Source organism: Miniopterus natalensis, chromosome 5 (genome assembly GCF_054644295.1).
Source record: "Miniopterus natalensis isolate mMinNat1 chromosome 5, mMinNat1.hap1, whole genome shotgun sequence".
Lineage (NCBI taxonomy): Eukaryota > Metazoa > Chordata > Mammalia > Chiroptera > Miniopteridae > Miniopterus > Miniopterus natalensis.
The window spans coordinates 62,339,397-62,460,368 of record NC_142085.1 but is presented as its reverse complement, the minus strand read 5'-3'; the positions used below and the strand labels follow the sequence as shown (position 1 = coordinate 62,460,368).

The 120,972-nt window shown below is 40.4% G+C and overlaps 3 protein-coding genes across 3 annotated transcripts; 1 reads left to right on the top strand and 2 right to left on the bottom strand.

The window, feature by feature from the left end:
* Positions 1–5,312: 5,312 nt before the first annotated feature.
* LOC107526317 (nephrocan) lies at positions 5,313–17,845 on the bottom strand. The gene is made up of 3 exons (XM_016198736.2): positions 17,657–17,845; positions 8,172–9,073; positions 5,313–5,760 (listed from the first exon to the last, which is right to left on the bottom strand). Exons 1-3 carry the CDS (start codon positions 17,843–17,845, stop codon positions 5,313–5,315), a joined length of 1,539 nt encoding a protein of 512 aa, XP_016054222.2.
* A 7,752-nt stretch (positions 17,846–25,597) lies between these two features.
* Positions 25,598–58,909, top strand: GOPC (golgi associated PDZ and coiled-coil motif containing). The gene is made up of 8 exons (XM_016198708.2): positions 25,598–25,885; positions 38,477–38,641; positions 43,257–43,432; positions 44,431–44,596; positions 47,015–47,110; positions 48,327–48,491; positions 50,879–51,059; positions 53,993–58,909. The coding sequence occupies exons 1-8, from the start codon at positions 25,598–25,600 to the stop codon at positions 54,121–54,123; spliced, it is 1,368 nt and encodes a 455-aa protein (XP_016054194.2). The 3' UTR covers positions 54,124–58,909.
* A 4,715-nt stretch (positions 58,910–63,624) lies between these two features.
* On the bottom strand, positions 63,625–116,975 carry DCBLD1 (discoidin, CUB and LCCL domain containing 1). The gene is given in 16 exon segments (XM_087817580.1): positions 63,625–64,119; positions 65,966–66,085; positions 66,964–67,013; positions 67,249–67,336; positions 69,533–69,640; positions 69,741–69,888; positions 70,168–70,292; positions 70,635–70,850; positions 71,668–71,708; positions 76,618–76,751; positions 79,457–79,529; positions 83,300–83,351; positions 84,769–84,903; positions 97,070–97,282; positions 116,757–116,912; positions 116,915–116,975. Coding segments are annotated over 16 exon segments (2,142 nt in total). The 3' UTR covers positions 63,625–63,697.
* Between the last annotated feature and the right edge of the window lie 3,997 nt (positions 116,976–120,972).

Here is a 120,972-nt window from a genome sequence, read left to right as displayed (position 1 = left end):
TAGGCTAGGGACAGGGCTACCTAGTAGTTGCTCCTATTACTGGCAGCTTCCTGCAGTTAGAAGGAGGTAGATTCACTGTCTTGTTTTCAGCCACAATTCTGGGACAACAAGAAAACTACACTGCATATCCTGTTATGTGTATACACTCAATCCAAAGTTTATGCATTTCCCATTTTCTAAATAATTTATTATTTTGTCATTTTCAAAATAAAAGGACTAAATGTGGCACTTTTAAAATTTTAAAGGTTCAGGATAAAGACTTTGGGCTACTTAAACTCTCAGGTATGCAGGCTTATGCTGGCTGCAACTTTTATACTTCTTTGAATTTGTGAATTTAAGCAAAGGGGTTCTGGCCCCACCACTACCCCCAAGATGCATATCAAGACACTGACTGTGTCAAGACATAAACTGCTGTTTTAAACATATCTAAACTCCTGCTTCCTCCCCCAACCCACATTCTACCAGCACCATACAAAAAAGCTGAAAGAGTTCCATATCCTCAGAAAGATGTTAATTATAACATACTTAAAGTTGATAGTACCAAAAGCCCCAAACCCCATTTTTTGTACCATCACAATTACAGTCATTTCTTAAAGTGTAATCCTGAAGACAAAATAGTCAAATCTCCCTACTAGAATTCTGAGCACAAGAAGTTCCCAAGAAAAGAATGCCAATTTCTGATATATAAAAAATTAGTGTCAGAAATTATCAGCAAGAAATATTATATGTAAATGAAAATAAAAGGTCAGTTTGCTGGCAGAGTCAAACCAAGGTAAGGATCAATAGATGGTTTTAGTCTAAGGATTAAATAGAATCTAGATTGAACTATACTTGGAATGTGTACTATTTTATTTTAAAATATATATTTATTAATTTCAGAGAGGGGAAGGGAGAGGGAGGGAGAGAGTTGAAGCATCAATGATGAGAGAGTCACTGATCGGCTGCCTCCTACATGCCCTTAACTGGGAATCGAGTCCGCAACCAGGGCATGTGCCCTGACCGGGAATCAAACCTCAATCTCCTGGATCCTAGATCGATGCTCAACTGCTGAGCCATGTCCAGCCAGGCGGAATGTATGCTATCTTAATAGAAACTTTGGGGTAAAGAGGTATAGGAATGGGGAAAATGTAAGGTTACAGTAGCTCATCTCCAAGGGAGTTGCCCTCAAGCCCTTCAACCCACACCCCTTGGGCACAAGCCATTTTCTCATTGGGAGGTAAAGTCTGTTTCTCCATTTTCTTCATTTGGGGCCAATCTGCTACTTCTGAAACCAGGAGAATACAGCAGAAGTAACACTGCATAATTTCCTAGTCTAATTCATAAGAAGTCTTGCACCTTTGGCCTTGGGGAGATCTCTGGGACACCTTCTGGAGAAAACTGTCCACCTGTAGGAAGTTGTACAACATCCTGAGGCTGTGGTGAAAAGAGGAATCCGAAGCTAGGAATGTGGAAAGGCCACGTGAGGGCACCTAAGCAACCTGTCCTCATCTATTCCAGCCATCACAAATAAGGCACCAGATATACGGAACAAAAACCTTATGTCCCAACCACTATCTGATGTAAGCTAATGAGTCAAGGAAGAATTGCCCAACCGAACCTCGTCAAAATGTAAATTGTTGTTTTAAACTCTATGCTTTGGGGGTGGACAACAAAGCAGTAGGTAACCAGAGCAGTTGTCCAAACCTTTATCCTACTTTTTCATTTCTCAATTTTTCATTACATAACCTTTATCCTACTTTTTCATTTCTCAATTTTTCATTACATAACCTTTATCCTACTTTTTCATTTCTCAATTTTTCATTACATAAACTTACCGACTGCAGTTACTATTCCCAACACTGTACTTCATGCTGTTGTTCAAGCTACTCTAATGGAAATGCTGCCACGGAGAAATACACACACACATGCACACACTGAGAGAGAGACAGAGCTAGAAAAGAACACAGTACTCTTTACGTTATTACAGATTCTACCTATTTTTGCAAGGCTCAGCTCAAGTTTCACCTCCTTCCTTACCATGGTTATATGGGTAACCCAGCTCCTCAGGATTTTTCCTTTTCTCTTCTTAAATAAAGACCTGTACTCAGAAAACTACGTGACACTGAAAAAAGAAATAGAGAAAGATTTAAACAAGTGGAAGAAGATACCATGCTCATGGACTGGAATAATTAATATCATTAAAATGTCCATACTACCCAAAGCAATTTATAAATTTAATGCAATTCTTATGAAAATACCAACAGCATATTTCACAGACCTAGAACAAACATTTTGAAAATTTATATGGAACCAAAAAAGACCCCGAATAGCTGCAGCCATCTTGAGAAAAAAGAACAGAGTGGGAGGGATCACTTTACCAGACTTCAAACTATATTACAAAGCCACTGTAATCAAAACAGCCTGGTATTGGTACAACAACAGGCTTATAGATCAATGGAACAGAACAGAGTCCCCAGAAATAGACCCACGCCATTATGGTCAGTTAATATTTGACAAAGGAGGCAAGAGCATACAATGGAGTAAGGACAGTCTCTTCAATAAGTGGTGCTGGGAAAATTGGACAGATACATGCAAAAGAATGAAACTAGATCACCAACTTTCACCACACACAAAAATAAACTCAAAATGGATAAAAGACTTAAATGTAAGTCACGAAACCATAAAAATCCTGGAAGAAAACATGGGCAGTAAAGTCACAGACATCCCACGTAGTGGAATTTTCACTGATACAACTCCTAGGGCAAGAGAAACAAAGGAAAAAATAAACAAGTGGGACTACATCAAACTAAAAAGCTGCACAGCAAAAGAAAACAGCCTCAAAATACAAAGGAACCCCACAGTCTGGGAAAACATATTTGCCAAGGATGTATCTGATAAGGGGCTAATTTCCAAAGTGTACAAAGAACTCATAGTACTCAGCAAGAGGAAGACAAACAACCCCATTAAGAAATGGGCAAAGGACTTAAATAGACACTTCTCCAAAGAGGACATACAGATGGCCAAGAGACACAGGAGAAAATGCTCAACGTCGCTAATCATCAGAGATGAAAATGAAAACCACAATGAGGTATCACTTCACACCTGTCAGAATGACTGCCAGCAACAAATCAACAAACGACATGTGCTGGCGAGGGTGTGGAGAAAGGGGACCCCTAGTACACTGCCGGTGGGGATGCAGACTGGTGCAGCCACTATGGAAAACAGTATGGAGGTTCCTCAAAAAATTAAAAATGGAGCTGCCGTTTGACCCAGTGATTCCACTCCTAGGAATATATACTAAGAATCCTGAAACATTCATCAGAAAGGATATATGCACCCCGATGTTCATAGCAGCACAGTTTACAATAGCTAAGATCTGGAAACAGCCCAAGTGCCCATCAGTAGATGAGTGGATTAAAAAGCTGTGGGACATTTACACCATGGAGTACTAGGCAGCTGTAAAAAAGAATCTCGTATCCTTTGGGACAGTGTGGAAGGACCTGGAGAATATTATGCTAAGTGAAATAAGCCAGGCAGCGAAAGAAAAATATCACATGATCTCGTTTATACGTGGAATCTAAAGAACTTAATAAACTGATGAACAGAATAGATGCAATGACATGGAAGCATAGATGAGACTGATGAATGTCAGAGGGATGGAGGAGGGCGGGTGGGTGGAGGGGGAGAGAGTAACCAAAGAATTTATGTGCATAAATGCACAACCCAAGGACACGGACCATGGTGGAGAGAGGGACTGGGGAGGGGGATGGAACAGGGTGGAACGGGTCATTGGGGAGAAAAAGGGACATCTGTAATATTTTAAACAAAAATAAAATTTTTTAAAAAAAGACTGTAACACACACTAAAATTTATATATTAGTTTATATTAATTTTTAGTAGATATCTCTAATTTGAGTGTAAACTCCTTGAGAGACACTGTTTCTTGTACTTGCTTGTGTCCCAGTGCTTTATATCACAAAAGGTGCTTAATAAATCTGGCATTTATGAGTATATGAATAAGATTTTTTAATGCCAAATATCTATCTATAACTAGCTTAAATAACAGTCTGTTTGAGGGACATAAGTAAAGCTTAAGGGCCCCTAAGAGGACTGCTTTTCTCACAGATCCACATGGCTTGCTCCTCACTTCTTTCAGGGCTGCACTCAGGCACTGATGGGCTGCCTCCTGCGCGCCCCAACTGGGGATCGATCCCGCCACCCAGGCCTGTGCCCTGACCGGGACTCCAACCATGACTTCCTGGTTCATACGCCCTCACTTAACCACTGAGCCATGCTGGGCGGGCAGTTTTTTGTGTTCTTTTAAATCCTCATCTGAGGGTATGCTTGCTTGTTTGTTTATTTTTAATTTAATTTATTTTTCTTTTAGAGAGAGAGAGGAAGGGGGAGGGAGAGAGAGAGAAACATCATTGTAAGAGAAACATCTATCGGCTGCCTCTCGTACACACCCTGACCGGGGATTGAACCTGCAACCTAGGTATGTACCCTGAGCAGGAATTGGACCCCTGGCCTTCTGCTATACTGGACGATGCTCCAGTCAACTGAGCCACCTGGCCAGGGCAGTCACAATCAGTTTTTTACTGCTTGCAACCAAAAGCCTATAGTGTAGGTCTATATACCTAGACCAGCTTCATACACAAAATCACCACTTTTAATTTGATAAAATGAACTACTCTATTTGCAGGAAGTTAGCCAAATGGCGATTTTATTTGACATTGTTATTTGTCTAGGTTTCAGTATAAAACACAAGGTAATTACTTTTAACATAGAAAGAATCTTACATCTTACCATTGTTCCTTCCTATTTTCCTCCCCCTATCTCAACTTTTATCTGAACCCCCATTTCATTCTTAAAAGAAGAAAAACTTACCAAAAAGAGTCTTTTATATATCTAAGTGTAGAGTATATTTCTGGTTACAAGTCTGAACATTAAAAACTGTTTCGGGAGCAAAGAGAATTTCTAGGGCAGGGAAGCTACGCTGTATGATTCTATAATGCTGGATGCATGTCATTTTGCATTTGCCAAAACCCACAGAGTGTACACCACCACACATGAACCCTAATGTAAACTGTGGGCTTCAGGTGTTGGAGATGTGTCAGTGCAGGCTCATCACCTGTAATAAGTGTGCCGCTCAGGTGGGAGATGTTGTAACGAGAGGGGCTGTGCTTGTGTGGCAGCAGGAATGTGTGGGAGACCTCTGTACATGCCCCTCGATTTTGCTGTGAACCTAAAACTGCTCTAAAAATGAAGTCTATTTAAAAAAGAAAAAAGAAAAAAACAAAAACTTTTTTCTAAACTGTAAACTAAGCTCACACTTAATCAATTTCATAATCATAATAATCATCATCCATGTTGACTCTGATGCTGGGGTGCTCTTCAGGTTTTGATTTCTTTTTGGTCTCTCTGCTTTTCTCGGTCAGGCCCAAGTGCTGCTCACATTGCTTCATGATCTTCTTGGAAGACATCCAGCTCTCCCCTTGTCTTTCGGCTGGTGCTGCACACTGTCCTCCCCTCACGTCTGTTCCCTTGGCCTTCAGGACCTCCCTTGCTCTGAGGAGACTGCAGGTGCAATTCCATGGATTTCCATCCAGATACAGGTGCCTGAGGCGGGGCAGCCCCTCCAAGGCTTTGAGGTCCAAGGCAGAGATCTTGTTGTTCCTAAGGTTTAGAACCTGGAGCTGCTTTAGGTCCTTGAGCTCCCTCTCAGCAATATCCTGGATGGCATTGCCTTTTAGGTCCAGCCTGGCCAAGGTCCCCGGGAGCCTGTAAAAGCATGGAAGCAGGATGCCAGAGGTCACGACCATTATCCCTCAACTGCAAAGGAACTCAAATTGAACAACACCTGCCTCTTCCGTAGTTCTGTCCCTACTGAAGCTAGAAAACAAACTTTATTTTTAAAAAGCAATTTTAAGTGCAAACCTCAGCCTCATCTATAGGTCTTTAACCTTCCTCATAAGTCTTATTTTCTAATCCTCTAGTTTTTTCTAGTTCCTAGTCATAAAACTCTTTAATATTTTTTCTTGTCAAATGGGATCACATAAATAAACTGGTAAGAAAAATACTAAGTTCCCAATATTTTAGTTGAAAGGGGCCATGAATGAATAATTTATACAAGTAAAACAATGTTCCTTCCTCCATAGGATTGCTGTAAGGAACAACAGATGTATATGAATTCATCGATGATCTTAGCAGTTAATAAGTGTCAGGTGTTGTTTTCTACCTCAATTAGCATATTGAGGCAAATGTGGCAGATATTTTAATATGCATGTACCTAAAACCATGTACCATTACTGTTGATGAAATGTTGAGTGAAAGACGGTGGGCAAAGAACAGATCTGCAGAAATCGTTTGTGATAGAAGTAGGTTGGCGCAGCCGGGCATGACTCAGAGAGTGAGCATGGACCTAGGATCCAGGAGATCGCGGTTCGGTTCCCGGTCAGGGCACAGGCCCGGGTTGCTGCTCGATCCCCAGTGGGGGGCGCGTGGGAGGCAGCCGATCAATGACTCTCTCATCACTGATGTTTCTGTCTCTCTCTCTGTCTTCCTTCCTCTCTCTGAAATCAATTAAAAAAAAAAAAAAAGAAATAGGTCGCATGTGTACACAGTTTATCTATAGAAAACTAAATTTTAAAGTGTACCTTTGTGTATAAGAAGTGTGGAAGTAAAAAGAAAGGGTATGTTGTTTAAAGCTCATAAATAAAAGTTTTGAAATTTAAATATAAGGAATAGGTATTATTGTGTTTTTAGTTCTTTATGGGGGGAATGCCAGAGAGAAACATTTCTGAGTCATTTCCACTTCTCAATTCATAGAAAAGGCAGAGAGTGTGGGTGGGGTGGTGATGTGGGATTTTAAAATCACTCTGCAAGAGCTTTGCTCTCAGGGCTGGCCAAGTTCTTTGACCGAGCAGACAGTTATGTTGCTTAATTGAAGCCTCATGGGAAAAGTTCATTCCCATCTCATGTAACTTGCCCCATTGTTCTTGCCCACTGGTTCTCAGTCTCGGCTGCAAATTAAATTCATTTGGGGAACTGTTTGAAAATACTGATGTCTGGGCCCCAATGCTGGGTGTCTGACTTAATTGGTTTGAAGTGAGGTCTGGACATCAATATATGTTTTTAAATATGGATGGATTTCAGTTGGAAGGATCACTTTTTGATGTTTTGCTTTGGGTACAGTTACCATACAGTATACTAAAAAATCCCCTTTCAACTAGAAAAAAATTAACATTTGTACATATCAAAGATAAATTTTCCTTTTGTCATTAGTAAAAAAATTATTGTAACAATGAAAATAAGTAAATGGAATGCCATAGGATTCAGAGGCCAGAAGCTGGCACATTATGAGAAATTTGATAATGACAATAAGCAGGGCAAGAAGCCTTTTTTCCTTTTTTATTTAAAAATATATCTTTATTGATTTCAGAGAGAGGAAAGGAGAGGGAGAGAGAGAGATAGAAACATCAATGATGAGAGAGTCACTGATCGAGCCCGCAACCCGGGCATGTGCCCTGACCGGGAATCGAACCCCGATCGCCTGGATCCCAGGTCGACGCTCAACTGCTGAGCCACGCCCGGCCGGGCAAGAAGCCTTTTTTTCTATAAAGAGCTAAAAGGAAAAAGAATCCATTGGTAGGCACACATAATAAGCATCATAATATCTTTTTATAGAAAATAATAGTGCTGCATTCTTCTACTGGTTTTATTAAATCTATCTACTTTACAAATGTAGAACACAGGATAAAGCTTAAATAAATAGGGTCAATTAATGTAAACATGTACATTAGTCATAGATTATGACTGGTTTAGGGGAACAGGTACAGTGGGTTGGGTATAGAGGAAGGAATATTTGGAAAGAGAAATTAAATATATGAATTAAATGTAAAAATATGGCAGTGTGTGTATGTGAGAGAGAGAGGGAGAGAGAGAGGGAGTGACTCACACACTCACAGACAGACACACAGACAGGCAAGATAAACTAAGTTAGTGCAGTATTTAGTTTGAGGGCTGGAGATTCCAAATCCTTGTTTAAAACTTCTGCCCCTAAACCCTTGGATTGCCTCAATCAGATCGTTTATGTTTGCTCTAACTAGTGTTCTTGCTTGTACATTGTGCTAAGTGGCCCAGTCTTTGGAGAGCTTTCATAACAGTGACCATCAATGGCAACGCCCACTCACCTGAGAGGAATGGAGAGCAGCAGGTTCTGCTCCAGCGCCAGGTTGGAGAGCTGGGAGCACCTCTGCAGGGCCCCCGCTTCGAACAAGCTGACGATGTTGTTGTCCAGAAACAAATGTTTCAAGTCTCGGAGGTCCTGGAAGTCTTGCACTGTAACTCTCTGAATCAGATTATTGCTAATATCAAGCTTCTGTAGCCTGGCTGGTAGCCTGAGGGGCAACATTTGAAGCTGGTTTTGGGACAACTCAAGAGTGGTTAAATTGGCAAGGAGCTGTGCCCCTTCGATGGAAGAGAGTGAGTTTTCTGACAGGTAAAGATGGGATAGGTTCTCCAAGTGTTTCATGTCTCGAAACCTTACCACTTTGAGCTGGTTTCTCTCCATCTTTAAAGAGAGCAAGGTTTTGGGGAGATTAATAGGAATTTTAGTCAGAAAGTTACCACTGAAACTGAGAAACTGCAGAGACTGAAGAGAAGTAAAGAAGTTAGCTGGGATAAGATGTAGTTTATTATTCTCCATGCTCAGACGCTTCAGATGGGGAAGTGCCAGTGGCCCAGCTACAGACTCGATATTATTGCCATCCAACGTCAAACTTTGCAGACTGGCAAGGGAGGAGAGGACGCTGGGAGAGAGGGAAGAGATCAGGTTGTTCTTAAGTTCAAGTGTTTTTAATTTCTTCAGTCCTTCAAAATCGGATCCATGTAGGACATATATTGAATTATCATTTAGCTTTAAGACTTCAAGGTTGGCTGGGAGAGCACCGGGGACTCGTCTGAGCTTATTTTTCCAGAGTTCCAGGGTCTTCAAGGTACTCAGAGTTTTGAAAGTATCATTTTCTACTGATTCTGTTCCACTGGCCAGAAGAATAAAATCCTCTAGAGCCAACATTCGGGTGAAGTTAGATAGCTACAAAACAAAAACAAAAACAAACAAAAAGGCAGGGGTAGGGAGGGGAGACAAAAACAGTAAAGTAAGGTTACCATGGGGGACAAAAACAATGTATGCACTATCATTCAATACTGGGGATACTTCGAATTTCCCTTCAGAATCAATTTTAAATTATCTCTCGGGAAAGGATGGAAACACGGGTCCTGATATTGTTATTTATGATCGCTAACACTGGAAGGTACAAAAAATATTTTATGCACTTTCACACACTGCCGTTAGACATGCAATACTGGCCAAATTTTGCTGTATGTTCTCTAACCCAGCAAACTTACTTCTACGCAGAAAGTACTTAAAAATTGCACAATGATTTATGGAATGCGATGTTCTTTGTTGCATCATCTTATAGTAACCAAAAATAAAAACAGTCTGGAAATCTTTCACTGAACTTTTAACAGTTGCTAACCCTAGGCTGTAAGATTACAAGGGGCTTTCGCTATCTATCTACATTTTGTATTGTTTGGATTTTCAAAATTATAAATTACCTTTAGTTTTTTTTAAAGCATTCAGAGCAAAAATTTAAATGTCCTAAATGCTGCTGTCAGGAGGATGGTCCTATCAGGGAAATGTTTTCAACTACATTACATTTTGGAAACTAGCCTCCTGCTCTCTGCCCCTCAATCTGCTCTTCACTAATGAACAAGATCCACGAGGAAACAAACAGGATCCACGTGTCTCCATCTCCACAGGGCAAGAAGCCCATGCATGTGTATATCCCAGACCCAATGCTACTCCTCTCACAGACTTTAGGAAGTACCGAATCTGATATACTTTGTCCATGATCTGCAAGTTCAAGTGCTCCTATCTCTCTGCATGTCCACCAGCTTCCTAGCTTGACATCCGCTTCTTTTGTGGGATGACGGATTCCTCTGCATTTGGTTCTCTGAGTAAGATCATGGTTAGGTAGAAAGAAGAACCATTCCAGGTTTTCTTCAGCTTGATAAATTTCACAAAATGTTCAACCTGCTTGAGAATTCAATTCACATGAAACTTTCGATGCAAATGTTATGTCTTACTACCTACAGTTTCTAAATGTTTGATTACGTTACGCAGTTGAGTCCTTTTATAATGCCAACACACAATTAACATTCAAAGTGGGTTAACTGTGCATCCTGTATTTATTAGAGGCACTTAAATTCTGAAAGGACATGTGATGTGAATTATGGTAAAGCATGTGTTCAAGCATCTCTTAATATGATACTTTTAAAAAAATATTTATTTTCCTTTTTTTTTTAAAATATGTTTTTATTGATTTCTTTTTTCTTTTCTTTTTTTTTTAAAGAGAGAGGGAGAGAGATAGAAACACTGATGAGAAACATCAACATTGACCTGCTGTCTCTTGCAGACCCCCTGCTGGGGATGGAGCCCAAAACCCCGGCATGTGCCCTCACCAGGAATGGAGCCAGTGACCTCTTGGTGCATGGGTTGCCACTCAATCACTGAGCCACATCAGCTGGGCAATATGACATTCTATTAGAAGACTCTCATGCTAAAATTCTATAAACAGATGTTTTTAATCTTAATACTTTTGGCAGCTGCTTTTGGTTATACATTGCAGCTAACATTTGATATTTTCTTACTAATCAGTTGTATTGATTAGTCCTAACCCCAATAGTAATAGCAAACTTTTTCTTACATTTGTTGAATATCTACAAGTGTCAAGTTCTTTTTTTATGTTATTATTAATTCTCCTAATAACCCTGCAAGTTTACTATTGTCAACATTGGCTTTTAGATGAGGAAACTAGAAAGTTAGTAAGTGAAAGAGTTGAGAATTTCAACAAGCTCTATTGGACTCCACTCTTTCTTCCTCAGCTCACCATTTTCTAATGCATTTTCTATTGCATTTGGTCTACGACCAATGTTTTCAGAAAAGACTCAAGATGTGGACACAAACCACAGGGTTTTAGAGAACTTATTTAGTCCAAATCTCCCACTTAAGAGATGAAAAATTTCAGATTAAAAAAAAAAGTTTAAATGACCTGTCCAAAACTCAGTGATTTTTAATCTACTCTCCATTCCAAAGTGTCCTTTTCTAGGCTTTTCTTTCACATAAAGTCAGAAATGACTCCAGACACAGATCACTCCTTGGACTGTTGACCTCCCAAAAGGACAACTTAATGCTGCTCATACTTCCACTTCCATTTGCGTGACCACACACCCTAAAAGATTGCTGACAGTGCAGCAAATCTCAGTGATGACAGGGATCTGATGGGCAACTCATTTGAGGAGTAGACAGTGTCAGAGCTTCAATCTGTCAATTTGTCTTGATTTCTCTTTGTAAGTATATAGACTGGTCTAACTAGCAAACATAGTTCCTATTCCGAAATGAACCCAATGGATAGTTGTTGTTTTTATTAAGCATAGAGAACCTTTTCTTTTTTTTATTACATTTATTGGGGTGACAATGGTCAATATGAACATGTAGGTTTCAGGTTTTCTTTTTCTTTTTGTCAGAGTCAATGCAGATTACTTTTGATTATTAATTAAATAGCTATCACTATTTAAGTTTGTTTATCTTTACCAAGCCCTATGTGTAAGCATGATTATTCCCTTTTCACAGAAGGAAACTAAGGCTCAAGAAGATAAAATCACCTGTCCAAGTATGTCTCACTAGTAAGTGGCAAAGCTGGGCTTTCAAATCAGGTTTATCTTACTCCAACAAATATATTTTTAACCTTACCGCTGTAACATGCATTTAGCCCGAGATTATAGAGTTCTGGTGGAACAAACAGTGAGGAAGACACCCACTGATTTTCAACTTTTCAGTTGAGTTTGCAGAGTTGACAAAAGGGAAAAAAATAACTCTGCCAGACCTGTTTTTCCATCTCCCTGGCCTAAGCAAGGCTGTGCTCAAGAGATATGGAAAGAAGTGCTTTTGTCCTAGAGCTAACCTTGTGGTTGCTGGTAGTTTTTTCTTTTTTCTTTTTCTCTTTCTTTCTTTCTTTCTTTCTTTTTTTCTTTCTTTCTTTCTTTCTTTCTTTTTTTAAAAAACAGAACATAATTATATTTAATACACAATTTTGGTACCACCAGAAAGTAAAACACCACAGTAAAATAATAATAACAAAAAACATGATATTTCATTTGCAAAGCATGAGAAATGGTAACATCTCTAGTTATAAACAAGCTCTAAGAAACCAGACACAGAGACACTATAATACAAGGAAACTGAAAAAAAAGAAAATGAAATAATACAAATGACAATTAAGGATTAAGCATATATGATGATTGTGCAGAAAAGTGACAGATGAATAATTCCTCTGCTTTATCACACTGTCACAGAATAAAAACACTGACATTTAATGTTTTTCAATTTTAAACAGTGTTGTACAGTGTGAACACTCATAACCAAACACCGGGAGACAAATTGATAACTATCTACGATCAGGGTGAACTAGTTTTGAATCAAAATATAAATTTTGAGTATCCTTAGCCCTAGCAATTCCAATTCATTAAAATTATTTCAACAAATTAGTTGAACAAATTCAAAAAGAGTTATATAAAACCATGTTTAAAGCAGAGAAAATATGTAGCCAGTATATGCACCCTACAGCTGGTATTTTCAATGTTGCTTAGAAAGCAAGGCAACATGGCTTGGTGTAAACAGTTAAGCACAGGAATCTTAGCTAAGTATAATTCCTGCCATCTTAGTTTTACAGTTTGGTGAGCCCAATACATATGTAGGTAAAAGTTACAATAAAATAGGAAAAAGTTTTAAAAAAAATGAGCAAGGCAAGTAAAATGAAGTAGAGCAGAAGGGCACCTCTTGGTGGCTTCCCCGGGAAAGGCTTTGTTTCTGGTTTCAATTCTGGGCTGGCCCTGCTCCAAGCAATAGAGCGCCATACACCTTTTTGGGGTTTTTATAGGTCTAATGTACACACAAAACTGACATACCTTCACAGTGACTGCCTCAGACATATGTGAACCAAGCCAGCAAGAAGTTTTTAAAACAATGCTGGATTTTGTTTCTGATCATCAAAGCCACACTTGTTCTCTGTAAACAATTTTAAAATTCTGGAAAGTATAGTGAGAATATTAAAATTTTTCATAATTCCCAAACTTAGTGATAAACCCTGTTTATATATTTCTTACCCAGGAGAAATTTTAAGCAACTTTGTCCACAAAAGATGTAAAGTGCAATCATTTTAATGTCATAAAGACATTCCTATTTGTCCTCTAAATGTAAAAACTAAACATATAAAACTCTTAGAAAAAAATATGGGCATACATTTTCATGGCCTTTGGTTTGGTAAAAGCTATTCTAAATATGACTCCAAAAATAAATGTGAACAAAAAAAATAGATAAATTAGATAAGTCAAAATTGGAACTTTTGCGTTTCAAAGGACACCATCAAGAAAATGAAAAGACAACCCACATAATGGGAGAAATTTTTCATAAATAATATATCTGATAGAAGATTTGTATTTAGTATATATAAAAAACTCTTACACCTCAATAATAAAAAGACAAATAACCCAAGTGAAAATGAACAAAAGATTCATATAGGTACTTCTCCAAAAAAGATTTACAAATGGCCAATAAGCACAAGAAAAGATGCTCAGCATCATTAGTCATTAGTCACAAGAGGTTAAACCATAATGAGATATCACCTGACAGTCACTAGGGTGGCTATGATCTAAAAAACAAATGAACAAACGAAAAAGGTAAGAAGTGTTAGAAGGATATGGAGAAACTAAAACTGTTCTGCATTGCTGTAGGAATGCCAAATGATGCAGTTCCTCAAAATGTTAAGCACAGAGTTACCACGTGATCCAGAAATTCCACTCCTAGGTAGACAGCCAAGAGAAATGAAAGCAAATGTCCACACAAAAACATGTACATACATGTTCATACCAGCATTACACATAATAGCTAAGAAGAGGAACCAACCCAAATGTCCATCAACTGATGAATGGATAAACAAAATGTGGCATATACAATATGTGGTATATACAAAATGTGGCATATACAATATGTGGTATATACAATATGTGGTAAATACAATGAAATATTCAGCTTTAAAATGAAGGAAATTCTGAATATACTACAACATGGGTAAACCTTGAGGACATTATTATAAGTAGGGGTCTAGGGGTCTAGTAGGCAGCTGGATACTTCTGAAACATGGGGGAAAGTTATGATAGAGACGCGGCTGTGGGAGCCATGATTCCACGCATAAAGTGAAGTCACCTAAGGAGAGTGTGCATAGTAAGAAAAGGTGTGGCTGAGAATTGAGACTCCCTGAAAAAGCCAAAAACTAAGAGGAAGTGGAGGAAAAGAAACCTATAGAACTGGCAGAAAAGAAATATCAGGGAGGAATCATGAGGACTTAAAAGTGTGGAGCCGTGAAGGCAAGAATGTGAGAATTTCAATAGGAGCGAGCCGGTGCCTCACAGAGAACAGTCTTAGCTGTGTGGCACAGCAGAGACCAGACAGCAGTGAGTTAGAGTGAACAGAAGGCGAAGAAGCGGAGAAAGGACAAGCCACCCTTTCACAGAGTTTTGCAAATAAAGATAGAAGAAGAGACATAGAATTAAAAGACTTTTATTGTAATGAAAGGAGCATATATTTATAGGCTAGGACTGGGAGCTAGTAAAGAGAGAGCACCTGAAGATATGAGAGTGGGGAGACTGATGGAGCAGCTTTGGGAGAGGGGAGAAAGGCGGAAGCAAGAGCACGAGAGGGAGGCTGCTTTGACGAGAAGGACGGGCGTCTCCCTGGAGGAAAGGCTGCAGAATTGGGTGGAGCAAGTCAGTACACAATCAGCAGGAACTGAGGGAGATCAGAACAAATGCCTTTGTTTTGTCATGATTTGTCAATAAAATGGGAGGCCAACCATTTGGTAAGGAAAGGAGGGCAGGGCTTGAGAAGGAAATGCAAAACCATACTGAAGTTTTGGAAGCTGTCGAGGGGATATAGGGAGAACCTGACAAAGAATTGAAAGGATAGATGGGTGACACTGAAGACCCAGAAGAAATTGGAGACCTTGAATTCGTGGTGGTTCTACAAATGTGTGGTGGTTCCTAATATTATATATACACACATATATATATATGAGAACAGGTATGTGTGGAGAGGTTGTGTGATCCTCTCCAGCAGCACCCAACTGTTCAGGGAGAGGAGAAACAATGGAAAATGATCACCCCAATTTAAGACTGAGGCTTTGCTGGATAGGTGCTGAGGTAATTCATTGTGGGATGCAAAAGGGAAGGGGTAGAAACAGAAGATAGATAAGAAATAAACTGATTGTCTGAGAGGACATGGGTGGATCTAGGGTTAGAAGTCTCCATGAGGTGGAAAGGGCAGGCAGAGCATGGCAGCTGAAAGGAAAGGAGATCACGAAGAGAGAGTGTGGGTAGGGAATTCAAGATTATTGAGTGGAAAAGCTTCAGGAATAAAGAGGATTATGATATAACTAAGACAGTAGATGGCTATGGTCAAGTGGAAATGTAGATAGATACTTCTTTATGAGTTCAAGGAAGTATGAGACTAGGACGTTGGACACTAACAGCACCCAAGAAACGCAGGGCTCAGGATGGAGAGCAAGACTGGAGTTAGAAGGGAAGGGACGGGGGCACAGTGTTAGACAAACAGAAGATGGCATGCACCGTCAAAGTAGTAGGAATTTTTACAGATAGATAAATAAAATCCCTCTTTTCTTGAGGGCATGAACTGTGAATTTTTTGCCTTTTATTCCCAGTCTCAAACACAGTTGAATTATATAATCAAGTAATAGAAATATTTTAAATTGTGCTATATATACACATATATATGTATACACATATATTTGTGTATATGTGCATATAGATGTGTGATATGTGGGTGCATATATTTATGTATGTATTTATGTATATATAATTTCTATTGCAATTAATCAGAAGATCCATTTTAAGATATTTTTTCTTTTAATATAGGCATCCTATTCTGTAATTCAAACCAAATAAACTGAATATACATTGCATTCACCAAATAAAAGTGAAATATGGCCATTTAAAACCTAAGTGTTTAAAAGAATAAAGAGAAATATTATTGCTCAGAGCTTTTTATTTCCCTCTCAAAACAATACTGTGTTTCATCAACATTTCTGCTGGGAGCTGCCCTTCCAGGAGACATTTATGATAGAAGTCAGGGAAGTGGAAATACTGCTGTTCAATGAACCTAAACCAATGACAAATGGATTAGTTCAATAATTGGATTTGATGAGACCTATACTTTCATCTTATTGGCTGCAAAGGAGCAGTGTAGGATCGTTACCAGGCTTAGGTGGCTCTCTACCTTTCAGCATCTCAAGTCCTCAGGACAAGTATTTAAGCACCTTGCCCTTTAATCAGGTGTCTGTCTGGCTTAAATGCTGAGACCTGACCAGGTCAGATTTGCTCTCTGGCATTAGACACTACTGGGTTAGAAAAGGAAAGTAAACAGATGACAACTAGGCAATTAATTGTGTTTGTTAAGGCTCCAAATAAATACCATTCCTCATATTTTAAACCCTCTGTGTTTATGTGCACGTACATTAAAATTTCTTAACCACATGAAAGGAGGGGGGCTTCCTTTTGAAGAGAAAGTATGTTCACCTGCCGACTCTGCACCTGGATCACATAGAGGTGTGTCCTTATCGTAGGATTTGGATCGAAAGGAGAGAAGCATTGATCAGTAAAGAATTTTCCACCTACAAGGGGCCTGGGATCACCTATCTGATCTAGCAAGCTCACTTCATAAAGGTAAAAAGTGAGGCCGAGAGGTTTTTTAACTGCTTGCCTAAAACTGTTGTCTCGGTAGCGAGACAACTAGGGAGAGAATCCTCAATCCCTTTCAAACAGCAAAGGCCAAAAACAAAAGTTCCCTTAGGTCATAAAAGTCAGATAAACCTATAGCACTCTTTTCAGTGTCCTCTGAATAGTTAAGCATAAAAGTAAAAGGCATAATTAAAGCACATGGAATGAGAATTGCAGCAATGTGCAAAACAAAAACACGCATTTCCTCTGAGTAGGTTTTCACAAAGAAGCCAATGCTTGGCTGGTTGTAAGGTCTGTGTGAATAATTCTCATACGCTGGGTTCACCCTGATAGTCTTACAATGCTCTTAGCATTGTGCCTTCTACCGCATAAACAAAGCTACGTTTCCCCCCAAAAGAACTTATTCTTAGTCCTAGGGACATAAAGTGGCCACATGTTCTCAAGCTCTTTTTGTTAAGAAAGAGCCATTTATTTACTTTCACTTTGTGACAACATAATTAGAAAAAATTTTTGAATGGAAACTGAGATAAAATGTTATTAATTATAGATTCAGGATTTTTTTCTTTTGTTGTTGTTTTCTGCTTCCCTAAAAAGAAACATCCAGAGGCATGTGCCCATCTCAGTAGTACAGAGCAGCTACTCAAACTTGATATGTTCTGATTATTTTGAGTTTTAAGTTTTAACCTCTAAGTTTTGAGTTTTAACTTTTAAGTTCTGATTTTTAAAGTTAACCATCCCACACTCGCCCCGCACCCAGCCACGCACGATGAAACTGCAGCAACCCGAGTGTAGAATGAGTAGTTACCTGGAGGTGTAGTATTTTGCTGTGGCTGATGTAGAGCTTCTTGGTGGTGGAAGGAATGCCTGACGGTACCTCCGTTAGCCTGTAGCATTGCACCGACTGCACAGAATCGCAGCTACATCTTCCAGGACAGTTAGGATCAAACCCATCGGTGAGAGAGAGCAAAACAAGGAATGCACAAAGCAGATGCATCCTCCAAAACAAGGCCTCTCAGGAGGCAGGCGAGTGCTTCGGTGATGTCTCACTCTTTATACCAGGAAATCTGATAATAGAATCTTATGAATGTGTACTCTGTCAATGTGAGAAGACAGGAAAGAAAAATTCTCAATTTGCCTGGGTTAAAATGTTAGCAACCATTACAAAGAGGAAGGGGCTTAAACATTGATAAGCTGCCTGAATATTTGTAGGTGAGCAAAACCCTAGGTTATTTATGGCTTGGAAGGCTAATCAGCAAACACCTCTATTATCAGTAGTTTCCTCGTTTTGTTAAATGTGACACGAGGGAATTAGTGGGAAAAGACAAAGGGCTGTTTTATAGGGGGCTATAAACCCTTGAGTTTTCTGTGACCCTATATTAAAAACATTTTTGCAGGATTGCAACAGGCAGGTGTTTGCTTCTCACATTAACTAGTATGGGAAAATAGGCAGGTTTTCCATTTAATATTGTTGTTTCAGTAACATTTTATTGCCAGGTGAAATAATGGAATACAATGGAGAGATATTAAGAGCTACAGATAACGTGTTCAATTGATCCATCACTTGGTCCACTTCGAAAATATTTTTGTTACCCAAAAACACTGTTGACTCAAAGGAGAATAAAACATCAAAATGGGTCTATTATTTTCATCTGGTTTTAGCAATAGAAGAAAATGCCTCTCCTTTCTTCAGAGGAACTTGTTGGTTGTGAAACCTAACTGGAGAGGGAAAACTTCACTTGTCCTTTGTTTGTGGCTTTTTGTCTTGCCGTGGTCATCCCTGCTACAGAGAATTAAAAGATCATTTTGGCAAAAGATACTTTTAGGAAGACCTGACATTCCCCAGGCTGGCTGCCCACAGCAGCCTGCTCTAAAGAAATCCTAATACTGAAAAGCTCCCCTGACCTCCTCTTCAACCTTACCTCTCTTTGCTACAGTTTTCACTTTGAAGCTAAAAGTTTCTTTGATCTAACAATCAGTTTATTTCCAGAGTAAGGATTTCTGTGTGCTTTTCCCAACAGACTTTTTTTTTTTCTGATTGGTTTTCCGCTGTTTTCTTTTTTTTTCACTATGAGATATGTAGTGATAAGAGATTTCTGTCAATTTTCTGATTTTCAACAAACTTTATTATTTATTTCTCTTGCCTAGTAACAGATTTATCTTTTTAATTTTTAGAATTTTCAAATAGCAAAGTAATGCTCGATTAAAAGAAATTTGGAAAAAAGACGAGGGGGAAAAATCCAAATGGAACATTTTTCCAGTCTCTCTTCTTCTCTGCCTAGGCTTTGAAACAACAAAGAGAAATGCTTATTGAACACTTTTCATTCCTGTGTTGCTAAAAAGGTACATTTGTATTTAGTGACTTGAAACAAAATGCCTCCAAAATCCTAACCTCTCATCTGCCATCAGTGACAGCTAATTATTTTGTTATGCAATATACCAACGTGTTCCTTTTTCAATCCTCTGATGATGGTGACAAGGTTCTCACTTCTTTGATTAAGCCTTGAAATTACACTATATACTATGTTCCCTCCCACTTCTTTTCCATGGTATTTATATAGCTTTCCTGCAATTTTGGTAATAGTTGTAATACGCCACTACGTATTTTACACTGTGAGTAGTTTTATTTTATCAGGTTATAAACAGATGCAATTTTATATTCTGCAATTTTCACTATTATAATATTTTCCATATTATTTCATAGTCTCCATGAATATAACTTTAAATGTTTAATAGCCCATCAAGACTGTTGTCCAAATTTGATTAACTACTAAGTGTTGTATTTTTAGGTTGTTTCCTGATTTTACCAATATAAGGACAAATAACTTTGATCATAAAAAGTTTGGGAATATTTCAAAGAAGGAAAGATCCACCTGTTCCCCTGATCATACCTGTTTATTTAGGGTTAAGCTAAAGAGTCAAGTTTTCTTGTCAGATAGAAGGGAAAGTCTTGTTGATACTATAAACTGCAGGGCAAGTACAATACAAAAATACGACCTGAATGTCTGAAGGACATGCATGTTTTGGTGTACTTGCTCCAGTTAGGTTGTGCTGGGAAGCAGCCACAAAAGCTGCCACCATTGCTCGGCTTCCAGTTTACTTTTTTTCTGCTGACTTTTAAAGTTTTCACATGTTTACTAAAGGGTGATGGGTATAAAGTTCCCTACCTTTAGCTTGCGTTTTTAGCTCTTAAGCTTATGGTCCCTAAGTGTAAGGCATACTGTTCTTTTCTCTAAAAAAGACTTAACAAGACCTTCCTGGATCATTACTACTTGGCTTCTCTGGGAAAGGAAAAGCTGAGTAAAGGAACATGGGTGCCTTTCTCAAGTAGGGAAGCTCAATGACTCACCCGGAAACTCTGCTCAAAATACAGCCCAGAAGCTAGGTTTAGTCTTCCAGCACAAGAAAGATTGCAATTTCAAAAAATATGCTCTGCATTTGAATGTGGATTGAATTAAATTTATGTCTTTATTCAGATTATCAAGCCAGGATCCTCCCTGACTTGCTTTATCTTTATTCCTATAACCCAGTGGTTCTCAAGCAGGGGCAATTTGGCAATGTCTGGGGACATTTTGATAACAACAAAAGGTTGGGGGTGGTTGGGCGGGCAGTGCTATTGGCATCTACCAGGTAATGGCCAGGGAGGGATACTACTTACTGAACACCCTACAATGCACAGGGCAGCCCCCACAACAAAGAATTATGCAGTCCAATGTCAATAGTGCCATTGTTAAGAAACCCTGCAAAAAACGCAAATGTGTGCCTCTATGCAACTGATATTGGCCTTTCTGTGATATTAAAAGCGAAGGGCAAGCTTCCATTATAGAGAAGAAAATGAATTCCATAGAAAAAACTAACCCACATTCTCTCTGACTTGGGTATTCCTATTATAAAACTGATTGACCAGAAGATTTTAACTTATGAAAATCAGATGATGTTAACTTATGAAAACTCCTCCTGAGATAAATGCTAAAGAGCAAAATAATTGTGATATGATTCTTTTTTTAACTTGTTTGCTCCTGGAGAATGTTTCAAAAAGAGCATAAGTTGGAAGTAAAACAAAAATTAAAATTTTCTACTACTTAACCTCTTTATACCTCAATTTTTTCTTCTATGGAATGAAGTTAAAATGGGGGAAATAGTTTCCATTTTACAGAAAGGAAGAGATGAAATGAACTAAGGCATGTCAAGTCCATGCGCAGAAAAAGGGTCTCAATAAGTTAAAGTGGTATCAGCTTCGATTATTGGTTACAATCAACTGGGGACCAAACAAATTCTATTTCCAATAATTGTCGTGACATGGCTTTTTGTGTAATTATTTCATTATACTTTCTGACTGGCGCATTTAGAAGACTATGAAATTTCTAATGAGATAATTTAAAGTATTCTTATACTTTTTTACGTAAATGCAAAGATAAACGTTAAAGATGTTCAGAATGCAATTGTTTTGAGCCCTTTATAGAACTAATCTAGAAGAAATATAATGACGGAGGCGGATGAGGGCAGTCTATGTTTGACCTGGAAGGTCTGACGGTCTGAGAAACAAGCAGTGACTTGACAGCGGATGAAAGAGGAAGAATCAATATTAGTAAACTCAGACAGCACTGTTGATAAAGGGTGGTGTTAGATAATGCTGAACCAAACCTGGAGCTGTGGGAAAGGGTACCTGAAGAATCAGGTAACAGTGGAAAAGTGGTTGTAGTCAGTCTTTGAGAGTGTTAAGGGAATACAAATACAGTAGGAGAGATTTATTGTGTTTTTATGTTTGGGTACACCATACAAAATGTAGTGTCTCATATATTTTAACTATGGAATAGGTAAAATAATTCTCAAATCCTAAATTACACTGGGACTTGTCAAATCAACATTAAATAAACTTTTCTTTTTAAGCTGGGAAAAAATGTTTCTTAGATTTTAAAGAAATATTTATCTTTTGGACATTTAACATGTATTTTATAGATATTCCTAACCTCAGAGACAATATAAATATATGTTGACCTGTGCTCTCTAGCAGGTATCAAAGTATGTCTTGAATGTTTTTAGAATTTCCTAGGTAGACTATTGTACTATCTTAATTATTCAACTGATCACACAAATATTTTCAGTGTTCCTACTATATTCCAGGTCCTGTGTTAAGACCTGGCATTCAAAGATAAATAAGATACAGCTATTGCTGCTAGGATCTCCCAGTCTAAGGGACTCCAAGGAAATATATGATAAATGCTGTAGCAGGTATTTGCAGGAAACAGGGGATGGAGTCCATAGCTTCATATCAGGGGGGGAAAAGGAAGGCTTCCTGGAAGAGGTGTCTGAGCTAATCCTAAATCACTGCATCAAAATTTTCAGGTTTTAGGAATAAGAGAGCAAAAAATTGTTCTGTAGGTGTATATGAAAGAAATGATCAGGATGAGGCTAATAAATAACCTTGGAATGCCCAAACTTACTTTGTTAGGATGTCTATCACAAAAATTCAAATTGTTACTAAATGAATAAATATAACATAAATGATGCATATGAATATGACATATTCTAGGGTTTTTCGCACATAGCTCAAGTAAAATGGTAGTGAGTTTTCCTTGGCTTTCTCTATTCATCGTAGAACTGTTTATCTCGACCAACAGCACTTAATACCTTTTCCTTTTCCTGGTAGGTATACTGGAGAGTAAGTGATACATGCAAAGGTTAGTATAGGGCCTGGCGCACAGCAGAGTTCAATAAAAGGTAGTCTCCCTCTCCAGTTCAAGGTAGATCTTCTATGTCCATTCACTACAGTGCCTTTGCAATTAATGGTGCTCTAATAAATATTTGAGCTCTAACTTTACAGCTAATTACTAGTACCTACCAAAGAAATCTTTAGCATCTTCCCTCCTCCCCAGTTTCCTCCGTCCCCATCCTATTTATTCTTAGTAATACCTTCTGGTAAAATTCTGTAAGTATAAGTTCCTAAAACAAGACTGTCACATTTAAGTTGTATTATAAATGTTGAATCACATAAGCGTGATTCACGAAACAGTTATTGAAAGTTTCTCCAGTGCAACTTCAAATATAAATATCAATATTTTATCATCTCTTGCAAAATAAATCCCGTAAGTATTGAGATTACATACACCTCCAAATTTCAGAGTGGGTCAAGATACAGCAGTAAATGTAGATAGAGCACACTGCCGACAGATGGCAGCACGTGAACAGCAAACCCTGCTTTCCCTTCCATGTTAGATTGTGACTTCCAGAAATGCAAAACCCCCATCAAGGTGGGCAAAAGATAATGTCTACATAGAGCGCTCCTCATGAGTGTGTTAAATAGCCACGCAGCAGCACTAAGAAGGCAAGCACATAGGGATGTGGCAGCTGCGACACTGTGTGGTAATGAGAAGGGACAATATGAGATGAGAGTATTCTCAGACACAGAGGGTGTGACTTGTTGAAGATGTAAAGATTTAAACAGAAATGGGGCTGGGTTCCACAATCCTCACAATGGGGGTATTCACCAAGAATCAGAGCACTGGAAACATATAAACACTGAAAATGCATTTCAGTCATACCCACAATATAACAGGAAGTTGAATAATACTTTTTTAAAGGAATGAAATTTATTTTTAAGTGTAGTCCATATAACTAAAGAGAATGATAATAGAAAACGAGCATTACAATTACTTTTTGGTAATATATCTTATTTATTGATAGATTTTCATATGGTTATAGCTGGGAAGAAATTTTTTCTGAAAAAGCTTTTTGATTGACTGTCCATTTATTATATTGGTAACTTACACAAGAAGAAATGCCTTCTATAACCCATGCTAACCACTAAGACTGGGGAAAAAGGCACCTAGATTGAAATCTCATCTCAGCTGGTTTTCCGCTGTATGGCTTACCAAGATAAGTAGGCTCCTTGTAACTCATCTATAAAAAGGTGATAATAGCTACCTCACAGGATTATGTGAGGGTCAAAGATGTAAAGCAAATGGCACTTGCTTAAAACATAGTATGTACTTCATAACTGAAAGCTATTATTACTGTGATTCTAGGTATGTGTCCCTGCAATTTAAAATTTTAAATGTACCGCTAACTATATTCTGTATAGAGAAAGTGGCTGGGAAATTGGTAGCTGTAGTAATGATGTTATCGCAACTACTGAACATGAAAATAAAGACAATTTGGAAGGTAATGGAGATGCAAATTGTAGTTTTATATTATTTTTGTGTATTAAGACCTACATGAAGGCTCAAGGCAAGGGTCGCACGGCTATTTGCTGAGGCCAAAAGACTTTGACCAATGCGAACAGTCTGCCACACACGCACCCAGACAGCAGACGAAAGCCGCTCTCTTGCTCCTCCCTGGCACTGCGCTGAGGAGGGGGCACAGTGCCAAGCTTTGGTGGTGATTAACTGGGGGAGTTTGCAGCAGGAGGAGATCACAGGCCAGGCTGCCGTCGGCCAGTAAAATGTCCCCCGCAGGCGGTTCAGAAGCACCGTTCCCCTCAGCCTGCTCTATGGACGGGGCATGCTTTTGACGCCTAAGACTGGCCTGCTCGCGGAGTGCAAAGCGAGTGGGTGGGACGGCGAAGGGCAGGCGCTAGGCCGTCTGAAAGCTGCTGCAAAGCCCAAATGGAAGCCGCGGCTCGGGGGTCGGACCCGCCGGCCCGGGCGCCTGCTTGACCGCGGCTCCTTCATGTGTGTCCCCAACGCCGCCACGGGGCTCTGCATGTAACATTTATGAAAATACGGATGGTCATAATTTTGTTTTTCTGAAATGTGCTGCGTGGGAACACTGGCACGGTTTTTGAAATAAATACACCTTTTAAATAGCTGCTTTGGAAGTGTCTGACCCGTGGTGTAATGCTAAGAAACATCAAGCGCCAAGCGCTGAAGCTACGCATTTTACCTTATGACCGAGGGAAGTGAATTTTGGAAACTGAGGCTTCGGGGTTAGGGAGGACAACTAAGGAGGGGCAGCTAACACGTGACAGGGTTCAGGACTCGAACCCGAGTCTGCCCGCCTCTTCCTCACAGGACCAGTCTCGCATCCACTCCGCCAAACCCGGTCAGCCGCAGCCGGTCAGCGCGCAGTTTCCGCCCGGGACGCAGGGTCCGGCTTCCCCAGGAAGAGCCGGCGCGTCCACGCACCGCACCCCCACGGGAACTGGGAAGTTCCCGGCACGACGTGGCCACTGCGCATGCTCACACCGCCCTTCCGCCCTCGGCCTTCGCTGCCCTGGACGTCACCGCCGCAACCTCCCTGGACGACTTCAGAACGGCTACCGCCCCCAGGAAGTTCAACGAGCTGAGGCCGTTGCTCTCTGAGACGCGGGCACCCGCTCTTTCCTCGGGCCTTTCCAATTTGGAAGCCGACCCCTGCGCCTCTGTCTCCCCGGCCCTCAAGCTGGAGTTTGCCAGTTGTCAATATGGCCGCTGACGGCCGTCCACCGGCAGAGGCTTTTCATAGGCCAAAGTCACACCCTAGCCCCGCCCATCCCGTCCCCCGGCGCCGTCCGCCTAGGGCCTCGCTGCGCCTGCGCCGCCTGCGCTGGCGGGGACGTGGGCCGGCGGACTCTTCCGTGTGTCCCAGGCGCTGTCTCAGCCTCGCCGCCCCTGCCGCTCCGGGGCCGCGTCGCCGGCGTTACCCGCGCGAAGGAAAGCGAGGGGCAGGGCGCGGCGAGCGCGCGCGGGGCTCCCCGCAGTCCCAGCAGTTCCTCTCGCGCGCGGTGGGCGGCTGGGGTCAGCAGCAGTCCGGGGAGGCCCTAGACGGCGCCATGTCGGCGGGCGGACCGTGCCCGGCGGGAGCCGGCGGGGGGCCGGGGGGCGCCTCCTGCGCTGTGGGGGTCTCCGCAGGTGGGGTGTCCATGTTCCGGTGGCTGGAGGTGCTGGAGAAGGAGTTCGACAAGGCTTTCGTGGATGTGGATCTGCTCCTGGGCGAGATCGACCCGGACCAGGCGGACATCACCTACGAGGGGCGGCAGAAGATGACCAGCCTGAGCTCCTGCTTCGCGCAGCTTTGCCACAAAGTCCAGACTGTGTCCCAGATCAACCACAAGCTAGAGGTGAGCGGCATCCGACCCCAGTCAGCAGCGCCCCCTTAACGCATCGGCGAAACGACTAGGAAACTGCCGACGGGGACTCCGGGGCCTCGGAGGCGGCGGGAAGTGGGTGTGTGCAGGCCTGAGGAAAGCGCGGCGAGGCCGGCGTGGCGCGGTCCACGCGGCCCCCGGGCCCTCGCCCCTCGCCCCTTGCCGCCGTGGCTGCGGCCGTCCGCTGGGCGCGCCGGCGGCCCGAGGCTTGGGCTCCAAGGCTGTCCGTAGACTCCCGCAGCCCGCCTTCTAACGTTTCTGAGTTTTTAGATCTACCCTGATGGACTAGGCTCGTACATCCACCGGGCAGGTCAGGCCTGACCGTGTGGACAATTTCAGATCAGTGCCCGTGCTCGCACGCAGGGCGTACTGTCTCCTGCACGCATGAACTGTTAGGGGGAATTTGATCGAAGCTCTGAGGAAAATGTAGTGGGATAAGCGGAATAGCTTCAGCGCCCTTCTCTGTTTACAGCCCTAAGTCTTTCACAGGTATTGATTAATCTGATCCTCACAACGGCCCTGTGGGACAGGTGTAATATTGTTATTCCCATTTTACAGGGATTAAGTAAGGGGCCTGGACGAGGGAACGGGAGAAACGAGTCTCTCCAAAACCACGTTTGTTTATGTCTGGGAGAAGGAGGAGGCGCGAAGGTGGCTGGAAGGGAGAGGAGCATTCAAGGGCGGTGTTGTTTTCATTTTGCCTTTAAATGAAACAGTAAGCTTGAACATATTTATAAGCCAATAAGAACCATCTAGTTCAGGGGAAAGCTGCATATTCTAGAGAAATAGAGGGGTGGTTGGTATCAGTAAGGTTCCTGAATGAAGATGAGATCCAGAACCCTATAGAGAGCATGGCCCTGTGTTGAAAGGACAGCAGTTATCCTTGGAGAGGAGAGATGATGAGAGCAGGGAGGCTGAGGGAGTCTTTTGGGTGATGGTCTTTATTTTCTGTAAAATAGGGGCCCAGGACTACTGCTAAAAGTGGGTGGGAGTAAGAGCTTGAGGAGAGGGAAAGAGATTTCAAGCAGTTGTGGAAGAGTTGGAGAACCATTTGGCCAAAGAAATAGGACCGCCAGGTAATGCCGAGGACTTACTTGGAGTTAGTATCATGAACCCCTGGTACAACCAGTCTGCCTTGTTGTGTGACTTTCTCAAGCAATACTTACTTGTTTAGTAACAGGCACCGTAATGAGAGTGATAATTGAGTTCATGCGGTGCTGTAGCAAGGAGTTTGCTATATAGACAGGATTGTTGTTGAATGAAAATGGTAATGGGGATGAAGAAAGGGAGATCATCTTCAACTGAAGAAGTAGAAACAGGATTTGATAATGTAGATAAGAAAGAGGAAGGGGTATGGATGACAGCACATTTCTGTTTGGGAAATGTATTGGTTGATGCCTGTACTGGGTTCAGTATTGTTTCCCCAAGTTTATGTGCACCTAGAACCTCAGAATGTGTCCTCATTTGGAAATAGAGTCTTGTCATATAAAATTAATGTAAGGGTGGAGATAGATAAGATTATAGCAGATTAGAGTGGGTCCTAAATCCAAAGGAGTGTCCTGATAGAGACACTCAGAGGACGTACAGAGACACAGGGGAGAAGGCTGTGTGAAGATGGAATCAGAGTTTGGAGTGACACATCTACAAGCCAAGAAATGCCAGTGATTGCTGGCAGCCACCAAAAGCTGGGAGATAGGCATGAGATAGTTTCTCCTTCAGGGTCTCCGGAAGTAGCCAACCCTGCCAGTACCTTGATTTGGGGCTCCTGGCATTCTGAACTGTGAGAGAATAAATTTTTGTTTTTTTAAGCCACCAATATTTTGGTTATTTGTTGTGACAGCTCTAGGAGACTTATACAGTTCACTGAAGTAATGGTGTTACACACCATTCACCAGAAGGAGAAGTTCTGGCAGGAAAGAGAGTAAATTGAATTTAGGAGATTGTGCAGGTCCCTATCCTTTCTTGTATATTCCTATCAGTCTCCTAATTCTTACCCCACTTCAAACTATCTTTTAGTTGTCAAAATCATTCTAAAATGTTTCATTTTAATGTTTCATGTCAAAAAAGGCAACTCTGGTTCTGTCACTTTTCTTTCCTACCTCCCTATTTCTTTGTGGCTAAAATTCAAACTAGCACGGTGATCACTGCCCAGCCTGCCTGTCTTTGTTTTGTCCTCTTCTTAGCTACTTTTGCCTCAGTCTGTAAATAGGCCTTGCTCTTTCATGGCATCTCCACGTTGGTATAGGCTTGTGTATATAATGCTTTCTCTGTCCCCTTTGTCTGTGGTATCAAACACCCACTCATCTTTCAGGATACCACTTATATCACCATCTCTGTGAAGGCTTTCCTCACCGCACTCTTCTCTGTCTCTATAGGAAGAGTCTGTAATAACACCTTGAACTCACTTGGACTGTTAGATTTGTTACATTGTGCATACTATAATTAGTGGTTACCACATCTCTAGTTCTAGAGCAGGGGTGGGGAACATCTGACCCTTCGGCCATAAATGGCCTGAGAAGTCATTTGGTCTGGTCCTGCCAAGGCACCCGCAGGCGGGACTCAAAATTCAATAAATCTGGGAGCTTTTTTCATAGCTAATTTTTAAATTGATAATTTTGTATGGCCCTCAAATGATGTTATAAATGTCCAAATGGCCCTTGACAGAAAAAAGGTTCCCTTCTTTGAGGGTAAGGACTAAGTTTAGGTGAAATAACCTGAACTATCAAATGATTTGTGAAGCTGACGTTAGGGGGTAACATATCTGTTTGTGAACCCATTTTGGTTTCTAGTTGTTCATTTTTTTCTCTCCGTAGTGCTCCCAAACCATATTGAATAGTGAGTAATTCCTTTGAGTATGGATATCAGTTGTTTTGCGTGTAGATTACAGAATTGATGGTTGGCCTCTTTTTAAAATTAAAATTTTGAAACTCACGCATTAAACACCAACCTTTCTGATCTATATCCCCCTATCTCACCTGCTAGGGGTTTTCATATCTCAGACCCTTCCTTTTCCTTACTCCATGTATTAGCTGATTCCCATTCAACACTCAGGTATACTTTTCCTCCTTTGTGACTGACCCCCTTCACTTCTTTTTTAATTGGTACATCACACATGCCTCTATAATAGTGCTTATGACACTCTACATCATAATTGGAAGTATATTTTTTTAATTGTTTCTACTAGACTGTGAAAGTCTTAGGGCAGAATCCCTGTCTTACTCAAATCTTTTTGTCTCCAGATCCTGGCACGCAGTGTATACCCAGTAAGTGTTTATTTGAATGAATAAATTATTTGAAACACTTCTAGTGTTCTGCCATGAATCCTCAATAATTACCAATAATCATTCTGTAATACAAGTTCCATGAGAGCTGGGATAGTGTCTGCCCAGTTGACTCTTTATCTGTAGTGTCTAAAACAGTGCCTGCTACATTATCGAATGACTGAATCTGCAGGTTCATTTATTCCCTTAGTATATAATTTATAAGGATATGATTTGTGAGTTAATATTTCATAGTATTTCATTTTAAGAAAAATTTGAAACTGACTAAAAATAATTTTAAACATCATTATACAAAAATTGAATATGGATTTAGTGTACATGTGACATTTCTAAACCATTGAGTAGGTTGATTCTTCTCACTCCACCTTCAGTTTGATCGTAGAGCAACTGCATTATTTAACATTAAAATGGAAACAGGAAACATTTTATATTGTTTGGAACTTCATTTTGAGGTTAATATCAAAGTACTTTCAAAAATACCACAGATTTATCTATATGTCTCCATCTCAGATCCCCCAACCCTAGTTCATTCACATTGTCTCATTACACACAGCTGCGTTTTTTTAAAACATAAATTTGATCATGACATTCTGCTTAAAATGTTTCAATTGTACTTTGAGTAAAATCCAAACTCCTTTTTATGGCTGACAAACTCTGTATGATCTGACCTGGATAAATCTCCAATGACACATCTTACTATTCTTTCCTCTTATTTTATATGGTCTAGTCACATGGGCCTTGTTTCAGAAACTCTTAGACAACAGTTTTCAAACTTTTTGGTCTCAGGACCTCTTTATACCCTACACATTTATGAGGTCCTCGAAGAGCTTTTTCTTTTCTTTTTTATTTTTATTTATTTATTTATTTAGTATATCTTTATTGATTTCAGAGAGAGGAAAGGAGAGGGAGAGACAGATAGAAACATTGATGATGAGAGAGTCATTGATCGAGTCCTCAACCCGGGCACGTGCCCTGACCGGGAATCGAACCCCGATCGCCTGGATCCCAGGTCGACGCTCAACCGCTGAGCCACGCCCGGCCGGGCTCTTTTCTTTTTTTAAAATGTAGGTTATATCTACAGGTACTTATTGTATTAGAAATTAAAACTGAGAAAGCTTTAAATATTTACTATATCAGTAGAAAAATAGCAACAATAAGCTATTACATGTTAATATAAATATCGTTTTTAATGAAAAAATATATAGTCAAAATTAGAATAGCTTTGTTTTACTTTTTTTTTTAAAGTGTTTAAAATATCTAGCTTAATAGAACACAGCTGAATTCTCACATCTGCTTCTGTATTCAAACAGTTGTGATATATGGCTTCAGTATAGTATAGGAAGAAAATTTGACCTCACAGAAGTATGTAGTTGGATAAGAAAGGAATATTTTAATAGCCTTTTCAGATAATTGTGGATTTTCTTCTTTGATAGTAAAAGGTAGTTTCTTAAAAGCTAGTTATAATGTGGAGTCTGAATCTGTATCCATGAACTTTCCATATACTGTTGCATTAAAGTACTGTTATATTGGTTTATCTATGTAGTCTTTGAATGGTTCTTTTACCCAGGCATGATTTTAGCATAATGCATTGGTCATTTGGAAAATGTTGGCTCACTGAGTTATTCAGATCTTCCAAATGTTGGCACATCTCATTATGCAATATCAAAATCACATTTGTTAATATTTTTCTCATCAGAAAAATCTTTCAGTGTTGGTAATGGATTCAGGTTTTCTAAAATTCTACTTTTCACTTGAAAGCACATTTTTTTTCATTGGCAACAAATGCTGTCAGTTGTTTTCCTTGAAATAAATTTATTTATTATCAGGAATGTGTCTGCCAAGTATATTAATTTTAAGAAACACAGCTTGTTCTTTCAGATAAAAATAGTGTTCCACACAAAAAAGTTCAGTGTTTCAACTTAAGCAGTTGTATGATTTCCTTGAGATAACATAGTTTGATATGCAGCAGATATACTTTATGCATACTTCCCATTTCATCATACTGAGTATTAAAAAGACATGTACTCAAGGGTCAGGATTTTAAAAATTAATTATTTTTACTGCTTCATCAAGGACATTCTTAAATGGACTTTTTTTGTAACTACAAGTGCGTAGTAGTGGAGACTACAGTGACTGCTGGCACAGGCTGGTGCCCCTGCATTGATTTGCACTAAAATGGCAGCATTTTACTTATCATTGCTTTTGTACCTTCAGTACAAATGTCAACACAGTGAAAAAGGCAAATCATGTTTTATTATGTTGAGAATAGTTTTAACCTTGTGAATCTTCCCCACATACCTGTGAGAACTGCTGCTGTGATTATAACCAAAACATTTCCCAGGTGGCTAGCCATACACTCCCAGCCCGCTAATTCTCTTCCTTTAGTTTATGCATACGGCTTATTACAGTTTGTAATTATATATATTGCTGGCTTTGTAATAACCTTGGACAAGTTACCTAACCTCTCTGTGCTTCCGTTTCCTTCTTTATACAAAATTATGTATCTCGGAGGATTATTGTGAGGAGTAAGGCAATTAAAACATAAATATGTTCAAAACAGTGGCACATATAATGCTGTTATTATATATGCCATTTATTGGCTTTACAAGCCTTCTCCTGCACCAGGACACTCTAAACTTTGCGGGGCAGGATCCACTTTTGTTTTGTCAACCCAGTGTATCCCTAGAACCCAGTCCAGTGCTTGGCATATGTTTGATGCTTAATAAATTCTTGTTAACGGAAGGTGTGGTGTGGGAGACAAAGTAAAAATATGTTTGCTTGTCTTGAACTGCAGAACAGTTTGGGGAGAAATAATGACAGATGGAATTAGTGATCACCATGCTTGGATAGAGAAATTGAAGCAAATAGGTATTTTCTCACAGAACTTTCATAAGGCAGATGAGCAGATTGTTTCAAGAGCTGCCTTATAATAAAGAGAAATATGATTTCTTATCTTGAGGAATGGCAGAGATTTTCATATTTGACCTTTGAATATATTTTCTGTTTGGTCACATTCTTTGTTTTGGAATAGGACTTACTGGCTTCCTATAATCTTGGATAGAAGGAGCAACACTAACCACTTCAGACACGGAGAAAAGAGAAAGTAGAGGAAGATTCTTTATAAAAGGAGTGGGATAGCCCGGCCAGTGTGGCTCAGTGCTTGAGCGCTGATCTATGATCCAAGAGTTCACAGTTCGATTCTCGGTCAGTGCACATGCCCCGGTTGTGGGCTCAATCCCCAGTAGAGGGCATGCAAGGAGGCAGCCAATCAATGACTCTCTCATCACTGATGTTTAATCTCTCTCTCCCGCTCCCTTTCTCTCTCCGAAATCAACTTAAAAAAATGTTTTAATAAATAAAAGGAGTGGGATAAATTAGATGAGCTCTAAGACTTTGTTCTGCTATTTTGAAGGAATAGAAGAAAAGAAAGGGATTAAAATACTTTTATTAGTTACATTATCCCCTTGACTTTTGTCACAGGAGAAAAGGCCCTGTGCAGAATGGTTTTGGCTTTGCTGTCTGTGAGGTAGTTTAGGATCTTTTATATAAGAATATGATACCTCCTTTTAAAAGTTTAGTTCCAGGAAAAAAAGACAGTGTCACTAGATAAAAATGATATTACTTCTTTTAATGAGAAAAAGATAATTATATAATCTGTAAACATTTTCCTGTTAATAGGAAACTCAGTATTAAATTTAATACTCAAAATAAAGTGTAATAGGATGATATTTTTTATAGTGATATCCTGTCATCTCTATCCTATTTCTATTTTTTTACATTTCTTTTTTTTGGCCTATGAGCTTTAAAGCCTTCTGGGAAGTAGGTGGGTGTAAATTTTAGAAATGGTATAATTGCTAGAGATATAAATTTCTGTACTTTTCATCCTAAATTGTATAACAAACATAAAAAACCATATAGAAGCATAATTCTTTCTTTTGATTACCTTTGCACACATACTTTAAAACAAAAGGTGTAGAAGGATATAATACTTATATCTTCTTTCATGTCCAGTGTTAATAGAACTTTTTTTTTAATTGATTTTAGAGAGAGGAAAAGAGAGAGAGAGAGAGAAACATCAGTTGGCTGCCTTCTGCATGTGCCCCCACCAGGGATTGAACCCACAACCTGGGCATGTGCCCTGACCGGAAATCAAACCTACCACCCTTTGGTGTACAGGACTCCAACCGAGCCACACTGGCAGGGCATAATATTTACATATTTATCAACAGCTTTCTGTGCTGTGGTTCATTACAATTAAACTGCTATTTGAAATCAATTATTTTCTTTGTAATTCTTAAACAAGGTGAGGGAATGTGTGCTTTTATGTCCATGCCTGCATGTGTGTCTGTGTATCTTCATGCCTGTGCATGCATATGAGTTCTTCTGTGTGTGTGCATGTGTGGAGTTGGGTATGTGTGCATGTGTGGGGCTTGCTCTTAGAGCCATGTCTAGTTCTGAGATTTGGTAATGTGTTCTCATATGGACTGCTTTCATACCATTTTCCCTATTACTCTTAGAATTACAAAGGATGTCAGGAGGTTTGAGTTTTGATCCCATTGGGGCAACTCACTTAATCTCTTTGGGTGTTAGTTTCTTCATATGCAAAATAAAGATGTTTTGCCAGTAATTGGCAGTGTTATCCGTAAGAGTGTTAAAGAAATAAAAAACTAGGTTATGTTTAAAAAGAAAACAGTACAGCTCTTGTATATTTTCCAAAGATTATATAGACACAGGATTAAGGTCTAGCAAAGTAGAATAATAGGAAATTGAATAAAAAATTACTTTGATTTTTTACTTTGATTACTTTGGTGCCACAGAGTGGAATCCAGTGGTTAAAAATTATGTTAGAAAGGAATTATCTTGATGGGAAAGTTTGGATATTTTGAGAGTATGAGAGGAGAAATAGAGTAGTACATTAAATATAAATAAATGGTGATGATAATCCTATGTTACTTAGATAAACTGCCCCTTTGTCTTTTGCATTCCTGGGCATATTTTGTTCCTACTCTTACACATTATGTCCTGAATTTTCATGTGTCTCACAACTTCATTCCTGCTGATAGTGATGATCCAGGGACCACATTTTGAGAATCATTACTTTAGAAAATCTCACCAGTGGTAGATTTAATGGCTTGGGTGAAGTGAAGGCCATGGTGTTAAGGCCCAGAGATCCTCCTAGATTGATATCATTTTGTTCTTTTCTTTTAGATCATTTTATTTTATTTTATTTTATTTTATTTTTTATTTTATTTTATTTTATTTTATTTATTTTTTACTATATCTTTATTGATTTCAGAGAGAGGAAGGGATGGGGGAGAAAGAGATAGAAACATCAATGATGAGAGAGTCATTGATTGGCTGCCTCCTGCAACTGGGGATTGAGCCTGCAACCCAGGCATGTGCCCTGACCGGGAATCCAACCCTGATTGCCTGGATCCTAGGTCGATGCTCAATCGCTGAGCCACACCCGGCCAGACGATCATTTTATTCTTAATGAGCTCTAGGGAAAGGATGGCTTGATGGTCAGTTTTAATTTTTTGTAAAGGAATCTTCAAGATCAAATGTAGAAAAGTGAAAGATGGTATTGCAAATTAAGTTTATGTATAATATAGTTTTTAACTGTTTTGATTTTGCTTTTTAAAACATTTTTGGATATCACTTGAAAATTTAAGAGTTGAAGGTTGAAATCAGCTGTTTCTCTGACTTTCACTCTTTGCTAGTTACAGTGTTTCCACGTTACAAGGGAAGACAGTGAGGTGAAAGATAATCTTGCTTTTTTATGGTCAAGCTGGTTTTGAGTCTCATTACTTATTAACTGTGTGATCTTGGGCAAGTTGCTTAAATTCTCACTTTCAGATTCCTTAAGTATTATAAAACATTGGAGAGTATGATAAGAATAACAGATAATGTATGATATGTATATCTACCATATGGCAAGTAGATGCTTGCTTTGTGGTAGCTGTGAATATTGTTAGGAAGTTAAACATATGTATTATAGCTATAGAAACATACATTTTTCTTATGGCTAATTGCTTAATAAAACTTCTACTACCTTGCCCTGGGAGTAAATATTGGGTTCAAAGTGCTGTTTTGCCACTGACAGATTGGGTAGCCCTAGAAGTTAAAGCAGCTTTGATGGGCCTTGGCTTTATTATTTATCTCAATATTAATTTTCATAATCATAGTCTTTATGTTCTCTAAGATCTCTTTTTCTACAATTCTGTGATATTAGGAAGATAGCCATTAAGTAAAATATGGAACTACTTAATCTTGACATATTTACTGTTAACTAAGCAGCTAAAGTGCTTATATCATTGATAAGAATTACTTAAATATTACTGAATTTTAGAGGAAATTCTAAACACTTGTTTTGTTCGCAGAAAATAAAATTGGGCTTTGAATTTTGATACCTATATCCTCTCTTTGTAAAGAATTTTTAATTATTTTTAAAGCTGAGCAACCTCTTGTGAAATTATTTCACTTACTGTCTGTGTTTATAACAGGCCATTTTCAAAAGACCTGCACACTTCCGTTTTTCTTGCTCTTTTAGAATATAATCATTTCTGATTTGAATATTGGCCCAAATATTGGTCAAATTAATTAATGAATGTCTCTTTAACTTCTCTCTTAACTCTGTAAGTTCTACTCAGTAATTAATCATGAGATTTTTAGTTTGAGATACAAATCATAGTGGGACAAGCAGACAGTATATGCTTGTCGAAAAACATGCAATATACCTTTTGCCACAAAGATTTAAGTCTAATTAAGCCTTCAGATCTAACTTCCAGTTTGTAAAAAATATAAGGAAGAGGAATATATTAGACAACACCACAAAGAAACAGTAAGACACATACAGAAGAATAGAAGTCGGTGAAATGAAAAAAGAGGTAAGGATTGTTATAGATTAAATGGCTTATTTTAAACTATTTCTGGGTAGATTCACTTTAGCATAAGCTACATATTGCTCAAAAAGTACGTATTATTCAAATATTTATTTTCCTTTTGTGATTATTTTCTTTCAAAGACCATAAAAGACCATAGGTGTTTTTTGACTAAGAAGGACTTTCTAGACCAGGCTTATTTGTACTTTAAAGGAGCAAGGTGTATTGAACATTGTCTAGTAATAGGTGATTTTAAATGTTTATAATTTTTTTTTTTGTATGGGAAATTTGTTAAATGGATGAAAGTCTGTAAGACATTTTTGTCATGTGTATAATTTTTTTTCTCTGAGTTTATTAACTTAGGAGTATTTGTGAAAGGTACTGTGTAACACTGTTGTTAATTTTTCTGTAAGGCAATGGAAACATGAAGTTCTGCTTTATTTAATCTCGTATGTATGTTTATTGTATTTAAAGAATAAAGTCAACTACTAGTATTATTATTTATTTTAGCATGTAAATCTTCACCTCACCTGCAAATGTTACGTTGCTAAAATGTCACTGACAGAAAATGTTCCCAAAGTTATATAGTGATGATGGTTGCACAACTCTATGATTATACTACAAACCACTCAATTGTACACTTTTAAAGAATGAACTTTATGGCATGTGAGTTGTATCTCAATAAAGCCATTATTAAAAAACAAAAATGTCTTTGAGCCCTAGGCAGTATGGCTCAGTTAGTTGGAGTGTCTTCCCATATACCAAAAGGTTGTGGGTTCGATTCCTGGTCAGGGCACATATCCAAGTTGTGGTTCAATCCCCAGTCAGGGTGCTTATGGGAGGCAACCGATGTTTCTCTCTCACATTGCTATTTCTCTCTCTCCCTCCCCCTTTCTCTCTAAAATCAATAAAAACATATCCTCAGGTGAGGATTTAAAAAAAAAAAAAAGACTTTTGAGAGCCTATAGTTATTTCCTGTCGGATTAAATCTCGGTTTTGGTTTAATATCCAAAGCTATTCATTGTATCCATACTCACTTGCCTATTTAATCTTACCTCGTCTGTCAGTGTACAGCTCCTCTAGGTAGTCTCATCCCCTTGATAATAACACTTTCATACTCTAGTGAATGCCTTTGTATATAAGAAGATAATCTTATGAAAATAGTCAAAGCCATAGATATTATACCTGTTTTAAAATTGGGGAGACAGAATGATTTATTTGGAACCACAGGGCTAATATTAGAAATCATTTCAACTTAAAGAATTTGAGCATCTTTTATGTCTTAGGCACTGGTTGGTATCGTTGGGATACAGAGATATATTCCTCTGGTCTCTGTACTCAGAGAATTTACCTGAGTTGCTTCTAGTCTCTGCCTCTGCTAGTCTTTCCATTTCTAGATTGTTCTATTGCTTGTTTTGTCCTTATTGTCTTTTTCTTTCAAAGCCTTTCTAAACTTTGTCCTCACTAACCTTTAAACCTTCTTTTACTTTGAATTCCTTGGGACCAGGCCAATTCTAAATATATCTATAACTTGCCACATTTTTCTTATTTGGTTTGCATGCATATTTATCACCTCAGTTGATGAGAAAGGTTCTCAAGGGCATAAATAATTATAATTTTAAAAGTATTTTTCACAGTTTTTTTTCTCATTGTGCTGACATAGTCTGGTCCGCTAGATGGTTAGTAAAATTATGTTGAATAGAAAACTAAGGCTTTGCCTTTGTCTTGAATCTATTGGTTAGAGGGGAAGACCAAACACATACAAAGGATATATCCTGTTCACTATTGCAAAGCAGTGAATCAGTTGTGAAAAATGAAAAACTTAAGGTTAAGTGGGTAAGTGGTCCTGATGAGGTGTTCTGCTATGTTGTAACAGTTAACTGTAGCTTATAGTTAATTCTTATCTTCAGACCCACTGTAGCCTCAGTGGCTCACACTTTAGTACCGAGATAGTAGTTAGGCTGATTTCGGCTAGTGTTTTTCCGTGTGAAGGCAAAGCACTGCTTACTGGCCTCTCTCCTCTAAGGAACTGTTAGTGTTAGTTGACCACTAAAGCACATATTGTCTCTACAGGATGATGAACCGTCCCATAACTGTATATTTTCATAAACTTTGTAGGTAAAGGTGAAACAGTAGAAGCCTTAAAGTAAACAAAGTAAAATGAAGGAGCATTCTATGTTATTGGAAGATACTGTTTATGGTAGAGTTCTCTTGTTCTCAGATATCCTGTACTATTGATTTTATGTCAGTACGTGGATATCCTATAGCTTAGTCAGATACCACTCTTACAGTGTTTGTCTGTTCATTTTGAAGACATTCTATGTCATTCTTGAGTAATAATAATTAGAGTCAAAATAAAGAAGGTGAAGCATACTTAATGTTTGTTTTTGTTATTTTATAAGGCACAGTTGGTGGATCTGAAATCTGAACTGACAGAGACCCAAGCAGAGAAAGCCGTACTGGAGAAAGAAGTACACGATCAGCTTTTACAATTGCACTCTGTTCAGCTTCAGCTTCATGCTAAGACTGGTCAAAGCGTCGACTCTGGTACCATTAAAGCAAAACTGGTAGGTACTTTAGAGGGTAACCTATACTTCCATGTGTTTTAGAGGATGAAGGGGATGATGTTTAGTGAGGCTTATTAATTATAAAAGGTAATATGTGTGAATTGTGGGAATTTTAGAAAATACAGGAAATGTAAAGATCAACACGATTATCCAAATCTCATCACCCAGAGATGATCAGTGATAATATCAGTAACCAACGGATACTTAGAATAGCATATTTTCCTATTTAAAAATATCTATATAAACATATTTAAAGGATATTTGTGATTTTAGCATATAAACAATTTTTTGCCCTCCTATATCAGTTAGGATTAAGTTCAGAAATCCCAAGTAACATTGGGATTACTCTTAAATAGTACAAATTTTTCTTGAATAGTACATATTATTTTCTCTCAATTAAAGAAGCTCAAGACAGACACTTCAGAGCTGATATGGCAGCTCCAAAGATAGCAGGGATTCAGGTTCCTTTTGTTACTATGCTCTGCCATTTTTAGCTCATGATTCTATCCTGACAATTTGTTCAGGTCCGCATTCCAGGAAGGAAGAAGGGAGAATTTAATCAAAAGGATGCTTCTCAGCTGCATAACCTTCTTTCAAGAACTTTTCATGCAGTCCTCCTCAGCAGTTTTTGCCAATCAGTGTAGCCATCTCATTGGCCGCATGTCAATCTCTTAGAGGGTCCCATGGCCACCTCCATTTAAATTGGAGTTTTCTGTTACTAAGGAAGAAAGGGAACATGGAAATTGGATGCCAACCAGTTTTCTTTTGCTCTTAATATATATTGTAAGCTTTTTCCGTGCCACTTGAACACTTTGTTATTTTTGTACAAATTTTCCATAATTAACCATCACCCTCTTAATCATTCTAGGTTCTTTAAGTAAATATAAGTCTCATTTTATTTTAACTCGTATGTATTGAGTATGTACTGTGTGCCAGACACTTTGTTAACTGTAAGGGACACAGTAATAAATAAGACAGATATAGATTGGGAGATACAGAAGATAAAATGATGTTAATGATGAGAGTAAACACATTTTTAAGTTTTGCTTGTTTTCTGTTAATTCCATATGATTAGTTATTTAGTTTTTAATACTGATACGTTAGAATTTATTTAAATGAATATTTACATTCTCCTGAAGTCCTTTTAAATTCTGAAATTTTATGAATCTAAGTAAGTAGTGTTGTTTTATTTAATGAGTCAGATAACTGCTTCTTTGGAATATTTGATATTAACACTGAGAAAACAATGTTAGAATTGTTTTCACTAGGAAAGAATTCACCTAAAGTTTTAACAGTAGATTCAAAACAGGCTGCTATAGTGGAAGGACACTAAACCAGGTGTTTTGACTAATTTTGATAAAACAAAAAATTTAATACTATATAGTCCCTATTTATTACTTATGGAATTGAACTTGTATTTGTTCTAACGAATTTTACCTGATACTCACCATATCAGAATTTTCCTTGTAGTGATTATGCCACTGGGTAAATTCATTTGTTTGATGTTTTTCTAATTATAAAACTTTTTTCTTATATCTTAAGTCTGTCCCCTCTGTGGAGGAGCTGGTAAGTATGTTGTTTCTATTTTGCTTTAAAATGTCACGCTTTAGTGTTCTTAGTGTTTCCTTTGCGTAGTACATGTTGTCACATTGTATTTGAAAATTATGTTAATGATGGCAATTTTTAAATGTACTAGTCCCTGAAAAGTTCAGTGGATGGGCCCATTGCTCTTTTCTCACTACACGTTAAAGATTTTTTGTGTGTATGTAATTTGTAGCCCTTATTTGCAGAGCTCATCAATTTTTGACAACTTCTCAGCCTGGTAACTTGCTCACATCTCTACTCCAAAAGAGCAATTGGTTTTTCCACTTGAGAGTTTTGAAAATATATTAAGCAGTCCCAGCTTCCATCTTTGCTATTTGAATTTATTCCCAGAGAAAGAATGTGCATGCTGGTTTCTTGGTCATCCATTGCATGTGCTATAACTTTTCAACAGCCTTGAGAATAATTGTGTGGCTTCACTGAATTTTAAAACCCTTTACCAGAAATTATTTTAGAAAATAACAATATATAAATTCTAAATATTTTTCCCACTACCCCAACCTAATCAGATTCCAGTTTGTCATATGGCTTCACTTTCTTTGAAAATACTCCGTTTGGCTATCTAAATACAAAATGAACTTCTTGGTTATTACTTAATAATAACAAACTGGTTAACTAAAAAAAAATTTTTTTTTTCTTTAAATCTGAAAGTGATCAGCTTCAGTTTGCTCAGCCCTTTTTTTTACTTGTATCTGTTAATTTCAGGCCTGGTGAATCTGAGTTTGTCAGATTCATTAGGGGTTTGGATCATTAAAGTCAAAGCAGTGGCTTAATATGTTTCTCAGATTCCATAAATTTTATATAAATAGCTTGTTAAAGTAATTGTAAGTAGGTAATTCTCAACATAAAATTTACTTAGCCAGTAAACCAAAGAATTATTGGTCTTTTAGGAACTCTTTTTCTGAAACGAATAGCATTAACCTCAATAAATGTCATAAAAAAATTTTGTTCATGTAATCTAAACTATGGTTTTTTTTAGAACTGATACCTCTTCTTTTAAGGAATAGGTTCTTAAAATAAAGTGACATATTAATAATTCCAAAGTTGTTTAAAAAGGATGATTTTAGATTATTAGTTCTGCAAGTTTTTAAAAACAGTACCTAGAAATTATGTTCTACTGGTTCTTTTTTTAAACAGAACTTGAAAAGGCCTACTGACTAATTTCTTTCTGTTTATCACATACATAATAGCAAATATTTTTAATCAAAGATGTCATTCCTTTTTGGTTGTACAAAATTTTTTTTATTTTTAAAAAATTTTTTTTATTTTACTGCCTTGTATTTAAATATATTATATATTGATGATAACTATAGCATATGTTAATGTACTTACTATAGTCAAAAGAGTAGACCAAATTATTACCATAATATATTCCATGAATTGCTAAAAATTTGCTTAAATATCTCAGCTTCTTAATATCCAGAATAAAAAAAGAAATAATTATAATAATCAGTAACCATACAGTAGAAACTATTGTTTGCCATTTGCTCAAGATAAACAATTTTTCCTGGTGCTACAGTAGATCTTTTAAGTCTCATAAAGGGGACTTGGCAGTATAGTGAAGTGTCTTCCACAGCTTATTAACAAATAGAATCATATTTTCACAGGCTTTATAGGTTCTATAAATTAGTGAGGCAGAAAAAGCAGTTTTATAAATCAGTAAAAGCAATTCTAGGATAGATGCAAGTTTGTAGCATTTGGATTTTATTTTATTTTTTGATCCAAAAATAACACTTAAAATTCCATCAGGGCCCTTATCCACTCTCAGAAGGGTTTTGTTTGTTTGTGTGTTAATTTGAATTTGACTGCCCTCGGGCAGGATTTGCCTTCAGTTTTTTACTCTACTTTGTCTTGTACCTGCCTGTGTGCTCTATGTTTGGATCCTGAGAGCATTTACATTTGTACACACTGTACTTTCTACTTTTAAGGTAAATTGAACATTATTTCTCACATGTGAGCTTACGATTAAAATTTGATGAAAAAGATCTTGAGGTTATATCCTCTGGCTAATACCTATAAATTCACACATATGGACTATCTACCAAGTGGAGCATAAGATGACATCTTTTTATGAAAGTTAAAAAGGACATGCATCCTTCCCTTAGCAGGCGCCAGTATTTTCCTCAGAAAACAGTTCTTCATTCACTTTAACATATGGACAAATAAATGAGCCAGGACCCAAAATTCAGTGATAATCTGTACCATATATATACTTATCTATAGAAATTTTTAACATGTAAATGTCTTCATGCAGTTATTGCAAGCATTTCTCCATGACCATAAAATGTTTCCTTTTAGTTAGAATATCTGTTTTAATTTAAGCATTGTAAGTTTCTGTAGTCCTCTAAAATAGATTAGCTATAAAACATATCTCTATGTAACTGAATGATTTTGACTGGCTTTATAGAATTATTGCATTCAAGTTCATTGAATATTTGGCCACAACCACCAGAGTGACTATTTTATTTTAGTCTAGTTTCTTGAGTTATTTTTTGAAAATAGAGAGCAGACTCAGTCATCCATTGAACCCACTTCTATTACTATGTGATAACATGAGCATAAAGAACACTACTTCTCAGCCCTGTCCGGGTAGTACGGTTGGTTAGAGCTTTGTCCCAGTACACCAAGGTTGTGGGTTTGATATCTGGTCATGACACATACAAGAAATAACCAATGAATCCATACATAAGTGGAACATAAAATCTATCTGTCTCCCTCCCTCCATTCCTTCCCTCCTCCTCTTTCCTCTCTCTCAACCGATTAAAAAAAAAAAGAATACTACTACTTTTAGTACTCTCACTAAAAGTGGTTCCAACACCTTCTGGTACTAGTTAAAAAAACTGGATCCAAATCTTTGTGTTCTTATTTTATAGAAATGAAGAGGTAAATTTATCATGTGCTTTCATCGTTGGTATTTAGATTGTGTACTTTTACATACTTTAAGGAATATGGTCTATTGTAGAGTCTTAAAAGTATTTGCATTACATTATGTTTGGTTTATTAATTACAATAGGAGAGAGAGCTTGAAGCAAACAAAAAAGAAAAAATGAAAGAAGCTCAACTTGAAGCTGAAGTGAAGTTGCTAAGAAAAGAGAATGAAGCCCTTCGTAGACATATAGCTGTTCTCCAGGCTGAAGTTTATGGGGCAAGACTGGCTGCCAAGTACTTAGACAAGGAACTGGCAGGAAGGTGTGTAAAAAAATGGGTGCCCTTGTATTCTTAGGTGACAAATGGATATTTAATGAGGTTGACTTTTACCTCTGCTAAGTAAAACATTAATCTTTACCCTAAGAGTTATTTTATAATTGGTCATAGCTTACTGTTGTTAACTTAACATTGATAGCCTTATATAGTGCAGATTTATTTAGCTATACTAAATAAGTATTTCTGGTTTATACACACACACAATAGTAACTTACTGTGAAATGCGAACAATTGTCCAGCTGTGCTTTTCAGCCATTTTCTGTCTTGACACCATGACAGATAATGTTCACACGTACAGCACAGCTCCCATAAGGAATTCTTTCTGTGATCACTGAAACCTGATCTTTCTTGCCCCTCAAAAATATGTTGAAATAACTGATATTATCACAATATTAGAATTCTGCTTGCATTAAATTTTCACAGTGAATTATTCGAACTTTGGTGATTTATTATTAGCACTAAATAATTTTATGCTCATTGTCTTAATGTCACATTAGAACTGATGTAGAACAAATAAAAATAATTTATATCACCTTGAAGTGCACATTTTCTAATAACTTAGCACATTTAAAATAATCATTTTGTTTTAAAAAAACACTGTTGTTAGAAGAAATGTTTTTGTACAGTCAGCCTCATTTGAAGACTAGTATTCAGTAGTATATGAGTTCAATGACCACATGAAACATTAGTCTCATCAATGAAACATTGACATTAGTCTCATAAATTGTTTCTTTGATGTATTTGAATTAAGCATATGACTAAAGAAGGTCTCATTTATTTTTTTAAACTGGTTTTCCCTTAAAGACATCTCTTCTTTTCAGTTTTCATATCTTTGTAAATCTGAGGGACTTTGGGAGGTTCCCGAGTATTATTATTATTACCAATTTAGATCTTTGCAAAAGCTACTTACGTTCAGTAATTCTAAATTCTCTCTATAGTGTGCAAAATGAAAAACTAACTGAATTAACTCTCTTAACATGAAGGGTCCAACAAATACAGTTATTAGGACGAGATATGAAGGGACCTGCTCATGATAAGCTTTGGAACCAGTTGGAAGCTGAAATACATTTGCATCGTCACAAAACTGTCATCAGAGCCTGCAGAGGACGTAATGACCTGAAACGACCGATGCAGGCACCACCAGGCCACGTATGTTTGCTTTTCTCCCATTTCCCACTCAACCTCTTCCTTTATTTAATTGGAAGTCCTTTTCATTTTTTTATTCTATTAGTATTTAAAACCTTAATTTAAAAAGTGAAAGTGGGATTAACCTTTTTAAAATGTATACATATTTAAAGCTTCAATAACCTGTAGCTCTTTACAGAATTATGCCTTGAAAGTGATATTTCTGAAGATAGTGAACTATTGCTAGGAAATGCATATTGCTAGTACTTTGGCTCATATTTCAAAAACTTCCTGGATCATGATTAGGCATGAATTTGTTTTAAATTTGTTTTAAGCTTAGCAGAGAGTTAGTAGTCATATTGATAAATTAGTATGTATTTTTGGGTAGTTCTTTAAGAGAATTTTTGGTAACTCAATTCAAATGTAGGTTCTGAACTAATGTTTTCACCTGTTTGTTCTTGAATCAAGATGGAATTTGACATCTTTGTCTATGTCTAATTGTCTGCTTTTTCAGCCATCATGTACAGGAGTATTTCTTTTTATCTGGGGAAATCCTGATCAAATTTCACTGCAACAGCTATGTGATAATACAAACTTTAATGTAATTAGAGCATGTCAAACTCCTACTCAGTGGCCCACAAATCATAGCACCAGATAAAGCATGGCCTTAAGAACTAAAATTATTTGTTGGCTTTAATAATGCAAAGAATATTGTAAGGAGAATTGATATGTACATGGAGTTGGTGGGAGAGGAGTAGGGATATCAATGAACACTATACCATTGTCTTCTCTGGGACATTGGTGGTCCCCATTAACTTTAAGCAGTGGCTAGATGACAGAAGTTATTTTGTGCTAAATAAAGGAGTTTGAACTTGAACCTGATAATCATGGGATTTTTAAATAAAGTAGTGGGTTTAATAAGATTTAACATTTTTTGACAGTTTGGTACAGTGAAGAGGATATATTGGAAGATAGGTTAGAGAGGGTCTAATTGGAGGTGAGGAGATACATTAGAAAGAGACTACACTAACCCGCAGAGAAAATGATGAGATCAGGGCAAGTGCACTTGGCAGGAAGGAAAGGATGACAGAATTGGACTCAAGAGGACTTGGTGAATAACTGCTTTTGGTTAAGTGAGTGAGTGAGAAGGAAGACACTAGGTTTTTGATTTGGGCAACTGAGTGATTTGATGCCATTCATTTATAAACCAAGTAGAGGAAACAGAAGGTTTGGGGGAGATGAGATCAATTTTAGACATGTGGTGTATGACATGCCAGTGGATAGCCAAGCTATATCCAGTGGGATATGACTGGAATTCAGGAGAGAAGTCTTGAGTTGAAGAAATATTAGGCAAATCATCCATCTATTTATAGATTAACTCACCCAGGGAAAGTATATTTAAGGTAAAAAGAATAGAAGGACAAGGGTGGAAAGAATCTCTTATGGAGTGAGGGGAGGAAATTGATCATCAAAGGAAGGAGCCTGAGATGGAGCTTGTCAGATATAGGCCATTTGGAAAGAAGTGTAATAGAAACCAAAGAAAAGATGGGGTTTCAGGGAGGGGCTAGTGAACAGTATCAACTTCCTGAAGGTTCAGATTGACTAGTGACAAAAAAGTGTTTGCTGGATGTAACCATATTGGTTACCAGTTACTGTAGAGAAGACAGGTGGGGGCCAAACCCTAATTACAAGGGTTGAACTAATGAGTGTGGGAGGCAAACTAGTAGATATGGTAAAGATTAACTCTGTGTGAAGGGTAAGGAATGATGGAGGAGGAGGAGGAGGGTAGTAGCTAAGGATGATGGTAAGCGATCGAAGGGTTTTGTTTTATGTTTGTTCATGGTCAGTATTTAAAGCTGGAAGAGGCTTGGAATTTTAGTTTGTATGCTGAATAGGGAAGGAGCTTAGTGGAGAGGGAAAGAGAAAAGGTATCAGAGAAGGAATTATTAGTGGAGCAAGATCCTTTATTTAAAAGGTAAATAAATGAATGAGCTCGAAGAAATGAGAAATGAATGATCCAGTTGGTAATTTGTTTTTCAAAAGTTTTACAACCAGATAAAATGGATATAGATTTTTACGGTATCTTCCAGTGAAGATAAACAATTACCTATTTTTATTTCTTTAAGATATTTGTTCACCAGTTAATTTCTGGCAATAATTTCTTTTGTAATGTCCTACAATTTAAAAAGAGATTTATCAGTATAAAGAATGTGACAAAAGGGTGAGAAAATCATCTGTACATTCTACTGTATTAACAGAACAACTATTTTCACATTTCCATTTTATCTATAATTACCTTCTCAACACTGTACTATGTATCAATGGCAGGAAGTTAATAAAGATTTTTTCATTTAATGAAAAGCAATTTACATGGCATAGGTTTACTCTATTTGGTATATTATTTAAATAACGCTAATTTTTCTTCTTTTCCCCCCCAATAAGGATCAAGACTCTTTAAAGAAAAGCCAAGGTGTTGGTCCAATTAGAAAAGTTCTCCTCCTTAAGGAAGATTATGAAGGCCTTGGCATTTCAATTACAGTAAGAAGTAGTGCTTCCAGTCTTCTTTTCTACAATTATTTAGTATAATTGTGCTCCTTCATTGGACATCATTGAGAAACAGAGTAGTCTGGATATATTTTCTAAATAACTGAATTTATCCCCATGGGTACCCTTTTTGTGAAGACCTTTTTTTTGTGTATGTAAATCTTCCTAATAACTGTTAAGTATACCTTTAGTAAACCAAGTTAAACATTTTTATTATGATTCAGGTTATAGTTCTATACCGTATTCTGTGATGCTTTTAAGAACCTTTGGAAATGAGTATGACCATTTTCTTCTGTGTTAAATGGCTCCAGATTGTATTGTTTTTTTCTCTAGAGTTATGTGTTATCTTTCTCTTGTTTAATTTCTTTGTTGTCAATTTGACTGGCTTTTGGGTCTAAATAGTCTTCCTTTTTAAATTTGATACCTTTACAAAGAGTTGTTTTGGGTAACATTCCTGAGAGCAATCTATTATCAAATATGTATATTTGGAGTCATTTTGCTGCTGTTTGGTGCATTGTTCCAGATGAATGAATAAGGTGGTTTTACTCTAATTTTCACTTGGTAATACTTAGGCATTGCATAAGTTCATTTTATTTCTGGTATTGCTTAATATAGGAATGTTTCTAATAATGAAAAGTTTATATAATGGATAAACAAGATAACACAGACACATGGACACACACACACAACTCTGATACTAGCTGGAAAGTGATATGTACCAAATACTGCATTTCATTAATTCTGTATTGCATATTTTTTTGCATTTGACATTTCTGAAATTGAGATTCATCTTATTTATGATCTTATAATTATTTTTATGATACATAAAAGAATGATTTGTTTTACCATTTATAGTGATTTAGATTTGATAAAATCAAATAGTGCTGTAGACTACTAATACATAAAATATTTTTATTTGTGTTTAAAAGAGTTTTGCTGATTGTAGTTGTATCGGGTTTTGGGGGGCTCTAAAATGCTTTTTAGAACAGCACATGTATGTTATTGTTTTACTAAGAGGCAACCCTTTAATACTCATAATGATTTATTTATCTTTACTTAAGCAGCAAATAAAATTTTACTCAGCATTTATAGAGACAGTATAGGTGCTTAGGAAATATATTTTTAAGAAAATATTTTATTTTTAAAATAGTCTGTGATTATACAAAGAGTAAATAATTTATTGCCTTTGTTTCGTTTTGTTTTTTGTTAGGGTGGGAAAGAGCATGGTGTTCCAATCCTCATTTCTGAGATCCAGCCAGGGCAACCTGCTGATAGATGTGGAGGGCTACACGTTGGAGATGCCATTTTGGCTGTTAATGGAGTTAATTTAAGAGATACAAAGCATAAAGAAGCTGTAACCATTCTTTCCCAGCAGGTAAGTTTCCTCTATAAAATTAAAGTTGGATCTATTTGTTGGTTCTTTTTGAATCTATTGAATATTTTACACTTCCCTAGGAGGTTACTCAAGTAGTAATGTGTTTCTGTATAGCTAGTAGGGTTTTTTGGGGGGCTTTTATAGAAGACATTTACCCAGACTTACTGAAAAAGAAGATTTTATTTGCTCTTTTCAACAGCTGTATAACTTTGATCAAGTCAGATCTTCTGTGCTATAGTGTCCTCATCTGAGACTGTAGGATTAAGTATGTTAATACAGTATAAAATGCTCACACAGGCCCTGACATTAGAGAGCAAAATATCATTAATGACTAAAACTATAGAAATAAAAGGTATCATAGGAAAAAATGATGCTAGAAGTGGATTTATAGTCATAAATATTAGAACTGAAAGGATCCTGAGAAGTCATTTAGCCCAACCTCTCTTACTTGAAACAAATAAACTAAGGTTCTTAGAGAAATAGATGATATGCTCAAAGTTGTAGGCAAATAAATGATAGATTCAGGCTTCATATCCAGAAATCATATTTATTATTCAGTGTACTTAAGCTTTGTTTTATTTTTCCTTTAAGATTAGGGTTGAGGGAAGTAGAGAGGCATTGGTAGTACATTGAGTTTTTGTTGGATCAAAAGTGTGGTATGTGAGTGTGGAATTGAATCTCAAAGTTGAAAGTGAATTTATAGCTCATTTTGTTCGACTCCACATGTTGCATAAACCTCTACAATATTACTAATTAAATAATTGCATTAAAGGATCTGTTGATAAAGCAGTTGATTCCATTGTGGTACATTGATGATTTTTAGAAAGCTCTCTCATATGAAGCCCAAAATCTGTTTTTCTGTCACAGCTACCCACAGACCTAATTCTGTCATCTAGAACTTTACTGAATACCACTGTATTATCCGCTTGTCTCCCCAAAATGGCATTTTTAAAGCATATTCGACAAGGGAGATCTAAGAATGCAAACCTAGCCTCTTTAAGTCAGTGTTTGCTCAACTCAGCTTGGCTGTCATCCAGTGGCATGAGAGTGGGGAGAGTGGCAACTCTGGTAAAGGAGATACAAATAGGTAGTCATAACGTTTGAAGGAAACGCTAAGCACATATTAAAATTCTGAGGCATAACCTTAAACTGCTGGGAACAGAGGAGTACCAAAGACACCAACTCAGTGAGTAGCAGTAAAAAGTGGCATGCTTTCGTTTGAGCAAAAGCAGGCCATAATTTTCGGAGAGTTGCAAATACCAGACTTGTGTGTAATAAGAGACTTTAGTCTCTTATTAAATGACAATTATAGCTTGGAATATTTTTTAACATAAAATAGTCTGTAACCTTTTACTTGAACATAAAGTTGTTACTAAAGAATAATTGTACAAATACTACACATTTAGTCTAGTATGGTAGAAAGAGCAGGGACTTTGGAGTCAAATTTCTGTTTTTCTATTTTACTTGTTCATCGTATTGGAAAAGTTATCTGCTTTCTCCAGGACACTCTCAGGTTTCTCATTCTTGTGAGGGAGACTACAGTAGTGTTATTGTGATGATTAAAGGATTTAATTTTGCACAATAAATATAATGATTACTGTTATTACTGAACAAAATACCTTGATTAACACTGTTAGTGAAAGTTAAGAAAAGGTTTAAGACCTAGTTAGTAAAAAACAAGAAATCTGTGTAGAGGTTCCTTGAATTAGTCAAGGAAAAGTTTGTCTGACGCCTTTAGGTGTAACTTTATTTAATATTTATTTAGATGGATTTGCTGAATTGATATGTAAAGTACAAAATGGCATAATGACTTAAACTGAACATTTGTTCCAGAATTCTATAAATTGAATAAGTTAGGCATCCTTTTATTTTTAGATCTATTAGCAAAAATGTTGTGATCAATAGAACTACTGTAATATCAAAAAGAAATTACTTTAGAGAGGATTCATGGAGTTGGTCTGGACATGATGGCCTTTACGTTTTCTTCTACCTCTTGAGATTCTAGAATATCATTATTTGTCTTGAAAGGAAGCTGCCTGTGAGAGGTCTGACTACTGTTCCTCATCTCTATCCCCCACTTGAAAGAATTTAGAAATCCTTTTTTAGCCTGGCTCGGCGTGGCTCAGCAGTTGCGCATCGACCTAGGATCCAGGCGATTGGGGTTCGATTCCTGGTCAGGGCACATGCCCAGGTTGCGGGCTCAATCCCCAGTAGGGGGCGTGCAGGAGGCAGCTGATCAGTGACTCTCTCATCATTGATGTTTCTGTCTCTCTCTCTCCCTCTCCTTTCCTCTGTCTGAAATCAATAAAGATATATTTTTTTAAAAAAGAAATCCTTTTTTAATTACGTTACAATAACTTGACTTCCTTATTCTTTCCCCATTTTAGAGAGGAGAGATTGAATTTGAAGTAGTTTATGTAGCTCCTGAAGTGGATTCTGATGATGAAAATGTAGAGTATGAAGACGAGAGTGGACATCGTTACCGCTTATACCTTGATGAGTTAGAGGGAGGTAGTAATCCTGGTGCTGGCTGCAAAGACACAGGCGGGGAAATCAAAGTGTTACAAGGTAAAAATCACTCTATAAGTTATTATTAATAAAATTGTAAAATATGAAAGCCTCAGATGTTCTTCAATAACACTTAATTATGGGGGAACCATCATTAACAGAATGAATAGCTTTCCCTTGCTTGTAGTTTTTATTGTACATCAGTAACTGCCAAAATTTTATTTATGTGTAAGTTCTTCTAGATTCATCTTTGATCTTAAGACAGGAACATTACGAGTTACTGAACTACAAGTGATCCTTGAAAAATAACTAAAATTCAAGTTTTCTAACTCTGAAGCAAAGAACAACATGCCTTTTAGAGCAAATATATCTTAATATCATCTATCTTAATGCAAATTTTTCTCTTATAGTACAATAAATAAGTGATTGGACTATTGTCTTATGATTGCTATTAGAATCAGAATATGTGATCTTGAGGGGTTTTGGTTTAGTTCCTTTGTCGTCATTGACTCATTTTAAAGAAAAATTGTAACACTCTTTTACATAGAGCAATGGTTCTTAAATTATGATCCATGGATCTCTGAGGGTCCCTGAGACCTTTCAGGGTTTCATGACATCATAATTTTTCATAAGAATTCTAAGATACTATTTGTCTTGTTTTGTTGCCTTTTTTTGAGTTAATATTTGTGCTGATGGTACAAAAGAAATTAGGGTAAAATTCCAGGTGCCTTAGCATGAATCAAGGCAGTGGTGCCGTTGTACCAGTAATTATTGTCTCTTTCCTGGCCATCCACTCCAAGTCCAAGAAGAAGAAAATGCTGGTCTCACTTAGGAATACCCTTGATGCATTTGTGAAAACTTCATTTTATTAAATTTTTGCCCTTGAGTACATTTTTTAAAATACTCCATGTGATGAGATGGGAAGTATGCATAAAGCACTTAGTCCACATGCTGAACTAAGATGCTGGTCCCAAGGAAAAGTATGTAAATGATTTAAGTTGCTAGCTGAACTAGCCATTTTTTTCATGGAGGTAATTTTTACTTGAAAGAATGACTGACAGACAAATTATGGTTCATCAGACAATTTGGCAGTCATTTTCTTTAAAATGAACACAGTGAGTCCATCACGTCAAGAAAAATAACTGACAGTATTTATGGCCAATGATAAAATGTGAGCTTTCAAGTGAAAATTGGAATGTTGTAAAAATATGCATCAACCACAGTGAATTTGATAGCTTCCCAACACTTAAAGACCTTTTCTAATAAGATTGGTAGTGATATTAATGAGTGTGTTTTTTTCATATAGTAAGATGTGTGTCAACTTTTGGAAATGCTACATAACTCGGTGATCTAATATTTTTCAAATGACCATGCGTGACATTACAAAATCCTGCATGGGGAAAAGAGCCATTCAAAGTACAAAGTAGATAAATGGATTTTAATGTTAACAGAATGCAAAGTGTTTATTGATCTGGTTTCAAATTCTATATTGTGAAATTTTGGTATAATATCAAAGAAGAATATTGACAGTTATCTGGAAAGGCTATTACTACTGTTCCCTCTTCAAACTGTGTATCTGTATGAGAGTGAAATTTCTTTAAAAACTGTACCAGATTGAACAGAAGCAAATAGGAGAATCCAGGATCGTCTATAAAGCCAGACATTAAGCATATTTGCAAAAATAATGCTAACTCCTCTGAGTAAACTTTTTGAAAAAAATAGTTATTTTCACTAAACAAATATGTTATTTATGTTAACATTTTTTGGTCATTTATAACTAAGTAATATTTTTTTTGAGAATTCTCAGTTTTAGTTGCCAATATGGTAAACATCAGTAGCTGACATAACACTAATAATGCACATAAAAAGAAGCTCTTTGGGGTACTTATTAAGAGTATAAAGGCATCCTAAGACCAAAACGTTTGAACTTCTGGCATAGAGTATTATAGTGAATGGATGAACTGTTGCCCATCTGCTAAATGTGTATGTTATGAGTCATATAAACAAAGACCCCAGTAGTAATTCCCCTCATGCATCTGGAACAAAACTATTGTGGCAAAACCTTACCCTCTTGGGGTGCTGTCCCTGTGATTTCATTACCTTCATCCTTTCTGCTATTTTCTGTCAGGATTAGAAGTCGTCTCTTTACTTTTTTTGCAGCTGAGGCTAAAAGACTTCTCTGTCACCTATGTAAATTGCAGCCCACTTAAATTGTGATGCCTAAGAATGTATGCTCTTAGGATATATTGCTTTTAACTGCTCAGTGCACAAAAAATGTCTCCATTGGTTATTGTTTAGCGCATGTCCATACTTAATAGCTCACTAAATAGATGACATTGTCAACTATTTGAAAGCCTATTATCTATTTCATAGATTAACCAATATTTGTTTTGTATTTATCTGGACATTGTCTTGCCAGCAAACTAGATTTTCAGCAGTAAGCTAGTGTATTCCTTAGTGAACTGAAGTTAAATAATCTTAACGCAAAATGTAAAAGAAAAATACAGTTTACAGTCCAATAGATATTTGTGTAAGTAAAATTGAATTTTACGATTGCATTTGTCAATTCTAAGTTTCATGCAAAATTTGGTAGGAATTTTTATCTAATTTTTATATAGGTCCAATAGATGATAATATTTATTTATTTACTTTTTTATCCTCACCAGAGGATATTTTTTCCATTGCTTTCTCAGAGAGAGTTGGGGGAGGGGGAGAAACAGAAACATTGATGTGAGAGAGACACTGATTGGTTGCTCCCTGCGCACCCCTCACCAGGCCAGCAATGGAACCTGCAGCCGAGGTCTGTGCCCTTGACTGGAACCCAAAACCCTTCAGTGTGCAGGCCAACACTCTAACCACCTAGCCAAACGGGCTAGGGTGATAATATTATTAATTACAGTGGGGATTCATTTCTTTGTTTTTGCTCTGTAAAATCACAAGACCTTTTTTTTTTTAGACTAGAAAGTAACTGCTTTTTTCCATCTTTCTTTTAGGATTTAATAAGAAGGCAGTAACTGATGGACATGAAAATGGAGACCTGGGAACTTCGAGTGAAACTCCACTAGAAGACAGTGCTTCTAAATTAGATGATCTGCACAGTCTGTATCAAAGAAAGTCTTGTTAAATTGACTGTATCCCCAGACAAGATTGTAAAATCAGACTATTCTGAACTTAGGGCAGTAGGGAAGATGGTGACAAAGACTATACAATACAAGCTCAAGGGAGGCCGTTTGTTGCCTAAATGAAAGGCGGGTACCTCAGGGCTTCATGCGAACAATTCTGAACGCCTGACTCCCTGTTTCTGTGGTATATCATAATTGGCTATTGCATGTAAAGCAATTTTGATTTTCTTAAAAAGTTGTAAAGCACCAAAGCATGTATTGCCCAAAGGGATATTACTGGGCTCTTAAGTACCAAATAAAGCACTACTGTTTTATTTGGTTCCTTTCCCACTTAGTAGAAGGATAGTGCTGACCAGTATTTTATAAGAAATAGCCTTTAAAAAAAAGAGAATAAATGAATTCATGTTATATATTCCAGAATGTCAAGTGTGGTGTTTCACAGGACAGAACTTGACTCAGTGAATTGCAGAAATGTAGGCTATACTTAATTGTCTTTTAACTGAAAGAATGGTTTTAGGTGTTTTTTAATTTATTTTGCATCCTGGTATCTAAATCAGTTCTTGATGATCATTTATGGTGATGAGTTTGCCGTTCCGCTTTGCAGTACAAAATGGTTTTCTTAAAGCAATCCTTATCAATCAGTGCTGCACTAGAAATAGTTTCTGTAGTGACTGTACATTGTACCTTTCCGATTTTTAAAAGAAATGCAGATAAGTGTAAAATACCTGTTCCCAATTATGTTGATCTCTGTGCATGGTATTGGAGCATTACGTTATTACTGTGTAGTCTCAAATGCTTTTTTTCTGGGGTCTACAAAAAATTCATAAAGTTTGTCTTGCTATGATAGTTCTGGCACTTAGAGATACATTTTTCTGTTAGTAAAAGCTCAAATTTATTACCATGTCAACGAAATACTTGGCATTCAAACAGCAGTTTCCCCTCAGAGTAACTCATTTGCCAGTCACCTAAAAGGCTGAGGTACTGGTGGGAAAGATAAGGTGAAGACGTTTTCGTGCAGCAAGTGTTCTAGCTCGCTTTTCACCTCAGTGGATGTTTGATTAAAGTGCTTTTCAGATGCAGACTACAGATATGCTGGTTTTCTTATCCCAGGATTAAGCATGGAGTACCTGCTCTTTCATTTACTGTTCCGTAGGCCACTGTACCTTGGGGAAATGAAAATATTACATTTAAAGAGGTGATAGTTTTGCCAGTATCACTGTTTTAAGGATATACATTTAAAGGACTATTAAGTGGGGGGACAGCCTGCCAGGCTCTTAGAGTATTATCAGTTCTTCATTTCTAACAATCAGATGTTATGTGATATAACACATTTTCTTGTCTTTCCTAGATGCACTATATATTTGTTCATAGGTGACTCTATAAAGTGTATATACTTTATTGGTGGTTTTGCTATTTATAAATTTTGTTTTAACTATTGCTCATTTATGGTTTGTTTTGGTGGTTTTGTTCATCTGTATATCTCCATGTTCATTTGTAATAGAAATGCACTTCATGGTATATATTGTTACTGATATTAAAGTACCTTGTAGGGTAAAGTTGCCTCCAAGCAAAAGCTAGTATTTAATTGCACAATGGAATAAGCAAGCTACATGTTGTTTGCTCCTGACATGCTAGGCTAGGCCTCTTAAAAGAAAAAAATGCTTTTTCCTTCTGCATCCCCCTCTGCTGCAAACACATAGCCCCATGCATGACTTGAGATCTGCACGTTGGAGTTTAGCCAGTGTACTCATGTAGTCAAGGACATTTACATTGTAGCAAATCTGAAAACTTGTTACTCGAAACCATGTTATTTTTATTTTTTTAAAACACAGTCTGTAGTGGACAGCCATGGTATTTTTTTTTTCTTTTTTTTTTTTTTTTTTCCAGAGAATACCTGTGACTGAATTCTTAGGAAATACTAGCTAAAACTTTTTGATTTTCAAAGACTACCTGATAAGTCAATGAGAATTTTGTTAGAGCCTTCCATTGGCATATCTATAAGGATGCTGTGCAATATAAAGGACTGTGAGAGAGGGTTATGATGTAACTCCTTTCAAGGGCTAACGAGCAGGATGGACATTTTTCCGAGTGGTTTAAAATTTAAAATGGCATGGGTCAGCTCCCTTTTCATTCCTGCTGCACCTGGTTGCAAGCCTACTTTAGAGCACTGTTGCTCACATGCTACTGTGAGCTTCCTGACAGATGTTTAGAAACTACGCAGTTATAAGTTCATTTTAGAAATACGGTCTTTGGGGGATAGATTAAGAGTTACAGACTTTTTCCAAAGGGCTGAATGAGAAGCAGTTTTTTATTTTCACATGGACAGGAAAGAAACTCATGATGCTTAAGTTTCTAGGCAGAGTCAAACATAAGGAGAGAACCGCTGCAAAAAGAAAAAGGGCACAAACAGAATAGCCGAGAAAGAATCTTCAGCAGTGTGAGGGTTGTGTGTATACAGTTGCCTTTCAGCCTCTAAACTCTCTCCTACAGGAGCTGTTAGGAGTATGATGGAAGGACATTTAGGTCATTACACGTGGTAAAATAGATTTATGAGAGATGACAGTTTACAAGTCTTGGTGATTAAAACTTAACAGCTGTCAAAAGTTAGCAGTTTGTCTTGGTGCTGGTTTTATTTCCCCCCCAGTGAACTTACTTTGTCTTTATGTTTAGAAACAACATGTATGTATTCATGCCTCACTTGCACATTGACACCCTTATGGTAATTATAAGTGACACCCTATTCCACCTGTCCAGTCTTCCACTTAGGCTCGGCCTCAGATGTATAGGGTTTATGACAAATGGAATATATCTAGTTAAGTTGAGTTTAATATTTTTTTATTAGCCTGTAAATAAAGATGGCATCTTCTACATTAAAAATGGCATTGATCTCAATTTCTTTTAAATGAATTTTGTTTCTTACACATTAAATATTTTGGTTTATTATATATTTCTAATAGCTTCTATTATTTGTACCAACAAGTCATAAAGTACATACAAAGGCTGAACCTAGTTACTGTAGCAGAACTTTTTTTTTTTTTTTGGTGGAAATTATCTTGTTTGGTGTTAGGAGCTGTTTAATCTCAGTTAGTTAAAAGTATGTTGGTTGGAAGGAACTGCCAGAGCAACTGTGGTACTGGCTTCTGTTGGAATTTAGCAGGTGGCAAAACTCTAGTCTTCTTGGGTTGGTTTTGTATTACAAATACTGATAGCCAGAGTTATCTATGAGGATAACATTGATAAAAATTAGAAAGCCAGCCCTACTAGATAGTATGTAAGAGGATATTCTTCCATTTTATCACCTAAATATGTATAATTTGGAAGTTCCCAAATTGTGTGTAAAATAATTTTTTAAAACATCTGTAAACATTGCTCAGATGTGTGGGTTTTTTTTCTCAGAAGGATTACTTGTTATGAACATTTAGAAATACTTTTTTGTCTTGGACTAACCTTGATTTAGTGCCATTGTGATAATGCTTTCTATGTATCAGTTTAAGCTCCCAATCAAACAGGTAATTTGGAAAAGTTTCCCTAGAGCAATGTCACATAGGGTATTTATATTTATGAAAAGATTATTTGTATTTTCATTGTTAATCACCGTTCTATTTTAGGTGGTTTTATAACTTTTTTTTTTTAACTAAAAGGTAATTGCAAATGACCATGTGTTGTTGGTGCTAAATACTTGTTTGATAATAAGTCTTTTTCAGGTGTATTTTGAAAGTTATGATCACTGTTGTGGCAGCCACAAGAATGCATCTGTCATCTCCACCAGGAAAGGAGCATGCTGGACTGAAGGACCCCCCAGCTCTGCACTCTGAAATCTATTGCTGCGTTAACATGAGGCTCTACTTCTCACACCCTGCTCCAGCCACTGACTGGTGTTCAGAGGGAGCCTATGACATCTTGACTTTGGCTTGAGGACTCCCTGACAGTCTTGCTAGACTCCCTTAGCATTACAGTATACTTTCAGTTGCTTTCACCCATCATTCCTCCTTTCATTCACCTGGTGTCGTATCTGCATCGGGGTCCGGTTGTCCCTCATGCTCCGAACAACCCCAGCTCCCTCCTGATTTTTCCTCACCAGCGTTGTGCCTATTTAGCCCACTACACAGCTGACCCTTCCTCGGTCTTGGTGTCTGCTTCTAGTAGGACTCAGGCTAACACAGTGGACCAGGAGTGAGATCTGAGGAAACAGGCTAATAGGAGATTAGGAGCTGGCTCATCTCCCACCCGAAGGGTAAAGACGATGACATCCTGGTCTGTAAGTGGGATACATCTATGCAGTCTTTGGCACAACGTCATGGCCCAGCTACGAAATACTTCACAGATGGTGTGCAGAAAAGTTAACATCGCAGGCCTGAACCTGGTTGCAAGGTCGCCCTTGGCTAATGTCCAGCAATGAGAATTTCAGGAGTGTTTCCCCCCATTTCCTAACTGGTAAGAGTTGTTTACTGAGCCTGAGATGTTTGTACAAACCATAGGGCATATGTTGAACACCTGTTTTCCTTCTGGGAATCTGAAATTTTGGTAGGTGCCAGGCAGAGTGCATCCACGTGACTGAGCCTGATAAAACCCTGGCCTCCTATGCCCACGCCCAGGCTGGAGCAAGCTTCCGTGATGGACAGTACTTTATACATTTTACACATCATTGCCAGGGATTGAAGCTCATCCTGTGTGACTCCACTGGGACAAGACTCAGAGCTTTGCCTGGTTTCCTCGGGTTGGTTCATGTGCCTTTTCCCTTGGCTGATTCTGTTCGATGTTCTTTAATAAATCATGGTTGTGAATACACTTCTGTGCTTAGTCTTGTGGGTTTTTCTAGCAAGTCACTCAACCTGGGGATGGTCTTGGACACCCTAGACACAGGTGGTAACTTGGGCAAATGTCCTCATGGAGAGGAATTCTCTAGAAAGTCAGTGACACATGCATTTGCTAAACATGGGGAGAACACCACCTACCAGAAGAGCAGTGTTGATTACTGCTGAGTTGGCGCTGATGACCTATAGAAGGATGAGAGACTGAGGGCTGTTAGCAAGCTGTTAGTGCTGAAATACAGCAAAACTTAACAGAGCCTTAAGAACATTATAAAATTCCATCACAGTAGTGGGAGTTTACAACAAAACTTGCAAAGAAATTGAGAAAGGAATATTTGAACAGCAAAAGTATGAAGATTGTTTTGAAGTTCAAGTTAAAAGGGTATTTGGTTGTAAAAGGAAGACAACAGCCACGGCCAGGTTCAGGTGGTTGGAGCGTTGGGGATCTAGTCCCCAGGTGGGGTGCGTATGGAAGGCGACGGATGTTTCTCACATCAATGTTTCTCTCCCCCCTCCCCCTTCCTCTCTCTCTAAATCAATAAAACATATCCTCTGGTGGGGATAAAAAAACATCTGGCTTATAAATAGGTGAACTATAAGAAGGAAAATTAGATGCACAAAATGTAAAACAGACTGGGTTCTGTGGCTCTGGAAAGGTAAGTTGCAATTTGCTAAAGTGACAGCAGGGGGAAGCAGATTCAAATGTGATAATTCTGTTAGAGCGGGAAGGCTTTATAAACAATCAAATAAAATACTCTGTCCTCGCATGCAGTACACGTGTTCAGCTGTCTACTGTGTGGCCTCACATGTAATACATAAGCTCAATTGAAAAAAATACTCTATTAATGAGGATGAGTAAACTGAGGGCCAGAAAAGTTATATTACTTGTCCAGGGTCACACAGGTAGTGCCAGAGCCAGCACTCAAACCCCTCGATTGTACTTTAATTGGCCACTTTCAGAGAGGGGAAGGGGAAACATAGATGAAGCTGTCAGCTCTTCAGTCTTTCTCCTCAATAATTGTATTGTCCTTAAATGGTGTGAAGTTCAATGGAACCTAGGATTCAGTCTTAATTTCAAAAATGATGGAGCTAGATTTAAACTGCACTAGAAATAGTTTTTCTGTGGAGTGAATGTTACAATGCCAGGCTGAAGTTACATAGTAGATTCTTAGGTCCTGGAGACTAGAGCATTCTGATCCCCACCCCCACCACACACACACACGACCTCTTCGTTTGTACATACAGTCCCCATGTTCTTTAGGAAGCCAGGCGGCAACAAGAATATTTGTGATGTCAGAGGAAGGCGTCAGTCTCACGAGGTGCCTCCCTAGGGTTATCCTTGCCATTGTTAAGGGCATTTTTACTTCTCTCTGGGGCTATAACAAATGAGTTATCCGCTTCTGAAAACTCTTTCTCTCAGCATGTCCTCAGGTGAGGATTAAAAAAAATTTAAACAATTCTATAGAGAAAATTGAGTGCTGCTTCCTCCACCAAATTACCACAATATATGGTTGCACGGGCCGATGCTACCAAACCTTCAAAAAGCTGGTTTTGAATGCCTGGCAGGAGAAAACCTGAAAAGACAAGAAAATGCCTAAATTGTTTTTGTCAAGCTAATAAAACATGATAAAGATGGACACAAAGAAAGAAAATGAAAGGCCTGTCTTACAAAAGGATATTAATGCAAAAATCCTAAATAAAATGTCATCAATGTGAAGTCAGCAGCACTTTAATGGACTTAAATGGTGATGGAAAGAGACATGACTTGAGGTGGTGAACGCACAGTACAATATACAGATGATGGATTTTAGAACTGTACACCTGAAACCTACATAATTTTATTAACCAATGTCACCCCGATATATTCAATTTAAAACAAACGAAAACCAAAGTCCTGTTCTCCACTTTCTGTCATGATTAGATCATGAGCCAGGGGAAGAAATGTGCTGATGAAAACAACTGCCTTGAAAAAAAGTCTTTTCTTCTGGACTACTATTTTAGTGTTAAAGTACGATATACAGCCCACTGGGGAAAAGAAAGGCCTATTGGGAACAAACACTTTGATAAGTATTATCCCACTGAATTCTTATCTGTAAGCCTTGGAGGAAGGCACATGAACATCACTTTTACACATGAGGAAACTGAGGCTCAGGGTTGTATATAAAGGCAGACTGAATATACAAATGGATAATGGTCAGACCATATATAAAAACAGAACTCTGGTTCACAGCCTATAGCAATAAATGCAAGAAATCAACCCATTATCCACAGTAACCAGCCCAGAAAGCCAGCCTGCTATAAGTCAGACCTATAGGAAGTCAGACTACTATTTCTAGTAACAATGCAAGAAGCCAAACAATAACACCTGTGAAAATTGACCCCAAATACCTTAAATTTGATTAATAACTGTTAGCTTCCCTAATTTTTGTCCCCACTTCCAACTTAAGACCAACCAGAGAAAACCAATTATGTCCCCCTAACCAATTAACAGGAGGCTCCACTTCTAGTCAATCCCGCCTACACTTTCCCCAGACCAGCAGAGTCCTGTTAGGGCACACCTGAAGCCTCCCCTTTGCCCCACTATAAACCTTTCCCACTCCTTGCTGCCCGAGAGTCTCTCTCCACCAAAATGCAATTGATGGTGGCTGATTCCACCACAGCAGCAAGCTCTTGAATAGCCAATGCTTGTTCTCATAGGGCTCGTCTTCATTTATTCCCGTAACACCTGGCCCAGCCTTCAGCTGTTGTGTGGCAGGTCAGGGTCTGGACCCAAGACCCATCTGGCCCCAAGCCCGTGCTTCGTCCACTGTACCACTTGTCCTTTCTTCGCTCCTGAGCCGCAAGCAGATGCCAATAAGAGGCAGAGGCGTTTGATCTGGCAGTTTATTACGTTAGTATGCGTACAAAACCACGTAAACGCCACAAAGTATGGTTTACCCTCCACAATAACCAATAGTGTGTGACATTCCAGCACCCTCACTATTTTCACGTTGATACTTTTCACAGAAAGTTATAATTGTACAAGCAAGATTATAATACGTTGTTTAGAGAAAGAATCTTTTTGGTCCACATTTCCTATTAAAAGAAACACATATTTTCCTCTTTGGCAAAAGAGGTTAAATCCCCCACAGTGAACTCACAAAGCAAACTCAGATAAAAAACCACTGAACATGAGGTACAGCTGAGGCCTGGGCTCATTGGGAATTACAGACACATACTCAAGGGGAAAAGTGTTCCTCACAGAACCAGTTCAGTGCCCAACCATCTCAGTAGAAAGAGCTCTACTTAGATTTGGCCTCGGTCACTTCTGTAAGAACACACTTCAAATAACTTTTCTGTGTTTCAGAGTACAATGTGCTATTTCTGAAGAAAGGCATGAAAAGTGTGGGCGTCTGACCTCAGCAATATTTTTAATCTGAGGTACAAAAGCATCTGACACAGTGATTCAAACTGTAATTGCTGTGCCACCTTCATTCAATTTGTTGGGAGAGCTGTTTTGGTTGCTGTAAAGTTTTGGCATTTGGCTTTGCAGAGAGTGCGTAAAGGTGGACTTGCGTGTGAAAGCCATACAGCATCTGCCAGGTCTGTGAGCAAGAGCAGAGTGTGATGAAGGCCGGCTGCTCAGGGATCCAGGTCCTGCAGGCAGGGCAGCAGGTCCCCTGCAGGAGAGGCCTGCACCGTGCAGGCCTGGACCCTCCACTGCATGTCCCTACCTGAATCCGAGTCTAAGGAACCAGCAGTTGCTGAGGTGGTTGTGTGTGTGTTTTTTTAATCTACAATCATAATTGCTAACAACCACCCTGGTGTGCTTTTCATGCTTCAAGTAATTTCATTCCTTCCAGGAGAAGAATGCCAACAATGCTTTTAGTTCTAGTTATCAAAGGAGAGGAAATGAGCTACAATAGCAACATGATTAAGTTTGAACGGACCTGCTGCTAACACAGTATCAGAGAAAATGTACTTAACAAGTGAACATACCATTAGATACGTTTTTGCAACAGCTGCGTCCTCCCACTTAATCTCTGTGCAGAACTAACATCTGATAAAGCAAACTTAAGTTACTTCAATTCCTGTTAAATACAACTGTACAGACTGCACATTTTACACCAGAGCAGCTCAGTATCACAGTTGGAGAAATGAAAATGCCATCTCAAAATTTTCATTTTTTCTAGCCCATCAGACTGTCGCCCTAAGGGTCAGAACAAAACCAGCTGCACAGCTTTGTAAACAGTATGAGAGGTGGTCTCTGGGATTCCACCGCAGGATCCTATTAAATCGCACGCGCACGCGCACGCGCACACACACACGCACAAGCACGCACACGCACACACGCGCACACACACACGCGCGCATGCACATGCGTACACACACGCGCACACCAGCGCGCGCGCACACACACGCACACGCACGCGCGCACACACACACGCACACCAGCGCGCGCGCGCACACACACGCACACACACGCACACCAGCGCGCGCGCGCACACACACGCACACCAGCGCGCGCGCACACACACGCACACCAGCGCGCACACACACACACGCACACGCACGCGCGCGCACACACACGCACACCAGCGCGCACACACACACGCACACCAGCGCGCGCGCACACACACGCACACACGCACGCGCACACACACACACGCACACACACACACGCACACCAGCGCGCGCACACACACACGCACGCGCGCGCTCCCTCGAGCCCATCTCCCCCTTCGGCGCGCCCGCGCTCAGCACCGCAGCGGGTCTCCTGCCGAGCTCACAGCAGCGCGGTCACGGCCGTCGCGCCGAGGGGTCCGAGGCAGTCTCCGGGCGCTGAGTAGGCGTCGGCCGCCTGGGGCGGGCAGTCCGGCTCCGCGCCCTCCGCGGTTAAGCAGCCGCCGGCTTTGGGCTCGTCGTAGCCCGGGTCGGGGGCCGGGGAGCGCGCCGGCACGTGGTAGCCGCGCGGCGCGGGGCAGGCGCGCGCCCGGCCCGGGGGCCGCCCCACGATGGGCGTGGCGTACTCGGGCTCGGCGCTGGTCAGCGGCAGCGCGTACTGGCGGCCGCCCGGGAGCGGGCGGAGGTAGTGGCCGCGGGCCGCGGCGCCCGGCCCCGCCGCGGGGGCCTCGGAGTCCACGGGCCGGAAGGTGGAGCCCTTGCGCGTGACCGTGCCGGTGCCGATCGTGAGCGGCTGCTGGTAATCTGAAACCGGAGGACAGACGCACGCACCGTCGGTGGCCCGCGCGCGGGGATGCGCGCTCAGCCGCCCCCGCTGGGGCCCGGCGCGCCCGGCTGGGGGGACGCGGGGACGCGGGGCGCACACGCCAGCCCGGGCTCTCGGCCGGGGCCTGGGCGGGCGATTACTGTCACCCTGACCAGAAACAGGGCAGAAGTACTTCAGGGAGCTCTTGAACTGGGGGGGAAATGCCAGACTTTGGAAGGGGGGGGCAATTAACCTATTAAACAGCATGAAAACAGTATGATGTGGCCAGAGTGCGAGGGACGGGGAGTCCTTTAGGAGAAACTAAAGACCCAAACAGTAGGTTGGGAAGTAACGATATTGATAAAACTCACATTGGAGCCGTTTTCCCACAACAGGCACCATTCTAAGATATTAAGATACCAATTAATTAAACCTCCGAAAAAAGAACTAGTATGAAGTAGGGACTATTACTCCATTTTACAAATGGACAGCTGTCGGAGAGATGAGGTCACGTCTCCGAGGTCCCACAGCTGCGGCCAGGGGCCGTACTCAAGCCCACGTCCCGCGCGCGCTGCCGGCCGCTGCTGGCCAGCGGGAGGAGCCCCGAGGGCGCGGGAGGAGCCCCGAGGGCGCGGGAGGGGCACGGAGGGCGCGGGAGGAGCCCCGAGGGCGCGGGAGGAGCACGGAGGGCGCGGGGGGAGCACGGAGGGCGCGGGGGAAGCCCCGAGGGCGCGGGAGGAGCCCGGAGGGCGCGGGAGGAGCCCCGAGGGCGCGGGAGGAGCACGGAGGGCGCGGGGGGAGCACGGAGGGCGCGGGGGAAGCCCTGAGGGCGCGGGAGGAGCCCCGAGGGCGCGGGAGGAGCCCGGAGGGCGCGGGAGGAGCCCCGAGGGCGCGGGAGGAGCCCCGAGGACGCGGGGGAAGCACCGAGGGCGCGGGAGGAGCACGGAGGGCGCGGGAGGAGCACCGAGGGCGCGGGAGAGGCACCGAGGGCGCGGGAGGGGCACGGAGGGCGCGGGAGGGGCACGGAGGGCGCGGGGGAAGCACCGAGGGCGCGGGAGGAGCCCCGAGGGCGCGGGGGAAGCCCCGAGGGCGCGGGGGAAGCACCGAGGGCGCGGGAGGAGCCCCGAGGGCGCGGGGGAAGCCCCGAGGGCGCGGGAGGAGCCCCGAGGGCGCGGGAGGAGCCCCGAGGGCGCGGGAGGAGCACGGAGGGCGCGGGAGGAGCCCCGAGGGCGCGGGGGAAGCCCCGAGGGCGCGGGAGGAGCCCCGAGGGCGCGGGAGGAGCACGGAGGGCGCGGGGGAAGCCCCGAGGGCGCGGGAGGAGCCCCGAGGGCGCGGGGGAAGCCCCGAGGGCGCGGGGAAGGCTGGCTCGGTTCCGGAGGGCTCTAAGTGAGAGGCCGCACGGGTAGAGGTGACGGGAGGCTGACGGAGGAGGGAGATTAGAAACGAGAAGTGCCAAGCAAAGAGAAATGAAACAGACGGTGCACACTAGGGAACTGGCCACATCTTGGAGACGGGCCGGAGGAGTGCACTAGCTAGGATGGGGTGCCTCAGTCAAAACCTCAGTAGAGAAACAGACTGATTGAGCGCTTCATTCAGATGTTAGTGGCACGTCAGGGCCCTTGCCTTGGGGGTATCACAGCCCTGCAGGTGCAAGAGCCTCGGCCCAGTGGGGCTCCTGAGAAATGCCTGTGTGCACTTGTCACTGTGTGATGCCGAAAGCAAGCGTCCCACGTTACCGATTCAGGGCACCCCACCTCCGCAGCAGGACTTCAGTCGCATTTCCCTCCTGGCGTCCCCTCTCCCGCGGGCACCGCCCCCAGGGGCTACCGGAGGCCTGGCCCTTACCCGCCATGTCCCGTGGGATGAGCTCTAACTTCCGCGTCGCCTCCTTTTCGTTATCATAGCTGATGGTGAACTCGGCTGACTGGTGTCTGGCAAAGGGATATTTAATCTGCTTCCAACAGTCTGGAACAAAGATAAGGGGAGACAAAGCGACATCTTAGAGGCACAGCCTGCATTCTCCGCTGCCCGCGATGCACCCCTCCTGCACCCCGGTGAGCCTGAGGTCAGGCAGCCTCCTGCCCGCTGACCTTGTGATAAATTCCCGGGCACTGTGCTTCCCGTGTGTGGTGCAAACAGCATGCCGAGGTGGTTATAACCACAGCAAACACATCCCAGCCGTGCTTTCTACTGTGCCTTCAAAATGCACCTGTGTACCCATCAGGCCCCAGATTTCCCGTTAGACCACCTGGCCCTGGGTTTCCACAGCATCTGTGACCCCAAGGAATCAACACAGCTGGCCGTCTAGACCCTGTGAGGTGGAGTCCCAAGCTGTTTCGGAGATTCTCAGGGGTCCTGCCCCCCTGCCCTCTCTCTGGACTGCTGCTGATGCATTGCTCGGGCCTTCTGTGTCCTAAGGGTTCTCTGACGCCTAAACACGAGCCCTGTCTAGTCCTTCCCCGACTTCCCAGAGAGGAAAATACAATGCAAGCCTGCAGGTGTTGAGTGCCGGACAATGCTGAGCTCACAGATGGGGCTTTTATAACTTCTCCTTAATGATAGGCATGTATTGCCTAAACTCCAGTGCCATATATATATACACACACACATATATATATGAATGTTGATAAATGATGGAATGATGTTGAACAAAAGTAAAAGTAAACTCCTAAAAATTCTGAATTAGAAAGATACAATATATTCCTTCCTTATAAATTTGCTAACTTAAAGGCTATAGGCTTTATTTTCATTTTATTTTAGAAGACCTAATGGTGCTTTTAATCAGCAGATCCTGTCTCTTCCTCAAAGACAGAATAAAATTGTAGGCAGAGATTTCAACCAACCTGTTTTCCGAGCTTTAGCAGATGCATAAGGAGTTCCTTTCTTCTTCTTCCTATCAAGACAAAAAAAATCCTACTGGAAATGTTTCCAAATGATAAGTATTGTTTACAACACAATACTTGATACTTTCTACCTCTATCCAACACGTTTGCAAACTGCAAGTTAACGTTTTATCTTGGAGGAAGTAATGTTGCTTTTCTACACATGAGCAACTGAAGAGTAAACTTTTGGGTTTTGTGATTGTTTACAGAACTGGAGATGGAATTTAAAAATGTAAAGTCACATACTTTCTGAGGACTGCAGAGATTGCCATTCCGGTAACGAGCAGGACAAGGAGGAGCACCAGCGGGGTAACCACCACTGCGACGTTCACTCCTAAGAGTGGAAGCAGCACATTACAACAGACACGACCTGCAACCACATTTCACGATCTCAAACTCAACGTTGACTTGAAAAGTCATCAAGGGTTAACACATGGGGAAAATGAATACATGCTAGGCCTTTGCTGACATTGGAAAGCAAAAACAGAGAATTCAAAATTCTGGCTAAGGTTTAGGAAAATAAAGTTTATCCCCTGCCCCCTGCTTCTAAGGGAAGTTTTCTTTTTTCATTTTAAAAAATTGAAGAAATTCTCAGTTACAGTTGGCATACAATATTATATTAGTTTCGGGTGTAAAACATAGCGACTAGACATTTATATAACTTACAAAGGGATCATCCCAACAAGTCTGGTAGGCATCTGAAGCCATACCTAGTTACTACAATACTATTGACTATATTCTCTATGCTGTACTTTGCATCCCTGTGACTGTTTTTATAACTGGCAATTTGCACACCTTAATCCCCTCCCCTTTTTCACCCATCCCCCAATTCCCCTCCCATCTGGCAACCATCAACATGCTCCCTGTATCTATGAGTCTGTTTCTGTTTTGTTTGTTCACTTATTTTGTTTTTTTAAGACTCCACATATAAGTGAAATCACGTGGTCCTTGTCTCTCGGTGTCTGACTTAGGTCACTTAGCATAATACCCTCTAGGTCCGTTCATGCTGTCACAGGTGGCAAGATTTCATTCCAAACAGCAGTTTTCAATGTTCTTCAGGGATTATCTGAGCTCGTTGAGACCACATCAGACTCCAAAAGTGAGAACTGAGGGGAAGGTTTACAGCTGTCCCACCCAGGCAGGAGCTATTCAGACAGGTAAAGAATTTCAGCTGCGTGGAGGTCTTCTCTTGGCTCACGCAGCCAGTTCCCCGACAGGGGGCGGGTTTGGACCTGGACAATAACAGAAGCCTGGGGACCCTGGGCTTCTCATTACCAGAGCTTTGGAGCTGTGGCCTGAAAGGAAACACAGCCTGATGACCTCAAGCAGCACTTCCACCCTGCTGCGTGCAACAACACACCATGTCTTCCTACAGCTCTTTCTGCTGTAAAAAAGGAGGTCATTTACCAGGCACTACAGCAGGCCCCGAGCTTGTAGAAATGAATATAAACTAAAAGACAAATATATATTCTCCGCCCTGCTTTATTTGTGATCCCCGGGAAGAAAACATAGAGACAACCAGGAGTGGGAAAGTGTAGCTCGTGAAAGTTAGGATAAGGAACTTAGAAAGGAACAAGATTTATGTGAATATCCGTGCTGGTGTTATTTATAAAAGTGGAAACTTGGGGGAAACTTAACAACTTAAACAATAGGAGAATAGTTCACTAAATAATGGTATTTTCATATGAAAAATACTATAAAGATATTAATAATTATATTTTTCAACTATTTAATAACATTGAAAAATGTTCATAATATAATGTTAAATGAAAAATATATGCTACAGAACAGAATCTATGCTGTGCTATCATTTTGTCTCAAAGTTATAAATATAATTGATGGGATGCACTAGAATTTGGTGAGTATCTATGTATGCTGATATATAAAATTTATATTTGTATTATTTTTATTTCTCTAATCCTCCCAAATTTTATAAAATTAATATGCAAATTATCTTATATTCTGAAAAACAAATGTACTTTTACTGTTCATTACTTGAATAAATTATATACACTTACACGTTCAGAATTCAAAAAGTATATAAAGGTATGGAGAGCAATGGCTATCTCCTACCTCTGTTTCTCCTCCACGGAAAGCCAAATTATGTTTCCTGACATTGTTCCAGAAATAATGAATACATATATCTTTATTTTTCCTTTTTTACACACATATTAGCATGCTCTATAGACTGTTCTCTACCTTGCTTATTTATTTAACTTGTCAATTTATCTCAGAGAGCCTTCTAGATTACTAACACACTCTTTGTCATGGCTGAAGAGTATACCATTCATGGATGTGCTATTATTTTTCCATAAAATATTTACCTAGTGTTTGAAGGGCAAGCCCTATCTTTTCTACTTACAATACTGCAATAATTGTAAACGTACATCATTTACCCATGTGCAGATGCCTCTGAAACATCTGCTTCCAAACACTTACATACAAAGAAAAAGAATTTTGTTGAAGGCACTGTAATACTGGTTGGAGTACCAATTAAACTCCTGAGGAAATCACAAAACAAGTGCTCTACCTGTGGGCATTTCCTGAGAAGGGATGAGTTTTGTGATCGTCTCATCTTCTCTTTCAGTGGAAACAACAGAATGTGAATTGCTTTGGCGCCACACCAATGAATCGTTACCTGAAACAGAAGGGATATCGGAAAACCCACATTAGTAACAGCAATTTGTGACAGGAGATGACCAGAACTGAATTACTCCCTGACTCCCCCTGACTCCTACCTTGTGTAATCTGGCAACCAATGAGCTCCACTTTCAAGGCGATCCTCTGGGGCCACGTTTGGGGGACGACCCGCACGTATCTGGCCACGATGGGAGGGATGAAATTATTCATCACAGGATCCCGAAAATTGAAGTTGCCCCGAAACACCTGTGGAAACAGGTAACTTTTACCTGAAGATTCTTTTAGTTAGTTTTTAGGTCTTTATTGACCCATTCTTACTGGGTTACATGAAACCAAAGCCAGGATTCTGTGTCTGTTGCTTTTTTTTTTTTAGACACTCTTGATATCAAAGATACAAGATTTTGCAAAGAAAGGCCAAGCTACCTAGCTAACGTGGTGCTGCGAATCTGTTTTCTGGAAACAGGGCAATAAACTATCTGGAGCCCTGCTCTCCTGCTCTGTTCTTTCCTCCAGAGTTTCTCTTACCTTTTTTTCGTTATTCACAATTCCTTTGTAGGTCCTCCACTTGGAGTTGTTATTTTTGAAGTTCATCACAAAACTCTTAACATAGAAGTTGAAATTTGGCTGTGTGGATTCTGTGGTCCTAATTCCTTGTAAGAAAATATTATTTATAGGTTAGTTTTTAAGATATGTTAGATATAGCATATGTTTTAACTTCAGGTTTATTTTTTTCCCCCCTCATGTGAAATCTCAAATCATTTCACAGGCCAGCTTTTCTGAGAAACCTGATCACAGGTGAGTGTTTTCACACTGAGAGATGCCATAAAAAGGTTCAGCATTGCAGCATCAGCTCTAATCCACACACTCATATTTACAACCCCAGAGACCCGGTGAAGACGAAGGTGTAGCGGACTTTGATGCATCTACATGAATCAGAAACAACTTCAACCGCAAGTCATTTTGCATTTGTGAAACTGCACCTGGGTCAATACCTGTTATTTTCTTTTCCTCTCCCAAATCTATCTCCAGCCACTCTCGTTGCTTGTGGTTCTTGCTGCTGTCCCCCGATGCCCATGACAGGCCTTGGTCCTGAAGCCGGGTTTGGCCAGGAGACCAATGAACTCGTTCTCCAAACTCATCCACCCACTGCCAGGAAGAAGAATCTCTGATTTGCCCGTCAGTTTCCAAACTCAAGGATGTGCTGCAACCTAGGAGAAAAGGGAACTAAGATATTTCAGATACAAAACAAAATGAAAGCAAAAATGTAATTGCAGCCCATCTCACCTAGAAACAGTTGTTTTACTTCCATTGTGATAGCAAATCAACTGTTTAATTACCAGTGTTTGAATGACTCAGACTTGCATTTGACTCATTTGTACTGCAGTATCTTGAAATGGTTGCTGCTTTTTTTTTAATGGACCTCATGGAAGTCACATTCCCTATAAGTGACATCTCTCTGTCCCCAGTGTAGATTTCTGTTTCTAACCTAAATTCACCCTGACTTTAGCAAAGTGCAAGGTGTCTTAAAGGCTCAAACGCTGAGGTGCTTCGCCCTTGATCAGAGGGGGCCTCCACTCCCTGTACTTTGAAGAGCAGGTACATGAGGTGCTCTGAAGATCAGTACCTCGTACCCGACATCCACGCTTAGGACGGTCACTAGACCATGTCTGAGGCAATGTGGAGGGACCAAATAAATGCTACACTCCTCTTCCTGGACAAGGAAGACACCGTACTGTTCTCCTTAAAACATAAAGGAATTTATCTTAAATGTCATTTCAACTTTCATTCTTTTTGGCAAACGTTCGAGAAAGCTTAAGATTATAAAGGAAAATATTTCTTGCTTAACGTTAATATTAATTAGGGCCTACTGTCTTGTGTATTTTTAAGTCACAGCATACTTGGTGATGTGTGATCTGAGTGGGGTGGAGGGAAATCCTTTAAACTATATCATCTGAGGGATATGAAAGAATAAACTACCACGAAGATTTAAAAATATCAGATTCTTAAAAAAAGCATGGTCCTTACCGTTGGAGGTAAACAGAAATCGCTTATCTGACAGGGAACCACTGAAATAGTAAACACAAACACGGGGAAGTGAGCTGGTTAACTGAGCCTTAATGACTGACACAGCTCTATATAGCACAGGCTCATAGAGCTTCCCACACCCCAGGGACCTTCATGGCACCCAGCAAGGCCACTCTTATCATCTTCAGCACTGAAATTCTATAGATCAAGAATATCAGCCCCCCCCACCAAAAAAAAAAATCAGGCCCATCGAAGGTAAGCAACTTTCCTAATTTCATCTAGGTGACAAGTGAGTAGGACTCTGAGACACTGCTTTTGAATCAAAATCACTGTACTGAGAAAAAATATACGGATAGATATACAGTTTCAGGAACAACCTTAAATCCCAATTAATTAGTATATGATGATAGAGGCAGAAAGGATCACTGTCCTGAATACTTCCTTTGATTTAATAGTCACCGTTAATGTCCCACTCACTGTCAACAACCAAGGGCCATTGAGAGACATGCAGAAGCCTGGTCACTTTTGGAAGAACAGCATGTCATTTGCTAGCTGCCTTCTCTGCAGTCTTCTCTACTCCTTTCCTGAGGGGTCCTGCCCGAGCACGCTGCTCTGAACAGCCTCAGCCCGGTCTCTCCCTCCAATCACACTGCAGCAACCAGCACCCAGCCATGAACCAGCGCCTGCTTCTGGATGACAAGGTGCAGCTGTCATTGAGAGAAAATTCAAAGCATTTCACTGACCGGCCCGAACTGGCCCTCACTGCTCTAAGACAGTTCTCTAGTTCATCAGCATTGACCCCTGGCCCCCGGAGTCCTGCTGCTCTACAGCCTGTATTAATCTCATGGGAGAGCATATCAAATCAGCCTTGATCTGCACTTGTCTTCTTCATAAGAGACGAGATTCCTAAGGCCTAACACCATATTTAACTTTCTAAAAATCCATCACCAACTCAATGGTATAAAAATACATACAATGAATAGAAAATCTGGAACTCTCAAGATTAATCTTATGTACATAGTTCTTACTATATTAGGTACTAGAGGTAAACACAAAAAGGTAGATGTCACTATGTATTCTGCTATTTTCCAATCTGAGAATTCAATTTATATTTTAAATGTTTAACTCTGAATTATATGTGGCAGTAATGGACAGAAAGAGTACAGAACGGTGAGATCCCAGAGAACCCCAAAATAGACCAGAGTATAGGTAACTTCCCATCATTGTATTTCTTAGAAGTAACAGGTAGTCAAACCTTCTGGATTAATATTCTCTTTCATATTCTTTGTCCACTCTCAGGCAGAGACTCCATCAACCCAGGTATTCCACATAAAAGTTCTATTATAATCTCGGTGCTGAATAAAATGCAGGCACCATTTCCCATATGAGAAAACTCAGATCCACTTGGGTCAGGAGGCTTGACTAAGTTCACATTTAGCAGAAAAGCTGGGAGGAGGAACCAGCTCTCCTGACCTTTCAAGAAAGATGCACACTGTTGCAATTTGTACTTAAACTTTTATTAAGATTTATTTAGAGCCTTTCCTTGATTAATTTTTCCATTTTCTCTAATGTTCCTGCACTAAGTATTTCACTTGAAATCTGGCCCAAATAAACCCAAACAATACAGCTGCAACCCTAAGAGCCTAAACTTGTTCCCACTTCCAGGCCACATTAAAATTTTGCTGTTGTTGTTGAAAAAGAGAAGTTATGGTAAGAAGGATAACTTTGGGGTGACCCCTGAGAAGATGCCAAGAAGGCTCAGCTACTAACAGCTCCTTCCCGACTTTTCTCCATTATCAGCCGGGATAGGTTTTTCCATTTCATTCTTTTGTATTAACTGAATACCAGATTTCGAGAATTAGAATTCTATAGGTACGTGTCCTCTTTTAAAAAAGAAAATGCCCTAGGGACGTTGGGGTTCCCAGGCTTTTGCACATTAGGGTGAATGAACTCAATCAGATTCCAGGAACTGCCCGCCTTCCCTTCCCCGAGGGCCACAGGAGCAATCAAGAAGAGTCTGATATAAACAGAAAGGCCTCCGCCTCTGGTTCCAGCCACCATCCTCTCTGTGAAGTCAGAGCCTTTTCCTGATTCCATTCTGGTCTCCCCCGATCCAGGAAGCAACCTGACCCCGGATGAACCCCAGAAGAACCCTGGATATTTACTTTAGGGGTTCTTTCTTCCTCAGCTGCAATGCTTCCTTCTGTGTTTTTTCCTGAACACCAAACAATCGTGTGTGGGAACAGAAGTTCAATGACCGCATGTACACTGGTTCCCCAACAGCAAAACAGCCCAGATAAAAACAACTGCTCCCTGAAGATTTGGGAATCTAAATGAGTGCAAAAGACTGTCCTGGCCTACAGTGTACTCCTCTCACAGGACAAAAAGCCAGTGCAAAACCACAGAGCTAGAAGGAAGAGGGGCCTTGATAGAATTCTGGATTTTCAGTCTCCTCACACCAACATGAAATTAGGAATATCTATTCAAATAATTATATGGATTGTGAAGCCAAGTTTTTTCCTAATTCATGGATGCTTCAGATTTTTGTAACTCGTTTTTTGCTTTGAAGTTTCATTTCAAATTATATAAAGCAGCTTCTCATGTATTAAGCTCAATCGATATTGCAGGAGTCATTGAGAACATAATGTTTACTATTATTCAGTAGTTTTAATCTTCTTCAAAAGGAAAAGAAAATCCTATATTTCTACAACAGAAGCGTTCAAATGTGTACAGACACAGGCAAGAGATTCCAAAAAACAGATTTAAAGCCAAAGGCCAGTTTTTCATTCATTTTGAAGACAGCAGCACTCAACGAATGCAGGCCGCAGCCTGATGTCATCCGGAAATAGCAGCCCAGCATCAGTACAAAAATACTAAACATAAAAAGAAACAGATCCTCCAAAGTCAGGGTCAAGCTAACATTTAAAACTTCCGGTGCACAAACAATCACCTTCACTATAAATAAGGATATAATTTTAATGTTCCAAAGAGTCTGAGGCAAATACATTCAGTGAAAACATACACGCACACACACGTGTACGCATGAACATGTATAAAACGTACATAAAATTTCATTTATATATAGTACATATGTGTGTGCATGTGTATACACACACACACGTATATATTTTATTTATTTGAGTAAGGATTTTAGTTTCTAAAGACATCTGTAAGCTTTTAGATCTTAACTTTGGCACAAATTTAGAACTAATTTGTCTTTGAATGTTCAGATAATATGAAAAAAACACTTTGGGGCCTCTTGTTGCAAAAAAAAAAAAAAAAAAAAAAATCCTATCCAGAGGGGAAAGTAAATGGGAAGGTCATGGCAGGCAAAGGACACAAATATAAAGAGGTGAGCCTGCCCACCGGGGCGTGCGGCGAGCACCCTGCCCTTGGTGGACGCCGCCTTTCAGGGGCACACGCAGTGCTGCCTGCAATGCCCGAGAAAGGGCTGCAGCGGAACGGCCTCTCCCGCTCCCCCCCCCCCCCCCCCCCCCCCCCGTACCCTAACGCGGGGCCGCCAGTGCGAGCTCGGCCTCTCCTCAGCCCCCCGCCGCCAGCCGGCTAGAGTGAGCTGGGTGTGCGCGGGGGGTGCTGACAGCCACCAGCACGCCCCTCTGGCATTTCTTCTCAGGCCTTGACTCTGCCCCTCGTCCCCTGAAGCCCGGGGCCTGCTGGCCTTGTGAAGATGCCTGCAGGCTCTCCCCTCACTGCGGCCCCTGCTTCCCCTCTCCTTCCCCTCTCCGCCGAACCGGGCTGAAACGCTGGCTCTCCGGCTCCATCTGTTCAAGCCTCGTTGGCCCGTGGCCTCCAGGCTAGCAGGTCCTGGCCCACTGTTCCTACTTTGGATCCTGAAATGCCTATAGCCCCTGTTTTGTCTATACCCTCAGAACCAAGACTATGTGACAACCTGTCAAAAAAACAGAGTCACAGTAGTGGGAAGCCATCCCTGTCTGGGGAGTGAGGAGGAGAGAGACACACAATGGCTTGAGGAAAACTTTTCCCTCACTAGGCGTCCATCCAAAGGGAGCCTCCCCCTGGACCGCTCCATCTGCCTGTTTACGTGTGTGGACATCTGGACCACAGGCCGGCCTATATTTAGTCCTAATGGCTCTAGTTTTCCATTCCAGAAGCTGAGGAAACCTAAAAGCATTAAAAGCTGGGGCTGAAACAGTTATAGTAATTGACACACTTTTCTGTTATGAAGGCAAAAGAGCAGAGGGTAACACCAAACAGAAGTTAACAACGTTAACGAAAGTCATCTTTCTTCACTTCCCAACTATTATTCATTAGGAGAGTGTCTCTAGGAGTCTCTGGGGAGCTCCCTAGTTCAGAGTAGGTTTATTTCAGCCCCTCGTCTCCCTTCAGTGTCTTTGCTAATATTAGAGATTAACCAATAAATTACTGAAATAGGAAAAGCTAAAAAGGAATAAGTCTTTGCTCTCTCCCACATAAAGCACCTGAGTAGAAATGCTCCTCTGCCCTGGGACTTCAGATGTGTGCCACTTTAATTTACCTGTCAGCATAACCAGTGATTTTTTTTTTTTTTTTAATATATCTTTATCAATTTCAGAGAGAGGAAAGGAGAGGGAGAGAGAAAGAGAGAAATATCAATGATGAGAGTCATTGATCTGCTGCCTTCTGCTTGCCCCCCAACTGGGGATCGAGCCTGCAACCCAGGCATGTGTCCTGACCAGGAGGAAATCGAACTGAGATCTCCTGGATCATAGGCTGATGCTCAACCACTGAGCCACGCCAGCTGGGCCCAGTGATCTTTTTTATTGCTGCATTTAACCTTCCTCACAGACACTAAAATGCTGCCGTAACACTCACACACACTTTTCCCAGTCGACGAACCCTCGGTATCACTTGTCTGCTGGTCTTCCAAAACTGTGAGCTGAGCATGCCTTTAGGTTACCTTCCACTCAAAACAAAAGGCAAAGTACTTACTCCCTTGAGAGCACACCATTGGCCAGGATTCCTTCATATCGACTTATCCCTTTGTGCTGAAGCACACTGATCTGGCCGCCCAGTTCATCTGCAATGACTCCTGCGTGGATGGCCGCTTTGCACAGTAAAGAGTTCTGAAACACAGCAACACTGTCGCTCGCAGCTTACTCAAGAATGCATTTAAAATATAGTGGGAGCTTTCCACTTTGTTATAACTTGTGGTCAGGATCCCTAATCGACCCATGACATTGTTTACCTATAATTCATTTACATAAAAGTAAAAGGGGGAGGACAAATGTTAACATACCACTATCTCAATGACACCTGTCACCATATGTCCCCTGACTAACTTGGGAGCCTATCCACTAGGTGGGTAAGTAGGTACTTTATGGTAGTAGTGGTCCCCCCAATGAATAACACCTCCTGGCGACCATGCCCTTGTGCAGTCGCCTCCCACACTGACTCTAACTGGCCATGTAGCTTGTTCTGCTGCACATGTGAGGCCACCTTTGACGATCTGGCAACTTTTGACCCTCTGGCCTTAGGTTACCCACCATGTGACTGCAGCCACAGGAGCTGTTCTAGGCAAAGGTAGTTAAAGAACTGAACAGCCCAAATTGCTGAGCCACAAACTCATCAGCAATAAAAGGGGGTTTTTTTAAGCCACTAAGTTTTGGGGTGGGAAAAATAGATAACTGTTCAGCAGAAATAGATAACTGATCAGAGTTTCTTACATTTGGTTTACCAGATGTACACACTGAGGGCCATTTGAGAAGGTGAACTTTATACACCACGCTTCATTTAGAGATTTAAGTAGGCATTTAAAACAAAATAATGTCAGAACACTAAATGACTGCTGTCTGGTATGACAACCCATGCAGGAGCACCTGAGTGGCTGAGTAGCCAGCGGCCCTATGATTGAAATTGGCCTATTGGGAAGTGGAGCTGGAGGACGGACTAGAACTTTTCAATGGGTTGCCCAGGTCCTCGGTTCCCATGAGCACAGACCTGTGTGGGAGGATGACTAGACAGATTGTAACCAATCTTGCTAGGAGAATCCCTTGTTAGGAAACTCTCCTTGGAAGGCCCACAAGGCAAGGAGCTGAGGACAGCCTCCAGCCAAAACCGAGGAAGAAACTGAGCTCCTCCATCAGAAAATCTGAATGTTGCCAACACCATGTGAGCGTAGAAGCCACTCCTTCCCCAGTCAAGTCTCAGATGAGACTGCAGGCCTGGCTGACACCTTGGATGCACCCTTCAGACACTGAAGCAGAGGACTCAGCTAAGCCATGCCCAAACTCACAGCCTACAGAACATGAGAGATAATGCATGTATTGTTTTAAGCTTCTAGGTTTACGGTAATATTGTTAAGTAGCAATAGATATCTGGTATACCCACAATATACAAAAAAGGCACTAATCAGACTTCTTTGAAGAGATTAGTTTTCAAAATACAAATTTTCCCTCCAGATAAAATCATTCTAAAAGCAAACGGTGTAAAACCAATGAGTGAGTCAAGTAGGAAACCTGTTTGCAGCACTTGCAAATCATGTATGCAGATCTACTGCGCAGGAAACCATTTGTTTACCTATTACGCTGAAAAATAAATCTGTCAAGAGGAGGCAAGATAAACAACTAAGTAAGAAAAAAATGATGCTATCTCTCAAATTGTACATAATTCTTAAGTTTCTTGCATGGTACCGGAAATAATAAAGAAAAACTTTCCATCACTGGGGGGAAAACTATACTTTTTATTTCTCTTAGTTAATTTCCTGAAGTCATTTAGGAATAGCCTGTGCCAAGCTTATCTTCAGACTGAGGTAGTATAGATCACTTTAAGATTCAAACAATTTATAGGCCAAATGAATATCCCGTGTGAATCTTGTAAATAAAGACAATACATGAAAAGGAAATAAAGACCAAAATAACAAAAGCTGCTGCTTCCAGAATCAGGATGTGCTAACAGCAAAAAGGGAGGGGCAGGGGGGTGATGGGGACATCTGTAATACTTTCAACAACAACAAAAAAGGGCAAGTTTTCCCTCCTGCTGGAGATGAAGAATCAGTCTTCTAGAACATGAATGCTCTAGAATGCTTTCCCTGTGCTTGAAGACACATGCCAGTAACTCTTAGGAAAGTCTCATCACATTTCTAATAACTCAAGCACATTCCTGTAAACTCAATTATTTTAAATAGCAATGTAACATTTAAAAAATCAGGTATCGGCTTTCCAGGATAGAAATCTGTAAATAGTAAGAAATGAAAGACTGTGATTCTGGAGACAGGACATATACTTTAGAAAAATGACTTCTTGTGAATTTATTTCTCTCTGGGAAAAGTGTATATAACCCAGAAAGTCTCATTAGGCATAAGAAATTGGGGAGCAAGGAGGGAGGGGGATAATATATAAGAACAGGGCAGAGGGCTCCACTGGTCCCAGGCACACTGTCACTGTTCTGTGATGTGAATGTTCGTGACCTTGGCTATCATTACATGAACCAAATGGAGCGTTACAATAAAGAAATAAAGTATAACAAAAAGATGGCCTCTTATTAAAACTAGATGGAATTATATTCTTAGGTCTTGAAAAAGGTTTCGTTTTACCATTTCATTTACATTGTGCTTAATGAGAAATGCTAAAAATAGGAATGAATACATGAATAAACTCGGTTCTTATACTTATTATTTTATTTCATTTAATCCCAGAAAAAAGAGAATTGTATATCTATCTGCACTGTTTTATATCTTATTTGATTTTACTCTGTAATGAATTTAGGCACAGCGACAGCACTTGCTCTTTTTAATTTCCTCCCTGCCATAAAATTCCCCTCAATCACTTACATCTCTATATCCATCCACCATGTTCCCAAAAATGTCTCCTGCTATGTCTTTACAACCAGCTGGGCAGAATTTGCTAAAAGAAAAAAAAAAAAAAAAGAATTTAAATTTGATTAAATTATACTTAAATTTAAAAGTATTAAATTATACTTAAAACCATTTCTCTCCATAGTACACACAGGAGGGAATACTTTGCTCTAATGACAAGTCAGAAACCTGATTTATAAAAACACAGATTAATATAAAATGTTACTCTGAAAGCAAGTATTACACATAATTATTTGTTTTATATAAGGAGTCACTATAAACCTTATTAAACAACGAGCTTCCCTAATGTATCTTAATTGATCCTAAGTCCAAGAAATATTTTTTTAAAGAGCAAAATTTCTAAATACTATATATGGCAGGACCTTGTTTTTATAAAGATATATTTAAAATATGTAAAATAACAACTTCTATTTTCTGTGGATAAAAAGACAAGGAATTACATCTGGATTCTAGTGGGATTTTGAGAAAATTCCACTTTCTGTTATGTAACTCTAATATCTTGATTCAGTCTACTAACAACATCCAATAGAAACATAATGGAAGCCACATATGTAAATCTATATATTCTACTAGCCACATTAAAAAAGTGAAAAGAAACAGAAAAAAAACCCCACTAATATGGATAATATATTTTACTTAACCCAATATATTCAAATGATATTATTTCCACATGTAATGAACAGGAAAGATTATCAAAGAGGTATTTTCAGCCTTTTTGTGTGTGTGTACCAAGTCTTCAAAATCTGTGGTATATTTTATACTTAAAACACACCTCAGTTTGAACTAGCCATGCATGGCTGGTATTGGACAGCGATGGTCACATTAGTTATGAACTACTTTTACAGTCAGAAAAAAAGCTGTATATGTATATTTCAGCTTTATTGAAGTATAACGGACAAAACTGTAAAATATTTAAAGTGTACATCAGGATGACTTATGCTACCCATGTAGTTAGCATGTCTACCATCTCATGTAATTTTATATACAAATATACATGCATTTTAAATACATACATATATATATGTATAATTTAGTCCTACTCTCTAGGGAATTTCAATTACACAACACAGTGCTATCAGCTACAGTCACCCTGTTACACATTAGATCCTCAGACCTTACTCCTCTTGTAGCTGGAAGTTTATACCCTTTTACCAACCTCTCTCGATTTCCCCTATACTCCAGCCCTTAGCAAACTACTTTTCTATAAGTTTGACTTAAAAAGGTATACTTTAAAATTAGGATCCCATTTACTTAACAGTTCTTTTTCAAGAAACTTTCCAGAAATATTTCATGGCATGTGGTTTGGTGGAAGGGCCTAGGGCGGGTGCCCCATGCACTGGTACCACCCAGCTGGCTGTGTGACCCTGAAGAGTGCATTTAACACCCCTTAAGTTCATCTGTAGTTCCTTCAAGAGTCAACATATCAATAGGCTATGAATGGCAGCTATACATCTATGAAAAACATGCAAAAAGAAAGTCAAAATATTATAAGAACAATTACAACTTTGAAGATGAAAGCCATATGCCCTTGTTTCTATATACACTGCATTACAATGTTTACTCGGTTTGTTTAAAAAGAATGTACTAGCCCAAACAGATTCCAAAATAGCAGCTGCTTTGACTTCCTTTCCTCTCAGTTTCCTCCTGATGACTTAGCAAATGAGATGAGTAACAACATATGATTACCAAAACTACCCAAATAAACTCACAATTCTTTCCCATTGTCCTAACAGAGTCCAGCATTCCAGCAATGATCAAGGAATTAAGAAATAAAAATAATGGGGAATCCTACTACAGGTTTACAGCTCCTTATCCTAATCCGTAGAACCAGACGTATTTCAGAATTCAGACTTTTTTGCATCTTAGAAAGTAAAATAGTTCCAATGATGTATATGATGTAAGACCCTGTGAGGTCTACACATATTAATCAAAAACATTAATATCTCTGTGTCAAATACATGAATAGTCATATTAAGTCAAATACATAGAGACTAAATAGACTTCTTAATTTTAGTCCAATTTTGCCATCAAATGAATTTAAGATCACGTTAATCAGGTATTGCCACCAAATGAGTCACAAAAACCTTTTGACTTTTAAAGCTTTCTGCATTTCATAATTAATAAATAAGGACTTGTGGACCTGTATTAGGCATCAGACCTCATATTTACTTAAACACTACAAACGGTTGGGCTACAGCTTAGATCAGTGATTTCAACCTCTTTCCTCTCAAAAAAAAAAAAAAAAAAAAAAGAATATTTCTTGTCAATCTGACAAAAAATATAGGTATAATTTTGATTCATTCACGCTGGATGGCTACTGTTGTGTTGGCTGCTGTCATTTTTTAATTTGACAATCTAAGGGAAAAGAGATCACGGTCCCTGAATAAATAGTCAGGTAGTGCATGTTTTAAAAATTCTTGTGGCTCACCAGTGTGCCACGGCATACCTGTTGAAAATCGCTGGCTTAGGTGATCTGGAACCATAACCTCACTCTGCAGGCCTCATATATTCCTTTCTTTAGGAGGACAGAGAATGATCACTGGTGCCCAGAGCCCCGTCACCCCCAGATAGGTATGGTTGAAAAGCTCTCAGAGAATGCTAGCGTAAATTTACATCAGATGAATGGCAACTTTACAGGGCAATGTTTAATTATTGGTCATTTTTATTTTTGTTTTTCTCTACTAGACTTAATATTAATTAACACTAGAGTTGATTCTGCAAATAAAATAATCTCATTTATTAGAATGTTCGAGGTGATTAAGACCATGCACTCTTGGGTCTGACTCTGGGTATACTTGTTAAGTGTGCGGTCCTGGGCAAGCTACTGAACTGCCTGGTGCCTCTGTTTCGGGGTAAGAACCTACCTTGTAGGCATGTTGGGACATTCACATGAGTTATTTATATGCTAAGTCCAGGCACTAAGAAAGCACTCTAAGGAGTTATAGCTATTGTTAGTGTTATTGGCAATGATCTCTAGATCATTGGTTCTCAACTGGGTGTGAATTTTGCCAACTGGGAAACATCTGGGAATGTCTGGAGGCACTTTTGGTTACCACACTGGCATGTAGAGGCAGAGGCCAGGGTTACTGCTGAACATCCAACAATGCACAAAGCAGCCCTGCACAACAAAGAATCTGACCCCAAATATCAGTGGTGCTAAGGGTGAGAAATCCTGCTCTAGGCTCTTCTATGTTACAGGTGAGGAAATGCACCTCAAAGAGATTAAGCCATTTTCCAGTTAAAGCTGGGATGGAAATTTTCATCTCTAATTCTCAGTAGGTTTCTCATTTGTGAGAAAGACAAAGTAAACATCCTCCAAAAGTCAAAGAATTAACAAAAGTCACTCCCACTGCAAGCCAGGTAAGAAATGCACTCTAGACTCCATTATGGCTTATTGGTGCTACAGCGGAACTCAGGGGTCAGCACTCAGAGCTCAAGGGCCAGACTCACGGTGCTGCTTGTTGTTGTAGTAAATAAAGTTTTATTGGAACACAGCCTTGCTCATTTGTTTACATCTAAAAAAAAAAACGGCTGCTTTTGCATTACAGCGGCAACAAAACTGTATGAATAGATGCAAAAGAGACGGCATGACCTGGAAATAAACCTAAAATAGTTACTACCTGGCCCTTGACTGGGAAAGTTTGCTTACCTCTGCTGTATAAGAAGCCATTTCAAATACTATTCCTTGAAAGTTACTACATAGATGATTTTTAAAATTAAGTACAAATAATATTTTATTTAATGTCAAGGTAAGCAAAATGTTCAACAACATATAACTGCAGCACAGCCTGTATTTACCTGTATTCTGTCTCCAAATAATGGTTAGCTCGTTCCAAACACGTTATTAAATCTGTCATAAAGATAATTGTAATTAGCAGACTGAATGGAAGTTAGGATGCTTGAAAGACTTCTTTTAAAATAAAAAAGACAATTTTTAAAAAGCATTTATTCTTTATCTAGTGAAAATTAAGTAAAAAAAAAAAGAACCTAAATTATAATCCCTTCACTTTCCATATGGGGAAAGGGTCATAGTGAAGAAAGAAAACTGAGCACAGTGTCCTCAGGATTCAACAGTTCCCTTCATTTCTCTTTCCTACCACCTATGATGGCTTTTCAGTGGTTGTCCAGTGAGTGACAACAGAATCTATTCCCAACAGAAAAGCCAACATTGGTTAGTTGCTATCCACTACATGCCTACAAGATCATGTGTATAACCTCCCGTGGCAGAAGCAAAACAATTTTAAAGCCCAATGTGGTTCATAGAGAAGGTTCGGGAACACTGTAATTTAACAATTTAGCTAGTAGCCTCTGAGTGACCAAGAACCAGGTGTTTACAGAGAACACAAATAGCCTCTCAACTTTGACCGTTATGGACCAAGGACGTAAAAAGAGGGTGATCTTTGGGTATGGAACCAAACTAATACTCAGCAATGGAGATGCTAAGATACTATGGATTTTTATGGATTTCTATCAACCTAGTATAGTTTCCAAAATATTCCACACTTGCAATAAATAGTTCTTTCTTTCCTTAATCTTTTCAATAGTTCTTAGGGAGTAACATATGGTGAACACTAGCCATGCTAGGGCCTGCTGGCTTTGGTCAGATCTGATTGGATGGGAGGGGAATGAATGGTGCTCCCCCTCCCCAGAGTAATTCTGCCAAAGGGGACTGAATGTAGAAATTCTGGGCACCTCTGTGCCCTGGGCAGACACAAAGTGGGCTGCACAGTAATTACTCTGGAGTATAAGAGGCCTGGACAGAGCCCACGCTTTTCTCTCTCATCAGTGTTGGTGCCTCCCTTCTCTCCTGCTCAGGTGCCAGCTGCGTAGTTAGTGGGCTCTTTAATAGTTGACTACATCCTGCTCAGGTTCACATGCCTCCATGCTGGTGAACTGGGGTGTGTGTATGTGTGTGTGTGTGTGTAATGGGGGGTGGGCACTTGACAAAAGGCTGGTCCTCAGCTAAAAAATGGGTTGGCAGAGGGCTTCAGAGAATAGCCAGGCCTTAGAAAGGTCAGGACAGTAGCCCCAAAGATGCTCCACCCAAGCACACCAGGAAAATGAGATCAACTCTCTTCCACATAGGTCAGGTGATAGATCTAACATGTCCTATAAAAGTGTTCAGTTCAGAGCTTGCATTCCCCTCTTTCCTCACATCTTAATTTTGTATCTCAGGTCACAATTCTGCCCAGAGATAGTGATAGGCGGCAAGGGGAATTCTTATACAGATAAAGGTTTACAGGTTTGTGTTGATGTTTCTGCTATACCTGGATGGTCGCTGCTGGCATAGGCCAGCAAAAAGCCCCGCCCAGAAGTGTGGGATCCACTCACAAAGCGAACAGTTACTTCACTGGTGTTCAGCAAGAGTTCTTTGGGAACACTCATACTTCCACAATATGGTCCTAAAAACAAAGCACATTTTTGGCACATTTCAAAATTTAGACCAGCACAAAGAATTGGTATGTGGCATTTTTTCCATTAATGGTCAAATGCACCAGACAACACATATGTAAGATTGTAACCATCACTCAACTGGAATTTTGTTTAATACTGAGACTGATAGTGAACCTGATTATATTGATGAGCCAAGGGGGGAAAGGGGCTAACTCTGGAAAAGTAATAGGCTAGAACTAGTTAATTGTGGACAACCCAAGAGATAGGTTTTGGGTTTTGTAAAAATAAGACTAAGGAACAAAGGTCAAATACATTAAGTAGTAAAGAAAATTTTATCACAAAAGTGATACTCTGGGGGCCTCTTAAATTTGCTTAAAGAATTGTCTAAATATTTGTGTCCCCTCAAAATTCACATATTGAAATCCTAATGCCCCAATGCGATGGCATTAGGAGTCAGTCTTTGGGAGGTGCTTAGGTCATGAGGGTGAAGCCCTCTTGAATGGGATTAGTGCCTTTATAACGGAGGCCCCACCGAGCTTGCTTGTCCCTCTACCATGTGAAGACACAGAGACAAGGCTATGAGCCAGGAAGTGGGCCCTTACCAGCCACTATACTGAATATGCCAGCACCATGATCTTGGACTTCCCAGATCCAGATTATATGAAATAAATGTCTGCTGTTTTTAACTTATCCAGTCTGTGGTATTTTGTTACCAACTAAGACAGGTAGTAAAAAAAGTTATCACAAAAGTGATTTCTAGGGGCCTCATATATTTTGCTCAAAGAAACTGTCAAATTCCCATTTTTAAGGAGGTTCCAGAATTAAAAGACTGTCCAATGCATGGTAAACATTATATTCTCATTCAGTTTATACATTTATCTCTCTCTTACAGTAGCTTCTGGGTAACCCATATAATTTATTTTGATTTGTAAAATAAAGTTCATAAGAAAGCAGAATAATTTCTAAAGCCTTTTGAAATAACTTAGTATAAATTATGCAATTAAGAGTATTACATATTGTTTCTAGAATAAGTTGCTTGAAAAGCAATAGGAAGCTCAATGAACTTTCAAAGGACAAAAATTAGATTTGGAGCTTAAAAAAAACAAAATGTCTTCCTAAGACCACTTAAGTTAAAGTATAATTTGTTAACTGTCATCTTAAAAGTTATATATGCAAGACATAATAATTTCTCTGAAAAAAGGAATTAGCAAGCAGATTTTTAAAAAATTTTATTGATTGATTTTATAGAGAGGGAGAGAGATTTGTTGTTCTATTTATTGATGCATTAATTGGTTGATTGTTGTATGTGCCCTGACTGCGGATTAAACCCACAACCTTGGTGCATTGGGACAATGCCCTAACTGGCTGAGCTAACCGGCCACGGCAGCAAGCAGATTTTGAAGACAGGTATTCTTCATCAACTTCTCCCAAAATAAAACAGTATGGAAAGAGTCCACAGCAACCACATCATCAGGTTAAGGAAGGAGAGGAAAAGAAACAGACCCCTCTAACTCAAAGTGAGTAAAATTGATGACACTGGCTAAAACCAACCGAGGGTCCAAACTGCTAACAGATTCAGGTGACGATCATAAACCCAACTAAGCATTCCTCTCCTGCTCTAGAAGGTAGGATTCCTCTTCTGTCCTGTCCTGGGCTCACGTCTTGAGAACAAGAGAGAAATGCTATGTGTTTACCTTCATGCCTCAAATCACTGTTGTTCCCTGTTGTTAAATTACAGTGAAAGCCAAATAAAAAAGATCACTTCCCTCTTTAGAAACACTCATCATATATAATTACTTACATGAGTTAATACTTGCAAATTACTTAGAAGCGTATCTAGCATATAACGAGAGCTATGTAAGTACTTGTGAAATAAATAAATGAATACATTAAAACAAGTGAACAAATAATGTCTGTTTTCCTTCTACACTATGTCCCAGAGGGGTAGGAAGTTTTCTCTCCAGCACTTTATCTCCAGCAGCTCCTACAATACCTGGCATGTGGTGGACTTCTAAATACTCTTTAAATTGCAAGTGTGTTTTTAAAAACATGCTTTTAACACACTTTGTGTTTTAAAAAACACACTGATTATAAAGATAAATAAAATATTTCATCCTATCATTTTTAAATATCATGAAGAAGTCAGGAGGAGAAGTGTGGAAAAGCCAGAAAGGAAATCATTAGTGTAATGAATACATGGATTTTTATGAATGTTAATGGTGTTCACAAGCATGGTACATAGGCAATTTATACTAAACCCATTTTTGTATAAAAAAATAGAATGATTAGTATTTTTTTAAAATTAAATAAGTCAGGTGACTGTGCCTGACTTCTGCAACTTATTCTGTTTGTTTACATATGTTTGAAATTTCTTTGTTCTTTGCAAAGTGAAGATACTTGTTTCACAAACCTAAGAATAAAAGTGAAATAACTAGCAAATTGTTGCTGTTAATAAATCAGAATATTTTTCTAACCACGGTTATCATTTCCTAGAGGAAAAAATAACATGTATTCCTCTCCAAATGGTGATGATATGAATCTCTCCTTAAATTTCTACAGCATTCCAATGAGTTCTAATAAAAACAATGAAGTACACAAGTCTAAATTATCACTAAGAAACTGTTTGGAATTTTTTTTCAGTTGAAATCTATTTGACATATAACACTGTGTCAGTTTAAGGTGTATAACACGTTCATGATATATTTATATATTTTATATATTTTAAATATTTATATTTTTAAATATACAATGATCACCACTGTAGGAATAATTAGCATCTCTATCATGTTACATAATTATCATCTCTTTTTAGTGTTTGGGATAATTAAGTTCCAGTGTCTCAGGAAGTTTCATGGTTCTAATACAACACTGTTCTATACTCACTACACTGTGCATTACATCTCCCGGCTATGGCTTATTCACTGATTGTAATTTTGTACCCTTAAACAACATCTCTCCTACCCATCCCCTCACCCCCTGGTGACCACCATTTTATATTGTTTCTATGAGCGTGGCTTTTTTAAATTCCACATATGTGCTTTCATACTGTACTTGTCTTTGTCTGTCTGATCTCTCTTAGCACAATAGGCTCAAGGTTCACCCATGTTCTTGCAAATGGCAGGATGTCCTCCTTTCTCATGGCTAAACAATTATAATTTTATTTTTTATGTTTATGGTACAGTTGAAATGAAAGGTTGCAAAATTGTGTATATTTTACACAAATAGGTAAGTGTGTATGTCATCACACAGAGTTGTTATACAAAACATATGATTTTCTAGACCAAAAAACCCACATCATTATAGTAAAACTCTATAATTTGGTTGTATCCTCCCAAAGTCATGATAGGCATGCAAATATTTCTGGAAGAAGTTCAAAGAAAGAAAACATAAACACACACACTCTTTTAATCACCCTTACCCCAGAGACACCAATCCCATCACATTCTTATTGACATGCTGAAAAAATGTAGCTAAATCCTAGAGGGAATGGGATATACTCTCTATATAAACGCCATCAATAAAAATTATTTTGATGGGTTCTTTATGTTACAACCATCGCAACAGCAGGAGGCGGTTTTAGTCCAGGGTGGGGGACAGAAGTTAAGGACTGGCTGCTACACTGCCTGTGGCAAAGTCACGAGGACAATAAAAAACATCCCAATTATTGCCTGTCTGAAAGTCTGGCAGATACAGACTCCTTTTCGGAGACTGGAAGTTAATAATTGCATTCCTAGAGTTAAAAGGGAAGAGAGATGAAAACAGAAAAATCTGAGCGGCAGTGAGACGGAAAAATAATTAATGGGAACCCACTAAAGGAAGCTGTGCGTCTGCCCTGAGCAGAGCTCTCGGTTTTCGGCCAGGCTCCTTGAGGATGACCCTTCCTCATGGAAGCCTCTCTGCACCCACATCTGCCCAAACGATAGAGTTCGCTGTTCCTATTCTGCATCCTGACTTTTAAAAAGGGTCCACAACCATGCTTAAGCATTCACGAAGACGGTATCACTGGACGCCCAAATGTGAGCGTGGTGACCTCCACCTCTGACTGCGGCTGAATTCTCCATCCCGGGCTGGATCCCTGGATCGGTAAGCCTGTCTCAGTTCCCAGCAAGGCTGACCCCCACCCCGTCCACGGTGGGTCTTCAGACCTAAAAGCAGGCATCACAGCTCTGCTTCACAGCTGCCGGTGCTGTGTTGCACAGAACTCGGACCTGCCGTCTAACCCCACCTCCCTCCCCTCCCTCCGTGCCTGAGGCAGGTCCCATCTTCCTGTACAGTTCCAAGTTCCCTCAGGCGGGGCGCCGCAGAAAGACACTTCATCAAGTAGGCAGAAAAATCAGGAAAAGTGAGTACTTGGACCTTTTGTGGAAGGTAACTGCAGGCCTGGGCTGTGGGGGGAGCTCTCAGGGATCCCAAAGGGAACGGCACTGTGGCATCTGGCACCCGACATGAGGCCAAGACCTGGCCGGCAATGGACTGACGCCTTGGCCAAAAGGGAGACAGGCCAGGAACCACAGGGGCTGACTTCTTTGAGCGCAGTGGCCAGTTCCTCTCTACACGTCCCTTGTTTGGGGCCCCTGTTCCATGGAGAGCTGAGAGGGGAAACGCTTGATCTTTCCGCGTGTGAGTGTGAGAAAGCTGTCCCACAGGGAGGAGTGAGGCGTCTGCCCAGGGCCACGCCGGGAGCCCTCCTGGTTCTCTGGCGGTCGGACCATCCAGGCAGCCATGGCTACTCCTGCCCCATTCCCCAGGGGCTGCCTGCCTGAGTCTCTGGGCATTTCGAGGCAGTCACAGTTTGCTTACTAACTGTTCCAAGTCACTTTAGGTGGGTCTATGCTTTTGAGCTTGAAAGTGATGAAACTAAGTAATTGTTTCACCTGTGAAACGGACAGATTTCAAAAATGGATGCACAATTTAAAAAGAGAGAGAGCCCTCCCCCTGCACAACCACTCGCTCAGTGGGGACAAACGCAGGGACCAAATGAAAGCCTAACTCCGGAGAGATCTGTCAGAAATCAAACAACAAAAAATCCTCCGAAGATCTTTTGTTAACCTTATGAGCACCTTCTGAAGCACACATTTAATTTCTTATGACAAATAAGAACACGCCAGCGAGCCTAAGGGACACTGCCCGGGAGGGCGCACACTATCAGCTGCCGGGGCGGCGGTCCCCAGCGTGGGCCAGATCTGCCTTCCGAGCGAGGCATGCTGCGGAAACAAGAAACACGAAGTTGCAAAGGCCGTTTTCCATTTGTTGTTTTTTTTCAGTGCAGTCAAATGGCAAGGTTTGCCCTGGCTTGCTAATTGCAGTAGTGTCATTGTACAAAATTACTGAATTTTCGGGGTCATTTCCTATGAAAAGGAAGGAAATTAACATAAAAAAAGGGATATTCCTGGACTGTGCCATTAAAACCATAGTCACGTAAGAATGTGAGTGGTATCCCTGGAGAGCTTTGGTCTCCGGTTTCCAGACAAAAACCAGTGACAGATGATAAATGAACCGGGCAGATTCCTAGACAAAGGTGTGGCTTTCCTTTGGGCCAAGGCATGTCAAGAAGTGCCTAACGCTGGAGCTCTCAACCCACCTAGGCCATTACTTCTCTCCCGACAGGAGAGGGTAATTACTGGAAGTAAATCACAGTGCCGTCTCCTGGGAAGTATTTGGGGAAAAGGAGGAGATGCCAGTAGCTTTTTCTCCTTGAGGTTACGATTATGTTAACAAGATGTCTAGTGTGGATGATTCTGGCTGATACAAAGTTTTCTATAACTTTAAAATTCTTCTGAATTCTCTCTTGGCCTAAAAGGCAAAACAAAACCAAACAAACAAAGCAGTCCTGCTCAAGAATTTCCACCAAAGTAGCCCCAATCCTAGAGGAGAATGCAATTCTAGGCTGTCTGAGGCCCAAAACAACTTTCCATGCAAGCTGGAAATTTCTTCGAAGGCTTTTGTTGTCTTTTTAAAAGTCGTAAGAATTTTGCATTCTCCATCATATGACTGGGAGACATAAAGCAATTTGTAAAATAGAAGCTGCCAATCTTGTGTTTTCCTGTATTTGGGATTTTTTAAAAAAAATCAACAAAAGCATAATAAATGAATATGCCAGCTATGCATTATCCTAAAATATTATCACAGAAATCTTGCTGCAATTGTGAGGCAAATCACTTAGTATTATTTCCTCTTTTCCCATTTCTCTTGTTCTTAGTATAATATAAATATTAACAGTTGACTTCACATGGTTGTAATTCTGAGTCAATGACAATGGTTAAAAAAATATTGGGGGTTGAGGTGGAAGTACAGGAAATGTAAGAAAACAATTCTGGAGCTTCCTGGTTTTCCTATAGTGCAATTCGTTTAGCAGAACACAACTCATTTAACTGACTACAGTTAGGTTCACTGGCCATGATGCCTCCTTAAGCATTTTGACTAAGTATTTTTAAACCTTAAATTTATACTGATAATCTGTATGGGAGTGATTTATCAGAAATCCATTTTATTCCCAGGATACCCCTGGGCAAGGCCCTCAGAAGTTTCTACTTCTTCTAGCAAATGACAACCAAGAAGAACTACAGCTCAGGTCTCATGCACAAGCCCCTAATCAGATGGCACCAAATCCGGAAGGCACAGTGGTTAAGAGCCAGGTCTCTGAAGTCAAATGCCCAAAGTTGAATCCCAGATTTAGTTAAGGGATCGTAAGCATGTTGCTTGACCTTTTTAAGCTGCAGTTTCCTTATGTGTGGACATTACAAACAGGTCCTCTCTCAGAGGCTACTGTGAGGGTTAAATGAGTTAGCAACTCTAAGGACTAAACCCAGGGTAGAGTATATAGCTGAATGCTCAGTCTCTATATCCTTTGTGGTCAACAAGACTGGAAATGCAACCTAACCAGAGGGCTAAAGAGTTTTAAAGTTGAGAATAATGATCTTCAGTAAGAATTCACAACCTTTCCTCTTCAGTATCATAAATAAAACAATGTTAAATATTTTTTCATAGTTTAAATGTAGGTATATTGGTATGACACAACGCTGAAATCAACACCATCCCCCCCCCCCCGCCAAGTTAAAGACATTTTAATATTTTATTTAGCTAAACAGAGTCTCAGTACCAAAGCAGCAATCTGAACTGCACTGTATTATACAACAATTTTACATTTAAGTAGATGTTATTTAAATAGACTCCTTGTTGAATCTTCAAATTCCAGGTTTAAAGGTGAATTTGTTCAACCCTAGAATAGTTGTGGCTACCTTAGTCAAGTACCTGTGGTCTTATGTGTTTAAATATAAGATAAGCTTCTTTTCCAAAACTGTCCTCTGGAAACAAGGCGTCACCTTATATTTGAATCCTTTCAAAGCCTCATATTACACTGACCTCTCTGAACAACAGAGAGCTGTTTGGGAAAGACACTGGAAATAACCTCAATGAATGCAGATCTGAATGCAAAAATGAGTCCACCTGACGAAGGCAGTGGAAAGGGAAGCAAAGAAACATATCGCAGACTTAGTTCTTACTCCTGGCAGAATTAATGTAAACAAGACTTTTAAAGACCACTTTAAAAAGTAATAGTGTTATGTTTGCCAGAAATGCACAACCTGAATTTAATCGTGTGGGCTCATCAAACCAACCCAAATCAACTGACATTTCTACAGAATAACTGGTCAGAACTCTTTAAAACTGTACAAGAGACAAAGAAAGACTAAGGAACGGTCTCAGATTAAAGGAGACTGAGGAGTCATGACAACTAAATGCTTTGTGATTCTGGACTGGATCCTACACAAGAAAAGTGACATTAGTGTTTCTTTTGAAGGGAGTCTCAGTTACTTTAATTACTTTGGTCTCAAACAAAACCCCAGAAATCCCTTAGTTAGAATGAAAACAATCTCTACTAAGCAAAGTATGATACCTCTTAAAGATTTTTTTTGGCCAGAATATTAGCACATGATCTTCAAAGTCAGTATGCATATTTTCTATCCAACATTTTTTATAAGTTTAAAAGTAAAATTAAAAAAAAATTCTTTAAAAACTAGTTTTGTTCTTTAAAAACATATTTTCTAATGTACAGTTGATACACTTTATCAACTTTGCTGTTTCAAGGACATTTTGAAAGGAAGAGTCAGTGTCTCAACTCAGCCATGGATCCATAAGTATATTCTTCTAATTGATGTCAAATCTGGAATATCAGCCATAATTATAATACATGACACACAGAATAATAACCCATCTTGCATGTATCAGACCTTTTAACATCGATGAGACCAAGTGCATCTTTCGCTTGACCACTGTGAAACTCACACTGCTCACAGTGCGTTCTGCTTCCATGAGTGTGGATGATAAAAGGCACCCAAAGTGCCCGGCTGGCGTGGCTCAGCAGTTGAGCATCGACCTAGGATCCAGGAGATGGCAGTTCAATTCCCGGTCAGGGAACATGCGCGGGTTGCGGGCTCCATCCCCAGTGGGGGGCGTGCAGGAGGCAGCAGATCAATGACTCTCTCATCATTGATGTTTCTGTCTCTCTCCCTCTCCCTTCCTCTCTCTGAAATCAATAAAGATATATTTTTTTAAAAAAAAGCACCCAAAATATATGAACCAAACAACTGGCACGGGAGTGAACCATTAAAGAAGAACTGCATAATGATTTAAACAGTAAAACTTTAGCATATTCACAATGGTCAGTGCAATCACATTCCAAGTAGGTCCACTCTTGGCAGAGCTTACAAACACTAATGCCAGAAAACATTATTCTTTTTCAAAACATTAGCTGCATGCTCAAAAGCTGGATAGTGTTGAGTCTTAAAATCCTCCGGCCATGGGTTTTAGCAAATAAATTAGTGAAAAAAATCAAGCTGGATAAACTATTCAGCTTTTTTAGCCACACATATAATCATTAGAGCTGTCAAATTCCAGAATCTCAGGAGGTTTTCCAGAAGATAAACTCCCTCTGCAGTAATTCAGCGGGCACTCCCCTCTACCACAGGCCCAGGAAATAGTGCTGTGGGTCCCTGGGAACCTGTTCTGACACCCGGGGGGGGGAGGGGGTTCTGAAGTCACACCAGCTCCTGTGGCCACGCTGGCTGCAGAGAGCCCTGCCACCCTCCCACTGAGCTGGGCAACAGCCCCAGGAATGCCCACTCCCTGAGCTCGGGGGCAGGGCCACAAAGCACTTATGCCTCCTCCTACTTTGTATGGATGCCTGCGCACTCCCAAAAGTTCAAACTGAATCAGGGAACTATTTTAACTCTGTTAAAATATATGTCTAGTTAGTGGTTTTGGTCCTAGGAAATCTATTCGTTTTTTATTAAGAAATATATATTTATTATGGAAAGAATTGAAAGTAAAGGGAAGACATAATACCCATAGCTAAACCTTCTAAAGTCCTAATTTAGTAGTTTGCTATAGTTATGTTCTGACTTATTTTACTCAAAGGCTTTTTCTATCATTATAACATTACTGTATATTCATGTTTTACCTAACACTATATATATTATAAGCAGCTTTCTAGGTTAAACGTCTTTTAAATTATAGCTGTTTAATTGTCCAAGTAACTATAACTTGTTTTACTTAACTAGTTCCTTGTCATTGAACTTGTTGATTTACTTTTAAAATCATTTATTCTCTGAGTATCTACTACATTCAAGTCACTGGATTAAAAATTATAGGTACTACCCATATATGAGTAAGCGACTACTCCCAGAATGTTCTTCAAAACTATAAAAGACACAAACATATATGCACCATATATGACATATGCATGTGTACACTTGCTATGTACCCTTAAACCACTTAATTCTTTTAAAATATACTTATAGGATTAAAATATTCTAACTTCCTTTTCATGTATTCCTTTTATTGCTAATTTCTGGTCTCTTTGTCTGCTGGATTTGCATTAGCAAGGCTGATCAGAAAAATCTTTAAAATAGCCACAAAAGAAATTCTGAGCATCATTAAATATTTTATCTTAAAAACATACCCCAAATATCTACTACACCGGTGCTTGAGACAAAATTGCTATATATGTAATATAGGTCTGGTAATAATAATTATTACCTGGAAAGGTAATAATTTGTTGTGGTTTTCTTTGGGTGGTAGAATCAAGAGAAAGGAGGAGAAATCTGGAAACAGAGGTCTTGGAGCCACAGGACAGATATAAATCTTCCTTTTAGCCCTATCTAGCTGTGAGATCTTTGGCATTTTGCTTAAATGCCACTGTGATGCAGTTTTGTACAAAGGGGTTAATATTTACCTTGCAGGGTGGATGTAGGTAGGGATGCCAGAAAAAATATATATAAGGGCCAAGCATGTACCTGGATACAAAACACTGACTATGTTTATTTCTACAACAAGCATATATTTTGTCTTTAAGAGACAAACAGAACTGTACACAGAAAAAAATTTAAAGAGAAAAATTAATTTACTTGGCTTTACTGCTATAAGTGAATTTTAATTTATTACTCATTTCCTAGTGAAAAGTCGAAATCTTGAAAATTCGAGAATCTAGAAATGGGCAGAACAGTGCCCTGAGGCCAACCGCAACCACCTTGTAACCTAGCTCCTAATATGGAGCTAATCCCATGCTTTCCCTCCTTTCTGTATATTTGTGAGTATATTGCAAAGGTGATGGAGTAAGTTCCCAGTGTGGGAAGGCCACATCCGTCCTCCAATCCTGCTTGGGGAGATTTGCTCCCCTTTCTAGTGCTTCTCACCTTGGCCTCTGATTTGAGAGGTGAGCAAATGATTCCTCTGCTGCTCAGTCAGCAGGTAGAATTAACTGCTTATCTTTTGGGAAAGATGTTCCCCTAGACACACCAGTGTAGAAAGCAGTTTCAGCCCGGGAACGCTTTGCCTCACATTTTACAAGGGAGCTCTGACAGTCTTCTCTGATTTCGAATGAAATTTCTGGCTAATGAGAGATTCCCTGATGCCTCTGTAAGTTAATTCAGATTCTATTACCAGAGGTAACTGAACAGTAAGTGGTCCCCGGGGCCTTAGGCATCCCTGCAATTCTCATTTTTCCCACTTGAGTCAAACTGGAGTTTAAAAAGTGCAAATAATTACATGAAATCAACCATCTTTACTCCGTCAAAGTTATTCAACTGTCATCATAATAGACATAATATTGTCAGGGCTAAAATATTTTAGATTTTCCCCCCTAATGGGGAAAGATCATCTGAATAAGACCATCTGAATAGTCTCAGGGCTGATCTGCACCTCCATCTGCGGAGAGGCACCAGGGGTGAAGAAATAAGTCTGGGTTAAATGTAACCACAGCCTCAAAAGCTGTGTGCTTGTGAAACTGTCTATAGAATGAGTAGGCAGATGAGATTTTATCTAAAACCTATATCAGTTGTGGAGCTGTATACATAGAGAATTTCAGAAAACCTCTAATCTCAAAAGAACCTGTATGTAAGATTTTGTCATTGTTCTCAAACTGCTAAACTCAAGCTGTTTCTTTGGCTTTGGGACTGTAGGGTCACTGCTGTGGGGATTTCTGAAGCCAGTGTGCTAACAGCACACCCAAAGCACAAAAAGCTTAATTTCAAAAGGTTACTTTGGAAACTGTCCTTTGCACTTGCTGTTCCCTTATCCAGAAACCTCTGGCCCCAGACATACACGCATGGTCCATTCCCTCACCTCATCTGGGTCTCTGCTCAAATGTCCCCTCACTCGGGAAGCCCTCTTGACCATCCCACTTGCAGTAGCACAGACAACTCAAAACAGGCTCCATCTTTCCTTATTCTCCTTCTCCTTCCTCACAGTCCCTCCCATTATAGATGCATTGGTTTATTTTCCAGCCTCCCCTCCCCGCCAATGCAGGCTCCACGAAGGAGGAACTCTGGGTTTTCACTGCTATATCCCAACCAGCTCTCGCCGAGGTCCTGAACACATGATCACTATTCCATAAGTACTTGTCACAGGACTGAATGAACCACAGATGTTTTAGCCAAGTGCCATGCATCTCCAATGCTCTTCCCAGATACGAGCTCAGAAATGGCTCCCGAGGCATGCACGCGGGCTGCCGGGAACACTTGTTTGCTGCAGCTTATGAGGCAAATGCACCGTGAGAACTACCTGAAGAGTTTACAAAACCAAGTTTCTCTTCTAATCTTCCCAGGCTATTTTATTAAGAAACAGACAATTTTCCCTTCCCCCCAAATGCAAATGTGAAACCTAGGTCTCTTTTCTTACCGTACTGATCAGAATTGCTGGTGAAAAGAAGGTAGTCAGAGGCACAGTTCTGGGACTCAATATCCAAGTCTCCTAACTTCAGAGTCAACCTCTTGCCCTTCGGTACTGTGATCGTCCTCTCACAGGTAGTGTGATTGGGGTAAGTCCTCGGGTAATTCTTAGATACCATGGTGCCACTGTCCAGATAGGACACTATGTGCCCACAGCCATCATCTGTTAAAGAAAAAACAATTTACTCTGGGGCCAGAGTTTTCTGGATAAGAGAACAGCAAGTGCAAAGGACAGTTTCCAATTTAAGAAGTGAAATTAATTCTTACAACTGAGAGAGAGTACAATTTCCAAGTCATGTGTTTTATTCCTTCTTTGAAAAATAATATTAAATTGTTAAACAGTACAATTGTTGCAGGTTATTTCATCTTGTTTCTCAGTTTAATCTTATGAACACTACCGATCAAAATGTTTCATATATGAGAATAGAAAGCCATTAAGCAAACATATCAATTAACCATTTCACTTTTTCTAATCATCTATCTGCATGCAAACTTGCACAGTGGGCCCTTAGCATTCACAGATTTGCCATTTGTGGTTTTTTCTATAGCAAGCCAATGTCATGTAAAAATCTGCAATGGAGAAAATAATATTACTTACTTCAGAGAGGTACTGCTCTGATCAAATGAGATAATATGTGCAAAATCTATATTGCCGATGGAATCTGAGACAGGCTGATAGGACTTTGAGAGATGGTCATTCACTTGGGGACTAGCAATCATTCAACATTCCTATCTCGTTAATGACAGTCATAGATTTGATAGTTCCTGATGGACTCAGGGTGTATCATTAGAGAAAATCAAGGATCTCCTGTGTTGAGTGCTTGCCATACACCAGACCTGGTGCTGTTGGTGACACAAAAAGCAGCAGTGGCTGCTTCATGGAACTGAGAGTAAAATGAGAGACAGTCACATGTCCAAATAACTATAACGCTAGATGCTATGTGCTGTATCAGGGGCTTAAACAAAGTGCTGAGGCACACAAGAAAGGATCTCTTTTAGTGAATTATCACTACTTCACTAAAACAACAAGTGTTCTTAAGACTTCTCTGAATAGGAAAGGCCATCAACAGACCAGCAAGTTGCCCCAGTAGATGAAAGTAACCAAGTGAATCACTCCAACATCTAATGTTGTGCACAGGCGGGTGGGCTGCAAGGCAAACGAGCATACACTGCATTCAAATTGCAAAATACCTGTGGTTCATATGGCTTCACAGAAAAGAACAAGAATTCCTACCCTTAGCTGGAGGGAGAGAAAGCAGAAATCACTTGGAGAAGGAATTCCGTCAGGCGGTAAAACAAGGCCTCTCTATAGAAGCCCTAACTAGGGTATCCTGGGAAGCTCAAGACCAAGGGAGCCAGCTTCCTGCTGCTGCTTCCTCCCTAAACTAGAGGAAGATTCACTTGCGGGCATCCTTTATTCCACTTGTTATTTGCAGCTCAAATGATAATGGAGGCCTAGTCCAAAAAAAAAGTCTCAGGGGTGGGGCAGGGAACTCCAGAATCTACCCTACTTCAGCAGACAAGGTGGAGGCAAAAGATCCATCCATTATCCAGAAATTCTGGGCAGCCCTGGCCAGGAGGTTGGATTGAGGGAGAGTTGACCTTAAGAAGATGGGGTCAGATAATACCAGGGAAATGTGGATGAACAGCTAAGATAACACTACTTTGCAACCGGGAGATCTAGGCAGAAGTTGAGGAATTTATACTATAGGCAACAGGGACCCAAAGAAGCTTTTGAGAAGAGACATCATGAAAGAGGTATTTGAAAAAGTGGGTCAACCTGGTTGGGTAACGAAGGGAACTAGAATGCAGGGAGAATCTGGGTCAGAGGAGCAGAAGGGCTAGAAATGAGCTAGCTAAAAGGGGGAGGAAGAGAAAGAAAACCCAGAAAATTCACAAGTATCAACAGACTCAGGTTTTCACCAATTATAGTGGGAAAGCCAAGAGGAGAAATAAACATTAAAATGTTGAGTCCAGAAATGATTGGAACACTGAGGTTAATATGGACAGAAAGGGAAGCCCAGAGAGCAAGCAGGTTTGGGACAAAGGTTGCAAATTTGTTTGTTAAACTTGAGGTGATAGCTATATTTCTTGGGCTTTCTGGCAGTAAATACAAGGCTGTTGAGAATTAAATGAAAATTATACTAGAGTGAAGCATACGGTGGAGAAGCACATAATGCATGGGGTTTTGATTTAAAATTTGAATTGTTTGCCTGCTTTTAAAGACTTTAATTTAAAAATAATCCAATTTACAGGGTTTTTTTGAAAACTGGAAGTCATGGTAACCATATCAACAGGCATTCTCACAGGGCTAGTGATATGGTGGCTGCCAGTGTGGCTCAGTTGGTTGGGCATCTTCCTGTGTGCCAAAGGGTTGCAGGTCAAGGGGTGTGGGCTGATCCCCACTGGGGGACAGCCGATAAATATTATGCTCTCACATCAATGTTTCTCTCTCTCTCTCCCTTTCCCTTCCTTGCTCTCTAAAAATCAATAATAAATTGTTTTTAAAACCTAAAAGAGGCAAACACCCTGGCTCACTACCAGGTCCTGGCCATGCATTTGTGACCTGTCCCACCTTCGGAGGCATTAATTTTGAGCACTCTGACAGAGCAACACTGGGGTAACTAGTGTACAAACAAATGATTGTGCATATAAATATGCACATAGCTAACCCTCTCTAAGCCACCAAGATATGGCCTGGTAAACATTTAAATGTCTCTTTTCTTAGTACCATGAAATTCTGCTTTAATAAGAGAAAAGCAAGTAAAAACTTTTTTCTAGAAAACACAGCTAAATATAAAATGAGGAATGATTATATGTGAATCAACCTACACATGATTACTGTATTCTAAATTTTAAGTGACATGTCATGACAAAGGAAAATTCCACGGTGTCACTTTTATTCAACCCTGTAATTATATTTCTTTTCAAAAACTTCTACTCTAAAGCCCAAGAGGAAACTCATTTCATTCAGTGATACAGGCAGAATGTGAGCGGGTTTAAGGTTTCAACCCGCCCATCACTACTTTGCTGAGGGATATGTACCTCCTTGGAAAAATTTCCCTTTTCCACAGCTATCAAAATGAAATTCTATGAGTCTTTGTTCTTCCAAAAAACCTGAAGGAAACGACAGCATCCTAATTTATGTCATCAGAAGTTGTAATTTCGCTCTTGCCCACGGAAGAAGACTATATATGGAGTTTTCTGTGGCAAGCACTAATAAGATAAACTTATCCCAAGGGAATTAACTACATCGGGAATTTCCACCCTGTTGTTCTTCCAGTTTTGATGACTTCAAAGAACTAGATATAGTTCACAATGTCTTATATATAATTGAAAGTTTCTAAAAGAATAGATCTTAAATGTTCTCACCCCCAAAAAAGAAATGGAAATTATGTGAGGTGATGGAGGTGTTAGCTAACTCTACAGTGATAATAATTTCACAATATATAAATGTATCAAATCAGCACATTGTAGACTTAAACTTACACATCATCATATGTCAATTATATCTCAATAAAGCTACGAGAGCTAGAAATATGCCAAAGGGGAAAATGGAAAACTGCTAGGGAGAGAAAATGCCTAAGGTATCCCGTATTGAAAAAGGCAGATGCATGCAAAAGAAATACAAGAGAGACGCACTCTCCCCAGGATCTCACCCTAACACCCAGGTAGCTTAACTCCCACAGCCACCTCTAAGGGGGGATCATGGGCAAGGGAGGCGACAAAGGGACTTAAAATCCAACAGTCCACGTTTCGTATCTTGTGTATCAACGTCAATAACCCCGTTGTGATATTATAGTTTTACAAGATGTTATCACTGGGTAAAACTGGGGAAAGGGTGCACAGCATCGCTGCATTACAACTTCACGTGATCTGCAATTAGCTCAGAATAAAAAGTTTTCATTAAAGAACTGAAAGAAATCTGTGATTGTGGTTAAGTTTGGCAGGGGTAAAAGGAAAGGGGTGAGAATGAGGTGGCTTTTATTTTCCATTTTATACATTTCTGTTCTCTTTGTATTTTGTTATCCTGTATGTCTTCTATTTAAATTATTATTTTTTTACCCTCACCCAAGGTGGATACGTTTATTGGTTTTAGAGAGAGGGGGAGCGGGGAGGGGAAGAGAGAGAAACATCGATGTGAGAGAAACACGGATCGGTTGTCTCCCATTTGCGCTGCCCCTGGGGATTCACTGGGGATCGAACCAGCAACCTAGGTGTGTACCCCGACTGGGAATCAAACCCGTGACCTTTCCAGGCATGAGATGATGCTCCAACCAACTGAGTCACACTGGCCAGGGCTATTTAAATGGTTTCTAATTGAATATTTATACAAATTTGTGTTGAAAAGATAGAGCTATATGACGACAGCCAATAAAGCAAGCCACTTTTACTCTAAAATCTCTGTTCCAAACCCATTACCCAAGGTTCTCACATTTGTCTAAAAGGCACATAGGGTATTGAATCTGCATGGACTTCATAATATGTGCCCCAGTTTACAGACAAGAAAGCAAAATGTACGTGGACGGCCCTTAAGGCTGCTCAGCTGGTGGTGGATCCCAGACTACAGTTCCCAGGTGATTTAGCAATGGCTCTAAAATTTTAAGAACTTTTTGTCTCGCCTCTTCATTTGATTTTCTAACACGAGTAGTTGTGTTTAACCTTGGAAAACCACCCAACTCCTGCCCTATCAAATCTCCCTTTAGATTCTTTCACAGCATTTTTCTATTAAAATGAAAGCTCCCTAATAACTGGCCCTGGCAATGGTCTGCCCAGATGGAAAACCACGGGGCAGGATGTTGAGGAGGAAATCTGAAATGGAGGGATCAGGTGCGTCACCGTCTGAACTCACTGATGGGTGTCACCGTGACTACAAGCGAGACACAGACAGGATGTGTCTCCCGACACACAAAACATTCTCTATGCACCAACACATATGACGTGAAGTTGCTGAAAAGCAAAACATGTGAATAAATCATGGACTCTGGGTCTCATGAAACCTTTAGGTCTCTCTTCAGTCCACAGGACGTGCAGGGGGGAGAGGCGCATGCTCATCGACACCACGAGGACGCCATCCGCCAAGTTCAGACAGGGACATTCTAGGGGCAAGGGACTCTGTTTCTTCAACAGTGAACTGTATGAATAGACATTTTTTAAAGGGTCTATTTTAGATGAAAGAAAACTTAAGAACCACAACAACCCAGTGAATCTTGTTTGGATTCTGATTGGAAAAACCTATCTTACAAAACCATTTTAAAAAAATAATTGGGGTATTAAGACCAGGGAAGTACTATTCACTTTATTAGATGCAATAATGGTATCAAAGTTATCTAAGAAAATGTCTTTTTAGGGTTACCTACTGACACATGTAGGGCTGACATGACACAATGACATGAGGTCTGGGATTTATCTTCAACACTATTTCAGCAAAACCGGGGTGAGCGGAATGAGAAAGTGGTGGGGAAACGCTGATGGCCGCTGTGGCTGGATGCTGAGGGTTCACATTTTTTAAAAACGAAAATGGAAACAAAGATTGATCTTTAAGGGAAAGCAGACAATCTTGCTTTTAGGATTAAACTCCCACGGTGTTGGGAGGCCTGGTGGGCAGTGAGCCACAGAGATGCAGAAGTGGAGTGACAGCCACAGTAAACTGCCACCCGCTGAACAGAAAAGGGGGGCAGTGGGAAGGAAGAGGCTTTGCCACAGGGAATTTGTCTGCTCTTAAAAGTAGCTACCACGAACTGTTTACCTTTCTCTTCCCTTGAACTGTAACTTAATTGCCAAAGCCTATGATGACTAAACCACGTGTCATTTCCTCCTCTCCTAAGACTGAAAGCTCCCCACTCTAGCATTTGAAGGGTGGTCCTTCCAACGCTGGGCTTAAATCCTGGGGTTTGCTCGGGGCCATGGCTGGTTAGTGAGATGGACCAACCACCTCCTTAAAACTTACAAAAATAAAACTGCATGGATGATGTTTAGATTTTGGAAAAAGCTGCAAGTGCTCATCCACATAACCCCCTCCTCCCCAAGTGACCTCCGTACAAAATTTAAGTATTTTAATCCTAAATATTTGGAAACAATCTAAGTTAGAAAAGAATAGTCAAACTATGGTATCTCCAAGCAATGTCATATTAAGGAAAAGTTAAGCTTGTGTTTTAGGAGACTATTTAAGTTAATTTTTGGAAGTCAGACCTATTATTATATGTGAGGCTCAAAGAAGCGAAGTGACTTAAAGCCAGACAGTTAGCAGGTGGTGGAACTGGGTATGAACACAGGCCCCGGAGTCCACACGATTAGCCAGATTAGAAAGGCTGGCGAGCCAAGTAACATACTTGGGTGAGGAGTGTGGCCTCTCTGTCCCTTGGTCAGAATCTGGGCAACATCAGGGCTGAAGTGTCTGTTCCACATGGCTTTCTGGATGGGGCCATGACAGGCAATGAAAGAGGGAGGAATTTGGGAGTACTGCTTTTGTAGAAGACTAATTTTAAAACAGAATATAGAGTACACACATAAATATGAAGGGAAAAAATGCTTAAAGTGTTTACTTCTATGGCCTGGGATTACAAGTGATTTTATTTATACATTTATTTTCTACAATATGAATCATTATATATAAATAAAAATTAAGAGTACCAAATTCACCTGATGTTCTTTGTAACATTAAATGCTACTTTCAGCATTAGCCTTAAGGCATAGACTGAAAGAAGTCTCTCTAAACGAATATACCCAAATTGTCATTGAAAACTCACTCCACAAGTAGCTAGGGACTTGGTACAATATAGTTCCCATCTGAAGTTGCTCACAGTCAAGGGGAGAGGTATGCTAACAAGTCATTCCCGAGAGTAAAATGACAGGTCCAAAAGCAGAGACATGGGCTCCATATCTGTTCTCCAAATGCCTTAAATGAATGGGTATGCCTCTACCTCTCAGCCTTTAACATCAGCTATTTGGGAAGTACGGCTAGATAAGGTATTTTAAAAATAAGCTTAAAACAAATCCTAGATCCTTGTCTACACAACCACTTATTTAGTCTACTGTAATTCCACCCACTAAGAAAGAAAAACAATAACTTCCTTAAAAGACTATTTCCTTTTGATAAGAAATCATGTTCCATTAACAGAAAAGTGAAATTAAGATATGCCTGGTACAGACTAAGTGCTGCAATACTACAAAGCATGACTTAGGCATTAAAACAAACAAACAACTCTTTACTGAATTGCATCAGCTTGAAAAGTATTTGGATAAAGTAAAATGAACAGTGTAAAAATACCTTTAAGATTATTTATTAACTAGTCCCCCAAATAAAACAGCAGCCTTCCAACACTTTTTGTAAAGACCCATATTTAGAATATAGATTTTTCATCCCAACCTAAGTAAGCACACATATATACACATGAATGGGTAACAAACAAAAGTCTGTTTAATTCTTTTTACTACATGCAATGCACTGTGATATTTCCTATTCTATTCCATTTCACATTTTAATTAAAAGCATGGTGGGTGTGCCAACTGAATTGATTTTATTGCCTACTAATAAGTCACAGCCTGCAATTTCGGCAAGAGTGCTCTACAATACAACAGAAGTGAAACCATATCTAGAAACATGATTTTATTACAGTTGCATCCTTGTGCTTCTAATAATCAAGCTACAACAAGTCTCAACACATATACAATCATTCACGTGTGGGTGTGAGAAAATTTCTTCCCATGTCTAAGATCAAGTGAGCTCTTGATGACTACAATCTTTTCAACCACAAAGGGGAGCCTGCAATTATTACAGAGCTCTTTGTCTGACGGGATGAACAGCTTTCCCAAGGTATTACTAATTTCATTGTCAGCTATACTCTGTTATGAACTCTGCTCTTCTCTAATGGTTCTTAACTTTACTTTGTGAGATGCCTGGAAAGGAACGGAAAAACAAGGGCTAGTGGGCCTAAGTGGTTGTGTGAAAATAAAGAGTCAGACAGAAGTTATAGTAATAAAACTTCAGTTATTCAACATCTTTCGTTTTCCTGAAAGGAAAGTGAATAATAGTGCACTGAAGGAAGTTACAGTTATAGACTAGAAACACATGGCCAAGTTCTGCAAAACTGTTTAGAATCTCTTTAAACCTTATTTTCACCACAAAGAAAATAGATGCTAATGATATGACTAATCATCTAATGAAGACAATACTTTTGCCTCAGCAGGTGAAAGACATTTAATAGTAAAATAAAAGGAAACACAAGGGACTGACTGTCAAAAGTCTCTCCATGTAAACTCTCAACACAATGTTTCCTATCAGCTAAAAAAAAACTTAAATCAATTTGAATGTATGAAAATGAAACAAATCATTTCAAGAGCTCCTATCCACAACTCCCTACATAATGTGAGGCTGTTTCCCCCAGTGTGCAAAGACATCAATAATTTTAATGTTAACATATTTTAAAAGTATCATATCCACTCAGTGGAAAAAAATCTCAACAACTAGTTTAATGCTATTCTTTAATGTGCTATAAGTAAAACCAGCTGAAGTTAAAGTGCTCAAGTTCTTGGCCATACTCCAGTCCTGTGATTCCTACTGAAGGGTTGTAGATGTGGGGGAAGAGGGTTTGCACCCCTCTGGTTTTTCTAATTTCATAAATTATTTCATATACTTATGAGTGACAGCAACAATGGTTCTCACACTGGGTTCCCGCACAGCCTTGCCCAGGACTGACTCCAAGGCCTTGGGTGAGTCCCTTTACCTCTCCAAGCTTCAACTCATCATCTGTAATACAGAGCCAATGAGAGTGCCCAACTCCCAGGGTCATCATGAGCATTCAATGAGATCATGATGGTCAGGTATTGAGAGCACAGATGCTAGTATATAGTAATAATTCAGTATACTTTAATTGCTATTTTTATTTTTAAATACTGCACATATTAAAGTATCAAGAATATTGCTTTGAATTTCATCACCCATTGGTTCTGTGAGCTTAAGAAGTTACCCACTTAGTGTGTATCTATAACTGGGTATAGTAAAGATGAATGAGTCTGTGTGTTAAGTGTTCTAAACTGCTTGAAAGTCTAATTAGAATGGATCCCCTGCTATTTATTGAGGGCCCACTTGTTACTAAGCCAGCATCTCCCAAAGTGGGCACTGTGGACTCCTAAGTCCTAATAGGGGTTTTACAGGTCAAGCCCTCATCTCCAAAAGACAGCTCAGGTAAGTAAGCTTGCAGAATCCTGCCTTTTTCGGCACCACAGAACATCTCAGAGCCCTCGGAGGGCACAACGAAGCTCTATTAAGGGTGACAGTTTGCAATATGTCCACGTAACTCTTTCCTCAATGGGCATCACCAGGGAGTCGTGTTCTGTGAGACATACTGGCCAGTTTCTGGGCTATGCTCTCAGAAGTAGGACACAGAGAAATTCCATAATGGGGCTTCTAGGATTAAAGACTGTACATGGAGAAGTGTACTTTGGCCTTTAGAGTTCAAAGAACAATACTGAAACTGTACTATGTATATGATTCTGATATTCAAAAACAAGACTTTTCACACCGTTATTAAGTTACAAGTGTTTGGGGGGCATTGCAACAAATTTGACACATTGGATGAGAGAAGTTTCATAATTTCAAAGATGAAAACTTAAGACAAAAACGTGTTTGTACAGCAAAACAAGTCTAAGATAACTGTTTTGTCTGCTGAATAGATGCCTGGGCATGAGGAAGTCAGAGAAAATTGGCTGCTGACCTTTCCTAGTCATGTCAGGATGTTGATGTAATGTCCAAGCTGCAATTGTGAAGTTGAAGATAAATATGAAAGAAATCTTTCCTGTCCCTACGACGTGCTATATTTCCTAATCTTGGTTCCCCATTAGACATGCATACTGCCATCACTCAGATAAGTGCTACTAGATATTGACTTTTCTCTGGAGTCCAAAATATCCAGTATTACCAAGTATAGACAAAGTTAATCTGAGTTTTTTAAAAAACATGTAAGCATTTCTCTCTTTCACACACACAGTTTTTACTTTCATAAATATATTTTGTAAAAAATCAGTAAGAACCAAAAAGTTATTGGAATAAAAAAATCATAAAATTGTGAAAGAGCGCTTACTAATCCTTAGCATTTACTGAAGCCTGTACTGTAAAAGGTGACAGATACAACATATCCTAAGGGCTTTACATTAGCTTATTTAATTTTCATGATGATCATATTTGACAGATATTAGTTTCCTTCTCTAAAATGATGAAATGTTTCATACAGATGTGTATATATATACACACACATACATAGCACAAATATATACATCAGATATACATATATAAAAAGCAGTATCCCAAACATCCAAGTATATACCTCATAGCTTATATAAGATAGGACATTTCCCAGAAATGCAATTGAAGCCCACAACACCTTTTCCTCATCACGTCCCTCCTGTTTTCCGTGTTGTAGGTGTGAAGAAGTTGAGGCTCTGAGAAGCTGAGTAGCTCAGCCCAGGTGTCTGAGTCAGCACCTGAACCGAGCCTGTCTGCCTATAGAGACCATGGACCTCGGTCACTGGGCCATCGTCACGTCATCCTTCTTAGAGGTGAAGAGACTGAGGCAGAGATTTAAGACATTGCCCAAGCTCAGCCAACTGCTGAAAAGCACAACTGGTATTAAAACCCACATTACATTTATTATTTATAGTCCTACTCTCTTTGTCTCAAAACTAACATGAGGAAAGTGGCCATGTTTCATTTAGTTTCTTGTAAAACTCATGATTATGAGAAATTTCATCTCTCTCTTTTTAATTATTTATGTAAACCCCTTTTACTAGACCATTAAGGGAAGAGTCTAATGAGAAGCAGCTATTTTACCTCTAGCAAATGTTGTTCACTTTTTTGTTGTTTCAAATATGTTTTTATTGAATTTTTTTTTTTTTTTTTAAAGAGAGAGGAAGGGAGAGGGAGAGAAATATCAATGAGAGAAACTTCATCAATCAGCTGCCTCCTGTACACAACCTGGGCATGTGCCCTGCCTGGGAATCAATCCGGTGACCTCTTGGCTCCTGGGTCAACACTCAAGCCCTGAGCAACACTAGTAGGGCAGCTGTTGTTCACTTTGCTTAGCATTAATGTGGCTCCTAAAAAATGCTCTGTAGATGAAGGTTTCAGTGGATTAAAGTGCTGCTTCTCAAACTTCGGTGGGCACACCAGTCACCTGGGGATCTTGTTAATATGCAGGGCCTGGAAATTCTGCGTGTCCACAGCTCTTGGTAATGGCTGTTCTATAGGTCCCTGTAAGATACACTGAGTAGCAAGAGACTGAAAGAACCCTCATTTTTAATTGGGATCTTGCAGTGAATCTTTTTTAAAATGAAAATCCTTGAGATATCAGTTTTATAGTTTTATTCTAATATCCTATTCCTAAAATTGTAACACACCTATATAGTTTCAATTCTCCAACACTTATTTTCACATTAGGTTTCATTTCTAAGACTAGGACAGAGAATAATATGTTATAGGATGTATAGTTAAGCCAGGGTGTGATTTCTAACACCTGGACAAGGGTGTCAGTTTAGAAATTATTTGAGCATAGGGCGGAAAATACAAAGAAACAGGATGAGAAGATTTGTGAACATACATGTGTGCGCCATATATAAGGAAAAAGTAATCAATGTTATTGACTAGAAAATAGAAAATCTCAGTTGGGAAAGAGATGGTATCATATCATACATTCAATGAAGCACGAAATGTAAAATATGAGAAAGAAAAAAAGACCTTATGAAACTCCTATCACATTTGCACCGTCCTGAAAAGTGTACTGCTTTTACACATGCCGCATTCTGCATTGCTGAATTCATCCCAGTCCGATAAGAGCACATGGTTAGCTCCTAACTGGAATCTGAAAAAGTCTTAATATTTCAGTGGCAAATGTGATCATCTTGGAAAGAAATCTAAGGCTGTTAATTTAAAACTTTATTGCATAAATTATGTTCCTCCAAGACTTCTCTTCTTTAACTTGATCTCTCCTGGACATGAGCTTCCCTTGGAGGAGAGCAAGAGACCCCCCTGATGCACTGAGAACTGGAGAACACACATATGCCTCCCACTTGGGACGCACAGTGTGAATGTGACTGGGGTAAATGACTGCATCTCTCTACATCTCAGTTTCCTCTATAGCTCTCAAAATTGTTGGTATTAAATTAGATGTGAAAACAAAAAAACAAAAAACACCACTTGATAAATCAAAATATATATAAAGATAGGTTCTTAAATTTTTATTTACATACAAAAACCTGACAGGACATGCAACAACAATCGAAGGATGCTTAAACCACTGAGTGAAATGTTGATGGGGAAAAGTAGTTTGACCAAGAGAGTCTTATCCCACAGATTAGACTGGGAAGGGGGGACCACGCTGTTACTTCCTGCCCGAAGTCACTGATCATTTTTAGCATCATTAAAAGAAGGACAATAATAACAATAATCATATATTTATCTTATGGTACAATTAGCAGTACGTGGCACCAAAAACCCTTAGCTTGAATCTAATCAAGCCCTTGGTCTAACTTCAGGCTTATACAGAAATACAGGGAAGCCCGGCCGGGCGGGGCTCAGTGGCTGAGCGTCGACCTGGGATCCAGGCGATCGGGGTTCGATTCCAGGTCAGGACACATGCCCGGGTTGCGGGCTCGATCAATGACTCTCTCATCATTGATGTTTCTATCTCTCTCTCTCCCTCTCCTTTCCTCTCTCGGAAATCAATAAAGGTATATTTTAAAAAAAGAGAAAAAAAAGAAATACAGGGAATAGTACACCGAGTAAGAGACACAACATTCAGGAAGCAGTCAGTCCAGTTTAGGCCACGAGCTGTGCCACAGGACAACTGAATCTGATTCCCTTGGGGAAGTGGGGGGGGGGGTCAGTGGTAGATTAAAAGCAAATGACTTAAGAGACATAAAAATTAACTGCAATGTGTGAATCTTGTTTGGATCCTTGTTTTCACAAACCAATGGTCAAAACACGTATTTCGGTTAAGGGGAACTGTGAACATGACCTGAGTGTCAGATAATGTGAAGACATGACTATTAGCATTTTTAGGTTGCTCACGGCATTGTGGCCACGTAAGAAAATGTTGAGAGACGCGAATGAAATATTTAGGGAGGAAGTGCCATGAAGTCTTCAATATATTTTAAATACCTCGGAAGAAAAACAGTGAGCCTGTTAAGGTCTTAATAGTATAAAACAGCAACTGTAGTAAAGAGGTTGAAACCGGGAAAAGAAGAAAGATGACAGAAAAAAGTGTTTCCTACATAAAAGGCAAGAGGGGCTCAAAAGATTTTCAGACCCTTTTGAGCTAGAAGTGACAGAAGGTCATTTCTCTATCTGTAGAGTTAAGCTATCTTCTATTTTAGTCTCTTGGCAAAGCAGGGACTTCCTAGGGGCAAAAAAAAGAACAAATCTTGTTCCATGTAATTCCCCAAATGAGCAATCTCCAGTCTACACTCCTGGGAGAAAGAGCAATTCCATAAACAGAGCTCATGTTCCAGTGGTTCCACCGCTAGGAAGTCTCAAAAGTGCCCTCCTTTGGGCTAAAATCAACCACATTTCAATCTCAGGTGAACTTGCTTTTATAAAATGCAATAAAAAGGCTGAATTAAACCCACTCAGACATTTAAAAATTAAGCGGCACCCAAGGAGTTGTTTACCTATTTTCCCCATAGGAAAGTTTACCCGCTGGTAATTCAAATGTAACTGAACTTCCTACGTTTTACTATTGCCTTGTTCTTTGTCAAACATAAATAGTGGAATAAAGTTTTGTTTTCCTTTTTTTCAAGAATAGAGTAGTTCATAAACATCATTTACCTACAACCTGCAGGTAAGCACATCCACTAAACACACTCAATCGTGAAATGGAGCCAGATACTACCATTTCCAAGGGTTTTAATTTTGTGATGAAAGAAAAGAAGGACTGTTCTTTGCCCTTCCAGTAAAATGTAAATATGGTGAATACTGAATAAAAGGCTTGAGTTGGAAAATGCTGAACATAAAAACAAATGCGTTTCTCAGTAAAGATACACTCCAGTCTAATCACTGACATTAAATATAAATTAAAAATCTCATCCAAGAAGGACCAAGAAATGCACATTACCTTTCTAATACTTAGTGCATTTAAAATTAAACTTAATACCTTTCTCAAATAAAATACAGACAAGCAAATTACCTCTGACTTCAAAAAATCACACACAAGACAAGAATCTTAACAAGAGTCACAGTTGACTGGCCAACACAAAATTTCTACATTTACCTTGGACATTCCTCAGTCACGATAAGTTACTTAAAAATAAGTTTTGGTTTATCTGGAGGCTAACTGTAAAAACAAATGTAAACTTGGACTTTTTTCCAAAGAGTATGGTAAAAAGCTTTTAATAAAATGATAAGTTGAATAAAAAGCAGACTATAAAAGCATGTAGACACTACATAGTAGAGTATCCATGTTAGTTTTATTGTTGCATTCATGCTTTACACATATATACAGAAAATCTGTCTACCTAATATTTAGTAAAAACAAATACTAGACAGTAGACTGTATATAAGTGTATGTGTGTATACATTTCTTTGTGTGTGTGCCAAAACCATGTCCTTAGTGGTTCCCTGTATAACATCTCTGCAGGATTATGATATATTGGGACAATATTATTTCTCAGTACCCTGCTTGTTCCCCAACCACTCTGCCTTAAGCATTAAGATCTTTGGGAAAGCAAGACAGGAAAGAAATCTCCATCCTAAAAGAAATTTATTTATTTTTTTTTTTTAAAGCGCCAGTGTAGCTTTATAAAAAGGGAGAGATGGGGTAACATGGAACCAGTTAGCTTTTACCTTGTTTCAATGTTACTTGCAGCTTTTCCTACAAAAAAATGCACCTAACCTAAAATTACCATATACGAGACTCAAGACATGTCTGCAAACACAGGTATACTTTCACACAGCATGCAGCTCCCAAGGAGGTAGCTCATAAAAACTAGATTAACAGATCTTGTAAGCATTAGGAAGATAGAAATGGCAGTAAGTAGTCAAGGCGCACATGACAATATGACATAATATAGTGCCAATGTCACAAATGCCTCAACACTGTCCCCCAATGATCTTCAAGGGGAAATAGGCCCCTGATGGCACCAATGTATTAGCATGTGCAGCTCTTAGGGGACCGCTGGCCCGCCTGGTCCCAATCCTCAAGACTGCCAGCACCTACCTCAGGGCAGCTTTCCTGGTGTTGCCTGCAAAGGAGGCTCAGAGATTCCCAACACTCACCAGAGTTGAATTCAGTTATTTTCTTGAACACATGCACAGAGCTTCCTAAGACATCACCGCAGTCCTGTGTCAACCCCTCTCTAAACAGCTCCGTGAATGTTACCCTTCACTGCATTCTCTCCAACCTCAGGCACAGCATCCAGGGGCTCAGGACCAGCTATCTGGAGCCTTATCTACCAGACACGGTACCAGGTTCAGCTGGTGACTAAAACAATCTCCACTTTGTCTCTGCTCTCACGGGTCCCTTAGACTCTCTCCCATTCCACTCCCCACCCCCCAAAAATAAAACCACTTCTCTTCAACTTCCACGGAGAGGCCAGGTTGGCACTGGTTCCAGATTCATACTAGAGCTCACAGCTCAAGTTTATTTCCACATCGGGTTACAAACCACCACTTCATCCGCATCAGTTAAGCCTCTCTGACCCCCTCACCCCCAAGGCAAACAGCTATTTTGTTATACACACAAGGCAGAGAATGAACGTCTGGAAGATGACATCAACATGACTCTTCAGTTGCAAAAAGGCAAAATTACTCCTAGTCCAATGGGGGGGGACCAATCTGAAAGTCTGGCAATACTTTTCCTTCCATCCCCACTGCCAGACTTCACATACAGCAGAATCAGTTCCTCTATTTTAAATCCTATTTTCAGACTTTTCATTTACAGACAACAGTTGGACTAGACATATAATTTTATTTCAAGTTTTGACTCTCAACCAGAGTCAGCCCTGAGAACTTAACAACAGGGCAGCAACTGTGTTCACTGCCTTCTCACCCATCCTCACGGAGCACCTGCCTGTCCACACTGAACACTCATTCCCCACTGAGCGCTCATCATGGCCTGGCCACAGTTCAAACTACAAAGCTCTTTGTTGTAAGGGAAATATGAACAAATAAATAAAAGTATCAATTATACACTCCGTTGGAAAATGATAAATGCTCTGGAGAAAACAAAGCAGGAAGGGGAATATGGAGTTCTGGGGACGGCAAGTGGGTTACAGGTGGTGGGACATCCTCCCCAAGAAGGCAACACCTGAACAAAGACTGAAGGAGGAGAGCTGTCTGGCTATTTGGGGCAAGACGGTTCCAGGCAGAGGGAGCAGCACATGCAAAGGCCCTGAGGTAGAGGGTGCCTGATACCTTTGAGAAATAGCAAGAAAGCCGGTGTGGCTCGGGGTATGGGCGAGTGTGCTGAAGAGCGAGGTCCAACAGGCCGTGGGGGAGGCAGAGCAAAGGGGCCCCCATGTTTGTCAAATTAATAGTAATAATAGTAGCAGACAGCAGTGAAAAGTAAGATAGTTAGAATTTATTGAGTTTTTGCTGTGTGCTAAGTGCAATTCTAGGTGGGTTATATGTATTATCTCTTTTAAAATGAAAAACAATTGGATATTTTAATATGTATACAGTTGACTTCATTCTTCAGAATACACATAGCAGTGGGTCCAAAACTCTACAGAAAATATTTCCCTGAAAAAGTTTTTCTTCTGCCATAACATGACTAAAACCTTTGCTAAATGCTGCAATTAAACTTCCTCAGCAACTTAAAAAATAAAACATAATTCCTTATAAATGTCAGATGTGTTGCTTATTTCCATGTCATGGTTTTTTTATATGATTTTCAAGTCTGTGCCATTACCACAAGGTTAAAGGGTTCGTGTTGTGCAATGAAAAGTTGATAAATACAGCTTGGGACACTATTCAGAGTTCAAATCCGGGTTTAATAACATCCTTTGATTTGTTTAATGAATCCTTTAACATAAAGTCTTCCTTTTCTGAAATATATCATATAATTTAATGTTCGAATGTTACAAATTACATCTACTGGAGCCAAAAGATACAGTACATGTTGTTCTCTGGCATGTTCCCTTCTTGCTGCTGTGCTTTTATTTACAAGGCATCCTTACATGTAGAAATAGGCATGCCAAGAGAGCTGGGCTTGCTAAACAAAATTAATTAGTGGAAGCAGCAGATGTACCTTTGTAAAGAACTTCAGTAGACCTCTCATTATTTAGTTTTCACTAATTAGAAAGTAATTTCAAAATATCTCCTAAACACAAAAAGATTGTTCAGTTCAACCCAAGAAACGTTTGTGGAGCACCTTGGTCAGGTGCTAGGAAGAAAAAGGCAATCCTAGTTGCTCCCCTCAGGAATTTACAGTCTACAGGGCTGATAGAATCTCAGACCCTGGGGATGAAGGAAAGTCTGGACAAGTGCACACAGTGACACAGAATGTGCCAGAATAAACTTGCGCTTACCTTTTAAGCAGTAAAAACAGCAGACATCGGCTGCCCTATGTCTAGCCAAGTATAAAGGAGCGATGACTTATGAACAGACCTTCTAATATTGTAACATTAAACTGTCTATGACACAGGTGGCAGCACTTCACCATAACCCTAACATTATAAAGTGTTCTACCATCTCAAAGCTGATTTGAATCAGAATGACCTGGGGGACCTTATTAAAAGCACCTATTCCCAGGCCCCACCCATTGGAAATTCTGATTCACAGTGTGGTGCTAGGGCTTTTATAAAGCTACAGGAGAGTGGTGATCCGGCAGGCTGGGGAGGCAAGGGGCACCGGACTAAGCTGACTCTGAGAACAATGAGGGTAAAATATAATAAATGGTATCTTCTTGCCAAAAACAGACTGTTACGCTGTCTGCCCTTTGATCTTCTAAGCTTTGAGAGCACTGATATCACTTATGACACCATCCAGCCGCACAGAGAGCAGCGTATCTCAAGACCTAAAGTGGGTGGAGATGCTTCAATTTATGGAAACTAGAAAAGTAAGTGACCAGGGGCTAAGCAGAAAAATCACAAATGTAAGAAATATGCCAAAAATCACTGACTAGGCCTCTTCACTCAAGAGGTATCGGAACCGGAGTTTCTAGATTTTTTTTTTTGTTCAGTAAATGCCCCAAATCTAAGTTTTACCTTTTTGTTATTGAACGCTTATTGGTTCTCTCAACATCCTAAATACATAGGATGTTTCATGGAAACTCAAATGGCCATGTCTTCTTCCACAAGTCAACTGCAGTGGTCTCAGACTTGAAGCTCAGTAAGAATCTGAGCAACCACACTTGTCAGCAGAGACCTGCTCTACAAAGTATCCAGTTAACAGCCTGGGTGACCCTATAACATCTGAAACTTTATTTGGAAAGATGAGTGACAGTTTGGGCTACAGCAGCACAGACACATTGTTGGGCTGATCCACAGATGTGCAGTATTAAATGTGCATCTTCAAATAGGAACTTGAGAAACATTTTTAATGCTTCAAGCACCCATGATCAAAATCCCACATATTTACTAAAATTTTACAATATGGCTAGTATTCTGCTATACAGTAACAAAACAGATCTCTTTTAAACTTTAGCCTTTAAAAAAATGGTATGCAAGCAACCTTGGTAACCACTACCAACATCCTGAGTATCCATGTTTCAGATAGGGAATGGATACATGGTTCAGGGAGGGAAGAGAAAAAAAAAAAAGCCAGCATTAAGTTAAGTTTTGATTCTTGTTTCATTAGAAAACACGGGGTGGGGGAGCTGTCAAAATATTCTGGACAGATTCACTGCTATTAACTCACCGTCGTTGCACAGGGCAGAAGTAGGGGAGGAGGGGACCGAGAACTGAAAAAAACTGCAGAAAGCTGCCCTTTGCTTTCAATAAAGAACTAATTAACAAGGACCTGCCTACACTGGCGAACAGTTTACGGCTTTAATCTGGTGGAAACGCAGAGGTAACTCGGTTTGGGGCTAATAAGGTCCAAGCTGAAGCCAAGGACCAGGTCCAGAAAGAGAGCAGCCCGGCGGGGAGCCGAGCCACCGAATGCCCCGGGCGCAGGGAGCCCCGCGACGGGCGGCGCGGCCGGGCCCCCGGGACACGCGGCCCCCGACCGCTCCGCGCGAGCCGCGCACCGACCCGCCGGGCTCCCGGGCGCGGAGGGCGGCGGCGGGCAGGCCCGGCCCCGGGCAGCTCGGCCCCAGGGACGCTGGCGAGCAGCGCCCCGCGCACGGCTCTGCCCGGGCGGCGCGGCCGGGTCACTCTCCGCGGCCGCCGGACACTAAGTAAGTGGGGCCGGGGAGAGGGAACGCGGGGGGACGCCAAGCTGATCCTCCCGTTGGAGGGGCAGAGGGGGCTTCGGCGGGGGCAGCGATCCGAAGGCAGCAACTTGTTTTTTGCTCGAGCCTCCGCCGGCCAGCTCGAGCAGGACCGCGCGGGGTGCAGACGGCGACCCCGACCGCCTCCCGGCTCCCGGCTCCCGGCTCCCGGCTCCCGGCTCCCGGCTCCCGGCTCCCGGCCCCGGCTCCCGGCTCCCGGCCCCGGCTCGGTCCCTCCGGGCCCAGCCCGCCGCCCGCCGGACGCGCTCCACTCACCCGGCTCCCCCGCCTGCAGCCCGAGCGGGGCGGCGACCGCGAGCAGCAGGGCCAGGAGGCCGCGGGCACCGGCCCGCATGGCCCCGCCGGGCGCCAGCTCGGCAGGCTCGGCCTCCGCTCGGCGGGCGCAGCGCCGCCGCTGCCCGGGCCGGGCGCCTCCTCCGCGGCCGAGCGCGGCGCCGGGACTGGGCGAAGCTGCGGCCCGGCCCCGAAGCCCATTGGGGCGGCCCGGCCCGGCCCGCCGGGGGCGTCTCCCGCCCCGCCCCGCCCCGCCCCGCCCCGCCCCGCCCCGCCCCGCCGGCCCCCCGGAGGAGGAAGTAGCGCGGCCGCCCGCTGCCGTCGGCGAGGCCCGAGGCGCCCCGGGGCTCCGGGCTCTCACCCCGCCCCGCCCCCGCTCCCCCAGCGCAGTGCCCGGGCCCCCGGGGGCGCGGGGGACGCCTGCCCGAGACCTGCGGGGCGCCGCGCGGGGTGCGGCCTCCCCGAAGTGCCTGGGCGCGCCGCGGGCGCGGGGAGGGGTGGGCATGCCCCCGAGGGGCCCGAAACTGCGCGACGACAGGCGTGACGAGGGTGACGATTAAGAGCCGCCTCAAGTTCAGGCTTTCGCGCGCTCACTGAGTCGGGATCCGGCTGTCAGCCTGCGGGCTCGGCGCGGGGCGGCGGGCGCCCTGAGGAGCGCTCGTGGGGGCATCCGGGGAATCGGGCTAGACGGCGGCCAGGGGCTGCGGGAGGGGTCGGCCGGGAAAGGCCTCACTCAGAAAGGGGCGTCTAAGCCGAGACCCCGAGGGCGACGGGGACTTGGGAAAGCAGAGGGGCGGGGGGGGGGGCGCGCAGAAGACCGGAGGCGGCGCCCAGGGAGCCGGGGAGGAAAGGCCGGCAGGGCGGCTGCAGCGGGGCGCCGGGCGGGCGCCTGGCCAGGTGGAAGCCGGGGCGCAGAGCGCGGCCAGGAACGAGGAGGGCTGGAGGGCCTGGAGGAGACTCGCCCTGGTCCCCGGGGCAGGGAGCAGCCGAGGAAGGTTCGGGCAGAGCAGGGACAGCGTCCGATTCTCCGGGCGGGCGCGTGCAGAAGGGCTTGGGGGGCAAGTTAGCAGAGTGGGCATGACGAGGTTGTTGAACCGGGAAGTGGCGGTGGAAATGAACAAGGAGACATTAAATCTATGTCCTCAGGACTCGCCGAGGCCTCCGGGAGCCTGCACTCCTCGCGCGCCCGGCCGGCCCGCTCCGACTGCGCCCTCTGCCGGCGCCCCGCGGTGTCGCGGCTGACGCGCGCCTGGCCCGCCTGCGGGGAGCGCGGGCGGCGGGAGGAACAGCGGGCCTGCCCGGGCCCCGGACCGCGCGTCACGCGCTCCTCGCATACCCAATGGGTTCCTTTCATACATGCATTCCTTTGGGTCGGTCTTTATTTTTTAACTAAATAAAAACGCTATTGAAATATCAAATGAGATCGTCCTTGGGGCTTTGCTTCCTCAAAAGCAGCAGAGTTTAGAGGAAAGAACTTGGGCTTTAGACGTGAGACTTACCCAAATCTGATCCCGCGATCGGCAGCCACTTACAAGGATTGATTCTCTGTGGGCCTCAGTTTCTATGCAGAGGTGTTCAATAAATAGTAGGTTTATCATATTTGTATTGAAAGTAGATTCACACCCGTGAAAATATTGGATATTCTTGGATACAAAGCGTAAAAAGGCACTTGGTGTATTGAATCACTTCCTACCTCCGGCTCTCCCTGTTTCTCCATTCTCTTTGTTCTTTCCAAGAAGTGAGTTTGGGCAGCTGCTGGGGGCCGCCCACAGGTGTGGCTCTGGGAGCTCTGCTGGCAGAAAGACAATGGGAGCTTTGATTCCTAGTGAGGAATTCACAGGGTGAGGCAGGTGGGCTCCCAGGGTTGACCTTTTCCATCTCAAGTAACTTAACCTAATAGGAATGAAGTAATCTATTCCACACCAGATCCTGCGCCAGATCAGGCGGGAGATTGAGGATCTCGTAACAATTAGAAAACAAAAAGGCCAGCTGGATGCTAGAGCTTTTATTATGCCATTTCTTCCTTGAAAAGTAAAAGAAAATCTCTATTTAAAAGCATAGTAAAAGTATGAAGATATAATAGATTATCAATTATATTTTTGTATATAATAAAATAAACCAGATTGAATTGATGAACTGTACTTCAACCACATAGATTTTTATGTGGAGCATGTGTACCTGTTTTATTCTTGAGAAGATTTCATTTTGATTTTTTTCTGTTATAATGCATTATGAGATCTCAGAACTTTACATCAAGTAAAATTTTTCATTAAGAAAAAGTAGAATTGTCAGGATCCAGGCTTACCACATAGAACATCTCTCTGGAAGGGTGTCTCACAGGCTATTCCCACATTTTAACCCCTCCCCTCACTTATCATCTAAACTTTCCTTATTTTGCATATCTTACTGCACTTTATGCTTATATTTGCTACTTCTGTAAAAATATAAAACAGCTGGACAGGGCTGCCTTTTTTTACATATAAAATATGTATTCTGTATTGCTTAAGTAAGATAGAATGTAAACAGAACTGCAAGCCTAGTAGTATTCTACAGTAGTTAGAAAGCTTTAGGATGTGGTTCAATTTGATAACCTAATCAATTTTATCTTTAACATTCAGTAACACTGATTGTAACTGTGAAGAAGACCAAATGAGATAGGAATTTGACTCCCTTGTAGGTGTCTACTTCCTGAATACAGAACTTCCCCTTTTTCAGTTGAACTCATAAATATCTTTTAGACATTTTATTTACGTGGAAAAAATGTGATGGAAATACATTGAAAACAAATGCAGGTACCCCTCTCTTTCCTCTATTCATGATCTAATGATAGAATTTGAGGAAAGAAATATCGGTTGATAAGTGACAATGACAGAAGCTCAGGATGTTGTAGAATCACAGAGGAAGGGTAGGGAGCTGGATTTCAACAGCATGAGAAGATGTGGGAGGGGTGAAGATGGGAATCGGAAGGTAAACAGTGTTCGTCAGATGAGGAGAGGAACTTGTGAGAAAGCTCAGAAGTAGAAATCACAGAGTGCTTGTAAGAATTGAGCCTAATTCATCAGCAGGAACAGTGAGCTTGCGCTGGGAGCGGGAGCCTGAAGGCGGAATGGGAGGCAGGAGCCCGAGCAGGATCTGAGGCATGGGAAGCAGGGAAAGTGGAGGAACTGTTCAGATGTGCATTTTGGAAAGGCCACACTGGCTGTGGGGTGGGGAATAGATCGGAAAGCGTGTCAAGGAGACCATTTAGAGTATGTGGCAACACTGCAAGACTGGAGATGATGCACTCGCCTCTTGTGCTACAAGGTTCCTGCACCAGCAGCATTTGCAATACCTGGGAGCTTTCTAGACGTGCAGACTGCTGTCCCCTCGCCTGCCAGGACCTGTGAACCAGAGTCTGCGTTTCATCAAGATGCCCAGTTTAGGATGAAGCATGGTAAGTCTGAGAGAGAGCGTGGAAACACAGACTTGCTCAAGTCTTAGGATATAGACCAACAACCTAACAATACAAGAAAAAAACAAGCGGAGAATCTGAATAGCCATTCTGGACAGTGGTTTGGCCGTGCTCAATCAGATGAGGTACCCACAGCGGCATGGTCTTACCAGGACGTACTGGGACATGCTCAGGGGTGTAGAGGAATCAAGACACCTAGCACTTGGAATGAGTGAAATGTGGTGGTTGCACACCTTGGAGCACTATGCAGCATTTAGAAGCAAGGAACCTGATCAACATACAATAGCATAGACAGGTCTTAAAAGCATTGTATGCAGGAAGAAAAGTAAGGCACAGAATGGGACCTTGCACATGTAAATTTATGCAAAGTTTTAAAATATACACTCGAACAACAGTGCTTTTTTTAAGGTTGCATACAAACTCAGGAAAGCATATAAACTACCCCTGTCGTGGGGAAGAAAATGGGGTCAGTGTATAAATAAATATGAAAAAGGGGCTATGTTATGTATGGACTCAACATTGATGATCCTGCGCCTTGGGATGAGAATGGTTTCTGCAGCTGAGGTGATTAAGGAAGAGATGAAGAAGCAATGGAAGGGTGGCTGTATAGGAAATTAGAATCTGAGATGGTGTGAGGTAGACGTCAGCTAAATGGAACTGGTAAATCAGAAAAGATACATTTGGCATGCGCAGCTCAGTTCTTTCCTTTTCCTTGGGAGGGAGCCTCCATGGTATAGGCCTCCCTGG

Coding starts and splice junctions, on each gene's coding strand:
- GOPC (XM_016198708.2), top strand. CDS start 25,598: ATGTCGGCGGGCGGACCGTGCCCGGCGGGAGCCGGCGGGGGGCCGGGG. Junction 38,642..43,256: donor GTACCATTAAAGCAAAACTG/GTAGGTACTTTA, acceptor TAATTACAATAG/GAGAGAGAGCTTGAAGCAAA. Junction 43,433..44,430: donor GACAAGGAACTGGCAGGAAG/GTGTGTAAAAAA, acceptor CTTAACATGAAG/GGTCCAACAAATACAGTTAT.
- LOC107526317 (XM_016198736.2), bottom strand. CDS start 17,845: ATGCATCTGCTTTGTGCATTCCTTGTTTTGCTCTCTCTCACCGATGGG. Junction 9,074..17,656: donor GCAAAATACTACACCTCCAG/GTAACTACTCAT, acceptor TTTGTTTTGTAG/CTATCTAACTTCACCCGAAT. Junction 5,761..8,171: donor CTGCTCTCCATTCCTCTCAG/GTGAGTGGGCGT, acceptor ATGCTTTTACAG/GCTCCCGGGGACCTTGGCCA.